Below are 144,179 nucleotides of genomic sequence, written 5' to 3' on the forward strand. Positions count from 1 at the left end.
TACACTGTGGTCAGACCAAATCTTGACATATTGATATGTAAGGATCAGTTAATATTGTTCATCCCTAACCTAAAATAAAATTACTTTGAGAATATGCATGGCTGAAGAAGGCTGGAATAGTTCCAGTAAAGCCAGCATGATTTTTAGCAATCTTTATGCTGTTTATTTGCAGGTTGCATCCAATACCATGGTAGTAGGCTTCTCATAATTACTCACGAAACCAGATACTTCATGTAGTCAGCTTGTGAAATACCTTAAAGCAAAAAGAAATTGATTCTTGAATCCTTTTCTTTGCCCCACACTCCTACACTTTAAACCTGTTTTGGCAGTCATTTACTACATGACTAGTCCCCAGGCAGCACCTAGATTGTTTGTGAAGCTGTTTGTAAAAGAAAATGTTTTCTGCATTCAAAATAAAAATGTTTGTCTTGATAAATTGTAGGAGGACAAGTCAGTCTAACAGAGGAGAGGGGATAAAATCACGGTCACATTTCTCCTTGTGATTCCGTGAACCTCTCCTGGGCAGTTTGATCTTACCTGGTTTCTAGTGTCCTGTCTTTTTAAGGAATAAATATATTCTTTGAGTGTGGAAGGTACTTGGTTGATTTTCTTGGTTTAGCATTTTATTATGGAAAAAATAATTGCCATTTGCTGAACAGAAGAAATATCTTCATTCTTTTTGTTCTAGAGTTTTTAATCTCCTCACTTCTCATTCTTTGCTGCTCCTGAGATCCCCAAAAGAGGAAGTTTACAGCAACATCTAAGGCTGGTCAGACCCTGAGAGTGGTCCAATGGTCTCTGAAAGTTTGTCATACAGCCAAATTCTTACCTGGAACAAGAATCAGATTATATAGATTACCGAATAAACCTTGCTCTCCAAAAAGCCTCAAAACTCTTAGAAAGTTAGATCACTTGTACCAAAACACACATGAAGTCTGGTAATTTGCACTGTCCCAGAAAAGCAGAAACACCTTAATGACTTTAGGTCTCAATTCAATATTTAGTATATCTGGGATTTGATCTATTAGTTACAGTGAATGTTAGGAATAAATCCTGCTCACTGGCGACTCTTGCCAGGGCAGATGTGCTCAGTGCAGTGAGTTCACACAGAAGGTGAAGAGGTACATTTTGAGTCAACCGGAATTGTTTCAGCATCAGTAACTTCCTTCTCAGATGCAGAGGGTCCAAACAGTGCTGCTGAAATTTGTGTCCCACAGAAGAAGGAAAAGGCAAAGCCTGTGCAATGCAAGGGTGTAAGGTGATACTATTATAAATGACCCAAGTGCCACCATGCTTGCCTAGCAAGCAACCTCATAGGGTCAGAAACTCTGCACAGCTGACAAACGAGGGCATGAACAGAAAGTGGGAACACTGTCAAGTCTGCTACTACTTAACACATTTTGAAGAATGAATAACTCAGATATATGGAGGGAAGTCAGTATGCCAGTATACAAATTTGAAGCAAGCACTGCAACTAATATAGGTGCTATGCCCGAGAGAAAAATAAGCAAAATGAAGAAAGGAATATGAAACCTGTATACCCTTCTCAACTTGCTACCTTTTGCTGGCAACTGCTTATAGAGATTTTGGCTGCTCTGTGCATATTATTCACTTGGAGCTATTACTGGCAGAAACTAATTCAGAGTACCTTAATGTATCCAGAGAATTACTGGCAGCAGGTGGATATCATAAACTGAGATGAAAGGCAAGGATGGCTTGGTATTCCGCTAAGTGGGCAGAGCTAAGGGATTACTCGTGAAGGCAGTTGAAAGCATAAGTGAATTCAACAGTGATATGGAAAAATAACAAATATATATAGAACAAAGCCCATAGCTGCCTATGGACTGACATCATATGGACAGGAGGTCAACAGGCAACTGATGTGACCTAAGAACTGTGTTTTCCAAAGGCTGTCTTTATAAATATCTTTTCACTACCAAACAACAGAGGGACTTGGAGATTTCACAAATTTTATCTGAGAAAAAGATGAAGAAGAAAAAAGGAAAGTAAGAAGATGGAGAACTGCTCAGACAATCAAACAGAATATTTTTTTTTTTTTCATTTCCATAAAATAATTATCTATTAGCTATTATTAGGGGTTTTTTATTATTTATGTTTAATGGGGAAGTTCTGAAAAGGATGTTATCCTTTTGATTTAACTATTCATATATGCTATTATATATAGGAAACAGCCACGATCAGAAAATCTGTCTTCTGCTACAGACACAAAGGCAATTCTATAAGGAAGGAGGAATGTTTGAACTTTGACATCATCTTCGTTTGCATTTGCAGCAGGCTGTTGTACAGCGTTATTCAGAATATGTAGCTGACACTCTTCACTCGAGCTAAGTCTGTTCTTCCCAGGGCTGTTGTTATGGGCAGGAATATACACATCGCTCCAATTCTGCTGCTCTGAGCAGCGGGTCTCAGAACAACGGGCTCTCTTTCCTGGAGTCTCAAACAAAGAAGTTCTCCCCCTTGTGGAGTCAAATGTAACTCCACTGGAGATTTTAAATTCTGCTTCCCTGACCACACACAAGCTGAGACAGGATCGAACTCCCAAGATAACAAGAGAAAGGTGAATTTAATTTGCAGGTTTCCTTATGTGATGGGATGGTATGGGCAAGTGCAATGGCTAATCACAAATAAGGTAATATCGTCATAATGAGAATATTTTGACCCGAGAACATACTGTGTCACTGCAAGTAGGTTCTAAAATTCTTCTTTTGTGCTGCAGAAGCACATCTGAATGGGTGAGGCCTCTTGTTCAGCAGCTTATCCTTGAACTTATGGTCATTACCATCAAATCTGCCTTTCTTCTTATTTCTAAATGACTCTTTGCACTTCCTCTCTAAAGAGGAAGAAAATATTAGTTTTAAACCAGTGTATGTTCCTTTTTTTTTTTTTTTTTTTCCCCTCTGGTTTCTGCATGTAGGTAAAATGTTCCTTAACAGTCTCAAGCAGTTTTTTTTCCAGTTCAAACTCTTTGTCCTTCCTCCAGAAGGTATGGCTCACACTTGGTTTTGGCTCTGTGAAATTAACACTTCTGAGCAGTATGTAAATATATTGCTGAATTAATCTTTGTTCTGTTTCTATGCTGAAGTGTATTCAGTTCCATCACTTGACAGATAGCACATTTTGGGTGACCAGCTCTTTACACAGCTACTAATTTCTATTGTGTTTTTGAATTGTAGCATGAACCAATTCCTTCTAATTTATTCTTCCTGTTAGAAGAGGATCGTCTCACAATCATTTGCATTAATGTTGACCTCTCCTGTTTCAAAACCATGGTCATGTAAAACAAATTCCATTCCCTTCTTTTGACTCTAATACTGATCTTTCTAGGAAGCTAATAACCAGACATTTCGGTAACCCATTCATCTTTCATGTTTTTTATTGACATCCATTACATTAAATGTGTGTTCCTAAGTACTTAACTAATTTTCAGGCTCCTGATATACAAGATAAAGAAGTTATTCTCACCTTACTGTGTGGCATCTTATTCAGGTTTGCATTTTATTTTCCTCATTTACCTTTTTCTTATTTAAATTTTAGAGCTTTTGAGCCACTTGCAAAATTATCGCACTTCACATAGTTGCTTGGCTGCCACTCCTTGTAAGGCAAAAATCAATCCTGCAGAAAAATAATGGAAATATTTACCAAACCTGATAGCTTATCAGCTAGAGAATGGGGACTTGACAGATCTAATACTACAGATTCAAAGATCGTCCCATAATACTTCTAAAGTTCCAGTTACACAAAGAAGATAAATTTCAAGAAGAGATATTTAGGAAGTGTCTTCAGTTCAAGTCACACATGTGACAAAGGCACTTCATGCTGTGACAGAGCTCTGGCCTGGCCCAGTGTCAGGTCCTGCATCTGTCAGGTTGTTTCACACTTCAATATCCTCGTCCTAACATATGAAGGCATTTCTTCACCTCTGTAGCCTGGAAGCACACAACAGCCCTTACAGCTCTTCAGGCTCATGCAAAGTCCAGGCATCTTCAAACTTTCTGTGGCTGATAGTCATTCTTCTGTCAACACCAACTTCTGGTTTCTTTGCTGACACAGAAATGCAATCTGCTATCAATTTTCTTCTCCTAGTTTTAGTCAAAGAACTGTGATTCTTCATAAAAAGCAAGAATGTTGTATTTTTTGATTCCTAAAGAGCTAGTACTACTCCCAAGTACTGTATTGCTCCAGTTCTTGTCCCTGAAAGACCCTTCCCCAGCTCTGCATGTGGGCTGTTCTGCAGGGTCTCTTGTCCCTGCAGCCTGCCAGAATCCCATTACACATTGCAGCGCAGCCTGCACCTCCACAGGCTATGTCTTCCAAAGGTTTCCAGTGTTACCCATACCTCAGTCCCTTCCACCACAGAGATGCCAGCTGACAAACTAGATGCCAAAATATTTTGTTATGTAATGATGAGATACTTAGCTTGGATGCCAAGACCATCTCTGAAAAAATAAAACTGTTTATTGTTTGACTGCATAATTGAGCATCTGTGAACAATGTAAGAAAACTGTGTTTACTCTTAGAACAAGAAAGTGTTTGGGTAAAGAACTGCTCATAACTGCAGTGAGAAGGAGTCCCACCTGGAGTAACTAGAAATTTTTGCTTCCATAAATGCTTATTTTGTTGTGTTATAGAGAACACAAATAAGTATTAAAGTCTCGTTGCTCTCCTGGTAAACCAACTTGTGAGATGTAAGGCAGGGCAAATTTAATTCACAGTACTATTTTTAGGCTTTGAACCCACACAACTACAGCATTTTCCAAGGATCAAAGTTTTATGTATTTAAACACTTCATCATCTATGACTTGCTTTAGGTATTTGACAAGAACTTACATGTATTATTTGTAAGGAGTGAAAAATCAACACAATATTTCTGAGATTCTAACGTTCATAGAGAATTTCAATAACATTCACATTTATAACCTTGCATCCGACTACTACTTTCCTTCTGTCCAGAAAGAAGGAAAACAAAGGCTTTTGTGTCATGCTGCAAAAGTTTACAGATTCATTCAAAGCCAGATTTTGACAAAAAACAGACAAAGAAAGAAGTTTCTCAGCTCAGAATTCTCTATAGAAAGGGTCTTAGTCTGTAGCCCTCATTACACTACCTGTAGTGCTGTCTTGGTGTGACACATAGCTCAGCGCCAAGCGTTGACCTCTGTGGGGGCAAAGACTGTCATGTTTAATTTGGTACCTGCCAAATGTCCTCTCTTTGTGCCCTGATGCAGTCCGGGACCATGTTCTGTTGTTAACCAGTGCTTTGTAAAAGATGGGGTGAAAACACAATCTTTGCATAGAATTGTAGAGCAGGATCAAAATGGTGCTATAGTGTAACAGAGGTATTCTTTGTGCGTGTGAAGAGTACATGGGGATGTTCTGAGCTGGGTAAACTAAACTACACCCCAGGTCATCTTTCCTCTTTGTGTTTTGTGATTGTGATACTTGTGATTTTAGTGCTTGAAAGCTGTGGCTTCCAAAAAGCAAAACATGCATCTCTAACGGCGTAATGTTTTCCTTAATTTAGTGCATTTTTATTATTCATACTTTGTAGGAAAAGAAAACCCTGCAGAAAAGAAACTGCAACAGCAGATGGCATTGAAATGCAAATAGAAGGTTTCACAAGGGCCCTGTCAGCAAACACTGTGTTGGAGATGCACAAAATTATAATCCTGCAAATGACTTTACAACATGGGTAGAGAATGAAGAGAGTAAGTAGCAATGATTGCCTGTTCCATTGCTCTTTCTCTGGGCAGACATCAATAAAAGACAATAATGCTAAAAGCTACAGGGACTTGTAAAAGATTAAATTACCTTAATTGGGGTTAATTGAATAGGAATGATGAAACTCAAATTAGAAACAATGATGTTATATTCAAATACAATTACAGAAAGGAAGTACGACTTGCCAACAAGGATAACAAACAGGACTACATATCAACAAACCATATTAGAGCTGGAGCAGCTGTTTTTATGGTCTAGGTCACAAGGCTGATGACTTTTTTCTAACGACAGTTATTGTCTCTTCCATTTCAGAAGGATAAGAATTAGGACTAGTTGCACATTCCTGTGTGCCACACTGAAAAAATTAATGTTTAAGAGAATGGTCCTAGTTGTTAACTCCCCTTTTCTTTCATGGCACCTAATGGTGGGTGTGCTTGCACAGCGCATGTGCCTGTGCTGGGTATTGTGCAACAGGCACCTACATGAGGTGAAGACCTGGCAGCTGGTGCTGGAGGCTCCCTGCATGCTCAGCAGGAGACCTGCCGGTTACCTTGACAGCAGGAACTGTTGAGGCCTGATGGGTTCAGTAAGGGCTCAAGAGGTTTTGTAAACATCAAAGGATTTTAATTTCTACTTGTGAATACCTTAAATAAGTTCCACCATGGAAAAAATTAATATGATTCTAGGGGTCACATCTTTGATGTTTCTAGGCAAGAAATGGACACTATGAAAACATGTTTTCCCTCAATATACACTACCTGGAAGATGAATCGGTCCCTTACAGTGCTCCACAGCAGGTTGTTCTGCTGGAAAGCAAAAGTACTTCAGTTACAATGGTATAATTTATTTACTGAAAACACCTCTTCTGCAAAAGAGTAATAGATGTGGGATATTGTTTGGTTTTCTCCTTTTGGTAAACTATGTTTGCCAGGAATTATGCATTAGAGTAGTTTAACACTAATACTACATTGACTCAAAGCATGTCTACCAGTTTGAATCATATATTTTTTACTTTGGCTAAGAATTTAGTTATATTTTTATAAGTACACTGTGGCTTCTACTTCCCAGCTCAGGTTTTGAATCTTGCAAACACCCGGTCTGTCTTTTGTTATATTTATCAATTTATTTTTTAGAATTGTGACTAGAGCTAATACTTTTTATTATGATTTTGCAATTAATCTAATATTTAGCACTTATCTACTAATAAATGTTTGTTCATACAGTGCTTTATAGTTTGAAATTGTTACATGATAACTCACTATTACAAACATTTTTTAAAAAAATCCTGTAAAACACGAGTGGTTTATAAAACAAGCACAAATTAACAGATATCAAACTGATGCATAGTACATGGTCAGTGCTTTAGTGTAACTGAACACATGGGGAGAACTTCAGATGTTAAAAGTTGCTCCAGATAGGAAATGTCAAGGCACAACTCTCAGTGTCAAAGCAACTCTATTTACTCTTAGCTGCTGTAGCTTCCATGTCTATGTCCAGGTCTGACAGAGCACAGTAGAAGATCATCTGAACATATTTTGTTGTTGTAGCTGTAATACATAGCAAAAATATATGAGACAAAGTTATAATATGTGTTAGACAAATATATGGATTCTGAGGATTTGAAAGCACTAGGAAAGATACTAGAACACCTTAATCAATTGGATTAAGCACGTGTTATAAGTAGCTAAAGGCAAAAGGAGCTCAATAATTAAATGAAGTCTTGTACAATCAGACTTTCATCAACATTTTCATTGAATTGTCAGCTTAATAGCTGAGTTCAAACTGAAAAAAAGTATTAAAATTTTGCTTTTCAAGCCTGCCTGAATCTGAAGAGTGGAAACTACCCTTCAGCCCAATAATTCATTATTTCATAATTTATGAAGATGCATGGACTTCTCCAACTCAGATATTCCATTCGTTTGACAGAATGTGAAGCAATGCTGTCCTGGTATTTCTGCCTTCTGGAATATCAAACTGCAAGCATTTAGTCTTCACAATCCTACATGGCTTTTATTGAGCCAACATACTGAAATGTCTCAACACCACAAATATTAGATGACCATATTATATCCACATACAGGACTGTTTTGTACAGGTATGCATGGTTTTGTTCTCAGGACTACGCGATGAAGCAAATGATCTCAGACATGCTGTATAGAAAAGCATGACAAAACTTCATAAATAAAAAGGATTCTAGGAAAAAATTATTCTTTCTTTCTTCTGAAAGAACATTCAGAATTTTGCCACACTGACTAGGACAAGATGATGTTGCTTACCAGAGAGCCACTGTAGACATTTAGGTCGTTTTTCAACTGGCAGATAGACTCCCAAATAATATGCAGGAATGCCTGAGAGGGCAATACCAATGCCAATAAGGGAATTGATTGTATCACTGTAGAGAGGAACTATGACCAGGAAAAGGGAACATAAACAATATACTATAGGAAAGAAGAGGTTAAGCTGTGGAGACAAAAAAAAAAAAATAATCCAGCATTTATTAAAAGATGTAGTAAATACTCTACTGTAAAGATGTCTAACTTTAATCTGCAAAGCCTGACATGTCAATAATAAAAATATAGCTATTGACTATATGACTACTATGTACTGATTCGTTTGACTGCCTACAGTCAGTACAATTTGCTACCTTCTGTGTATGCTAGTGAGAGCCTCTTATTTGACATACACCTGAGGATCTGACCATTTTGTTGTTTTCAGGCCTGCACAAACTCAATTAGTAAGAGATCAATCTTTGAAAGAAGTACTTTAAAACTGAGCAGTAATGGGTGATTTTTCCTCTAACTTCAGTTGCAGATATTTAATTGTCATATTGATTGGGAACTAACTCAACTAGGCTTTCAATTACCACGTTGATGGTACAGAACTAATGGACTGATTCACAGCCATTTTGCCTGGGCTCTTAACAAATATACCACAAGTAAGGAAAGTTTCAGTAACCTCTTTTTGGTTTTATTTTTCACTAAAATATTTTTGACTGCCTGTAGTAATGAGCCTTCTCAAGAATACTAGCTGAAACTCCTGAGAGTTTACTGGTATAAATACTTCTTTTTCCTTACAAAGGGTAAAAATGTAAGTTGATGAAAACCAACTGCTACATCACAGGAAAGGAAAAAGTGTATGCAGAGTTGTGACAGTGACTAAACTGACAAATGCTGATAGGAATTAAAGTCATTATCTATAATCCGGCTGTAATCCTTGCTTTAGTAGAGTTAGTAGCAAAACAGCCAGTAAGGCAAGATTTAATCTTTGTCTTCCACATATTGTGGGGAAGAGTTTGAAGTGTGAACATGCTTCAGGAAAATTTGGTCGGCTCTGGAAGACTGGAAACTTTTACTAGCAGTAGGCGCTTAGGATATTTTATGCCTTTGTTTGAACCATGTGTTCATGGATGTTACACTTAAACGAAAAAAACATGTGTTGGTAAAAATGGTGCACTAGATTAGGAAGAGAGTGACAAGCAAGAAATTAGATTGGGTATTAATTTGGATTTCTCATAATTTTTACTGCATCACTGCAGAGGTGAAATGCAGGTCATGGAGCCAACAGAGCACAGTGAAATGGGAGTCAGTGCATGTTTTCGTGTGACTGGGGGACTTCCATTCCTGCTTCCCGGACAGTCACTGGATTAAAACTAGAAACAAGTTTTAGGTGTGCTTTGCTTCTGTGAAGTCTCCCTCTCCCAACTGATAGCAGACACTCTTCTACAATCAGTCATTAAATTTGTATTTTACTGTCTATGACCACTATGCAGTGTGAGGGAACTATCAAAATGTATTTGATTATTCAAGCTTTTGCATGCACAGACTTTGGGGCATTTATGGGCTTTGAAGGGGGTTTAATAAATTTATTAGTTCATGTAAGTTTGACCAGAGTGTTAACCTCTTGGGAGCCCCCATTACTAGCTCTACTGAGGTCCATTGTGAACAATACAAAAGGGGGTTGTTCCAGGATAGGCTGAGGATCTCAGGCATTTCTTTATTCCTTATTTATTTAAAAATAAATACAGTTATAAGGTTGAATGAAAGGAAAAAGTAATGGTAAATATTGTTTCAACCTCACAGCAAAAATACCAGAACAGATGTTCTTGTGGAAACCCAAATGGGATCTGCTCCTTCATTTCTTATCTTATATGTTGCAAAGATTTCTATGGCTGATAAATAGTCTGTAACGTACAGGCAATGTTATGGTTGTGGTATTAAGGATCACATAAACATATGCATTAGTTGGCATTTAGGGCTTGTTTCCTCTCTTCTTTACTTACTTTAATAGGCCGTGGTCTACGGGGCTGAGTATATCTCAAATATATTAGTCCTGCAATAGAGAGACCCACGAAGAGCCAGTAGTTGAAGCAGTAGTAATTAATGAGGAGGAAAACATCTTCCACAAGGAGATAAAGCAAAGTCATTAAGCCCTAAAGATAATAAAGACAAAATCTTTTTTATGTGAAAATAAAGACATATCTTATAAAATAAAGAGGTAATAAAATTATAAAACAGCCTGTTTCCGGCATACTTGTCTGGGCTTAGCACATCAGATTCTTGAAAGAAGGATGTACTTAAAACTCCGAGAAATCTGCAAATATGCTATGAGAAACATTCTGGTATGTCTTCCTTAAACATAACAGTGAGACCAATGCATTTGGCTGAAGAGGTGTCGAGTTTGTGAAGTTATGTTTCAGCACCAGCAAGAAACCCTCCTAGGAAGGCCAGATGAGGAGCCCCAGACTCTGCTGTGCTATGGAGAAGGCTGCTAAGAAGGCAGTGGCTTACTCTGCAGTTCTGGCTGGCTTTAGGTTGAAAGCAAACTTTTAATCTAGTTTCACTGTTGGAGGCTCTCACAGTCCACTCACACTTTGAGACCATTAGAGTAATTATGCAGTATGCAAGTATGCTATACTGCCTGCATGGAAAGACCTAAACCACCAGGAATTCAATGTCTGTTTTAATAGATGAGCAGAAAACAAGTCCACTGAGTAAAAGGAGAATGGTGGTGTATTAAGAGTATAGCTCATCTTACTGGTGCAAAAAAAAAAATCCCTCTGAGAAGAGTATTCATAATGGGATTATTTAGTAAAGTATTTGATGTCAAACAGGACAGGTATGATAAGCTATTCATAAACCATATGTAACACAGGGCAATGGAAGACACCAAATGAAATACATGTTCAAATGAAGAGCAGTGAAATCCTTTTGAACGATTCTACCTTCTCTGTTTGTGCATATCCTCCCTCTTAATTTAATCTGTTAGATTTATGGATTATTTATTAAAATCATTTGCACTAATTCTATACCTTATGATTCCTCAATTTTTTGTCACAAGATTCATTTGTATAGTGACAGCAGGAAAAAGTCAATATTGCTATAGGCATCCAATGGTAGGAATTTAATTTTAAGTGCTTTGCCACTCTGGGTAACTAGAGTCCTAGAAAATCAGCCTATAGCCGAGTCTGAGAGATGTTCTTGCCATGTTCTTCTCCACTGACACTCTGAAAACTCACATAACGACTTAAACAACTCTGGTCTATACTATTACATATTCAGCCATTCTCTGTTTTCTAAGTAATACTACTGTACTTACTCCTCACTAATCTTGTTCAGAGAGCATATGAATGTGAATCAAGCCATTCTCTTTCCACTGTATAAAATACCACCAGACAAAATAACATCCTCATCCCCCTCAATGAGTTTTAGAAACTTTGGGCATTTAAGGAAGATGTCTTCAGTGCAGGAGAAGCCTGGAAGAAGCACTGGATGGAGGTGAGGTGTGATACTCCCTGGATCTGAGCCCCTGGCTGCCCTGGCCAGGCACAGGGCTGGGCTGTCACTTACATTGAAGAGGAGAGCAGGGACTGGTGTGAAACATTTTACATGAATCAAGCTCAGACTGTCAGGGAGGTGTCCTTCCCTGGCTCCAGCATAGAAAAGTCTAAAAAAAAAAGAATAAGAAAACTCAGCCAGACAGTAGCCAAGGAATAGTTTGTTGCATTCCGACAAAAGCAGCATTGATTCTTTTATTACTCTGTTGTAAATGCTGCTCTCGTCAAGCGGCTTTAGTTTCCAGTTGATGCTGACCATAAGAAAGACACGTCAGATCATAACAATCCTTCTATCACAAATTAACAACTCGACATGGCAAAAATTAACTGTGTCACTTTTACAATGCAGTAGTAAGAATGCAGATTAATAATAAATTATTCCTTTTCAATCATTTAAAATAAATCTTATACTTCATACCTAGATGCTGCTATTATTGATGAGTTTAAGCCACTATAGCAAGACATGGCCACTGCTATAGGAATTATCCACTTCGCATAACTTAGGGTTTCACCGCCAAATGTCTGTAACAGAAAAAGAAAATAATAGTGAGGCCCATTATGTTAAGCATATGGAAAATCCTGAGAAACTCTTGTGAAAACGCACCAGCCCAAATACAGTGTCATAGCCCATGTTTTCTTATGACACCTGATATAGACTTGGAAAATTAAAATTTGGAAAAACTGATCAGTATCAAAGTAAAAACAGCAGATACATTAAAAAATATTTTTAAAATAATTTTCTAAGCCTAGATAAAGTCAATGAGATAATTGAAGATGTATTTGCTTTAATGTACTCTGACAAATCCTGACTGTAGTAATCCATGAGTTATAATTGTTCATATGTCTAAAATATGGATAAGGTTTTAAAAAGCATTTCACTGCACATATTTGTGCTGAAAATATTCTGTGATCCTGCAGCATTAAACATCACACACTGTACATGAGAATGATAGCAAAACCCCCTGGTTCTTAAACCACCCAGACTTTCCATAGCTCTTTCTCTGTCTAGGCCTGGCAAAAGCATCTTCTACAGTGAAGTACTGCTAGGAGACAGATTTACAGAGTATATAAGAGGATTTTACAAGAGCAGATTTATTTGCTATATTCTTTGTATGCATCTTCTAACATACTGATACTCTTACATGAAAACAAAGTTTAAAACAAAGCAACCTTCAGCAAGGAAATATTTCAATTGTTTTGCCAAGAAGTATGCTACCTGAGATTTTTCTGCAGTGTCACCCATACAATAACTTTTGTTTTAATTATTTTACACAACTTACCACAGCCACTGCATCACTTGTGAGGAGAGCTGACATGTCCAACACTACGTAGTATGCTATATTAGTCAACAAGTAAATAATAGCCACAATAGGCATTGAAATTGCAATGGAAAGTGGCAGATTCCTGAAAAAGGAAAATGTCAAAATTATTTCATGTTCTTTAAACAAGGAATATTTAAACAGAAGATTGTTCCCAAATGCAAACATTTGTGAATGGATACCTCCATCACTTTTTATAATCCATCATTTTGTAATCATGCATTTACAAGATAATGTGCAGCCATGTGTGGAACAATTTCACGAGCAGCTTAGTTGGCTGCTTGTAGGTCTGTCACAAGTTTTAGAGAAAAAAAAAAAAAAAGTACATTTATACCTGTAAATTTTATATACTGTCTTTATATGAAGCAATTTAAGAGAGCACTTAAGCAAAGAGATTTAAATGCACACTTAGATGTCTTCTCGATTATAGCATTCTTTTCCTGATTCATGATCTATGCACGTCCCAAGACAAGGTGGACTATATCAGTCTGAGTAGGTGAGGCACACAACTCCCACAGGGTTGATATCCCTACAGAGGGAAGGAGATTATATTTCCAGTTCTACTGTGGAATTTTTTATTTTTTACTTAACCTTTTATCTTTAACAAAATTAAACATTTTGCCCATAAACAGTAATGTTGAAGATGACATGATCTTCATAACCTGACACAGTCTTACTCCACTGGTGGCAAAAACAGTCCTGGAAAAAGAAAATAATTGTTCTGTCTGACTGAAAAGAGGTAGGGAATTTTAGAGGGCTAGATGGATCCACACTTTTCCCTGCTTTCAGGAGGGATTCGTTGTCCTCCTTCAAAAATTCCGATCTGAAGCTTAAGATGTAAAATACGTATATGCAGACAAATGATTTATTAGTGTGATACAATTCGTGAGTGAGGACAATAATCAGGAAGAATTCTCATACTTAGTCCTTCTTTTGAAATGAAGAAGGTTTTTACAGAGAAAATAGTTTTGACTAATTTCCAATCATAAACAAATACAGAGTGGCTTGTCCTGCCATCACCTTTCTTACCAGGACACTTCAGTCATTCAAAGGAAAAACACATTTACCTCTCAGGATTCTGCATTTCCTCGGTGACGTAGTTGAGCGTGTCCCATCCTGAATAGGAGAAGAGGGCAGAGTAGAGAGCCAGCGCGATCATGCCTGGGTTTGTTGCTGAACCCTCGAACGGAGCTCTCAGGTTTTCCGTTTCTCCTGTACAGATGGAAGGTACCAATTGCCTGGCCTGTTATGTTTCAAGGATTATGATGTAGGACACTACACTAGAAGTCTCAGCTAACCAAAAGGAAATAAAACCCCAACGCATCCAGGATTCACTACTATTTCTAAAAGCACACAGGTTATATTTTCACGTGACAAATAGGAAAGTTTCAGTCAGATGTTCAAACATCTACACTTATACAGGGAGACAGCAGAAGATGTTTTCCCATATTTTTTATTTAGACGTGAATTGTGTAATTCTAACAGAATTCATGGTGTCCTCATATCCTGTCATTGCTGTCTAGCCTACCGAAGGAGGGAGCCATACTGAGGTCATGCTATACCCTGTCAGCTAGGCAGAGTCACTTGGGAAACCAAATTTCAGTTCCTGAATCTGTCTCATATTTCTTCCTCATATCTGTGCTTTTGTTTTCACCAGATGAATTAGTCGCCACTGGAGGGGAACTTCCGGAGGCATAGTTCTCAGTGGGATACTCTGCCCCACAAAGATGTTCCCCAAAATTAAGAGAGGAGACTTGAAAAATCTTTCCTTTCAAAATTCTCCTCTAGTTTATCTCAATAGGTTGAGACAACAACCTGCAGAATGCTGCAAAACAGATGAAATGTTAATGAAACTGTGTGAGCCTTCATTTCAATTCTGGAAAGGGGAAGAAAGGCCTTAGTGAGTTTGCAGAAGGAAAGTCGACTGTCTAATATAAATGGAAGTGGGTTAAGTATTAAGGAAGACAGAAACATGCTGAAACCTTTATTAGGGAAGAAAGTAAGGTCTGTTGTAAAATTAACAATTTCACTCTGTGGTTAAAGTAAGGAGTTTACAGATACCACAAAAGCAATTCAGTCTTTAAAAAGCAGTAACTACTGGGAAACTGAACCAAGGAAGGTGAAGCTATGAGATGTACACACACTTTGGAGAAGAAAATGGTTGGAAGGAAAAAAAGAAAAATCCAAAAGGACCAAGAAAAGCTTAAAAGCTTTTTTTGCTAAAGACAGCTCATTCTCAAAATCAGATACATTCACAGTGTTTTAAAACAATAAGTGTATCTGAGCACACCAGAAGGAACACAACAGGGCTAAAACGCCGTAACTGTTCTTTTCATTAAAACAGTTGTGGAGTTTAAAAGAACGCTTTGACACAATCACAACTTCCTCCAGAAGTCTACATCATTCCTCCTCGCAGTCTTTTCTTTATTTAAGTGCTCAGTTCTGTTTAAACAAAGCAAAGATGAGACCTACCACAAAAAGGCCTCAGCAATTTTCATTCCTTGCAATAATGCTTCCTCTCTGCCTTTATCCTCCGTGACCCCATGGAGCAATGCAAAGGATCTGGCAGATGCATGAGCAGAGGGAACAGCCCCTGGGCCAAACCACATCGTGACAGCCATACGCCAGCAAGTGGGCTGGGAATTTTGAGGGAGACTATTTGAACTCATGACTAAGTTTATCACTGTGAGGATAGGGCAAAACTGTTATAGGGGTGACATCATGGACTCACACCTTTCTAAAACTGCAACTTTATGAGGGCAACTCGGAAAATCTGCAGCTTTATGAGGGTAACTACTCCTTTATGTAATTGTGGCCCTTAAGCAATGTTTTTCCTCTGCATCTTCACATTCCTGCCCTTAGAACTGGGTTCATTTGTTCAGGTTTCTTTAGACTTGAACAAAACCAGTGATAACTGGCATGCACAGATAATAGGTAAACAAAAAAGCTCTCTTAAAGTCTGGTGTAGCTAACAGCTGATGCATTAGAACTGCAGCCAAGGAAAGAAGACCAGCAAACACAGAAAAGCAATCATGCTCATTAGGTTTTATAAGCTAGTTCCAGCATGAGAAAAAGACAATTCCTAAACCGAAGACAAAAAACCACCTTTGTTTTAACTGAATAACAATGGCTGTTGCGGAATTTCATGGGAAAGGAAAATGAAGAAAACCTTAGTAACTAAGCAACAGAGCTAGAGCTAGAGGAGTCTTCACTGTACCAGAGACACAAATTAATAAAATAATATCTGTTGTCATTTGCAAAGATTAGAGGTAGCACCAGAACACTCCTGCTATTCAGTATATTCAGTTCAGTCTAGTTACTGCTGGTACAGGCTGGCTCATCTGTCCTGTGATGTCTTACAGTACTGCAGTGATTCACAGGAGTGCAACATTACAGTCTTTTCTCTTGTTTCCAGGATGCCTTCTCACCGATGAAGCAAAGGACAAGTCCCTCTCTCCCGGATCCTCTCCCCTCGCAGTGTGCTGTGGTGGCTCTCTGCCCCAGGCAGGTGTCCTGGTTCAGCTAGGATAGGGTTAAGTTTCTCCCAAGCAGGGGGAAGTGATCTCCAGCTGGGTTATTCATACCATGCTGAGGTCAGGTCTGAAGGCGGGAAGCAGGCCGCGGGCTGGCTGTGTCCATTTCGGTATTTCTCTGTATATCTTCTGTCTTGTTTACTGTTTATTGTTGTTATCATTGCTACTGTTGTTGTTCAGACTGTTATTTATCACACTGTTGTATTAAATCTCTTTTTATTCCCACCCCGGGGTTTGTGCCTCACTGCCAGCCTGACCGGCTGAGGGTGGGGGAGGAGCAACGGCAACATGGTCTCTGTCCCGGCAGGGCCTAAACCAGCACAGCAGGTTAGGGAGAGCAGGGAGGGGGCGTGGTGAGGAGTACATGAAGGATGTGCCTGGCAATTTCTGCTGTGCTCTCCTGTCATAGGACAAGTAGCGATGAGAGCCCTTAACAAGCATGTCAGAAACACTGAAGCTGGCTTTTAAACTAGTTAGCACTAAACTGATGTTGTCAACAGCAAAAGAAAGACAAGGGAGAGCCTCCATCCCCTGAAAGCTGCAGGAGGAAACATGGTAATGAGTGATGAGAAGGCTGAGGTCCTTAATGCCTTCTTTGCCTCAGTCTTTAATAACAAGGCTAGTTGTACTGAGGGAATCCAGCCTCCTCAGCCAGAAGACAGACACTGGAAGAACAACTCCCCTGAAGTCCAGGAGGAGACAGTCAGTGATCTGCTGCATCACACAGACACACACAAGTCTATGGGACCAGATGGGATACACCTGAGGATGCTGAAGGAGCTGGCTGGGGTGCTCTCCAAGACGCTTTCCATCATTTACCAGCAGTCCTGGCTGACCAGGGAGGTCCCAACAGATTGGAAATTGGCCAATGTGACGCCCATATACATGAAGGGTCAGAAGGATGATCCGGGAAATTACAGGCCTGTCAGCTTGATGTCGGTGCCTGGGAAGGTGATGGAGCAGCTCATCCTGAGTACCATCATGCAACACATGTGGGACAACCAGATGATCAGGCCCAGACAGCATGGGTTTGTGAAAGGCAGGTCCTGCCTGACAAACCTGATCTCCTTCTACGACAGGGCGACCTACTTATCGGATGAGGGAAAGGCTGTGGATGTAATTTACCTTGACTTTAGCAAGGCCTTTGACATTGTCTCTGATGGGCACACGCTTTGCTGGGTAAAAAACTGGCTGGATGGCCAGGCCCAAAGAGTTGTCGTGAATGGAGTTAAATCCATTTGGTGGCCAGTCACAAGTGGTGTCCCCCAGGGCTGGGTTTTGGGGCCACTCCTGTTAAACATCTTTATTGATGATCTAGACGAGGGGATCGAGTGCACCCTCAGTCAGTTTGCAGATGACACCCAGTTGGGTGGGAGTGTTGATCTGCTCGAGGGTAGGGAGGCTCTGCAGAGAGACTTGGACAGGCTGGAGCCATGGGCTGAGGCCAACTGGAGGAGTTTCCATAAGGCCAAATGCCGGGGGCTGCCCTTGGGCCACAACAACCCCCAGCAGTGCTACAGGCTTGGGGAGGAGTGGCTGGAGAGCTGCCAGTCAGAGAGGGACCTGCGGGTGTTGATTGACAGCCGGCTGAACAGGAGCCAGCAGTGTGCCCAGGGGGCCAAGAAGGCCAATGGCATCCTGGCTTGTGTCAGCAATAGCGTGGAAAGCAGGGACAGGGAAGGGATCTGACCCCTGTACTCGGCACTGGTGAGGCCGCCCCTCGATTCCTGTGTTCAGTTTTGGGCCCCTCACTACAAAAAGGACATTGAATGACTCGAGCGTGTCCAGAGAAGGGCAACGAAGCTGGTGCAGGGTCTGGAGCACAGGTCGTACGGGGAGCGGCTGAGGGAACTGGGGGTGTTTAGTCTGGAGAAGAGGAGGCTGAGGGGAGACCTCATCGCCCTCTACAGCTCCCTGAAAGGAGGTTGCAGAGAGCTGGGGATGAGTCTCTTTAACTAAGTAATAAGCAACAGGACAAGAGGTAATGGCCTCAAATTGTGCCAGGGAAGGTTTAGACTAAATGTCAGGAAGCATTTCTTTACAGCATGTGTTGTTAGGGGTTGGAATGGGCTGCCCAGGGAGGTGGTGGAGTCCCCATCCCTGGAGGTGTTTAAGAGTCAGGTTGACATAGCACTGAGGGATATGGTGTAGTTGGGAACTGTCAATGTCTTTGAGGTCTTTTCCAACCTAGATGACTCTATGATTCTGTGATGTTAATTCAGCTGCTATTTGCTATTCAGCCTGTGCAATGCAGAACTTGGTGTGTGTTGGTTTGCCATGCTAAGGGAGAAGAATAATTAAACCCCCATTGCTTAACAAGCCATAAATTCCTTCTAATCTACCTATGTCAGACAGTTTTTTTCAGATTAAATAACAATTCATATGTAAGTCTTAATGTGTCTGATATTCCTGCACTGAAACTTATAAACAGTTCATTGATAAAAATTTAAGTAAATGAAAAATATTCTTACCTTTACCAATTTTGTAAAGGCCAACAGATATCACCAAGATAAGAGCCATAACTTTTGCATACGTGAAAACATCTTGTACACGGGTTCCCCACTTCACATTAACACAATTAATAAATGTTAAGGAACCTGTAGAAAAAAAGAACATGCATGAGGGGAGCAATGATATTTTACATCACATAAAGCACATTTCAAATACATCCTGAATGATCTATTTGATAAATTAAATACCTGATTTAAAAGTTACACAATAATTTTCTGGAGGATACTGTTTTCATGACAGTAGGTAAGACAAAATACATCACGATTTTGAATTTCAAGACTAACTCCTGCTCCTTTTAAATAATCTTTAAATTTTATTAGAGTTGCTCACAGGCAGAAGGTGAGATTTCTTTAAATCTTTTCTTAGGGGGAAGTTTGTCATGAAGTTCTCCCTGCGAATTTGAGCTCTAGTCTACATGCAGAGTAAGTACAGATTTTGCACCAAAAAGTTTGGAAGTGATTGACAAGATATCGAGTAGAGCCAGGCCAGTATGCCATTACCCTGTGTCCATAGCTTAGGAGCTGTGCTATTCACACTTTGACCCTGAGACTGAACATTACAGAAGTACTTCCTTCTTTGCATTCGGTTTTGCCGCAGATGTTAAATCCCGATGAGTGGATAAAGCACTGTGATGAGTGCTGCTGCTCAGCTGACGGCAGGTCTGGCCAGGGGCTGAGCCATGTACTCACCTCCTCTTGCTCTTACACACACACATGGTGTCATGGGAAACTTCTCTCTTGCAACTCCAAAACAGAGGTAGATGAGGAAAGGGCATGCATAGGTACCAGGTATGAAACCCAGGTGCTGGAGAAGACAGCAGGCCAAACGCAGCATGGGCTGTCCAGAGCACTCTCAAGCATGGATCACTATGGTCTATTTCTTCTCTAGCAGTCTTGCTGGTCTTTCATTCTGTTGACCTGCCTATAACTACACTTTCGTTTTGAAAGGTAGAAAAAGGGGTTTGTAACGCTTCAAATGAACCACTGAGAAGCATTTCTATATAGTAAGGAAATTAGCATCCATCTGCACATGCTCTCAGAAGTCCTTGCCTTCATTATCGTGAGCAACTCTGCATATTTGACACTGTCCTGTCAGCTGTCAGGGTAGTAACAGACCTTACAGAAATGGGACCTGATTTGCTCCCACTATTTCTTATTAATATACCAATGTTGTGCAAAGGGGACAGAATTTTGGTTTTATTCTGGTATTTAAAAAACCACAGAAGGGGTATGAGAAAGCTGCATAAGAAAGAGGCAGCTGCCAGCCACACCTTGGGCATCAGCTCAGAAATCAGAGCTGCTAGAACACACAGCTGAAGCACATGAAAACTACAGCAAGAATAATTAATAAAATGAAGGCTTAAAGAAACATCACCATTTGAGGACTTAAGTGTTAGGATTTCATGTGGTACACCTAGAACACCAGGAAAAGAAACTTTGATCTAATAAATAACTGCTTTCCTGTGCGAGTCACAAAGTCTTTTGGAATAGGGTTAGTTGCCTTTTAGGTTGCTGAGTGGTCCTGACGGTCTCAAGTTCTACCATGGAGTCTTTTTCAGAAGTGAACTTCCTCTGCACCACAGTGCCAAGAATCAGGGTGACAGAGAAAACACCTTCTCAGAATTGTCAGTTTATCTCAAGTTAAAATTACTTATCCTTTTGGAAGCTTTGTACAATTTAAGCCATTTTTAAAAGATCATGCTATAGCACAGCCTAAAATGAACACACACTCCATCTTGGCAAATCTACGTTTATAAGGAGAAGAATCTGAGTGCAGTTCATCTACTGGAGGATAGATTGGTAACACTTATTCCTGTGGTCACCTAAGATATACAGTCATGACAAAGTCAACTCTGTGGAGTGTCTGATTACACTACACCATTTTTCCAGAGACAAAACTCGTATTAGACAGAATATTTTTAATTCCACATCCATTTTAAGATTTTTGTTATTTTTTTGTCATTTGCAAGAAATAGGGAAGAGATGAATGGACCAAATGTGGGCTGCAAATTAGGTCAATGATCCATAGAGATATATGTATCTTTAATCAGCAGTCATAGTCTTCCCCAGCCAAATTGTTGTAATTCTTCTCTCCCCTCTAATACTCCTATCTACAAACAAAATCCATCTGAATAAAAGATTATTAGTTCCTAAGAACATGTTTTAGAGAGGCAGTAATTATTTTCATAAAGGTGAAGGAACAGAAAGTTTAAAAAAATCCTCCGGGCACCTACAATTGTAGTTCTTAACTTCCAGGAATCCACCTTTACTTACAAATACAAGCAGCTGCAATCAGCCTGACTGCATCATACGGCGGCTCACAATGAGGAAAAATTGGTTGAACAATGTAGTTAGCAAATGTGATTGCTATCACTGCCTGGGTTGTTGGTTCGATAATGAGCAAGGAAGACCACAGTCTGATGAAGGCCATAAAGGCACCAAATGCTTCCAGGATATAGGCATAGCTGCCTCCAGATTTAACAATGGATGTTCCCAATTCAGCGTAACACAAAGCTCCAAACAGTGAAAACATTCCACCAAGTGCCCAGATGACTAGAGAGAGTCCATAGGAAGCACTGTACATTAAAACACCTCTGGGGGATACAAATATCCCAGAGCCAATCATGTTCCCTACAATTAAAGAAACTCCATTTAGTAACGTGATTTCTTTTTTCATCTGCATTTTGTCACTTGTGTCTGCCATATTGTCCATTTCAGCTTTTCCACTCTTAGTTTTGGATTTTTTATTACAGCATATTCGCCAGGGGGCTGCCATCCTCAACTATCATTACCTGAAAACAAGAGGAGAGAACATTTTTTGTAACACATGGCATCAGAGACACATATAAGATAATTAGCATACAAGGCATAAATGGCACAAAGAGAGATTATTTTGCTTTTGCAGTCCAGGAACCACATACTAGTGGGTTTTCTTAACTGTCACTGTTCTGTACCTTATAAATGTGAGGCCACTGTCTTTGGCTATAGATTCTGAATCTTTCATGAACTCTGAGTTCACTTTTACAATTTATCTTGAATTGTAAGTCTATGTTAAGTTATTGGAAGATATCTTAGAAAAGAAAGAGACACTGTACCCATGGAAACATGTTCCAATACAGCTGGAATGTCGCACACAGGTACACCTCTTCCTAAATTTTGCTCTTATCTCAGGAAAAACTTTACTTCATTATTATTTATTTCATCAGATCACACCTATCTGAAAATTATCTGCTGAGGAACAAAAGAGAAAAAGATACTCAAGAACTCCACCCTCAGGAGGTTAATATGAGGATTAAAAAAAAAAAGAGAGCTTTAGCTATTCCTAGAGATGAGATTGCTGCTGCAGTGAATAATGCAGCTTGTTTAGTTATTAACCTCACTTGACTTCTGGGTAGAAGCCACTGGTATGCATTGGAATCAAGTTTTGAACACCCTGTTCCTGGAACACTTTTGTATAAGGGAGTTTAACAAAACATGACTGTAAAAGCTTCCTATTACTTCAGTACTCGCAGAGCAGGATCCCAGTAACGCTGGGAGCTGGGAAAAATGATGTAACTGTGTAGCTGTGTTGATAAATCAGCCTTGTGCACACACTGCACTCCTCTGGGGCTGAGGTCCTTGGGGATGGGAAAATGTAACAGTTGGGACTGTTCATTTCCTTGGTCCTGCTGACTCATAACGATGCTTACTTAGAACAACGGATATTTTTTGGTGACTGTCTCAAAAGAAATGTATTTCTCCTTCCATTCCCCTGTCCACACACACTCTAAAACACTTCCAAAGAAAACTTTCTCAAAATCCTATGACCTAAAGCCAACTTCTTTAAGCAGAACAAAGCTTTTCCTCATGACACTGGCCAAAACCACTTGATCACAAATTTATTTATGTTGTTAAAATGTGGGTCAATGGCCAGTTTAAAACAAACAACCTGCCCTCCCCAAAGTTCCTGAAAGATTTGCTTGAAAGATTTGTTTTCTTTTTTAAAAGTATGTCTGTTTTAGCAGCCTGAATGATTTATAACTCTGTGTTTTCTAGCTTTTTTGGGTGCAACTCAGTTTCCTAGTTGATCAAATAACTAATGAGACCTGGTAGGTATTAAAGATTAAAAGATGTCAGACTCTCTTTAAAGATTAAAAGCTTTTCTCATCCCAATGGCACTTTCTCTAACTACAGGAAAACTGCGGAAACACTGGAGTGAAGTTGAACATTAATCCTTGCCATAGGTGTTCAAGAGCGACTGCTGAGTCTCCTATCTTTTCCTGACCTCCTCTTCACACTCAGGTGACTGCTCTTACTTCTACCTTTGTCCCTCTAAAAATAAAAAACCTCACCTTGGTCTAGGGGGGAGGAATTTCAGGCATCCAATACATCAGTCATATTATCTTCTTTAAAATTCTTGATACACATTTCCAGTTTCCTACTATTAGCACAATTTTTCTTCTTGTGTGAAAGAAAGGAGGAAAAAGAAGTCACACCCTCCCCCCCCCCCCCCCCCCCCAAAATATGAGCTAATACTTCCAGAACCTCCTGGCTCTGTTTCTGCTTTCCATGGCTATGTGAAATGTGGGCAGAAACCCCCTCCCATGATAGCAGCTGTCTGGACAGCCCATCAGGACAGCAACATGCTAGAAATTTGAGCAGAACTCTCTATTAATATTACTTTGGCAGCAGAGCAGGTTTAAAATCACCATGTGCTTTTTATGCCTGATCTGGGAATTATTATTATTTGTTTTAAATGTGGGTCATTCAGAACTCTGTCTCTGAGCCAAAAGGCACAAATGTTTAAGTGGGTACAGCCCAAAGGGAGTGAAAATTTAAAATGCAGCTGTTACTGATGTGATGTGAATGTGGAGCTATGCAAGTAGTGATCAAACACAATGGCTATTAGTTTTCCTGAAATGAAGTCTCACTGATAAATGAGATAGTTATTTTCCTGGAAAGTAGGATACATATAGCAATTGGTAGGTTAGTAATAGTATGGGTAACTTGTGTAAATGGTATCAAACCTGAACTTTGATGTCTTGTATGGATGACCTGGTAGCTAAAGCGAATTCGAGAATTTAAACTGGCAATGCCACCTGAGTCTAGTAGAACTTTTACAATCTCTAGCTTTCATGAGAGCACAAAGGTAAAGATTAAATAATTTTCTTAAGTAACACAATGTTTTGCATATATTTTTCTTCTCTCGTGCTAACAAAAGATTGTTTCAGATCTCTAAAAATGTGTAACGAGAGCTGTGTAGGGAAATATTTCTTTCATAAATAAGTGACTGTGGATGAAACCATTTTGAAAGAAAAACAAGTAGAAGAAACAGTTCAAACTTCTGTACTTTGAGAGACATCACATTAGCAAAACTTTTAACCAGACCCTGAATTTAGTCCTCGAATAGGTAAAGCCTGAAAATCAAAGGGTAAGAGATTTTGTTTCCATAACCAAGATGTGTAACTTCACTGTAGTTAAGTTACCCCATTTCATATCAGCTGAAAATCTGCAAGAAAATAACAATTTGAGAACAAAAGTTTTTAAACAGCTTCTGCCTGTCCCTCCTCTGCTCCCCCAAGCCAATAGCAATATTCCCACTAGCTTTGACAGTGCACTGATTTCTTTCAGTGGGGTTGCAATGTTGAAGCTGTTATTGATTTCTTTATTCAGGATTATGTCTTCCTTAAATAAACAAGGTTTGACTGAGGCACAACTCAAGCTAGTTCTCAGCAAAGTCCTCATGATACTAAGAAAGTCAGCGGAAAATAGGAAATAGTCTCCTGTACAAATCTTCCTGTGTAACAGCAAAAGGAGAATAATTTTTTGTCAAATGGGTAAAGAATTTACTGCTGTTAGAATACAGGCAGTGATGAAAATAATTTGAGGATATGCCCAAGGTCTATTGCCATGGTCTAACCCTTTCCCTCATTTATAGCTTTTGCTATTTTGTTCCTACTGAACTTCACCCATATTCTGGCCCTACTGTCATCACTGTCACTTCATCCTCATGCTACCATTGTCCCTTTCTGGGACCATCACTGATGTTTCTTTGTCGAACTGGTGGGCCAAAAAGTTTAAGCTAAAAAGCCTAGTTGTTCAAGCATGACTCTGTTTTCTGTCTGTGCATCTCTGCAGATCAGTTTTTGAGGGTGCACATAATCCAAGTGAGAGCCAGTATGAGCTAAGATCTGAGAGGGCTGACGTGCTAGGGACAACTATCAGAGATGTAACAAGTTGACTTCTTACAGGGGAGTGGCCATTTTCAGTTGGAAAATCCTGTATTTTAAAAGGTAACAAATCCTTATGGTGAATCCTCTAGCAGAAAGGAAATCAGGGTGGCTTCCTGAGAATGGAAAGATTTAATTTATGCAGTAATTAAAAAAAGAAGGTTCTTTGCATTCTGGCATTCTGCTTTAACATGGTTGAGAATTTAAAGGCTAACTCTACTGCAATAATAATACTTTATGGTATCAAAGATATAAGTACAGATATTTTAGTAGCTCTTGTGTATTAAGTCTGAAGAGCAATACATAAAATATTCCTGACATGAAGAAATGTTCCTGCTCTCTTGGTCCCCACAGACTGTGACAAACAGAAAGAACTATTGCTCTCTGGAAATCAGAGATTCAGACAGGCATCAACATGCTGATGTGCCTCAGAGGCTGCAGCAGGCTAAATGAAACAGCTGCAAACACTTGCCTGTACCTTGTGTCAGCAAGTGATCTCTACTACAGAACTTCAGAATCCTGTTTTCATGCAGGTCCTGCTCTTTCTTAGGGATCCCCTCAAAAAATGGAGGAAAATTTTCCTCAGAGAAAAAGCAGAATGCCTTTAAAGCACAGACAGGCATAATGGTCCTAAATCCTTTGAAATCTTATGTTTACCTCCCAGCTGTATGCACAAGGAGCAACAGAAAGGAACTTGTAGACTGATACCTGAGAAGTTAAAGAAAATAATAGTGCCATATACAGGTAATTCTTAATAGCTCATTTTTTAGTCAAGCCACTGCCAGAAGGCATACAGAAAAATGAGGGAAGAAGGGACAGCTTGACAGTAGTTGAAAACCTGAGTTGAAACCAAAGACAGTTCTTCCATAAATTAGTGCAGGACTGGTTTGACAGGGCAGGATTTTCTCAGACAATTCTCATCCTCCAGGGATCTATGGCCTCATGAGTGATTGCCTCCTTGAGGAGGTAATTAACCTTTGCCAAATGATTATGCAAGGATTGGTCAGGGGTTCTCAAAGTGTGACATTGTCTGAACAGGTACATAGACTTCCAGAGTGACTGAACTTCCTCCGTTTGTTAGGATATTTTGAAATTCTCTGCTTTTAATTCAAGAAATACTTACAAATAAATCAGAGCATCTCTCTCAGACACCAAATATTGTTTGTTTCAGCAGATTCCCTTGGAAACTGAGGGCATTTAGAAAGTCATCTCCTATCAAAGATGATGGAACATGCTGGACATCAAATTTACTCCTTACTATTATTTCAGATAATTTCACGGCCTTTTCTTTAGGTGATTGCTGTCTATGCCACATAATTTCTCAATAATGAAAGTGCCATCAATGATCACAGCAAAGTCAAAACAGGTAATAAAACTGATAAACCCCCAATATTTTCTAGTTTCAGTTAAAAAACTAATGACATTAAAGATGACATTTTAAACCATAATCTAGCATATTTTAATTGTGTTTGTATTAGAAATCAATATATGTGTAGAAAGCCTATTTAAAAGTCATGAGCAGTCTCTTATTTTCTCCAAGGACACTCTGGGTAATTTTCTCCTGCCTGTAGTAGATTGACCAAAAATAAAAACAACTCACAACTATATACTTTTGTATTAATAGCTATTGGAACATGAAATCAGATGAGCTAGCAATTTTCAACATGACATAAAATGTGTAGATCAAACTTCAAAACACTGTTGCTGAGCATGAGCATCAATAGGTCCTGAAGGGAGTATTCATGTCAGATTACATTGTTGAACATTTTCCAGTGAGAGAGGAGATCAAGCAAAGAAAACAAGATTATGCATTATGAAGGAAGAGCATAAAATAAAACACTCCTAGCAATAATAATAAACAACCCAAACAACAAATCCACTTTGATCTCCTCTGAAGAAAACATATCCCACTCAGTAGGAAATGAGCATATTTCCTTTTGTTTTTTAAATTTTATCTTTATAAAAATATTCAATGAATTAATGCTTCACATGCTCCAATTGCATTACTATGATCAGAAGATGGTTTTTCCCATAGGAGAAACTCCACCCCCAGCACTCTATTCCAACTCCAAAGCAAATCACAGAGGATATTTGAGAAAGAAGCTAGTAGTCAAAATTTATGAAAGGTATTAAAAAGAGAAGGTAGCAGCTTACCAGGGGGTATGTGATAAGCTTGCTTCCTTTGGCAGAAGGGCTACTGTAATTGAATAGTGACTCTCTAGCTGCTGCAATAAATAAGCACACATCTGTTTCACCAGGATGGGTAAGTTAACACTAATATGAATAGCCTATTTTCTCACTCTCAGTTTAGCTTTGCCTTTAGCTGCTATTTTTATTACCGTAGCATGAATACTAAAATCAATGACAGCTTTCAAGAAAGAAGATCCCAGAATCACCTGGAATGTGGTTTCTCCAAACAACCCCAACTGAGGTCATTTGCAGGCAGAAGCAGGCAGCTTAAATATCAGCTGCTCTCTATTCCTTAGAAAGTTGTGATAGGAATAAGACAAAAGGTTGGAGAAAAAAAAAATCCTTCACCCATGTGTCACTGAAACTCAGAACAAAACTTTCCCAGATGTTTATGCAAAACAAATGCGATCTTATTCTTTCTTGTTAATTTAGAAAGCCCCACTGGCACTTTTTACTAACACTATACACAAAGACATTTATTCTCGTAGCATAACTTGCCAAAACAGAAAGACTGTGTGGGGAGACTAGCAAATAGTGGTATTTAACTGAAAATCATAGGTGTCATTTCATTTCAAACAACCTAAAGTTCATCTGTTAACTTTTTAAAATATATTTTCTTCTAAATTTAATCTACTCATTGCTAAATATTTATCAGCTCAGTTATTCTTCTTAACCAGATAATTATATATCTGTGGCTTTTCTAATAATTTATGACATGATGCATGATACACAAAGCAGGCTGATTGTCTTTTAATTAAGTCTTTTTTTAAAAAAAAAGATAAAAAATAAGAGAAGAAATTACTTACCCAATGTATTCAGCTTTGTCTTCTGAAACAATATGTTGCCCTGCCTACAAAGTAGTTTTGGAAAGCCAGTATGATATTCAGCACAATATCTACTGAAACAAGGAAATACCCAGAAAACAAAGTCTTCTGGCCAGAGCAAAAAGTTAATGAATGCAAGAGCACTAACCTGGAATTTTTGTTTTCCATGAACGACAAGGCCGATTGTAAGGCAAAATTTGTACTCACGTGTCAAAAGGCATCTGGAAGGAGCTGATCCAGCAGGTCTAGAGTCTTAAGTCACTGGACTGAGTTGAGGCACCAGATAACAAGACTTCATCAGAATGGGCTCCTAATCCACACATAAGTTTCATAAGAAGTGAAATAATCGAATTCAAACAGATATCCCTCTAAGCAGCCTCAGTAATCCAACTGGAAAACAAGGAGAGTTGCATCATGTTGTCGTTTCCATACTGTAACCCACAGTTACCAAAAGGAATAATAAAAACAATGCAAAACTTTCTATCGTAAGTCGGTGCTCCTCCTTTTTCTTCCTTTTAAAGTAACATCTTGTAAAAACATGCTTTCTGTGATAGATTGATTCAGGTCTACAGTTAATGTTTACACAGAAATGTCTGTGCTTTTTAAAGACACTATTCAAAGCAGGTATATGACAAGTATTTTGAATAAACAGCTCAAAATTGCTTTATTTGTATCTATGAAGATATTATTTATCCCTGAGAACTCTCTAAGTCCGCCTGAAAAGATTGCACAACTCCAGCTGCCTGCAAGTCTGTGATTACGTACATTATAATATATCAAGAAACATTTTGGCAACAGAATTGTTTTGCAGGGATGTTGCTCTCTGCTGGAAAAACAGAGAGGCTGAGTGCCACATTCCTTAATCAAGGCATCTATCATCTTAAAATCTTTTTCTTCTGTCACAGCAGTGTTAAACTATAGCCTAGAAAACAGAATGCATATTTTCAAGAGTGCATGACTACTTTCACTCTGAAATTTGACCTTGAATTTGTCCTGTTTCTGGTTTGGGGCATCAAACTTTTTTTTTTTTTTGATTGTGTGTTATGCTGAGGGATTCTGTCATCAGGCATTTGGCCCCCCTTAGACCTGGAGAGCGCCTTTACATTCTTCATATATCCCCCTTATGAGTCAGCCTCAGCCCTTTGTTTTAATTCTGCAGAGGCTGCACGTTGGAAGATGAAACAAAACGTTTTCTTCATTAATGCTTCCCGTATTACTATTGGTCTGACCCTGATGGTTATGTCTACTTGACATTTCCCACAAATTTACAGTATCAGCACATAAATCAGCATTAAGCAATCATAAAGCATGCAGTGTGATGAAAAACATTTATTTCTTGAAGATTTCTTCTGTGAACACAAAATCTACTTCCTTTGCAAAGGAAGATCACACATTTGTATTTTATGTAAGTAGGATTGGTAATGTGAAGAAGTAAATATGTATAACATGTTTTTCTCATTCATTTTTACAGTCTTGCAGAATTTGGCCAGCACTTGTGCAGTGAGGATTCTCCTGTGACAACTTACTGCTCATAGCAATTCTTCTGTGTGTTATAGCTACACATACACACATTTGCATATGGAACAGCTAAGTGACATTCATCTGTCTGAATAAACCTGTGATATTTGCTTGTTTCTTACCTACACTTCCATAACTGGTCAGGAAGGCTTTTCATACTCTGCACTGGAAACAAAAGTACTTCAATTATTTCCAGAGCCTCTTCATTCATACCATTGCCCAGATGCAGCAATCAGTTCAGCTGCACCTCTGCCAAGTTTTCTGCTTCCTCCCATTCCTTACCTCTGCCCCCTGCTTCAGTGCTAAGCCAGCACAGGCTCCTACAACCCTCGTCTACAACAGATGCACTTACAATTAGCCATGATTGAAAAAACACTGCCAAACACCCTCTGCCATTAGCTGCAAGAGTCTGAATGACAAACAAAGACCACCATTTGTGTCATCTTGGTAAAATCAGATCCTTACATACTTTTCCATGAAGCTGATGCAGGACAGAGCATAGCACACATACCACATCAAGGAATCTCTACTAACCATGTTAACTCAAGGTATGGGACCAGAACATGAGGATCAGACACTGCTAAGTGACTGAGAATCAGTCACTATGAATTGACTAGGTCCTCAAATGGCATATGAAATCTAATGGCAAGAAGTGCAAAGTAATATGTATAGTTCTATGCTCCTATTTTTCCCCATATACATGTAAAAAGATGTTTTTATGTATAAATTTTAAAAAGTTCTCAGTGAGCTGTTACAACTCAGAGAAACGCTTTTATTGTCAGTGCTCAGAAATATCAGTGACATTCCTCCCTGGAGTAAAAACACTGAAAAATCTATTAGGAATTGCTGTGAAGAAGTAAGGAATGCACAAAATACTGTTGAGTAGTGGAAGGTGTGGGAGGGGAAACCGACCATCTTTTCAGTCTTCCTGAGAGCTTGCAACCCTTTCTCTCGCAGAGCAGGGTCACACCTGCCACATCCACACATCTGGCATGACTTTAGCAGACACCCCAGACTTAGGCTTCCTGACAGAGAAGTTGTGCGTGAACGGCATGACTGTGCCTTGCTGACTCCGGACTTGCTGCCACAGTCAAAATCAGTGCTGAGTGTTCCAGCTGCACAGAAACTCTCTTCCTCTTTCATAGTACTGGAGTTAAACAACAGAAGCAGCAGAAAACTTTGACATACTACTTCGTATGGCTGTCACCACCACAAACCCTACACACCCTATGTGGATCAGGCACACAGCCTCCACCCTCCCTTCCCCATGCCCACCCCAAAGCTTCCTCCTTACCCCTTCTTCTGTATCTCTCAAGTCCTGAGTGTGACTGTCCCCTCCTCCGTTTCACTCTTGAGGAAATCTGTTCGTGCCTAACAAGTTGGAGAGGGCAGGTTTAAGGATTCTACTCCCTCATGAAGAGAGGCTCAGGATCTAAGGAAAGAAGAGGGAGATAAGACTAAGTTCTATTGAGTGGCTTCAGGGTTTCCTTGAAGGGCTGGGCTTTGGCTAGAACAACACTCATAGCCTTACAGATACACATGTATTCAGGACGGGAGGTAGAAAACTACTTTACCTGCAGCTGCGCCACCTCTGGATGATGACACATGAAAAGGGGTAGCCCATAGTGATTGCAGCAGCGGGACAGCACCATTCCTGAACGTGACTCTGTAGGCCAGCTTTATCATTATCATTATAATTAACTGACCCCAAGCTAGTTCCCTACTGACAGGAAAGAGCCAGCAGGGAGACTTCAGAAAGCAGCAGGATGTCCTTTTCCCTCAGCCACTGTTCTACCAACGGGTCCTCATCTTTCATGTCCAGCATTTCCTCTCCACTATGAAGAGGCTGGATGATGGGCAACCACCTCACTTGCCTTGGCAGCAGCTGGAATGGCTTTGGGATCTGTCACATTCATGTCCCAGGGTGCTTCCACCCATCCACATGGCTTCTGTGGGGAACAGTAGCTAACTAGGTGCTGGCAGAAAAACTGCAGCAAGCACGCTGGCAGGCTGCAGAACATGTCAGAGGTAAGTGAGCGCAAAGGTGCAGCAGCAGCACCCAGAAGGATCAACAGCACAAATCACCAATTCATATTAGTCTATCAGCCTGCACAAGTATCATCAGGTACTGTGCACAGCATACAGGACTGCGAAGCATGGCATCTGTCCTGTGGTTAAGTTCTGTTTGCTTTAAGGCAGTAGTTTCTTTCAATGAGTTGGGAAATAGGAAGAAAGTGCAGGGCCTCAGACATGAGACATCAGATACCACCTGGCAGGACAAGGCTTTACACATAGCAGGACTGCTTTTACCTTCTTACACATAATTTAAAACAGTAAATGACAAAGTTTGGAGCTCATGCAGACTCCACTATAAGAACAACATCAGCTTGTAAAAAAATATCCCTAAAGAAGCCTCTGTTCATCTAGTTACTAAAACCCCAATTTAGGAAAGCTCTTAATACACAATGAATTCTGGACACACAACTAAAAGTGCTATTTTGCTACTTTGCATGACATATTTTTTAGGCAGTAAAATTTAACAGGTGTCGCTTAAAATGTGACATGCAGTGAAACACACAGTTCTGTACCAAACTTCCACAATCAAGGCTGGCAGCTTTCCTCAAAGCCTGTTCCTGCCACGCATCTTCAGGTCTGCTCTAGAAAAAGCACCATGTCCTGGTTTCGGCTGTCTAGTTTGAATTTTACAGCCTTCAGAAAGGAGCAGGATAAAAACCCAAATTCCCAGTTTATGCTGAAAATTTACTTCAAAAGTATTTTAAAAAATTCATTTTCTAGCCAATAAACTATACTTTGCATTCTGTGATTCAGTTAATAAAATAAGACAGATATTGAAAAAATAAGCTGTTGCCAACTAACAATGCCTACAATAACTCTTGAATCATTGAAATGGGGCAGATCTCACAGCTCCATAGGTTTCCAAACAGCCATCACTTAGGATTTCTTATTTATCTGCTGCTTTTTATATGGTAGTTTATGTAGATTTCAGATTTCTTGTACATGAAGTTCAGATTTTCACATATTTTAGGTAGCGTTAGCAGAATTTGTAATTATTAGTGCTTGTAAAAATAATTTGCCTGTGCTGTGTTCTGACAAATTAAATCCAGCATTTTTTTTTTAATAGTTTTGAAGCCACCTAGGTAAAATCACTACAGCTTTCTGAAATGAGCTGAAAAAAGTACCACATACCTTTTCCTCTCAGGTGGCCCCATTTGTACCTCAATGTGTTAGCACCATCCTTCAGACAAAAAAAGGGCAGCAGAGATGTTGTCCAGTGAAGGTTAAGGCAGGTCATGGGAGAAGAGACCCATGCACATCACTTCCAGACTGACATTGGCAGTGCATGCTTGATCTCTGTACAGATCTAAACTACTGCTCATCATGTAAATACTAAAACTAAAATTGAATTTAAAGTTTGATCCAACAACATGAGATGAGAAGTATTTATGGCAGATAGCAAAGGTAAGGGAGGCATTAACTGAGGAAATATAAAAGAGGTATTAACTGAGGGTTCCCTTGTATAAACAATATGTGGATCTCATCATACTATGATTTCAAGAGGAATTTAAGTGAGTGTAACCAAATCATGTAAAAAGGCTATAGTTGCACCCTTTCTAATGTATCAGTTCCTAGCAGAACAAAGATGATCAACACAATGTCCTCCTTGCCCTTGGGCTCCTCTTTGGACTGATATTCTTCTTATGCAGTGGTCAGAAGTGCTTTCCCTGGCAACAAAGTGGGAAAACCAAAACAAAACATAATAAAAAAATCCTGTAAAAATGCAATGTAATCTTCCTCTTACCTACTACTCTTCCTGGTATCTTGGGAGGAGTAGTCAGTATGACTGAAAGAAGAAAAACTATTATACACACAGCATACAAGCCCTGAAATAGAGCACCCAGATTTTTTTTTCCTCCTGTATGAGAAAGACCAGATGGAGGGAGAAAAAACAATACTCCAAGTTGAGATGGGTTGTCTCAATCCTGTGAGGTGATGAGAAAGGATTTGTATAAACAGAAAATATGTAAAGCAGGGAACATTTAATGTTTTTTCTTTGTCATGTATAAACAAAATACTTCTATGAATTGAGTCAACAACAAGTGTCAAGTGTTTGGATTTATGACTGCACTCCAATTGATTAATTGTAACTCACCAAATGCAGTCGAGATGAAGTCAGTGTCATTTCTGAGGCACTACAATGGCATAATAAAGACAAAGCGGTACATATATAAAACTACTATATAAAAACAAGAATTTCACATAGAAAGAATAATTTTAAAGATGCAGTCTTAGAGAATTAGATAGAATGTCTGGATAAGGTTGAAGTCCTAGCTGTTTGTTATCTTTCAACTTCTGTATTATAATTCTGGCAAATTCCTCTCCTTGGCTATCTGAGGTATCAAGAAGTTGTCGGACTTTTGATGTCCTTGTAGGTTTGGTGCTTATAAGTTCATAGTCTTCTTTCATGAGTAAAAATCTTGATAGAAGAGCATCCAGTGATTGATTCAAACATGCTTCAGTCATCTGATCAATAATTTCTTCTCTTTTACTTTGGATCCATTGATGAGCTACATTCTGTTGCACAGTTTCCAAAACGAAATCTGAGATTAGAGAGGATTTAAAAAAAAAAAAAAAAAAAGTATTGTAACTATCTGTCAATAAACAGTGCCATAGAACAAGGAACAAACTGAGAAAGAGCTGTTTAAAACTTGGGTTTGGTCAGAAATACACTAGACTAGAGTACTAAACATGCCTTTAACATTTCACTAATGTATTCCACGTTTCAAATGTTCTGATTTGTCAAATTTGGTGGTTAGAGTGTTTATTTTATTTGAATCACAGAATAATTTAGGTTGAAAGGAAGCCTCAGGGAGGTCACATCTGGTCTAACGGACTGCTCAAAGCTGGGCCAAATTTGAGGATAACTCAGGTTGTTCAGGGCCTTGTCCAGATGAATTTTGAGCATCTCCAAGTGATGGGACTTCTACAGCTTCTGTGAACAACCTATTTCAGTGTTCAACCTGTCCTGGTACTAAAAAGAGAGAGGTGGTAACTTCACTTTGCAGTGGGATTTTTATTGAAATTTACTTAAAACACCCCTATAGTTTCCTGCCTATTTTACCCAAACTAAGGATTCACACAGTGAAAAGGTGCGGATTATCATATTTCCAGAAGAGAGTAATGCGGCAGATCTTTATAAAGTTGCACGCTATTGTGTGGCCCACAAAAAAATGTCTCTGAGTAATTCATCACGCATTAAAGTTATCTTCTGTTATTCTTTTTGGAAGTACAATTTTAACAGTTATTTGGTGCATAGTAATATCATGCAGTGGGTTCACAGCTAACACAGAAGTTCATTAAAGGTGAGATGCTGACACAGCTGCTGCCTCTCTTTGCCTCACCATTACTAAGAGGAAGATTGACAAGCCTAAGAAGTGAGGAGAAGCGACAGGCAACAAGATGAGTTAAGCTAAAGGTAACTTTTATTTCTGTTCTGCTGGACTGAAGCACTGCTACAGAAGTAGTAGGAGAAATAATATCAGCAAAGGGAATGGGGTAAGGAAGACCCAAGCCAAAAAAAAAAGCTAGGAGCTACATGTACATGTACTAGGTCACATTTTACGTTGGTTTTACTTTGCAATATAAGGCTACAAGATCAAAATTACTTGAATTCTTAATTTGTAGAATGCTTTTCATTTTACAGATGAACAATTTCCATTTCATACACACATATATTTGATATTAGGACACTTATTGTGGGTCTTGGAATTAAATCAGTGTTTGCTGTACCTGAAGAAATTGGTGATGACCGCAGCATACATGATGCAGAATTTGAGGCATCTGAAACACTCTTGTCTGATGAGGGAAAGTAACTGTATGGATGCACAAGAAGTTTGGCGCTCTGAGGTACAGAGAGATTTTCATCTGTGCTCTGACTGCTGAGCGGTTGTAGACGCCCAGAATTTCCATCTTAAAAAAAAAAAAAAAAAAAGCAGCAAGCTGTATTAATTCTATGTACAAATAATACACAGCCGTCACAGACTATTTAGAGTAATTCCATAAAACATAAATTCACCTCAAATACATTATTCCTTATACTCAGGTTCTGAGTAACTTTATGCTCCTTATCTTCTACCAGGGCTAGACCATGGGTTTGGGGGTCTTGTTTTGTTTTAAAAGAACACAGAGAGAACAAATCCAGTAGATGTGAACTTTAAAAAAATGCTCTGTTCAACAGAAAATATTTGTAGGGACTGGAAGAACAAAATAACTCCTTCAAGTATTTGAAGGGGTAGCTAGGAGTCAGTATAAGGGCTGACTAATTTATTCTGATGAAGTTCAGCAGCATATCAAAGGTGGAAAGATTGAAACAAAGATTCAGGTGGAGGGAAAGAACATGAAAACCAATGGTAGTATTTGGTGGGAAGCCAATAGAAGTTTTGGGTAGTCTGTCAAAATAGAACATAACTTCAAGAAAGCTTCATGTAAACGCTTGCAAAGAAATGAAGAACAGGGGTTTTATCAGGTGGAAAGCTTAATAGTTTCTATTTTTAGGATTTTTTTATGGCAGAAAAAGACGATGGACATGAAAGCAGCAGTAGGTATGACTCAAAGAAGAGATGAAAAAGAGCTAATGAGAAAGAAATTACAGGGCATATGCCTAATTCTGTGTACAGTTTTTATTACAGACTTCCACAGTGTCACTTGATAAAGAGATTCAGAGATGTTAACTAAGAACCAGAGATACAGATGTAAGAATTCAGGTGAACATCTAAAGACACCCTAAAAACAGGTAGCCCCCTACACAGCTCAGGACTTATAGGGGTATTTGAAGGTAGATTCCTAGATCAGAGTGTTGATCTGTTAAAGAATATGGCTCTAAGTACATGGAGCAGAAATAGGAAACTGTGAAGGAAATGGCACACATTATTTAAAAAATGGTGGACTAGAACTCATAGTAACTGGCACACATTATTTAAAAAATGGTGGACTAGAACTCATAGTAACTAGCATTTCATTTCATTACAGACAAAGTAAGCTGGGCAGAGTTATACAGTGTGAAGCAGCAGATGTTATCTACTGTATGAATGAGACAGGATTAGGAGGCAACTGGTGTGAGTGAAAGATCATTTTAGAAAAGGATTTTGAACAGCTCTGCTAGGATAGATTGTTATAGATCTCTAGGCATACATAGGTCTTTAACAGCATTAGAGACAAAACTACTGGGATTGTACTGGTATGGGAGAATAAACTTGACCAGGGACCATAGCATTAAAATTATGAAACATGCTGAGGAGATTTTCAGGTGTTATTCAGAAAGAACAGGTTGACTCATGTTACTCAGAAATAACCTAGCTGACCTAGAAGACTGGTGTAATAGAAGTGGAAATTCAGTAGCACAAAACATGAGACCTAGACTTTCTGCTTCAAGCTGCCAATGATGATTTGGAAATTGAGCTGAGAAAAAAAAAAGACACCTGGGTAGATTATTCTGTAATGAAGAATCTTGTAAGAAAAGAAAAATAAAATTCTAAGGTATATTAAATAATGTTCTTATTTCAGGAAGAAAATACCTGTCACACTTCTTTTTAAATACTAAGTACAGATGTCTGGTACCCTTAATTCCATGACTTAAGTTAGAACATGCACAGGGAGGACTAGTAGGATACCAGGAGAATGAAAAACTTATTTTACAAATGGATTTCAAACCCAAGTGTATTAAAAGATTATTCACTATATCAGAATATAAAATATTACTCTATATCAGAAATAAAATGAGAAGAGGGAAAAGAGCTATTTAAGCTTAAAGCAGTGCCCATGAACAAGTGTGTATATAAGCTGGATAGGGAAGAAAAAATTAGAGAGACTAAAAGCTAGAGGACCCATCTTAACTCTGAAGGAGCAAGTTTCTGAAAATGTTTTCTAGTTGTATTGGCGGGAAAAAAAAACTAAACTAAAATCTACAGTCATTAATTTCTGCCTTGCTGTCATGCTAAACTCAACTCTTGCCAACAGCTATGTGGGAACAGATTTTCACTTGAAACAACTGCATCTAATTTAAGCAAAGTAAGAAGAATGCCAGTCTTGCTTTCCATTATAAAACTACCTGATGTAGATATTGACAAGGTCACAACAAACACTTCTGATGTAGTACAGTTTTGTAGACACTATTTTCACAGGCTTTACAGTATCCACACATACATGCAACGAAGTCTAAGCAGTGACTCTGTAAAGGACCATCAACTGATGAACCAGATTAATAGCATCCCCGCAATCTCATCACTGGCCTCCACAGGCAGATAGGAAAATTTTTAACAGGAACCAGCACTAAAAAGGGCTGACATTGATCACTGTGTTATCTGATTACACTTACCAGTCCATACTCATACTCAATCTAAGATTCCATTTTCTAAAATTCATCGCAACATTCCTATCAAGCTTGGTTACCACAAGGTATTCTTCATCTTTAAGATTTTTATGGTATGTGTATAGATATATGCTTGGGTATAGCCAAACTATATTACGTTTGCTTTCTGCTATTTCCCCCTGTAACTCAAAATCCTTAAGCCTCCCGTAATTTGTTTTCCCTGGAATTCCTGCTGTATTTATATCTTTCTAGTACACTGAGTAAAAGCTCAGCATTGTGAATGTGTTGAAATGAGCTGGAAAAAAACCTGCCTGTGCCCTCCTATCTCTACCAAAGTATCTCCAGTTTTGCAGCACCTCAGCATACTTTTTGATATGCTACTTTACAGCAGTAAATTCAGTCATCGTTTCTGCTTTCACACCACTGGTCCCTGCAAAGCCAAAGGATGCTCCGTTCTTTTGAAACATATGTTTGCATTCTTTGAAGAGAAGAAACTCAAGTGATTTTAGTTTCATAATGTATTGCTGTTTCACCTGAGTCCCATTGCATTTTTCTGGCTTCTCAAGTCAACAAAACCTCAAAATTGAGTTTTGTCTGGGAATTTTGCCAACTTTTATTCAGAAAAAGTGACAGCAACAAAAGGTCTGTGCAGATACTATTGCGAGGCCATCTATTTATTAAAGCCATTTTATTTATTGAATCAAAAATGATAGAGAGGTTGGGCTGCATTAGAAACTTTCAGTTTACTCAGCTTTAGAAGTGACTCAAAATGTTTAGCCTTTTTATCTTTAGGAGTAGTTCACAAATAATTAACTAAACTACCAAGGGTCTGAAGGGACAAGTAAATGCTATCTCTGCACTCATGACCCTGAATAGGAAAACTGAAGCTGTGAGCTGTGGGGATTTCTCAAGTGACAGGAACAGAAAATCAGAACTGAAATACACTATTATTTTACCCAGAGCACTAAGTTTACAAAACACATCTGTTTTCTGACATAAACAGAGATCCATCTATCCACTATGTAAATGCAATGTTACAGTGGGAGTGTAAAGCTGTGAAGGCAACTTAAATCTATATGAAGTCATTAGTATCTCTACCTGATGAGAAGATATTACACTTGGGAACAGACTTGAGTCTTGACATATCTGGAGAGATGCTCCGAAGGGGAAGTGCATCACATTGTATGGAACCAGAGTATGTTTCCTGAAATGATTCCAGTTGTATAATGAAAATGCGCATTAAATAAATACAAAGTTGCAATGACTTACAGAGTACTTTCCCATCACTGTGTTTTCCCTACTATCTAAATGTTCAATAGACAGCATCATTAAAATACAGTAAAACAGAAGAAATCTGTGTAATCCTAAAACTTGTTATTTTCCAAAGCTGACAGCAATTTTGTATGGAAGTTTTATTATTAGTAATAATCAAAATAATCAGCATTAAGAATCAAAATGTAAAAGCAAATCTATACAACCCTACATAAGCAAGCTCCGTAGAGGTGTAAGGGAGCAGAAAACAGCCTCTTACAAGTTGCGGCCACTGTGTGCTGCATTCCTCCTTGAGGGACAGACTGTCCCACACTTAGAGGATATACCAATCATGCCCCTTCTTATTTTTACTTACTCACCCTTTACTATCTTCAACTATATGGCTATGCATTTGTTACACCTTGGCTCAAGTAACGCATTTTACGTCTTTCCTGACTGCATAAGAAAGTAAACTGCACAACAATACCCCTTACTAAGTCAACCCCCGTTTAGAGCTCTCAGGATCTTTAATGATGCCGACATACCGAATGCAGTATGTAAAATATTTACCTCTTGGGGATTCAGAGGTATATTTAGAGATATCTGCTCCGCATCTGATTTCTTTCCACTCTTGTAAATACACCGGGATTCATACAGTGACTGGAAGAGACATATTTACCTGTATTAAATTTCTGCTATAAGACAAGATGACAGCTGTATACAAACACATGCTTCAGCCATATACAAGATTAAATAAAAGACAAAGGAGACTACATTTCTTTTAGCAAGCAAAACCTACCAATTTATTTGACCAATTCATGACTGTAACAAAAGCCACTTACCTTTGATCTCTTTAACAGAATTACTGCTTCCAGTGTAGCTATTTCATCAAATGATCGCAGGACTGGCTCAAGGTCTATTAAGCATTCTAAACAAAGAGAGAGTACTTTGCTGAAGAATTTAAGGTGGAAATTAATTTTTAATTTTGCTAAAGCTACTTTCTTACATTTACAAAAGTAATTTGTCTACTGATACATATCAAACTACTTACGCTGCTAAACAGAAGTTTCTTGTTTTTACCTGTTACAAGTGCAAGTTTCACATCAGCAAAACAAACCCAGTCGTGATCTGGCCACCTGAGCACTCTGTACCAAAAGAGATCCATGACTGTGCCTGACCACAAGTCTTGCATTCCTGGAATGGATATATTGGTGGGTTTGCTATATTTCCAAGATAGACCCAACAAGCCTGGTTTGCTAAATGGGGCCAAACAGAACAAGACCTCAGAGTGGGTTGCTGTCTTCCCACTCCAGCAGAGGTCTTAAAGATTTATACAAGAAAAACAAACAAACGACTCCCCACCACAGAGAAATCCAGAACAGACGCTGTGCAGCAGGGCCAGAGAAGATGGTGATAATGAAAGCACTGACCTATCAAACCCAGTGAACCCAAATTATAGTGTCCTCATGCTCACCAAAGGCAGCAAGTCAGAGCAGCTAAAATCATCTGCTTCCATAGGGAGACAAATGACAGCCCAATGAGCAAGTGACAACCTGTGCTATGCTCCCTTGCTTTCCAGTGCTTAAAGTTTAAAAAAAATATTTCAAATTTTGAAAGAACCATATCATAAAAATGTATTTTTGAAACTGTGCTCAAGTTCAACAAAAACTCAGGAAAGGATTATGGCGTATCATAATTCTACTGCATTTCTATGGACTCAACCCATTCAGGTAAACCCATTTACCACACTAGCAATCTGTCACACTGCCTTACTATTTTTTTTTTTTTAATCCCATATTACTTTCTTCCACTAGCACCTTCAAAGACATGTATTCAATACTGGGATTCTTATTTTCTTGCATCAGCTCAAACGGAATTTTACAGCTCCATTTTCCACACAGAAATACTAGCACAGTTAATTTTTGCTGATTATAATTAAAATGTAGGTACACATTCCAAGTACATGCAGAAACATGATGATATGTACTCTTTACCCCTTCTTTATAAGGGGAACAGACAGGTTAACTGAGGTTTTCTATTTAAAGTTCATTTAACAAAAAAGTTTCGGCTGTTTTCAGTTTTTCTCCCCGTGGTATGGTAATTGCAAAATTTCCCAATCAGTGAGCTTTACTTCCCTTAATTTTACAACAGTTTTGCAACTTCCTCTTTCTTATCATGATAGTAAAGTAGGGTAAAAAGCAATGCATGTTTTCTTCAAAGACCATCTTACTACAGACACAGCACTATTTAACAGAACCCAAGTTAGCTTACACTTTAGTACATAGCCCAGGTAATTATTCCTTCAGTGTGACCATAGAGTTTGACTGCTATTTTGGTTAACTGCCATAGGAAAACAAGAATACATAAGGAAATATCATGATGTGTCTGTTCTTTTTGATTTTAAAAAAATATTATAAATAGATATATTTCCTTGCTTGGAAAAAAAAAAAAAAAAATAACAATTTACAATCATACAAACCAGACTCATGCCAAAATAACCTGACATTTAAAAATGTTCTTAATGCAAAAATAAGAATGCCTAAAAAAAGTTCATGTAATTAATTTTGGACTGTAAACTGAACATGAAGATGCTGTATCTGTTTGGACGTGTCCTCATTTTGTCCTCTGACAAACTGATGCAAATAAATGAACATTTCGTTCTAAGCTATCTGAACACTCTAAGCTTTCTAACACTTTCCAGCTCAAAGAAAGTATGCCTATAAAGGTTTTCAAAATAATAAACAATCCTCTGTTCAGCAAAGCTACAAAGGAAACATTAAGATTGCAAACCTCTCTACTGTTAACATTAAAAACAAAACAAACCCTAAAACCAAAACCCACTAGAACCAACTAAAAAACCCTAGCCTTTCAGGTTTGAGGCATTGCATCCTCAACCAGTAAGAAACTAAAAATATAGAGTTGTTTAAGCCAGGGCTCTTTGTACTGTTTTACATTTGAATACTTTCAGTAACTCTCTTAGTCTACATTTTTAAATCTCCACGGTGATTCAGCTTTTCCTACAGAATTAGAATCATGTTTTCTAAAGGTTTAGGGAGGAAGTTTTTAAAGCACATGTAAATTAAACAAGCACAGTGAGGCAGCTGCAGGAACCACCGTTAGCTTCACCACACTGACATACGTGACCACAGCAACACGTGGAAGAGCAAATTTCACAGTCGAAAACGGGTAATCACTTTTTGCCAATTTTGATAGAATTACCTTTAGGCAATGGCCAAACAAGAACCAAAAGTCACCACAAAATTAAGCATGTTAAGGAGAAATTGTTATGGGGGATAAGTGTGGACTCGACATACACCGAGTACGTCAGTGAAATGCAACCAACACAGGTCTGCAAAAACAAAAAAAAACATTTCCAGGTCACACTATGCCACTCTAATCTCTACAAGTTTGCACCTAAATCTTATTCTCTGAATTCAGCAATCCACTATAAAAAAGGCTGAAAATATCTATATTTGGTCTCCTGGACAAGAAGCTGAACAGAGGAAGGATGGAAAGAGAAAGTTAAGTGCATGGGTTCAACCAGTTCCCGTTCGATCTGGGAGGTGGAACAGTCAAAGAAACAGTCAGTGAAAAAGATTTATAGTGAGATACAAACTGTGTAATGGTTTGTGTGTTTGCCGGCTTGCTCATAAATCCCACAGTACTCATTCCATACTTCACTTCCCTCCCTTCTAAATTAAAAAAAAAAAGTTCCCTTCAACAATAAACAAAAAGCTTCAAGTGCAAGTAGTTAAACAAAACATGCTGCTTTTTTGCAGGTAAATTAGAGATGGCAAATGCAAAAGACTCCAACTAACAACAACATTTTAAGGCACACGTGTAGTTCCATTCATAAAAGTTTGTTTACAAATATGGTGGAAGCAGACAACCACCTTAACATATGCAACAAGATTGAGCACAGATATCTCTTGACATCTTTACCACTTCCCTTTTGCGACTATAACCTTGCTCTGCAAGTACGATGTTCAAGTGAAATCTGGCAATTTAAAAATCTTTTCTCATTATGCAAGGTAAACTTACTTAAGAATGATGGTCTTTCATCTGGGTTTTGTGCCCATCCACTTCCTATCAATCTTATGATGAGCATTCGATGAGGAATGTCCATTGATAAACTTTCTTCACTTAAGTCTAGTCGCTGTCCTTGTGACACACTATACATTATCTGCAAGGGGTTTATAACTTCTGTCAAAATAGACATCGTGCAGTCATTAGCAATATATGCAATAGAAATAGCTTACTTTAGGAGGAATAATGTAGTTTGCAGACATAGTATATTAATTCACCAAAATAAGGTTATGGTTTGGATTAAAAAAAAAAAAGTATTTATCAAACAACACTGTAATTTTTTAAAAAAGAAGTACAGAGAAAAAAAAAAAAGTCCAATCTGAAAAGTAACTCAAAATGTTCTTTAACAAGCTTATAAATTGAATCATTAAAAAGTAACCCCTGAAATGCAGTCCCCAGGCACCCAGATCATAGGTTTAGCCTTTACTGGCTGGAAAAATAAATTAAAGGAAGACATGGCCTTACCTTCAAATGGCTGTTTCCTCGACATCACTTCCCACATAATAATTGCATAACTGTTTAAAGTATAAAAAGTATAGATGACTTTATTTTAGATTACCAACAATAACTCAATGTGCTCAGCTTTATGTTTTATTAAAAACATTTAGCTAAAATGATCCCACATGCAGACACAGGACTGACTATAGCCAACTACAACAATGACCTGAATATACAAAAACTATCAGGAATTTTAACCAGCGACTTCGACAATAACGACTTCACAATATTAAGTACATAAAAGGTACATAGCATATAAACTCCTATTTCAAATCTGTATTAGCTCTGCTCTACTAATACGTTGTGAATTATGAACATGCAATTTAAATCTCAACACACAAATTAAACTAAGCCCCAGAGTCCCAACTGCTCTGTCCTAACTGCAATACTGTCGAATCTCCCCAACCCGGACCGGCACTCCCTGGTGTTCCCATGGGAAGCATGGGAACTAGCAGGGAGGATGGCTTTCACTTCTATCCGTTGTGGTAAGGCATTAACTGTCTTTTTCTATCTGCTAAGCCACAGAAATGTGGCATTCAGATCACAGCTAGCCCTTGCAGGAGGTCAAAACCTTCGCAGGAATAAAAGCACAGACACCAATATGATGGTTGCTACTTGTTCAACTTACTAGCCGTGCAATTGCTTTACATATGCTCCTTAAAGGGATCCACCTTAAGCATGGCTGTGTTTTGGTAACATTCTTCTTCGGCATGTATGATTGGTTCCCTATTCTTCCCGTACATCGCAAGGTCTTCCGAGCGCCTCTCCCTACAGGGTACTAGCAGGGAGGATGGCTTTCACTTCTATCCCAACACAAAGCTGAAGAGTCAGGTAGGATACAGACTAGCACCCAGGAAGCACACTCCAGCTTTCCCCACAGACATACATACTTTCTACATACGCAAACTTCTCTACAGGAAGAAATGTCACTTACATACAGCATTTACTTTACAAAAGAGACTCTCAGGAAGACCACCCTGATCTATAGCTAGGAGACTGAACATATCTGCTTACTCAAACTGGTGACATTTTTTTCCACACATTAACATGAATGGAAAGTGGTTCAGTGAATACAAACCTGCTCCACCTTTAGTAGGCTCATCACTCTCTTCAGTCATCAGGACATATTAAAAAAAGGTAACTTTAAACAACTTTGTAATTTAATTAAGATTAGATTTCATTTATATGAAGCATTGAATTAATTTATAAAAGTCAATGCAGCTAAAGCAAATAAAATAATATAAAACCTCAAATCTAGCTTTCCTGTTTAAAAATAGGAATTTGATGTGAGGAATAAAGCTAAAATGAGAGAGCAAAAATATTTCACTGCTTAAGAACCTAATTTCCAATGTCAAACATATCCTTGTAAACCTACCTCTACTCCCTTATTTTTTCAGTAAATCAATTTAAAAATGCATTGAAAAGTATTTAAAATCTTACTTCAAAAAAACTGAAATCCAATTTCCACTGAAGCAATAAAAATTAAACAATGCAAATGATTTTGCTAAACAAGAATGACACTTACCAGGATAAATGTTTGCTCAACTACTCAAATAACTGTACACAAAGACAGTATTTTCTTACATCACTAAGAAATACCAAATTTTGCATACAGGTTACATATAACTGTCTACAAGCATTGTATCATGTAACAACTACCAATTAGGAAGAATCAAAAAAAATTAACTGACACTTAAAAGTCAATCATTTAAATTGAGCTTTCCTAACTGCTTATTCTATTCACATTTTAACATTCATCAATGTTAAAAATTATTCAAGTAACTTTTAATAAAAACAGTCATCCCTGTTAGAAAGCCTCCTTTTGATACATTCCTGAGAAATTAATGCAGGCAGGGTTGGGTTTTTTTTTTGGCATGGCGAATCACTCATTTTGTAAAAGTTAATGCTGCTTGACTGTTGTTTAAATTATTTGCTTCTTTAAGAAAGATCCTTCCTCATAAATTATCTGCAATATCCCAACAACATTCAGCTGTATCAGCTGTGGTCAGTTAATCAGTCTTTCATTCAGTTTAGAATTGCTCTACAATTAAAGATTATTTTCTCAATTCTACAACACTGCAGCATACCACTTCCTGCGGATTCCCCTTTACACTATTCATGTTTTCCTTTCTTATTTCTGCTTCATAACATCTCCTTCTGATCCTGAGAACCAATCTTCCTGTGTGACCTTTCTGGTTCTCATTTCCTTCACTGCCATATCTCTTTATGATGTTGTCTCAGTTTCTTTTCTCTCTTCTCAAATAATCTCTTTCCTTCCTAATTTATAAGTATTCTAAGATCTTCTACTGATCTCTTCTCTCTTATTATCTCCCATTTGGTTATTACGCCTCTGTACATTTTTTTTTTATTTTGTAGCAAATATTTGTCTTTCTCTTCTCCACTCACTAAGTCACTAGCCACACTTGCAAATTCTCTAAAATCAGAAGCTAGAGGAGATAATATCACACCACTACTTCTTTCCCTATAGTATATCATTATTCCTTCTCGATGTTTTCCTAGTCCAGATTTTCTCATCACAGGGTGAGTGAGGAAAGCAAGTATGTTACCATCTCTATTCTTTGGACAGGAATGTTAAGGAACTTCATGTACACCTTAAGGATAAGGGATAATTAAGAGAAATACTGGTCTCCCTGGAAGTCAGTAAAACCCTCTGAGACTAATTAATCTCTCAACAAAATACTACCCTGTCAAAGATAGCTGAAAGTAAAGTGGTAGAGTGCAACAGAGAGATGGACTTTGTCACAGTGATAGGCCTCTTCATGCCTCCTCAATCCCCACAATTCCCTCCACAGCTGTTCAATTAATCTTTAAACTCCAAGCCTTTTCAGATTAGCTAATTTTAACTAACTCTAATGTCCTAAGAGCAATTGCTGTTTTGTTATATATATAGGTCACCACTACTGTACTACTTCGTATTCTATTACCTCTACAAGATACAAATGTTCCTAAACTTTCATACGGTAAATTATTTCTTAAGAAGATCTCTCTAAATGCTTCTTCCCACCCCATTACTCTGCTTTTTCCTAACCTCTTTCCAAAAATGTCTTCTTCTTTCCCCCCAAGTACATTCTGTAAATGATGTTAATTGATGTGCACAAATTACAAGGGTATGTGCATTGAGATAATGGTGTGAACAGTTTTTCCCCTCCCTACATTGTCTCTGTGTGTTCATTCTTTTATAGAAACCAGTCTCCTCTGTCTGCCTCCGTAGTTCTAGCTTAATTTCTGGAGAATTACACTTGTGACAGTGTTTTCTAAAGAAACAGGTGATGAAACCCAGCTACCTCAATTCTCTTTTCCCCAAGGTACTTTGCTTATACACTTATGATATTTCTGAAAATAATAAAATTGCAGAAAATATGTTCAAATTCAGTAAATCAAATTTGAATTCAGATCACAAAGCCCACTTGAGAACAACATGAGTTACCTGTAGATATCATGTTTTACACTTGCACGGGTTTTCTGACTGGGATTGTAATCTTCAGGTGGCATGTAGACAATCGTCCCTCCTTCTGGCAAAGAGGTTTCACTTCGTGATTGCGACATGGATATGACACGCCATTTTGACATGCCAAAATCTGCAATCTGGAAAGGACAAATCAGTTGTCCTGAGAAATAAAACTGGATTTATCTGCTGACCATTGTTAGAAACTCCTGAAATATGCCCGAAAGAAGGGGTCAATAACCTGGCAAGTCCTTAACCTGACACACAAAAAGTATGTGGTTGTCCTAGCAACAGGTAACACCAGCTCCAGTTGAGAAAACATTCCGAAGTCATGACTCATGATATCCCTATAGCACTGCCCTATCCTGTTGTTCTTTTAAGGAAGGACTCATATAATCTACAGCTGGAGATTCTGCTATGGGAGTCTGTCCTGTATGAAGAAAATAACTTTCTTTGGTTAAAAAAAGCAAACAAAAAAATCTAGATTCTTGGTTGTGAAGAAAGCACAAATTTAGTATAAATCATAATAGCTCTATATAACTTGCAGATATCCCAAGACAGTTTCTCTCACAGAAAAATTTTAGGGCATTCGACTCCCCAAACTATGAAACATTAATCTTGCATTAACAAATTTGATATTCTGAAATTCTGTGCTGCAAAAAGTTGCTGAATATCTTCTTTACTCCTACAGAGTTTACAGTACATCTGCATAAAAAAATTGACTTCACTTTACATTCCCAGGCATCCATGAGCCAGGGAGCAAGATGTCAGACTAGGTTACAGGTAGAGAGACAAACAAGCAGCAGAATAAACTTGCTGGCTGAGCTGCAGAGTGTCTGGCATACTGGGAGAGAGATAAGCAGCCAGCTACAAGCTCTTCACTTGTCCACTTGTCCAGCATTTGCATAAAAGCAAAAAAACCTTTTCAACAAAGATGCCCATGAGAGCACTGTGGCAATTCAGATAACAGAAATAAGCTTTCTGGAGAGTGTAGGGTCAAAATCCACAGTGAAGAATAACCTTTGTTTTCCTCTACAACTCACTCTCATCAAGCCTTCCTCACTGTAACTGGTCACATTATCTTGCTCATTCAGTAAATCTGGGACAGTCAGAAGCACTCTATGAATGGTGTTACTTTTATACATATGCAATACTTCTATTTGGCATGGATGATAATCTTCTTTGCATTTCCTGCCAGCTCTCCTAATTTAAAGAATCTTGCTCCACCCCCAAAAAACACTTAAAAACACTAAGGACAATTTTACAGAGACTTCATACAGGAGGCAGGGCAGGTATGCAAGAGTTAACCTTTTCCCTTCAATTACTCCAGCAAAGCAACTGTTTAGATGTGGTCAGGCAGGGCACCAGACCATACCAATGCTGTCAGAGATTAAAAAAAACAGTGGATAAAATAATTACTTGGACCAGTTTCCCAATCAGCTTTACCAGGAAGCTCGAGAGAAGGCCATACCAGCAGAACTGAGTGGGAGGATGAGGGTGTGAGTGGAGACAGAGCTCTGTAAAGCACCTTGCTGCAAGAAAGACATCTTTGCAATGGAGAAGAAATCAGCACTGGATCTTTGATCTTTATGCAGAGGACCCACAGAAAGATTCATCTCACGGTAACAGCTGAATTTATACCTGAATGGTGAATGCTCAAGTGCAAAATACCTCTTATTTCGCATTTACTTGAATAGTATATTCTATCAATTTTAAAAACAGATGATCTTTTATAAAAAAAACCCAACTCTTGCACTTATGGAAGCACCTCACCATTTTGTCAGAAGTACTTTTCATCTCTTTTCCACACCAAGGCACTGATATTTTAAAAGGCAGAATTAAAGTTTTCAACTAATGTTACTTCTCTATGTATGTTTACTTACTTGAAGAAGCTTCACAAAAGCAATCTTCCAACATGTTCAGATTTCGCAGTTACATTTTACATGTTCTTATTCTACACTAACAGAACATATATGTGCATATTGCACGATAAATATCAAATGGGGTATTAACGTTTGAATTTGACCTACTGTCCTCCAGAACTAACTTGTCTGAGCATCTCAGACAGGAACACTGCCTATTTTCTTCTCAGAAAGGGCCAGACGTAGCTACCCTTGGAGGAGGGTTGCCATATGACAGTGTAACTGCTATTATCAGCTACTGCTATGGCAAAACCATTCCAAATTCTGGCTTTCTGGTCTTTTCAGATGGATCAAATCCACACTTGAGCAAAGCAGAGTTTTCGAAAGAAAAACTCAAAAGTTCTGTCTTCAAGGATAGAAGAAAACGTCTGACATACAATTACATCCCCTCTGTATGACCACATCCTCACTCTTCCTCCTCTACAATAGTTAAAACATTTTCATTGCTTGTTCTGGATGCCGAAGAACGTAAGAATTATGTAAGTGTACCTTGACATGAAACTCATCATCAAGTAATATATTCTGGGTTTTCAAGTCATGGTGCAGCAATGGAGGATTCATGTTGTGCAAATAGTTTACTCCCAAAGCAATTTCATAAAGAATGCGGAATCTCAGGCACCAGGGAACGTCAGGGTATACATCTTTCTGCCAAGATAAAACCACAAAACCAGAATATAATCCTCTGTTCTGATCTAACAGCATAACACAAAGACTTTTATAATAGGAAGAAAGTTATCTGGACAAGCAGTACTCATTTAAAACATACGTTACATGAATTCCTTAAAAATTTGTGACTGAGCATTAAGACTGGTTAGCTCCTAAAACAAATATATAAATGTTAATCATGCAGCATTATGCTTCCGTTCCCTAGCATTCATGTAATAGTTCATGACTGCCATACATGATGTAGGACATTTACTACATTACTCATTCATGTGGAAATATGATTCTCCTGCATGAAACTTGCAATGAGCAGATTACGAGTACTACATAAAAGAAGGCAAGAATTGTATCTTCAACTGACACCGGGAAAAAAAAGCTGCGGTGAAACTAAGCACAAAATACTACATTTACAAATATTAATACACCCAGAAAAAGGCAGTAAAAAACTGAAACGTTAAAAGTTACATTAACACTAATGCCTTTATGAAGGACACATTGCTGAACTTTCTAAAGCACGAGATACGTGTTGATGACAGGTATGCAAGAGACTGCAGTGCTGCTGAGACAAACTGAAGTAGTTTTACAGCGGCAATGCTGGATGCTCAGACCAAGCTAATGGGAGCAGCTGAGAGTTCAGCATAGCAGGACTTACTCCTGGGAGTAAGATCTGGTAGAAATACCCATATCTATTTAATTAGCAATATTTGACTTCTATAAACTAAAGTAAAAATTTCCATTTTTTAAAAAAACAAGGATTCAAATTTAGGAAAAGAACTTCATCTTTGTGTGATATTTACATTGGCAATAATTCTGAAACCCAGACTTAAGTAAGCGTAAGTATTTTATCTTCTAATTAGAGAACAACAGAGATTTTTATAGCAATTGTATATAATAACTCAAAATGAAGCCAGTAATAGGTCACAGCATTAAATGAAAAAGTGTAATAAAACTAAAGTCTGCTGAATTTGTTTGTCTTTTGGGGATACAGAAAATCCATCTCAGCACCAAAAACTACTAGTGATAATGACTGTCCCTTAATTTGAAATATTATTAGTAACACACTTTACTACTTCTCTTAAGTATGGAAATCACCATCTATTTGAAACAACCAGTGATTTTATTTAAAGACTGCAAGTACACTTACCCCATGTAAAAGCTGGTTTAATGACCCATTTGTCATGTATTCTGTTACTATCCCCAGAAATTCAGGCTCGTTGCAAATTCCCAAAATTGGAAGAATGTAACTAAACCTGGCTTTGTGTAATATCTCTGCTTCTTTTAGAAGGTGGTTTCTATCACTTAAAGAAAACAAACAAACAAAAACCATTACCATACTAATACTGGGAATCTCAAAGCAAATGCTGAGTTCATATATTCTCTTTAAAAAATGATGTACCTATATGCAGTACCACCACCTTTCAGTATTTGTTTCCTACTACACGGTTTCAATAACAAGTCACTGTAAGACAAATTAGAATCTGCAAATTCAAATACAAGATAGCTTCCCCAGTTGTGTCGCACCACACAAATCTATTTCCATCACACTTTTCAGCCATGTTTCCTGTAAATAAGGATACAGTCAGAAATCCAACTTTCACCACCCTGTGTAACCATAATGGTAATAACCAGCTACATTTGTCCTATTCTACTGCCCATCTTTGAACACTGAGTTTTCACTGATGTCCAGTATTAATCTCCTACAGAGAGAAGACCTTAATAGTCACAATTCTCCAACCATTTAAATTTAGTGGACACTGACGTGCACTAAAATATTATGGTTTAAAGGAATACACCTTCAGTTTTTGAAGGAAAAGAAACAACCAACTATATTTTGTTTCCGCATAAATTGTTCCTTCAAATCAGGCCACTGCTTTGAATCACCGACTGGAAAAAACATTCCCTGTTTGCACAGGAAGCAGGAAGGGACCAGCCTCATGATGTTTGGATGCCTGAATTTGGCTGTGTGAATACTGTCTGTTATGTCAAAGCTCATCGTAAATGTGAACTTGATGCATCTTTACAAATTCAGACCTTGGAGCATGTGGATTCGAGAAGCTCAAGTCTGATTTAGAATTGAGTAGGCTTCTATCCCTTAAAATGATAAACTATTTGGTATGCCTTATATCTCAAATGCTCTTGAAAAAAAAAAACAAAACGGGTTTGTTGACAGTGAGGATATTTGGACCATGAAAAAAGATTTAGATTTTATACCAGTGGGGAATGGTACAGATACAAGGGCATGACTAGGAGGATGTCCAACTACAGGACTTCTACAGCACATCTAAGACAGATCCTTTGGATGTGAGCCAGTCTGATTCAGAAGCAATACAGCTGGGCTGGGGCATGGCCGCGTACAAGCCAGGGCTATGCCCTCCACAATCTGCTCATCACAGTGCCGTGTTAATGTGGCTATACAGCTCCTGGGTGAGAGCTGGCTTGTGTCCATCAAGTTCAGGGCACACACTGAAGAGCTCACATTAGTCTGGACCCATTGGTGCAGATATAGCCCTCACAAAGTAAAGGCTGTCAGAGCATAGGAGGAAAAGAGAAAGCCCAGAGAACTAAAGCCTGCTGCTTTTATGATAGGAAAACTTCAAATTCAGATAGATGTGAAATTAAAGGCAATTGTTGGTCCTTATCTATGTGATGGAAAAAGGCTTCTATTATAGCAAACTCTAGGAAATGAAAGTAAAAAGGCAGCCTTAAAAAAAAAAAAAGCATGGGACAAATGACACAACTCCCTCCCTTCCTCCCTCTCTCCAGAAAGGATTAGGTTTGAGAAAGCTAGGGGTTTTCCCAGACTGTGAGGCACATCTGCATGGGATTCAGCCGTAGCTGGGAAACGAGTTGCAGCATATTGAGGCCTATTCCTGTGCCTGTAAGTCACTTCAACTCTGCTCCATACCAGAAGGGTATTGAGTAATGCCAAAATTAGTACAAGCCCACAATAGCTTCCCAACGGGCTTTGCTCTTTGGCTGGTCACACACCAAGTTCTGGGATACACACCTCAGGCTTCCTGTTTGGGGAATTATCTGCACCGTGAACCTTTTCTTGACAGCATTTACAGGATGGCATTTTATGTTGCCTGCTATACAATCAACAAATCACTTTCTGCAGAGACTCAGGTATAACGGATTTCTTACAGTTTTCGGTGTTCTGATAGCATTTCCAAGCTTTGCATGATAATATGGTAGGTGGCTGAATTATTTTGATTATCTCAGTTGCCCTTTTCATCATAATTTCATGGGTTAGTTGTCACACTAATCTAAATTCTAAAAATAGAATTTGCTGTTTTCTCCTAAATGACTTTAGAGGATAAACATTGTATTTCTGATTAACAGGGATTTCAGCAGGCATTTAAATTAAAGAAAAAAAAAATAATAAACTTATCAGAGAATATGATATTCCTGCTTAAAAACATAACTGAGATTCCACTTCATTCTGGCAAGATTTCAGAGATAAAGCCTGTGTATACACACCTGGAGAATAAGAGGTGAGATAGCTTAAACCAACTTCTCTTATACTCTGGCATATTAAGTCACAAGACTACAAGCCTTGTCATTTTGAGTGAAGCTATTCTGCCTAAACGGCTAATACTAGATCAAAGAAACCCGAGGCAGCAAATATTAGAGGCAGGTTTACAGTAAGGCAGGCTTTGGACAGCCTAAGAGGCAAATTTGCATTAATATGAGAAAAAATTGGCACTCTAGGGAGTGAATGACACAGAGATGGATGAAAACTTATTACCTGCAATCCCCTTATATGGACTGACAGCTCCTGTAATAAACACGCTGTCACCTGGGGTCCGGGAAAATGGGGAACACAACTGCTACAAGTTGAGAAGCTAATGGAAAAATATCACTTGTACGTGGGTACCTACAAGCCTACTATTTTAAATTAGCTTCTCTCAGTACTGTGAGATCTGGGGGAAACGAGAAAAAAAAAAAGTCAATCGTGCACTGTCTTAGAGAAGCTTCTTCTAGGAGCTCAAAGCAATCTCTAGTCAATACAGTAATATATTCCTTATATTCTCTCTGTAAACAAAACATCTATAGTAATCACTGTATTTTAATACCCTGCTGATACCTCAGCAAAACGGTTAGCAACCAACAGACCCAGACAGAAACTGAGCTGTGCAAATCCCACCTTGAGGAGGAGCCAAGTTGCACGCTGCACAAGAAAAAACCTTCAAAAGAGGCAACATGCTTGGTGTCTCACACGCCGAGACTGAAACCACCCATTTTCAATAACCGAAAGTGAGGAAGCTCCGGGCCTGGTACGTGCTTTCTTATGGCTCAGGCTGAATCATTCTTCGTGGGATTTCCTTTCCCTTGGATTTAACAGCTCTGCCTACCAAGACACCCGGTTCCTGATCCACCAAGCTGAGAAACCCACGCCGGCGTCTCCGCCGCGGCGGATGGACCCACGCCCGGCAGAGCCCGGGCTCCACTACCCGCGGCCGCTCTACCCACCGACGGACGCACTCACGGAGAGTCCCGGGCAATGCGGGAGCGTGGGACCCCATTCTTGGTTTAGGGGAAAGGCGGGTTCAGCTCGGTCCTTCCCCACGGGGGGCGGCCCGAGGGGGGGGATGATGGAGGCGGCGCGGCCGCCACGTGAGCCGCGCCACCCCCCCGCAATGCCCCATCTCGGCGTCCCCCTCCGGCCCCCATTACCTGTCTAGCAGCGGTCCCTGCAAGCTTTTGAGAGCCACCGGGACCCTCCAGTCGGCGTGGCGGGCGGCAGACACGGTACCGTAAGCGCCACGGCTGATAAAGCGCAAATCCGGGAGTTTGTTGGAAGGGATGGAGGGAAGGGCGTAGCTGATGGCGTCCGCCCGGTCTCCATCATCCCCACCGCTCATCCTCGCACTCCGGGGGCGGCCGCGCCGTGTCTAGGCCGGGCGCGGCGGAGCCCAGAGCTCTGCTCCTCCCGCCCTCCCCGCCTCGCCCCGCCTCTCCTGGGCCCGCCTCCGCGGCAGCCCCCCGGAGGAGCCGCTTCCCTTCCCCGCGGACCACGGCCTCCCGGGCCGGGGAAGGCGGAGCCGCCGCGATGAATCTTGCGGGGAGGAGGGAGCCGGTAGAACCCGGTCCCGGTGGTCCCCCGGGGCAACACCGTCCTCTTTGGGGGGAGCCGGGAGGCATCCCCCGAGTTGGGGATGGGGGAGAGGGGAGAAGCATCCCTCTTCGTCCGGAGGTGGGAAGGGGATGTGTTATCGGTGTTCCCGAAAGGTGATGCGGGACGCCGGGGCCGAGCCGGGCCGGGCCCGGGGCGCCGCCGCCGCCCCCCGGAGCTGCCACCTGGGCGTTGCCGGGTGTCTGCTCGTTGCTCGGGTGCAGTGAGAGAGTTGGCTCTTCCCCCTGACGGCAAGCACTCACTTGTCCTCTCCGTGTCTGTCCTAGGAAGGTTTTTCAGGATAGCGGTGTTTCAAAAAGGTATTTTCGAAATTTCCAGAAAGTGCAAGTTCACCCTTGCCCCCGCGAGCTGCCGGATCGGTGGATGTGTTTGTGATGGCTTCACGTGAGAGTTACGCAGGAAGGTTTTGCAAGGCCTGTGCACCAAGTCAGGTTCTCACAGGCTAACAACATGCTTTAAATTAAAGTTAGAAGTCTGTTGCTTTCCACAAGGAGTGACAGTTCAGTGGGATGAAGCGGAGGCACATACAGCAAATCTCTCGCCTTTCCCTGTGGATGGATCTTGGGCTTTTCACATCTCCTCTTTTCTCCCAAATCATGGCTAGGGACCAGAGAATGAGGGAAAGGAGCTACGTTTTTAGACTATGGTATTGTGCAGTATTTCACAGCATGCATTTTAAAGCATGGCAATTATTTTTCATGTCTGTCTAGGTCCTGGTACTTTAGATATCTTTGCTATTTTTAGCCAATTTTCTTCTATCTTGCACAATTTATATGCTCCAAATGCTGCAGCATTACTAGCATGCTGAGCAGCCATATAAAGCAAGTGCTGGCTTACCCTGTTTTCAGTTTTTGTTTAGCCTGTGTCCCTCAGACACCCTAGCTGGTTTCCCAGAAGTGTAATTTTGATGCAGTTTTTGCAATATGCAGGTTTTGTGTATCTGTTTATGCATATCCCTCTCTGTATTTACCATGTTTGTAGCAGGATTTGTCATACTATTTCAACTTTGATATATAAGGAAGTTTTTGTTTTCTAAAGAAAATAACATATAATGGACATAACACGGTGAGCATGTACTCCAAAACCACTGGGTAAGTACATGCTTATGGTATTTCCCATTAAGAGATTATGGATGCTGCTATACTAAAAAGTTTAAGGTACTGTACAAAAAGTTATTTGTGCATCTTGTTACTGTGTATTCTGTTAATGTATATTTATAACTTTAAGTATACTATCAAAAACCAAGAAAATGATTGCGATTACAGAAAGTGATAGATTTGTAACGGTGCCAAGAGTATTATGATAGTCTTTTATTTAACTAATTGTTTTGTTATAAAATGTAGAATGGTTTTGTGGCTTAGAACCTTATATATTGTCTAAAGAGCCTGTCCATTTCTGCTGACATCAGTGGGTTTTTAGACCATGCTAAGACAGCGCTGAGCAGTTTCTGCTAGCCGAATGGAAGCAATACTGACATTTTCATCACAGTAAAGGAATACAGGATGAGCAGCAGGACTAAGTAGTCAGTTGCTGCTTTCTACAGATCTTGAGGAATTTTGTCAGAGTTTGAAGGCAAGCTTATTGGAAGGAAGGTGGAAAGGGAAGAGGAATGCTCCATTTGATCTGAGTTCTGTGGCTGTAGTGCTGTGGTGAGTGGCATGTTTTGTTGGCACACCAAAACAGAAGTTCCAAAAAGATAAATTGCTGAGTTGGAGTTCCCAAGACGAGGGGCTTCTGAGGAAAAATTAGAGTAAATCATTACTTCTTCTGGAAACCCCCTTTTTTTCATTACTATTTTAAAAGGCATTCTCTCCAATGACATAAGTGGCATCACAGCTGGCTTAAGGTTTCATTGTTAATGTTATATGGCATAAACTGCAGTTACAATACAAAGGAACTGGAGCACAAATTAAAGTTTAAAATATTCCTTCGATTCCTTGTTAACTGTTGTAAAGACTAAATATGATGTGATGTCAATTGAAGTGTTATATGTGGTGTTCTGAATTTTAGATTAACTGTATAATTAGCTTTAAATCAATGCTATAATGGTGTTCAGGAAAGCCATGTAACAATAACTGTTGACTTTCTGTTTCCAGCTGTAAACTGAGTCACAGCCTCATATCCGAGAGACATATATTACACTCACTCATAGTACGTGCATTTGATTTTCTTTTTAATACTTTTTTACAACTTTTGAGAAATACCTTCATAAGTGTATTTCACAATCAGTGTAAGACCTAACTTCTTTCAGCAGTTCATCACATGTAAAAAAATCTAAACTTTATTGTTCCCAGTGTTACTGATTTTTACTTTGGTATCCCTAAATGTAAGTAGGATCCTTTTGGTATTTTTAAATATAAGCAGAATCCCTTCTTGCATTAAGTGCAAAGTGACCTGCAGGAAAAATCAGCGACAGATTTAAGGATAATCAGTGATTAAATGGTGAACTCTGATTAGTTTTTATGCTTTCAGTATGCTGAAGATTGAGGAAATAAGCATTTTCTTCTAAAACTCCATCTATCCATCTATGCAACCATAGTGACACCTCAAACTTCACAGAGAGGACGTGCAGCTCCCTCATCAGTAAAGACTATGTGACAGACTTCCCACAGGTGTGGTCATTAAAAGAAGAGAAGGGTGATGGAGACAATGTCTAGTGAGGCTGCTTGTGACAGTGTTAATTTGTGTGTTCCTTTCTGGTGGTGTTAGCAGGATACGATGCTCCCCTAGAAGGAACCTGAGCATATCTGTATCTCAAAGCACTGGCGTTTTCCACCCCAGATTTCTGGAATCATGTTGAAGAGTTAAATTTGTAGGAAGTTCTAAAGGAGTGAGCAAATAGCCTTTCTGGATAAATTAACTTGATTATTTCTATCTGTATAATGCTGGGATAAAGAAAGAATACAGACCTGAAAATCAGAATCTACATCCCAGAGGCTGAGCACAGGACCAGGGAGGAAAAGTAGGTTTGTGTTTTCTTCCCGTTCCTGGGGCTGGATGTTAGATCATGTCAGAACAGCTTTGCTTGTTATTGCAGAGGCCTTTAGCAAGGTGCAGACCTGTTAAACTGTAATTTGAAAACGTGCAGTTGATAAGAGAGAAGATGCTAAGTATACTAATAAAAACAACTGGTAGAATGTCTGATAACCACCTTTAATGTGTTATTTATGCAATAAACTTTTTTCGGGGGCCTAATTAAGTCCATAATGTTTCTGACCGTGCTGTTGCTACATCTGAAGGAGCAGGTGATGTAATCTGTAATTTACCATCTGTCTCGCTGTGTCAGGTCGTATCTGACCTGGTATGGCAAACTGTGCCTTTCACATTGTTATCTATGAGGCATAAGAATAAAAATATATTCTTCATACTCGGTGAGAAGGTTCAAAGTCCATCACTATGTCTGTAGACAGGATCCCTATTCATGTGGGCTTCCTATGATTAGACAAAATCCATCATTTAGAAACAGTATTTAGACGATGTAGCAGATAACAGCTGCCTCTTTGTTTCTTCTTTGAATTTTTAACTTGTGAGAATTCCTATATTGTCCTTTTCATTCTTGTTAAGAAGTCTTCATTCTGACTCTTCCCTTCACATGAGAATTTTCTGAAGGTCCACATTGATAATGAGATAAGCAAAAGTCCACAGCAAAGAGGATATTTTTTTGTGTGTGTAATATTCCTTATGGTTTGATGAGTGTTGGCAATGAATGTAATTCTCTTTCTTGAATTTAAGAAGTATTTGGCGAAACTGGTTTTGAAAGTGTGACAGCTATGTTGATGAGTTTAGTCTTCAGCTTGTGCAATCCAGGAGAGCAGCTGCTGTGTGTTCAGTACATGATGGTAAGGACTTGTAAAATGTTTTTCATTACTTATATCTCTGTATAAAATGTCAACTAAAATTAAACACATTTTCCAGACTGAGATGGCATTTGCTTTCTGACATTCTTCCCTATGGGCAGCATAGGGTGGAAAGAGCTTTTAGAATTCTGCTGTAAACAGATATTCACAGAGATGTTGAGAAGCGGGTACAAAATACAGAAAGGTCTCTTTTTCTGTACACTCGTGGAACTCATACACATTGTTTCCATCTGAAAGACAGGCCTCCAATGCAGAGATGTGCATGCACCCCTTTATATTCATATATATGTATAAAAATGCACACCGTGTGCATGTCTTTACTGATAGAAAGACTTGTCTTCTGAACTGCTTTTTTTCAGTCTTGTCCCTCCATCTAGAAGAATTTTAGTGCCTTCATTTTTGTGGACATTAAACACCAAATCCAGTTGTGTTGTTTCTAAAATTCACCAGATTGACTGTGTTTCCAAAACAGTACAGAAGGTTGTACTGATCTTTTTGTTGTCAAGACAAGATATTCAGATTTAAGGAAGCTATGGTTTCATGATGCAATTTTAAAAACTGATTTAATCCCAGCCAAAGAGAGGTAATTTTATCCCTGAATAAGTCAGGTTCAATTTCAAATACTTTCCTTTCAGTGCAGTTTCTCTTTGTATGCCAGTTTTTAGAAAGAATAACATTCTGGTTTGGTTGTGGAAGTGTAATTTATACTGTCTATATGCCTTAGGTCTTGTGTGTTTGGTCATTTGCTTTATAAATATATCTGGGGTTAGTGGAACAGCTGGAATTACACTGAAGTTCAGAGATGACAACCAAGTGATCCTCTCTGACTTCAATAGCTGGAAGAGTATCAAAACCAGAGGACTGTATCAAACACTTAGACTATGACTGTGTGTTGAGATCAAGGATAGATCACAGTCTGGATGTATCACCTAGTTGTGACCTAGCTGGAAAAGATCTAGGAAGAGGTCTACCTGTACATCATATTTTCCCACCTCAGTTTCCTCATCTTGTGCTGTGGTTCCCATACAAAGTGATGCAATATTCAGAGAGGACAACAGCTCCCACTGAACAGCGGCACCAGGACTGTGATGGTCGCTGTCTGTCGTGCCTCAGAAATACAGCCTTACTTTGGCTCTACCAGGGCCCTTCCTCATTTTTTTAGACTACTTTTTTGTTGTTGCTGTTCTTTTTGGTGATGTTTACAGTATTTTGCAAGTAGGATTGTTTTTGTGGCAGGATTTAAAATGACAGGCCCAGCAAAATAGAATTATTACCTTGCCCACAAAATTTGGGGAGGATTGTATAGCAATCTGCCATATTTTTAGTGGCATAGTAAAAAAATAAATGATAAGTGATTAAAATCAAATACTGAAAGTGGTTTTATCTCGTAACGATAGTTGAACATTCATTCAGGTCACTAATATAATTTCCTATGGACATATAACATTTAATATCCATTTTCAAGGTTTACTGGATATGATTAACCTGAGGACAGGAAAATACTAATCTTAAATACACTAATCTGTATCACTTAGATAAAACTATTTACATCATCATATGAAGTAATATAAAAGCATGGCAGTAGTCAGAATATGGGCTTACATATTTAGCCATTATATCTCTCATACAGCTTCACTATATTTATACTGTTGGACTTAAACATGACACACCCTGTTACCTACTAAATAGTTTGAAACATTTTGGGTAAAGATAGTATTTTTCTCCTAACTCTTGATAGTCATTGAATTTTATTTGTATGTTTAGAGTTGTATAAAGGATCCTGTTTCAGAAAATAAGCTTTCATTCAGTAATCCCAATGCTTTTGTCCTTGCTTTTTTTTTGGTGGATTTTTCCAAGCTTCTAAATGAAAAGATAATGGAGATTTGTTTTAGAATAGCTTTTTAAAAAGGGTTATCTTGTCTGAATATTTTTTACTGTCTGCATAGCAGGAATGAAGGAGTTTGGTAGTAACGTCTTCAGCTGTGGTTGTTCTTACCAGTGAGAGATCATTCCCAGTCCTGATAGTTTCTGAAACAAAATGTCAGGTGTTTAAATTCTGGCAGAGATCCTGTTTTGACTGCTGCCACCCTGGCAATATAGTGATACGCTTGCTCAGATCTATTGGTAGTGAGGGCTACAACCCAGGAGCAGGGTGAAAACCAACACCCTTTGCAATCACCTGTGTAGTCTCCCACAAGCCTTAATTAACCCCTCCTTGTTAGCATGTGCCACACACTAGCTGGGTTGTTCCTGAACATCTGAATTCTTTTGGAAATTATTACCTATTGTTTTAGATGACTGTTTACACAATTTTGCATTAAGAGGTCTGCATGAAAATACTTGCATCCAGCTATTGCAACATGTCGATACTACCTAGCTGACTGAATCAAGGGGCAGAGCTGCTAGGAGCTTCTCTAGCAGTTTGGAGGGAGGGAGGGAGGGAGCGCTTGGGAGCACAATACTTCTGAGTCACCTGGGATTTTCTTTCCATCTTGTGCTACAGCTGTGGCAGTGCCCATGTGGTGATGACATGTTAAAAGTGTAATGTTAGGATAAACTCTGGTGCTCTCTGGAAGATAAATGGTATTTTCTTTCAGCACTAGCAGTTTAACAAAGCCATCTCATGCTTGAATCGTTTTGATGTTGCTCTTTTCACTGAGTTTGCTCTTTTCTCCTCTTGCTTGTGGGACATGGGCAATTTTATGATGCCAGTCCTCTTCCTAGCCACCTTCTCTGCCTGAACCCAGTGAAGCTTTCTGTGTGGAAGTAATGCAGAGACAAAAGCTTGGTGGAGGAGGAGGAAGGGAATGAGAGGGAGATTTTGATGGATTCTGCTGGGACACAGTAACACTGTGGTACTTTTCTGTGGCTTTCTCAATGTGTGCTGTCTTGGATTCTCTGGGGCCACGTGGAGCTCAGGTCTCTCAGTGCTGAATCCATGCTACTAAATTAAACATGCGCTGGGCCATTTCTTAGCAACAAAGCCAGCTAGCGTGAGATGACTGCCATCCATCCAAAACAGAGAATCTGAATCAGAAATGCCCGTTAAGAAGAGTTCCTGGCTCTAACTCCTGAAGCAGAGGGATTGTTTAGGAGAGTGGTATTTCTCATGAGCCAGAAAGGATTTTTCAATAGTCTTCTAACCGAACAATCTTCTGACAGAAGATTGAGTGCCAGGGCCTGGGAGCATTTTCTGACACCTCTGAATTTATTAGCACAGGTAGTATAAAGGTGTTCAGTGGCCTGCTATGTTCAGGATCAAGCTATGTTCATTTCTTATACTGGGGTATTTTCTCAAATGCTTCGGCTTCCCTCTTCCTCCCACTTCCAGGTTTTAACCTTAATTTTGATTTTCAATTATTTTGATTTTTCAAAATGTCGATGTTCTTGGTGTTTTCCACAAAATTATTTCATCTGAGACCAAGCTGAAAAATTTACTTTCAACCGTGCATCAGAGCAAAATTTATTTTTCTCCCTTTTTTTTTTCTCTTTTTAAATTTAAACTGTTATACGAGTGCGGCAGATTTGATGCAAAGCACGCCTAGAGTGTCAAAAATCTCCTAGGTCTGTAATTAAAGTTCCCAGAAGTACATAATCTGTTCGAGCTCTGTCCTGTATGTTGAATATCTAAATTCTCTCCAAATAGCTGTCAAGCTGTCAGTCATGATGGAGTCGTAAAGGATAACATTTGTTACTTTACTACAAGACTGCAAGGAGAGGTCTGCATAATCAAATGGATGCATTGAAATACGTGGTCAAGTGGGGGCTGGAAATGCTTGCTTTTTTTGTGTTTTGTGTTGGCACTTCACTTAGGATAAAAAATCAACGTGTTTATTTGACAACACCTATGTGTCTTGAAATCAAATTAAGATGCAGCCTATCTGTAAGTGAAATGAGGAACTAAGACTTGTAGGAACTGAGCAGATTTAGTACAGAACAAAACTGAATTCTCAATAGAAGCAACAGCCCCAGTTTCCAACTCCACGTTTGAAACCCTTCAGGCTTGAGCAATGTCAAGTCCTGCCCGAATTCTGATATTCTGAACCATCTTCAATAGATACTCTTTTGTTTAATGAAATGTCATTTTTCTTGATAAAACTAATGGTTATGGCAACTTTTTTTTTTTTTTTAAGAGAGTAATTAAGTCTTCCTGGTGTTTGCTGACTACAACATTCAACCTCATTCGCTGATAATCCAAGCCTTAGTCATTTTCTTAGTAAGTGCAATTAATTCTTCATTTAGGAGCAGGTAATTCCTGATGAGTATTCTGCTGAAAGTCTATGACTTTTAGCAACAGTACTTATGTCTTGAGGAATTTATAGTAAGCTGAAATGAATCAACCCTGTTAATCATTTCCTCGAGTTTCAGGCATAAACACATGGCCCTCTCTTCCTGTTTGTATACGTAATTAACATGCATCCTCTGGCAATAATGTAAGGCATATTTTCAGCACAAATGTAACAGCTTGGAAGAGGGTAAATTCCAGAAAAAGATCTTAAAAAAACCCAACACCAAACCAAAAATGAAGGTGGAATATTTTAACAAAAAATATGTATGTAAAAGATATTAAACGAGAACCCCACTTACCAGTCCACATGTACAGGGTACCAAACACTGCTCCTACAGATTCAAGTTGTCTGAATGCCTAAAGGTATTAGATTGGCCCTTTCCCATGTCTCTAGGCTGGAGCCCATGGTCCACTTCTGTGGGGGTCATTCATCAGCTCATTGACTTGGCCAATATATGAAATGCTTGTGAAGATTTAACAGGTCTGGAGTTCCCATAGCTTACCATCGTACAGGGGAAAATAGCACCGACAGGCTGAGATCGCAGTTGGGATAGGACAGAAAGACATTTTTTGTGAATGCATTTGAAGTGATCTGCAGGATGAAGATGTTTCCCCAGAGTGCAATTCAGAAAACTAGCCACATCAACCTAATACACTCTTTACTGGCAATGGCGAAAATGTGATGTTATCATCTTGGATAAAGAGTCTGAAAAGAAGACATCCCAACAACTAGCTCCTGACGGTTAATACCCTCATAGCTTTAGTGTCCTTTAGGCATCCCAAGGCATCCGCTGAATTTGCTGAATTCAGGTGTGTGAGGTAAGTGTAAATTGTTTCATTCTACTCAAACAGACATCAGTGCGAACAGGTTCAGACCTCCCATGGTGTAGCACAACACAACCAGATGCCATATTTCTGTTTTAAAATATAGTCATATATAGTCAAATAATAGTTTAGCAAAAACTCTTAATGAATTTTTTGTTAAAAGGAAGATTTATCACACCACAGCTGCATACACGATGGTCTGTCTGGTTCTTATGGCTGTTGAATGGAAATAACGGAAGAAATTCACTGAAGTTTATGCTTATTGTTCTGTATTTTACCTCTGTGGGTAACAAGACCCAATGTTTGTGTTAGAATGCCCTAATATACTTTTATATTAGAAAGAGTAGTCCCTTCTTGTTAATAAAAGGCTTGTGCACCTTATTCCCTTTCCAGTGTAAAGCAGTCGGACTGAAAAAGACAAAAGCCCACAAAAAGTTTAGACTGTGTCTTAAAACTGCTTGAATTTTCAGGTAATGGTGATCTGGTACTACTGTGTACTAGTTTTCTACTATATTCTTTCAAGTATATTTATTTATTGTATGGTTCACATGCCACCTTGTGGTCTTCAATTAAAAAGAGAAATTTTGTCTGATTTGGTAAACGAAATATGTCTCTGTGTAAATATTTTAAATAAATGAAAATCTCTAGTATAGATCCATACCTCAGCAGAATTATCAAAACCACGTTTTCGAAAGTTTTATAAAGGATAAGTTTTAAGAGCATTAAATACAAATTAGTTTAGAACACGACCTTCAAACTGACAGTATGTTATAGTAACTGTGCTGTACATATAGTCAAAGTAAAAGTGAAATACCAGGGGAAATATGCAGGATGGGAATCCTTTTCATCTCCAGCATAGAAGCATCAATAAAAATATTGTAGATGCTGGCCAAGAAAACAACTGCAATTTAGTCACTGGTACTGACATTCTAGGAACTGTAAGAAGTTAGTTCTGGCGAATCTATCAAGATGGTGTGATTTTAGAAGATTTTCAATACCTGAAAAATAGTTATCTTTTCAAATCAGAAAATATTGTGGCTTTAAAACAATTAAGAAGTTTGTTTTGCTATTGCACCTTTTGTGAGTAACAAAACAGGAGGTTAATCCTGTTTAAGTTTTCCTTCAGTAAGAATTTCTGATATAAGCTGAGATTGGAAATTTGAGTCTAACCTGCTTCTGTAAGTCTGGAAGGATTCAAAGTTCTTGTAGGAAAATACTAATTAATTTCTATTATTTATTATTTCTTTACAACTCAGAGGTTTAAACTTGGGTTAGAAATATTTATATTTAAAGCAATACAAATAAAATAAAAGATGGATTCCTTTTTCTTAAATACTGTCAAAACTGGTCAAAGATAATTAAAGAGTACAAGGAATAGGTGGGAAAGAGGGAGAAGACAACATAGAGAAGGACAGGTAAGATTACATGGGTTTTATACATCTGATCGTTAAAAATTCTTTCAGAGTTCTGATTATTCATATATTATGCAATTGTTAACTAGCTAATTTTTTTTAATAAGACCATTGACTAAGACTTGCAGGAAGAAGACAGTAGCCTCCTATAGGTTGGCTTGTGAAAGGAGTTAAACTCACTGAAGGCTTCTGTGCTTATGAATGTCATCATACATTGCTCTTCAGTAGGTTGCTCGTTTTTATGTGCTGTGTCTGCTTGACCATTAAAAAAGAATTATCAGCCTCTTTGGGTGTCCAAGTGTCCCATACTTCTTTGAAAAATGTGGTCATTCTGCATTTTTGGAGCCTTAGGTGAGATTTAATTTTTATTCTGTTATTGAGTATATGCTTGCTTCTAAGCTTTTGGATACTTTTGCAGCAGCTTCATTTTGGTGTCACGTAAAGCATGAATATCCAGATGATTTACTGATTTATTGATGGAAATGGCCAGGACACCTAGAGAGGTACTTAGAGAAAAATAAATAAATTGGGCTGTACTTGGGCTGGGTCCTTTCAGAAGTACCTTGCAGTAATGTTCTTACAGGCAAGAACTAACTTTGTGGTCTTCCTCTGTGAAAAGGTGTGGTGGATTGACCTTGGCTGGACAGCAGATGCCCATGCAGCTCTTCTACTCCTCCCCTCCTCAGCAGGACAGGGGAGAAGAAAATAAGATGAAAAGGAACTCATGGGTCAAGACAAAGGCAGTTTAATGAAGAAAAGCAAAGGCCACACATTGAAGCAAAGGAAAACAAAAAGATTTATTCTCTGCTTCCCATCAGCAGGCAATGTCCAGCCACTGCCTGGGAAGTAGGGCCCCAGTATGTGTAGCAGATGCTCCAGAAGACAAAGGCCTTAATGATGAGTGCCCCCTCCCATCCTCTTTCTCTTAGCTTTTATTGCTGAGCATGACATAATTTGCTATGGAATATCCCTTTGGTCACCTTGAGACAGCTGTTCTGGCTATGTCCCTTCCCAGGCTCTTGCCCACCCCCAGCCTACTGTCCTTCTGGTGTGAGGGGGATGCTGGGGTGACAGCCTTGGTGCTGTGGGAGCACTGCTCAGCAATAGTCAGAACACTGGTGTGTTATCAACACCTTTCTAGCTACAAATACAAATCATAGTACTATGAGGGCTGTTATGGGGAAAGTTAACTCCATCCCACCCAGACCCAATACAGTCTCTATACCTTATTCCACACTATTTGCATCATGCTCAGGTCCCATGTGATTTAATACATTTATACATCTTCTAACCATCCTTTTGAATCCAATTCTCATTACTGAAATTCCTTCTTATACTACATACTTAACTCATCTTTTACCCAACATACAGATTTTTACGTTCTCTTTAACTACTGTCCCCTGTCCCTTAACAGATCGATATTATTCTCCCATTCCATGGACAGTGTCCACACCTCCAAATGTTTATAAGAGCAGGCTATGACTTGGGCCCCATCTGTCAAGATGGGTGCTCAGGACAAGAGAAGCATGATGTCTGGGTGTTGGGCACCAACACAAGCTTTGTTTGGATCATTGTTGCACTTGCTGGGTTCCTTGCAAATCTCACTCTTCATCAGTTCAGATCATTCCTGTTATGTTACTTCCTGCAACACACACAAATTATTTTTCCCCCAGTGAGGCACAAGGATGAGGGTCTCCCCATTCTTCCACATTACCCACCAAGTACACCCAGGTCCTTGAGGAAAGACAATTCCATGAATGGGTTTGCCTTTTCACAAGGGTGGAACAATCCACGCTGCCTTCCTCAGCCACTTCCCTGTGTGCTCTATGGGGACCTTATCTCCTCCCACAGCACGTAGGGCTTCTCTTGGGCAGGACGAGGACAGTTAGCAGCTCCTCTGGTGTTAGCCAGCCAAGTAGTTTCTGCTAAGTTTATAACTCAGCACTTCCATGCCCCATTGCCCAATGCTCTCAGCATAGTCTTTAGCAGTCCATTATATCTCGTGGTCTTTCCAGAGGCTTGTGGGTGATAGGGGATGTGGTAAACCCACTCAATGCTATGTTTCTTGGCACAAGAGTTTATGAGGTTATTTCAGAAATGAGTCCCATTGTCTGATTCAATTCTTTCTGTGGTATGATGTCACCACAAAATTTGCCTTTCAAAACAACACTTAAGATGGTGTTTCAGGCACTGTCATGGTTTAGGCAGGGTATGTTTCTAGCCAACTGGTAGTTCCTTCCACCATGGTGAGTAAGTAGCATTTGCTGTTGTATTAGTGGCGGTGGTCCAATACAGTCCATTTGCCAGGCCTCACCATATTGAAAACCTAGTCGCCTCCCTTTATTCTAAGGAGACTCGTGTAGCTCGCTTGATTGCAGTACATGTTTCACATTGATTAGGGACCTGTATGATGGCCTCCATGTCAGGTTCACCCCTTGATCATGAGCCCATCTGTATGTTGCATCTCTGCCTAGATGTCCTGATGTTTTGTGGGCCCACTGATCTACAAACAGCTCACCCTCATGCTGCCGGTCCAGGTCCACATGAGCTATTTCAATTTTGGTGGCCTTGCTTGCCTGTTCATTGTTTCAGTGTTCTTCAGTGGTGCTGATTTTGGGCATGTGAGCATCTACATGATGTGCATCAAGAGATACACAGTGAAGCCAGAAAAACTCTGTGACCCACACAGAAGCTTGCAACTTAATAAGTATTATAACTATAGCACACAGTGCAAAACTGCTGTTGTTTTGGATTGGGTTTGTGTGGGAACGTTTTGGTAGCAGGGGGGCTGCAGTGGTGGCTTCTGTGAGAAAATGTCAGAAGCTTTCCCTATGTTCAATAGAGTCAGTGTCAGCTGTCTTCAAGACTGACCTGCCACTGGCCAAGGCAGAGCCAGTCATTGATGGTGGTAGTGCCTCTGTGATAACATGTTTAAGAAGGAGGAAAAAAACCCCTGTGCAATTACAGCCGGTAGGGAGGAGTGAAAACATATGAGAGAAACAGCTCTTCAGACACCAAGGTCAGAGAAGAAGGAGGGGCAGGAGGTGCTCCAGGCACCGGAGCAGAGGTTCCCCTGCAGCCCGTGGTGCAGGCCATGGTGAGGCAGCTGTGCCCCTGCAGCCCAGGGAGGTGAATGGTGGAGCAGATCTCCACCTGCACCCCGGGGAGGACCCCACAGCAGAGCAGGTGCATGTGTCTGAAGGAGGCTGTGAAACTGTGGAGAGCCTGTGCTGGAGCAGGCTCCTGGCAGGATCTGTGGACCCATGGAGAGAGAGAAACCCACGCTGGAGCAGGTTTCCTGGCAGGACTTGTGACCCCGTGGGTGACCCATGCTGGAGCAGTCTGTTCCTGAAGGACTGCACCCGGTGGAAGGGACCCACGCTGGAGCAGTTTGTGAAGAACTGCAGCCTGTGGGAAGGACCCATGCTGGAGAAGTTTGTGGAGGACTGTCTTCTGTGGGAGGGACTCCACACTGGAGCAGGGGAAGAGTGTGAGGTGATGTTTTGTTGATTAGGGATATCAATTAAACTCAGACACTGGAGTGAAAAGAGCAGGTGTATTTTACTCAAAATAACTAAATAATGTAACAGAATAATACAGAAAACATACAGTGAGAAAAGACAGAATAGGACACTTAAACAAATAGGAAAATACAGGGTAATGCATCAAATCATTACTACCCGAGAGGGAGAAAATAGTGATTAAGAAAAGATACATCACCATTTGCATACTTTACCATCATCCAGACCCGCAGATGCTGGGCAGCCCCGGTTACAGCGAGGGTTTGGAGACCCTGTCCCAGCAAGTGGGGGATCCTACGTGGTGCGTCCACCCATGGGTGAGGCTGCCAAAGTCGCTGTGAGCGGGCCCAGCCTTATATACCCCAAAATCAGTAAGCCAGAATAGCTGTCACTTTTGTTTTAAGCGGAAATATCTGGTTTCAGTGTCACATTAGGTTCCCCCCAGAGCCTGGCCAGGGTTTAAGGAAGAAGCTAAGGGAGTTTCTCTGCTTATCTGATCAGATTATGTGCAAGGTCTCACATCAGGTCTCGGGGACAGACACCTGTCTTCACGACTCTGTTATTCTATTCACATACCAAGGAAAGGAAAGATAGATTCAAGATAGCTACATCCTCCATGCATGTTTCGTTAATGATTACATACTGAGTTAATAGTAACTGTTGCTCAGGCTTCAGCACTTCCACCTTTTACATCAGAATAGGTGGTTTGTTATAACTTAGTGTAATACCTGTTAGCACAATGGTTATCAGATATACAGGTTTCATCTGTAGGTCAGCTCTGGCTTGGGCCTATTTTCCAAGCCTTAGTACTTCAATCGGTCCTTTGACCTATAGGTGAATTATGGCTCTCAAACCTTTTCTATGGTTAGTGACATTAGTTTTCATTCGTCAATTGATGTCTCATCAGGCATGTCCTGATCCAATATCAGGGAGGATTCTTAAACGATCTCAGTAGTGAACTTAAGACACAAACAAGGTTAGATGCCATACAACCTTGTAAACTCTATTTCCTGTAACAAGTGATAATGGTGATAGAAGAGAGGGAAGAAGAAAGTCAGAATACCTAAGCAAGCAAACAGAAGAGGTGCAGCAAGATCAGCCACCACCACCACGAATCCAGCAATGTCCTGTTGGCTCAGTGTCTATTGTTTGCTCATAATACTGACAACAGAATGACCTAAACCCACAAATTCATTTTCCTCTCATTCTTGGTTAACACTTAGATAGCCAGAGCTTCCCCCAGAACCAAGGGCGAGGTGAATGGTCACCCAAAGCAATTTTTGCAATGATAAACAGTACAACCTAGAAATATTAATAAGACAATGAACATCAACACTATACAAAAAAATTAAATTTACCTAAGGATCCCCCGTTGTGACTTAGGATGTCTGTCTCTAGGGGTTTTACCTGCAACAAAAAGGAAAGAAAAACTTCTTGGTTCATTTTGAGAACTGGAAGTGGGTTATAATTAGAAAGATGGGATAATCCACCTTGTATTAATTTTGTGCTCCTTTCCATGAGCATCTTTGGCTTTCCAAGTATACTTGTTTATTGGGGTATCCAATACCAATGGCACTGCTCCCACCGTAGGGAGCTTGACTAAGACAGGTTGTCCTGGAAAAAGAGATGGATTTCTGGGGTGGTCAGGGACACGTGGGGCTGGCTTGATGCCCACAGTGCTACTGAATTCCCAGAAACTTCACTGTCTGAGACAGTCCTTGGATTTTTGCAGAGTTAATTTTCCAACCCTTCTGTTTCATATGATCTACCACTAATTCAAGAACTTGTTGTATTTCCTCTTCATCATTTTCTTGAATCAAAATATCATCTATATAGTGGCTTAATTGTGTGTGAGGAGGCAGATGTATTTCATCTAAGTGTTCAGCCACGATTCAGTAACAGATAGTGGGGCTATGAAGCCACCCTTGTGAAAGCAAATTGATCCCAATGCTCTTCTGCAATGGGGATAGTAAAAAGGCATTAGCCAAATCTATTACAGCATACCAAGGTCCTGGATGTTTCTGAACTTCTTCTATTAAAGTGACAGTGTCTGGCACAGCTGTTGCAAGAAGTGCAGCATGTTTGTTTACTTCTCTAAAATCCACTGTCATTCTCTAGGATCCATCACTTCTCTTGACAGGCCACACTGGATTGACACCTCAAAACTTCTACATCTAATAAATCTCTAATTGTCTGTGGTATCTCTTCATGTCCTCCCAGAATTCTATATTGCCTCATTGTAACTAACTTAGTTGCAGCTGGGACCGTAACAGGTCCTGGCACTAATACAGTTTATACTGACAATCAGAAAAATTTAGTCTTTTTAGAATGTCTATACCAATTATATATTCAGGAATGGGGACAATCATGACTGAATATAATTGTTTTGAGAGGTTTCCTGTTTTCATTTCTATTTGTGTTTGTACAGCTTTGATTTATTTTCCTCCCAAACCTGTAATAATTACAGGTTGTCCTTTAAATTTCACTGGAGGCCTCTGCTCTGGTGTCAATTAGGGCATTTACAGTTTGTGGGGACCAGTTGTTTTTAAAAAAAACCCAAAACAAAACCAAACAAAAACCCCCAAACCAACAAGCAAACAACAACAACAACAAACAACCAACCAAGCAAACAAAACCCTTTAAGCTCTACATGGGGCTGTTGGTCGTTCTGCACCCACTGTCCTGGGGCTTGGCCATTAATTCATATGTGCTGATTATAATAGTGATTCACTTCCCTTGCCTCTGCAAAGGGTACAAGTCAGAGAACAGTGCCCAGTCCTCTTTGATTTGCTGTATACACTCTCACAAAGAATACCACTGATGGTCAGATGCCAGCCAATCATTCTCTGTAGGATGTTATTACATCTCAGAGCAGCCAATGCTAACAAATTAGTATTCTGAGTGTTGTTTTGAAATGCATCCTGCCAAAAAGAATCTGAACTTAAAATCAAAAATCTTAGCACTTCAGGTGAAGGGAACGGCAGAGACAATACGTGATGAACTGACCACAACCCGGATTTTCTGTCCCCCTGCACTGCTCAATGGGAAGAGATAGAGAAGCTGAGGGTGAAGTTGAGCCTAGGAAGAAGGGAGAAGTGCAGAGAAAGTTTTTTAAGATTTGTTTTTATTTCTCATTAACCTACTCTGATTTGATTGGTAATAAATTGAATTAATTTCCCCAAGTTGAATCTGTTTTCCCCCCATAATTGCTAAGTGATCTTCCTTGTCCTTATCTCAACCCACAAGCCTTTTGTCATGTTTGCTCTCGCCCGTCCAGTTGAGGAGGGGGAGTGATAGAGTGGCTTGATGGGCACCTGCCATCCAGCAAAGGTCAACCCACCACAAAAATCAAGCTTGTACATTCTTTGGGAGCTTGAGAGCCATTTTCCCTCTCTCCTAAGATGGCTATCCCTGTCAGTCCCCTGGAGTGCTACAGGGAGGGCACTGTTGCAGGCCCATGCAAGAATCGTCGCAGTTGCAGGACATTGGATACCTCAGCCTTCTGTGTATATACCAAAGCCCATCAGTGTTTTTGATCTGCTTAAGCCCCATTGTAAATATCAGTTAGTGTAGTGCTCTTGATTAGTGTTCTTACAGAAATGCTATGGAAATTCTTTCCTATGTAGCACATCAATAAATAATGACTTGGGGACATCAGAACAAGAAAACAGCAAACAAATTAAACTGGACGTTTTGTGCACACCTTGTCTTTGAGAAAGGAGCTGCTTATCCACGTGGGCTGTTATTACAACTGTGTAAAACCAAATTCCTTTTCTGCATTGTTTCTCAAATTCTACTAAAGTCTCATACCATGTGCAGAAGCTCTTGCACATCATACAGACAAAATACCACTCCCTCCTTGAAATCATGAGGAGATCCATCTGTTAAAGGCATGGCCTGGAGACGCAGGGCATGATATGGAAGTATGTTGGAGCACAGAATGTATTATTATTACCTGAGATATGCTCTGGATGGGAGCTATACGTGTGCACCCAAACCTGTGGAAAGATACTGTGATATGAGAGGTTGTCGCTGCCAGAAGACGTCTGCCCTCACAGCTAAGGCTACAGCTTTAACATGTGATCAGTGAGGGCAATAAAGAAGAAGCAGTGGTTTTAAATGCAGAAATGAAACAAACTATTAAAAAAAAAAAGTAATAGAGAACTAAAAAAGATGGGGAATTTTAGTAGAAGTTCTGTCACACTGTGGCCATGGGCATTGGGGAGGGGTGAAGAAAGAAACAACAGGCTAGGAACATAATGTGGATTCAATAAGCACAAGAAATAACCACATGAGCATTCACTGTATCCTTGACTACTGAATGATCTTGGCCCTCCCGCTGTCCAGTGAAGGCCTCTCAGCCACACCAAAAGCCAAGCACATGGCTCCAGCCAGCTGAGCGCTTAGGTACATGATTAACTTTAATTATGCAGCTCATCTTGGTGACTTAATCTGCTGCACCGAGGCTGGCTTCTGAGGCATGAGAGAACTCAGTGATGTGCTGGTTCTCTGATAATCCAAGCAAAGGGACCAGTTAGAGGTTTTGCTCTGGCACCCATTCAGCCTGCGCACACACACTGTTTTGCACAGGTATAAAGTATTCAAAGAACAAGGGCATGTGGGCATGAGTGGGTCCCCCTCCAGTGTCGAGGCTGAGGACCAGAGCAAGCACCAGGACTGAGTGTTGGGGAAGCACTTCTGGAGACAGAAATTAGCCACAGAATTTGGTGCTGGTCACACACCTAGCATTATGCACATGCGTGAATGCTTGTATGGTTCAGGCCATGTTCTTCTGGCCTTTGATGCCAAACTTTTAAGGGTGCAGCCCATCCTGTGGCAGATGCTCTGCCCTCATATTCTGCTTGTGCTTTATCAGTACATTATGGGCTCTGCTACATTGTACACAGGGTTATGTTTAAAATGCTTGACTGCACATTGACAATTTGCAATGAATTCTCCTTTGCAGTTGCTCTACAAGCAGTGCTAGCTGATTTAGCACTGTATACTATCTGAAGTCTACACTTTGGTATTATTATTATAGCAGGGGTTTCATGGCAATATACAGCGGCAACTAACAACGATGGCCGCTTGATGTCACTATTGTCATTCAAATTCATACTTGAAAAAGCCTTGTTAGCTGTGTTTGATATTTGTGAGAATGTGAATGTGACATTTCAGATGAGCAGCATGACACATCTTTTCAAACAGCTGTATAAATAATCAGCTTTATTAAAATACTCGGGGGTAAATTTTTCTTCTGCATGTTCCTCAAGTACTTGCAGAACATAAATATAATAAAATGTGATCTCCATTTCTTATTTTTCATAGAATCCCTTTAAAATATAGACTAACTAATTTAAGGTACCATCTGTATTACAAATATATGGATAGATGTTTTTACATATCAGTATATTTTTAGTGATTATCCCTCATACACAAGCACATTTAAAGACGTCTTTCAGTATTTTACTTTTCATGCAGATGTTTATTTGATGCAGTTTTAAGTTTTCATGCACATCTTACAATGATAGAGGACATGACCTTTTGGTAGAGTAGCTGGATAAAGTTATTATTAGTTTTGGAAATTATTTTCCAAAAATTGCTATTAATAATTGTATTTGTGCTTAGAAGATGTGAAAGGTATTTTAAAATAATTACTCAGATGTTATTTCTTTTCTGATGTATTATCTGATTTGCATTTGTTTATGAAAGGAAAATCAAAGTAAATGCTGATGGATGCAGCTTTTACATTACTTGTGTCATATTCTATATTTCTTAACTTCAGGCCAGCACAGAGGGTTTAAGGGTGTAAGAAAGAGATTAAGAGAAATCTCCTTCAGTGAACTCATGCAGGTAAAACCCTGCAAACCTGGAGAACAAGTGCCTGAAAGACAGAGCCTTTTAGGTGTGATTGTCTAAGGCCCTGAAGAAGCAGGTACTACAAAGGGTGAAGAATTTTCAGACATATATATATTTCTCTGAACCAGGTATTTCTTTTATGGTCTCTTCAAAAAATGCACGAAGTCCTGAAGACTAGTTGCTTGTCAGCACAGTTTGTTCTCTCTCAGCACAGCTTAAGCTCCTGAGAACCTTATTTAGCTGTGGAAAAAATGGCTCTGTCTCTCTCTTCCCCTTAGTGCCAAAGCTTGTATGAGAAAGCTTATGCTGCCTTTGCCAAAGAAGACATATCCTGAAGAGTGGGATTTTTTTTTTTTTTTCTGCCTTTTCCATCTTACTTGATCACTGGCGGAACAGCTTGGAAACCACAGAGGCTTGCAAAACAAGAACAGGCACTGAGGGAAAGGTGCTAACTACTGTGGTGGTTTGATGAAACACATCTCTTGAAGGACAAGTCTTCCTGAGGAGGCACATGGTAAAAATCTGTGCTCTGCCTCTCCAGATGCCTGGAGAATATGAATGCTTTAAGTTCAGAAGTCAAATGAGGACCCTTGAAATTCAGGCAGAGCTGAGTCTTACAGTAGGTGTGTTAGTGGCTGTGGTCTGCAGCTCTGCTTCTGTTGTTCTTGTACTACCTCCTCCTACAGACCTTGCATAGCCACCGTAGTTGTCTTATAGTAATCTTCACATAAGCAGGTATGCAGCTGGTATGATCCTTTCTGCTCCAACCCATTTACCCAGGATGAAGAAAACAGGCTGAGGATCCAAGTGATATCATACGGGTGGACTGTGATTAGTCAGTCCTGAAAAGCTGAATTATTGTCTCAGAATTCTGTTATAAAACTAATTTAAAATAGGGTTTGTAGATATCTTCAGGAGACATCTGGCTCTGCCTCTGAAGGCTCATACATCACGTAGGTGACAGATCCAGTCCTGGAGCAGTGATTTCCTGCAATTTGATTCCAACAGATGAGCCACTCCTTTTTCATCTCTCACTCCTTGTGCTCTGGCTGGTGAGTCACAGCTCAGACCTGATGTCTCGTATGGACAGATCTTGCTTGTATTTGGAAAGCTGGGTTTCTTTTCCCTAGTTGTATCCCACATACAGAGGTTTCATTAATCACTGCCCTTCCATGAAGCGAAAATGAAAGTCACCATGAACCCAGAAGACCTAGTAATTCTTATTAATACGTATGTCTCATTACTTCGTGACAACTTTACCGTTAATGCACTTCTCTACCAGAAAAGTGCCGAGTAAGCTTATGCCACAACCGTGTCTTAGTGTTACACACCATTCCACATCTGACAGGCAGAAGAACATACCTAACCTGACACAATGCACAGGCAAGCAACTTTTTACAAGTGAAACACTTGTGATAATTTTATATGGAATTACATTCCTTGCTTTGAAACTCTTTGTGTATAAAAAAACGCATTGAAATTATGTCATGCTGCTCCAGGTGAACATCAGAATACCCCTTTGGAGGCCAATTTTTAAATAATATCTCAAATTTTTTCTTTGTCCCTCATGTCAATACAACAACAGAATTCCCTGAATATTACAAGTAAGTGCTGTTGTGAGTTAAATCCGGAAGCTACCATTTTGAAAACCATAAGTCTGACCCGATTTTAAAGACATTGTTGATAGAAATAGGTGAAAGTTTATTGCTGCTGATAAAAAACTACACTGCCCACACTACATCATTTTATGAGTTACCAGATTTTCCAAGGGGCCAAAACTGGTTTGATAATGTAAGTCAGTTAGATTCTCCTTCACTGCAAAGGAAATATCTTTATTCTGTCATGAAATAATGATTTAGATTAAAGAATCACTGTCAAAGCTATTAGCAAAAGTTATTTTAATATGAATTTGTAAAAGTGCGACTTAACAAAGTTTGATAGTAAATTTAACAGTGGTTTACAAGATTAAATGACAGGATTCACTTGATATTTAGTGTGTAGAGGACAGGATGAGACAAAATTGTCTCGGAGACTCTCCCGTTGAGTCATGAGGTTCAGAATGGACCCCCTTGCTTTCTAAACTCCTTCTCAGAGAGGACTGTAGGTGTGGCTCCTAGACTCCTAGTCCCAGAATTGGTGAATGGTTTTTGTCTAATGGAAAGGTACAGAGGGTAAGGAAAACCTTCCATTGAGTCAATACACCAATTTATGTTGTGAAGGCTCACAAAATTCAACTTAGGTAGGTTATAAGACCCAGGAATTTTTTTTTCCTAATAAAAAAATCATTTAGTACTCTGATAACATTCTTAAACCACATGTTCAGGATGTAAGAAGGGTTAATTACTGCACAACCAGATTAAGAATTCTTAAGCTTTAAATATGATGACCCAAAATGCACAACTCACATAAAAGATGAGGGCTCTCAGCCTGGAGGAGTTACCTTGAGCAGTGTCCCGATTTGAGGGGAGAGTCCCCAACTGCAGACTTGCTGCTTCAAGGAGGACTGACTCCATCTGACTTCTGGTGGGACCCCATTTATATCCTAGTCAAATCTGATCTGTGGTCAACATATGGTCACGTTTGTCCTTGTTGGCTGAAGGTCTTATCCCTTGACAAAAATGTGGGTCTAACAATAGCCAGGTGTGCAACCCTATTGTGACTGAAATCTGCAGATGTTGTGGTTACCCGAGTCGGACCAAAGTCAGCAGATATTTGCCAGAACTAGTAAATATTTTTATGTTTCACTGGAGACCAAAGTCAGCAGATGTCTTTTATGTTTCACCAGAGTTAGCAAATATTGTGGCTCAATGGTCTTTCCATCAGGGTGAGTGCACCTGCCACAATTCATAGCAAAGAGTTTCTTCCAGTGTTTTTATAGCATCAAAGACTAACGCACTGGCAGTAGGCCCTCAAAAGTGCAACTCTATGAAATGGTTCTTTTGAGAATCACATATATACTAATCATATAATGAATTCAGGAGTACTTTTAGGAGCTGATATCACATGAGCAGTTATTGCCATGACAGCATATTCTTAAATATTTAAAAATTTTGAAGATTATAAAAGTATTAATGATTTCTTATTATCTCTTCATCAGCCAAACTGTCTCAGGAGGGTCAATCAAATTTGTACAAAGGCTAAGCTGATAAATAGCATATACCTATGATCCGGAGACTAGAGTTTTCTGTTCAGACTCTGTGGCCTGCAAGCAATCAGCTTTTTTTTTTTTTTTTTTCCCATGCAAAAGGATTTAAAAATAAGATAGATATGCATATAGAAAATAATATTTTAGAAATTGTACATATCATGTAACATAAAATACCTGTTAGGTAGAAAATATTCATGCCATAAAATTAAAGAACTGAAAGACTGGGAGAGACCGTTTCTTTTTTTGCAGTAATATGAAGGAAGGTATTACTGAAAGGGAGGTAATGGAACTTCTCTTATTTCCAGTTTCAGTCTCGCTGCTACCCGCAGCAGTGGAGGAAAAGGCTGACGTGTTGGGGCACAGCCCTGTGCTGATGCAGTTACATGATGGGACCCATTTAAGTGCATCTGGGAGGCCAGTGAACCACGCTCCCCTCTGTGGCACAGCCACACAGCATATGCATGAGCAAAGCAGCTGAGCAAGCAGTCAATATCCCTGTGATAAACCCAACGAAAGAGGAAGAACAGGGAATGTTTCTAGCCTAACAGGATTTGAGTGCTGTGGCAAGTGGCAGGGCTGGGAACTGCTTACCTTGCACTGGTCAAGACTCAGCCCATCAGCTGTCCTCACTGCAGCAACGCTCCCAGTTAGGTGGGATTTCATTGTGGCTGCCTCACGCTGGAATAATCCTGCCTGTCAGCAAAGCTGGATAACCCAAAGTGACACTTTTGATGGTGCACCATCCAGAATTGGAGTGCAGGTACACCCAGAAGGGAGAAGGGTGGTAAGGAGTTTTTATGACAGCCATGAGTTCCATTATAAAGCAATAGGATTTATAAATACAGATTCATAGATAGATTCAGTGCTTTGCTAGGAATTTATACTTCAGATATTGCTACATTTTAACAACACTGAGGTTAAATATATCCTACTAGTACATGTGATTGATAGGTATATCTAGCTTTATAGATAACCTCTTTTATTAAAATAAAACTTAGTAATCATAGATTGAAGTTATTAGTCATAAAGTTTTCATAAGGAAAAAATAATGCAAGCAGACAAACATATAGACACAGACCTGCATTCATATGCTTTCTCAGAAGAGGCCACAATAATACATGTAAACTAAAAATTCTTAAGGATAACTTTTCAATATATATACTTCCATAGAAAGATTAAAAAGAGAGCTTTTTCTGGGTTCCCCTTGTCACCGAATGACACCAAGGAGGGCCACTGATACAGGCATCTCCCGGCCTACAGGTAAACCTGATAGTACTGAACATGCCCCACCAGGAGGGCCCATGGTGGGATCCTGTGCTAAATGGGATTATAGTACTATTTATACTATCCTGCTGAGAAAAACCTGATCTATTAAAACAGAAACTACTTCATGCTACTGGTCTGATTTTGTTTTGACTTTTTTTGGTTCTCAGAAAACTCTGCCTTCCACATACTAACGTTTTCTGTACCTAAAATAAGTTGGGACAATATATACTCTCTCAATCTTTTTGTGAAATACTTTGACAGAAATACTTAGACGGAAATAGTGTGACCAGCAGAAGTAGAGAGGTGATGGTCCCCCTGTACTCTGCACTGGTGAGGCCACACCTGGAGTATTGTGTCCAGTTTTGGGCACCTCAACACAAGAGAGATATCGAGGTGCTGGAGTGAGTGAAGAGGAGGGCAATGAAGCTGGTGAAGGGCCTGGAGAATAAATCTTGTGAGGAGCGATTGAAGGAGCTGGGACTGTTCATTTTGAGGAAGAGAAGGCTGAGGGGAGACCTCATCATTCTCTACAGCTGCCTGAAAGGACATTGTAGAGAGGTTGGTGCTGGTCTCTTCTCACAGGTGATTAGTGACAGAACAAGACGGAATGGCTTTAAACTGCAACAGGAGAGGTTCAGCCTGGACATTAGGAAAAAATTTTTCACAGAAAGAGTGGTCAGACAGTGGAATAGGCTGCCCAGGGAGGTGGTGGAGTCACCATCCCTGGATGTGTTTAAGGGTCGTTTAGATGAGATGTTGGGGGATATGGTGTAGGGGAGAACTTTGTAGAGTAGGGTTGATGGTTGGACTCGATGATCCCAAGGGTCTTTTCCAACCTGAATGATTCTGTGATTCTGTGACCCCTTTATCACAAATGTCTTTGCCTTGGGCTTTATTGTTTAAGTTTTGCACAATAACTCCCATATCCATGTTTTAATAACAGTCCTGTAGATCTTCTTAACTGTTCAAGTATTAGAATTTACTACAAAGTTTTAGCACTGCATAGTAACATCTTCTGATTTATGTTTGGTTGACTGAGCTGCATATGTTACATTTCAGCCATGTTTTTAAATTGTGCTCTGAACCATAGATACCTAGGAGAGTTGATCACACATGCATTCATAATTTAGTGTCCCTTTCAAAGTATTTGCCCTTTGGTTTAAATGCAGCACTTTGTTCTTAATTATTTTGTAAATGTGCTTTTCTTATTTATAGATATAATATCAAACTCCAGTTCAAATGGCTTGTATCCAAACCCCTTTTTCCAGCTGGAGGTGGTTTTTGGTTAGATGTATCACAGGAACACTAAAATTGCAATTGCAATTAACAAAAAGCTAATTAATATACCCCTCTCACTTCCTCAGTGTGTCCTGGAGAAATGGTGGCTTTCTTTATAGCACTGTATTTAAATGAAGCATAAATCCTAAAGCACACTCTGACGGAGGGAAAGGATCACTATTATTATTATTATTATTATTATTATTATTGTTATTATTTTTTAGCAAGGTGTTCAGATGTCCCAAAAGAAAATGTATTCATATTGTTCTACATGCATGCAAGTGTAGGAAAAGAGGATTTGTGCTCCGAAAAGTACAACTCCTGTAGAAGTTAATTTACAAATCTATATAGTCTCTGTGCACTTTTCTCATGTATATTTTTCATAGCTGATTCTAGAAGAAAATGTAACCTAAACTATAACTCACTCTAATTAGAAAAAAAAAGGAAAAATAAATGTATCTTAGTCATAACCCTGGTTTAGGTATACATATATCAATTCAGTGGTAAAGCTAAAAAATGAAACATAATGTAAAATATTATAAAAAATAATACAAAAAAATAAATAAAAGCAAATAAATTTAAACTTATAGGGGTTGGGCATGATAGGACTTTTGCTTTGCTATTATATATTTTTCCACACTACATCACAGAGGAGAAAATGCAGTATGCAGTCAGGGCAGAAGTGTAAGGAATGAAGGCCATGCTATGCTTTCTCTGAAAATAATATAATTTCTGCCTGACTGGTAGCCATGCTGTGAAGCTTAATTAAAGTTTATGGAGCACATCAAGATCTTTGGATAAAAGACATAGTTCTATGCATTTGGAAATTTGTGATTTCCAGCACCAAAGAGTGGAAGACTAAAATACAAATGCTTTTTTCTTGACATGTCACCCTTATTTTGATTAACATTAGTTCTGTATGTGGGTTTATCCACCAGGAAATAGAAAGGGGTTTGTACTTTTTTGGTTTTATTACCATTTATGTGAGTGAATATTTGTTATGGTATGGAAGGTATTTTTGGTCTGAAATCACCTTCTCTTCGAGTTTAAGATATGTATTTTCTCCATAATTTATTTCATATTCTGTTTTCTTATCCCCTTCGAAGTGTGTTATTGAAATAGATAATCAATATCATTATTCAGCAAAAGTTCATACTAGGCTTTAACAAGTTCTCACTTGTAATTTTTCAGCTTACTTTAAATATTCTCATTTTCTTTTCTGGATATATTTTGAAATGCTTGTGCAGCAGGGAAGTTGCCAAAATTATAGATGACTGTGACTGAAGCCATGTTTACTTACATTTCTATAAACAAGTCATACAACACAGAGTGTAAGCAGGTAGCCCGATGTACATCAGTCTGGCTGTACAAACTGTGCACATACCAAATAAGTTGGTGTGTTCAAGAATCAAGTAGCTGAGCATCAATTTTATATGATTCAAACCCTATGCAAACTTATAAATGCTTAGCCTTGGAAATAATTCTATTCAACTAAGCCCATGTTTCATTATTGTTTCCAGGGAGAAAATCCTTTGTGTTTTTTAATTTTTAAGTATTGACAAATAGTATTTCACAGTACCTGGCTGCTTAAGGCAACCTGGACAGGGTTGAAACAACAGCAATTTGTTGTTACATACGTCTTCTAAATAATTACAGGTAATTCTTTTCTACATAGAAGGTAAAACAGTGGTAAAGATAGCCTCTCTGAATACACTAGTTTGACAGAGACAGAATTTATAAAATTAAATAAAATAAGGGTTGAAGTTTCAGTAACCTTCTGACCTGTTATATCTGATGGCATCATGACATAGTCCTTAAACTGTGATGATATGACCTACAAAAAAACTTCTCTTAGTCGCTTGTTGACTCAGGAAGCAATTATATTATTGAAATTAATGATATTCCAAAAAATGTTGTAAATATTGGGAAAGTCAACTATCATTGTAGTTGTCTTCCTTATAGTGCCTTTCTTATTAATTATCATAATTTTAATGTTTCTTTTGTCTTCAGAGTTTTACTGTTTTATTCACTATTATCTTTATGGTGTAGTAAGTCAGCCTTCATGAATCACAAGACTGGTTCTTGATTATTATATTTTTTAATTGTGTAATTTTCTATAGAATCCAAACTAATCTTTACTCTTAGAAGCATTTTAAACATGATTTAATAAACCCTTTATATAGTGTGCATGTTCCTGTATCTATTTCTTGTGAGCATTAAATACTTATTTTAGCCATTTATTTTTTCTTTTTTTTTTCTTCCTGATAACTTATTTTCAGTTTTGCAGTTTCCTAACCCCTCCCCTTATGAACTTACCTTATGAAATTTTTAAATTATTAAATTAAATCAAATGAAATCAGATAATCAAATCAACATAAATCACCAATGTTTCCAGTTCTAATATATCTTAATATACATTCAGTCATTTTAGTGTATAAAAACTAAATGAGAAAGTGGTCCACCCACATAATGTTGTTAGATGGAATTATAGATTCTTCTTGCCCTGTTGTGAGTGTAATCCAAAAGCACCTCTGGGTTGCTGAATGAAGGAACTGGATCCAGAGACATGTGGCTGGAAATTGTCACCACAGGACTGTATGGGACATATGGACTCTACAGAGCTCCAGGATGGTTATTGTCATGGGTAACTGTGCCTCTGAAGGTTTTGTTAGTCATGCATGGTACTTGCATTTCTTGGGAATGACTAGGAAGAATAGCCTAGAGTCAGCCCAGAATATGCTCCAACAGGAAAGTAATATAACTAAGCAACCAATTTGATGTTAAGTTTACCTCCGTAGCTCCAACCCACAAAGCTTTGTAGGTTATTTCCTACATTGTTTCACACCGTGTGTTACGGGAAAATACATGACGAGTAAGGATATCTACACATGTGGATAGTGTTTGACTGTATGACTATCAACAAAAACTTATGTCAAATGAAGTGAATACTTCAATTTAGATACCGCTACTCAACAAAGGTGTGTCTGTTTTGCTCCTTGTAGCCTATAGATATGATGTTAATTGGTACCAAGGGCTGTCAAGTGTTTGAACTTGTGTTTTAAGAGGGTTGCATGATAATAGCTGGTGATGTAGGGAAGAGCTAATCTTTCCATTTCTTTGTTACTTTGAAGAAGTTTGGTTTAATGCTTTCTGTCCTTGCTAATATAAAAAGAACCACATTTTCAACAGATGTCACTTTTAAAAAGAGCATCTTTTATGTCAGAAATAGCTACTATTTTTTGTACTATTTTTCTCCCTTTTGTTTACATTCTAAAAGAAAAATTTTATCTATTAAATTACAGTTGGTGTAAGTCAATATCTTCAGGTTTTTCCGTCTTTACTCTTCAAGTTGCAGTGTCTTGTTAAATAAAATTAAAGTATATTACAACTTTGTTCTCTTTTATTTTAAATAGGCTCATAAATTTCATTGAAGCAAAAATTCAGAATCCCATTGTATCTGCTTTATTGGGTAAGACCTCTTTGACAGTAATATGCAATCAGTCATGATATTTCTCCACTAAAAGTGTGATTCCAGGTTCAAAGCGCCTTTTTTTTTTTTTTAATTTGAAAGTTGGTGTTAATATGAAACATTTAATATTTTATATTAAGCCTTCTCCCCTCCAATCTGAAATTTTTTTAAAAGTCCCAGAAAAGCTAGTAAAATAAACATCCTGGTAAATATCACATTTCAACTGACAAATCATATTGACAAGACACTAAAACTCCTTGTAAAATAGAGTAAAAGGATGGTAAGACACATTTCTTTGTAGGCTAAGCTTAGGGGCTGATTCTTATCTATATTCAAATATTTTGGCTGGTTACTTCACTTAGATGATGGGCTTCATTTGAAGGTTCTTTGAAAATATGAAGCAACAATGTAAAATATTTTTAGTGCAAGTCTGAATTTCCAATTCCTAGTCTTGTTCCATCAGAAATATATACAAATTTTTAGTTTTATGCCTATATATAAAGCTCTTCAGATACATGACTGCAGCATTAAGATGGAAAGTCCTTGTTCTCAGAATGCTTCATAAGTGTCCTTTAAAATCAACTATACTCTACATTGCTACCAACTTTTACTTAAAGAATGGAAGCTTCCCTCTCAATTTAATCCCATTATTAGTTGTACTGAAGTCAAGTATGACCATGAGAGTTGGGAAAATTCATTTCTACGTTTTCCAATATTATCATGTTCTTGTATTAGTTTCACACTAGTAACCTTTTTCATAAATGTGTTGGTGTAGCTACTTCTAAGCCTTTTCAGTTTTGCTTTATCTTCCTTTGGTTCCATGTAAAGTCAGGGCTCACAGAGTGTCCAGTCAAGTGTGACTCAGAGCAGATGTCTGGCAAAAGTGCTTAGGTTAGGCTGAGTAAATAATGCTCATAATTACAAATCTGTTTCCTCCCTAGACCTTGCCCTGTTTGCAGATGTCACCCTCAGAAGTTCTCTCACACTGACAGAAACTCAAGGTGAGATTCCTAAGTAATAAAAATCAGAAGCCCTCTAACTAGATTTGTGTATCTCACCCAAGACTGTGGACTTTCTTCTTTATTTTCATACCCTCCTCCTTCTTTTTTCTTTAGAATCAGTAAATGAGCTTGGAGAAATTTCTGCCTTGCTTAGCAAGTGTAGTTTCTGCAAGTCATTAAGGCTATTCAAGGTGTAAATCAAAGTCTGACTGACCACATTTAAAACAATGGCCAAAGATCTTAAAAACCTTCCACAGTCCTGAAAACAGTATCTGCATGTACTTATATGCCCGGAAACAAACAGATCAGAGTCGAATAGAGTATACTGAATTTACACAAAAACTATGGACAGAATCAAAGAGTCCATCGGTGACAACGCTGATGCATCTGATGAAGCCCCAAAGTGATTATTTTGATCTCTTATTTTGTACTGTAGCCTTAATTTAACATCTTCCCTAAAGTTTTGCTTGTTTCAGTATGTTTGTCTTAAGCTTTCAAAATTCCTTAGGATCAATGACACTATTAGTTCTGTATACATTTTATTGTATTTGCTTTCCAGTATTTATCATCATGTATTATTTGCCATTTCCAGGATTTGCCTTGTTTTACTCTCTGTCGGTTGTTAGGCAGCTCATATTTTCAGTATTTGTCATTTCCCTTTGCCTTTAATTTCAATATTTGTGACATGCCTTTTCTTCTTCCCATGACTCATAACTCATTTTCTCCAAGTGCTTCTCCAAATGGCTACAGGATAGATTCATGGATAATGTGGAAGGTTGTAAAGTCCGGAGAGATGGCCCACTGCTCATATTAGCATACATCTTCGTGATTTTAACTGAAAGGCAGAGTAGAACAGAATAATTTAATGTATTAGACAATGCAGCTTTCTGACTTTGATTAGCATTAAATTATTGCCATTGGGCAATATTTCTTGATACATTTCTCAGTCATTTCAGAAAGACCTAGTAGGTATTTAATACCTGAATATATTCAGTACTGATTTTCAAAATACTCATATGCCACTATTCTATGTTATTAAGAAAAGGACAGATTTTTAAATAGTTTCTCCATTGTGCATATTGTCAAATAGAGGGCAATTAAAGTATACAAGATTTTTGGTTTTCTTGAGAAAGAAGATGTGGAGGATCCTTATGTAACTTTTGAGTGTATTACTACACACTGTGTTGCTTCAAAGGTATGTTTTGTGATGCTTCATAAGTATATCTTAGACTCTTATTCTTATGAATTTACAGCTAAATAAAATATGTACAAAAATGGAAGGAGGGAATTTGCAATAAAAAATACCTATTTGAGTATCTTATAAAAATCATTAGATCCTATATAGTATTTTCTCAAGCACCCACTATCTATATAAAAGACAGAGACAGAACAAGGACTATGTCAGCGAAGAGCAGGAAGATTTAGAAATCCTAATGCTGTCGATCCAGTCTTCTAGAGAAGACGGGCAGTAACTGTGCACCATGCAAAGAAAATGTGAGATGGGGTTTGGATGCTCAAGGGTGATCTGTGCAGGATTTCGATTTCTTAGCTCACCACTGTGCTAGTTTCATTACATTCATGTTTCATTTGAATCCTCAGGGAAGGAGATGCCTGGCAGGTCTAGGCACTAGCCTACTGCTGCCTCTGCCAGCACTGCTGCTTTCACAGACCCCTCTGCATTCTTGAATTCTTCCCTCCAGTGCAGTCTTTTCCTTTCTTTTCATTCACTCCAGAATAGAAAGTGAGTAAAAATCTGCTTCCTGTATATCAGGTGATCTAGTTTCTTGCCTTTTAAAATGCTGTTGAACTTGTGCTCTCTCCACTTGAAGCATTTATTCTTACATCAAAAACATGAGAAAGCCTGCAGTCCTTGTGAGGATATATGATTGAACTCTGGAATATATGTTTTTGTTCTACTCTCCTACTTAGAAATAAAACGTCAGGCTGCTAGGGCCATACCTAGTGTCATTTTGACATGTTTATTTTTACTTCAGAAAATTTTCTGAGTACCAGTAGATGTCACTACAGTCAAAAGAAAGTTCCTAGGGGATCTTCACTATGAATAAAATTGCTTTCCTAACAAAATACAAATGATAAACCATTGTTATTTCTAGTACTACTCCCAGATTTTTTTTATTTGGCAGATCAAATCTCTGAGAGGATGAAATATACCTCAGGAACGAATTCAGGATTTAAGTCCAGGTTATTAACTTATTATGAAAGTCAAGTTCTTGGAAATTTCTCAGCAAAATGTGTTTTCATTGGAAAAAAGAAACTGACTCATTGAAATACTTTGTTGAAGTGTGATGCTCTAATGAAAAAGTTGTCATAAAAAACACCACCCCAATTTCTCCAATGTGCAGGAGAATCTGATCAATGTTAGGAAAGGAGATCCAAGACCAAAATACTTAAAAGTCCTTTGATTAAGGGATGCACTTTAAACACTGAGGGCTGGACAATCTGGGTAATTCTCCCTTGCTTTATAAACAGGACATAAACCCATCTCATGGAATAGGAGAAAAGGAGAAACCTCAGTTGTAGAGATGAGTTGAAAGATCATCTTTCCCTTCAGCTCTAGCCATGATACTTTTGGAAGGAAGAACACTATGGAAAAAGATATTGTCATAGTTAAGGCTGGGGGATATATATATTTAGGTTCTCTTTGCAGTTGTGCCAATTACTTTTTATTTGATATGGGAACTTATTACCTCCATACTGCATTTTTCTCATCTTCAAAATAAAGATAATACCTACCTCAAGGAATCCATGAAGATAAATGTATTAACTTTTTTAAAAGAATATGAGATCTCAAAGGATCATGTGAGTGCAAAACATTGCTGTTTCTGCCACTCCTGTGTTTCAGAAAGTTGCATTAAGCAAGAACTCAGTGAAAAAATCTTTCCCATTTTCCTTTGTGAATTTTTCTGCAGATTTGATGTCTTGGGGTATGTGTGTAGCTATTAGATTCTGAAATGACATTAAGACATTTCAAACTTGTTAGCAAAAAAATGCAGACCTATCTATCCTATAATATGTAATATCTCAAGAGCTGGCACATTAGAAATACAGATCTCTATTAATGGTTCTGTTCTGTCTGAACATGTCAAAGGATTTGAACTTCTGTCTTTTTTTCTGTCTACATTTCACTCAATGTTTATTTTATGTAGGTATTTGAATCCTGGAATCATAGATTTTAATCAAATGTCTGAAGCATGTTGAGTAAATCTCTCTCAGTCATTCCTGTTGGTGATACTCCACTTCACATAAACAACTACATTATCTGTTTGGAGAAAGCATAAGGGAAGATGACTTAATAATCCAGAGTAATGACTTATGACTTAATAATGTTTATGACTTAAATATGATTTATGACATTATGACTTAATAATCTCACTTAATGTGAGAGTGTGAGGTTCAGATCCATAGGCTGAAATAAGCAGAGCAAGAACATCATGGTTGGATTCTTACTCCCACATGCCTCTGTGAAACTCTTTTAAAGTCAATGAACATATTTTGACCAGAAAACCCTTGTCCTTTAAAACTAGCATGAGTCTTTCTCAGTAATATTTTTCTATTTTGACACATCGTTTCTGACAAACAATTATTTAATCACAAAATTGTTTGCCAGTTTTACTTCAAACAAACCTACTCTGCAATGAAAAAGCCCAGTGGTGGAACATATAGGGAGTGCCTGATTGAACAAAAAGATCATTTGTTTAACTAATTCTCTTGTATTGCCCAACATCATCAAGGTTAGAAGTTCCTGATATGTGGACTGGGGGTCACCATGGAATCATTTTAAATATTAAAACCAATGAATGCATAATTTTTGTCTGGCAGTGTGTTTTCATGAGCTGCTGCTCATGAGCACTTTCCTCCAGGGACCTGCTTTTCAGTTAGAGGATATGAGCCATACCCATTGCAACAGAAAAATTGCTGAGTGAAAAGGGATGTGTTCCATGGACAGAGATGTGGCTTTTGCTGGCAGTACTTTATTGTGTTATGTGCCTCATGATGTAGTGGTGTAAAAATATGGGCACAGAGGGAAGAAAAAGATTAGACAGATCAACATGAAGCATGGAGCAACTGTAGGTTTCACACAGGTGAATATTTGACTCTTTGTTAAATGTAAGTAGTATTTGCACTGACTATGAAATTAGATGTTGCCAGATTTGGGCTAATAGATGAAAAAGAGCAATACAAAATACACCTACCCATGGCAAAAGTGAAAAAAGATGCTACTGCAGAGAGCAGTAGATGTAATAACGGATACTGTGCTTAAGGTCAGACTTTGCTGCAGCAGCTGCCAAGGTGTTGGTGTTGGAAGGTGTTGGAAAAGCACTGCAACTGCAGAAAGTGTAGTTGGCTCTGTATCATCTCCTGTCTTCTCAGCAGAAGGAATCTTTGTTCCTGCCAATACTAAATAGGTCCTGCATTGGTTTTTAGACAAAACAGCACTAACGATTAAATTCACTTAAAAATCCAACTCAGAGCAAATGAGTGCTCAGTTTACCTGGAAGCTGTTCTACCATTGCTTGAAGTCACCAGAAAGCATTTCTCAGAGTTCAGCAGGTGCTGAATCAGGCCCTTAGCAGAAAGGAAGGTATGACCCTGTTTTACGGGCTTCAATAAAACCACAACCAAAGAAATGTAAGAGTTACTGGTTTATAATACCTTAATAATGGTATCTTACTTTGCAATTGAAGGAGACTGGGAATGTAGTTTCATAAATGTGAATGCCCTAAAGATACAGCTGGATAGACACTATAGAGATAAGGTAGACATATCTATGGTCCTTATTGTTTTAGTTTGGGTCAGAAGCAAGTTTGTAAATTCCCCTACTATCCTCAGAGTTCACACTGTGGAATCCTCTTGAAGCATGTAGACTGGATTTTTTTTTTTATGAAACTGATAGAAATGCTGCAGGAAAATACCTGCACTACAACTGCTAATGGGTGTTGAACAAGAAGGATCAGACTATACCTAGTTTTCAGCAAAACCTTTAAACTGGATGTAGTCATCACATCCTTGTCACCAAGTCTTCTGCCTCCCAGATTCTCTCTTTTTGAAACACACTATCTGCTGGGGTATACGTGGATTAAATGACTTAAATTCAGTAATTTCTCTCTCATCCAAGAGACGCTTGCAAAAGAGACCTGAACACCTATGCATGCATCAAGGTCTGTGAAAAGTCAGTCTTCATTACACCCTACTTTTCCCTTTTATATTTGTGTATGTATCTGGTCTTTACTTGTGGCATGTGGAAAAAACATACCTTATCACCTCTTACTTATCTCTAAGCTTATTTATGTTGTGATAAATGTAAACCATTTGTAATTCTGTAGAATGAGCAGAAGCAGATGCTGCTGCAACCTAGGTGATGGTATTTTCTGTCATGTCATTTCCATGCATTAGATGAGTACATCTTGCCACTTCCCTCATCGTCTGGTGAGTATCGCTTTTGCCATTGTGAGATTCATTCATTAAGAACAATTTTAATGAGTAACACCTACTAACTTCAGTGATTCATCATCAGTTGTCTTCCATAAATCTGCCTTTCAGAAATCAGCCTTTTATTCCCTAGGCGTATTCATGCAACTATTAACTGGCAAAGCAGTAAGGCCAGGGACACAGATCTGGGGAAAGTAGTACCCTGAAAGTCAAAAGTAAAGTAGAGGACAGCTGTGGCACTTGAGAAAGTAAGACTTGTGAGATGATGATACCTGCGTAAATAACCTGCTAACCAGTGCTCTGCCAAATGGAATAAGAGAATAAGTTCCCATTCTTTTTTTTTTTTTTTTTTCCCTAAAACATGATTGATTTTGACTTTTTATTAATGGAAAAAAAGGAATTTGTCACATGATAGCTAATATGGCTATAAAGATGTTTAATTCCAAGCAGTTAATTCAAGGGTACAACTTCTTTATATTTCAAATATTTTTTCAGCTTTGCATTTGATCCGCCTTTTGTTTTACACTGTGTTGTCAGATCTTGAGTTACAGTTCATTTTCTTTGCCCCAGTTTCTGAGTTCAAGCTATGGAACTCCAACTTCACCAAAATGTAGTCAAGTCAGTGCAAGTCTTTCTACTGACTTTAGCTGGTATAAGAACAATATGAGCCATACTGTGGCTCTTCTTTCACCTATATTTTTAGTAGTTATCCTTCTGAGTGGTCCCACTATCGCAGAATAGTAATAATCAAGTAAACATTACTTTGGGGTTCAGCAGCTGAACCTCCTGGGGAATGAAAGAGGAGAAAGAAAATTCAGGTTGTTGAAAAACCAGAATGAACTAACTGACAGAGCAGGTCAGGAGCAAAGATCCTACCTGTGGTCTGACTCCCACTTTCCCAGATGTGAGAAAGGAGGAGTACCACCAGAAATTCAAGTTTATTTTTATCTCCAGCCTGTGTTCACTGGGCTCCCTTGTTTGTTTCTGTATTTCTGAAGAAATGGGAACTCTTCTACTGGACCTCTTTTCACCAGAGTATGGCACAGAGTAGCACCTGGTACCAGTGGTTTGGTGGACTGAATGCACAAAAAGGCCAATTACATTGATTCTGGAATTAGATAGAATTTTCTGGATCTTTTACATTCACAGAAGTTACAGAGTTTTTTTTCTGGAGGGGATATATAATAAGGAAAGTTCTAGTTAGAGTTGGAACCAATGCTAAAGACAAGCTCCTTAATCAGGTCTTTTAAAACTGATGTAACTATAATGAAGAAAATAACAGGAGGAGGTGTTACCGGTTTCCTTGAAGAGGCACCAAAGTTTATAAATATGCAATGAATCCGTAAAAAAATGAGATGTTAGCTTTGTTAACAGAAATGTTACTAGTCTTTTGCCAAAGACAAAGCTAAAAGGACTTTTGAAGTAAAGTATATTGTCCTTCCACTCATATCACTGACTGATCTGAATATGACTTTAGAGGAGGTCACTTGCCAGGGATTGAATCCAGTGGCTCTTATAATTTTAAAAGACTGCCTGGATATCAGATGCCTGCGTGCTAAGATGGGATTGCTTCAGCAAGCCTGAGTTACGTTCTGTACCTGCTGTTCTGCTCTTGGGAGCTGCGAGCAGGAACAGACGGTGACTCAACAGCCTTTTCAAGATACTGTTCACAGTAACTCTGCATGACATAAGAAAACAGCAAGAAAATAATCCATACTCTATACACTGTAATCCTCCTACACACAATTCAGCTCTCTCCAGTTGTTAGCCAAACACAGCTGTCTTCTTCAGACTTCCTCTACCCTGCCTCTCTGTATCAGGGGAAGTTACAATAGTTTTATGACTGAACTTCAGCCCTGAGCTCAGTCATCAACATACCTGCTGACATGTTAGATTTGTATCTAGATTTGGCATGTCAGTGACCAAAAATCCCAGACATATGGATTCAGTCAGGATCTCCATCTCAGCTCGTCACAAGAAAGTAAGCAACTGAGGTTTGTTGGATCTCTGTGAGCACTTCTAGCCCATTTCATGGCAAGGTCAAAGAGAGCTTTCAACTACCTCTGAAGGTGGTTTAAAACACGGCAGAGCAGAGAGGAATATTTCTATCTGTGTACAGTTGTTTCAGCTCCAGCAGCTTCTATTCCCAGTGACAAGGCAATAAACTAAAATATGAGAAGTGATAGCTGGTATAACTCCTGCTTCCTTTAACATATTCGTACATTCTGTGATTGTAGCTAGCCTGTTGATTTTGGCCTGGTTCACATGAAGTCAGCTGTTAGGTCTCAGGTGGGAGCTGTGACTAAAGACTGAGACACATGAAAGAATAGCTACAGCTATCTACACAGGGATCCTGATCTGCTTCCTCACGTCCAGCTGAGAAGGATGGTGGATCAGCGTCATGGCTTACATGCTGGCTCACTTTCCCTGGTAAACCTACTCTCATCCTAAACTGGGCATTTCCCATAAGGATACTCTGACTCAGCATCGCATTCCTGTGACAACTCAGATTTGTAATTAAGTCTCCTCCTGAAGTGGCTGCTGTCTCAGGAAGTAGCTTTGTCTTTATTCCCCCAAATTCTCCACTCCTGAGAGAACTTTTGAAGCTGAGGACCAAGATCTTGAGACACAGTTTTCATTTTTCTGGGAAAAGGTAGTCAGGCATACATTTTTCCAATTAATCTCCCAGGTATTATGTATGTTGAAGGGTTTTTTTTTACAGAAACATTATATCTCTAAAGGTTTGTTTTTGTTTTTGTTTTTAAAATTATTATTTTATTTTTATTTCTACCTGTCCATTTACACTTATCTCCTCATATTCACATAGGAGCCTCCGGTAAAACAACTGAATACTCAGATGGCATGCACAATGTTCACAACTTAATATAGTATAGGTTACATTCTCTGTGCACACTGCTATTTTATACTTACGGTTGTGTGGATACTTTCAAATATCCACATATGCAGCAACACATGTTCCTGAGAGTTTTTCAAGAATGTCCAATATGTATGTGACTTTTAGTAAAAAATAAATACTTTAAAATAACCCTTCACACTGAGATATTTTCTGAAAAAAAAGCCAGTCCACAGCAAAGACAATGAGCATCTAAAATAAAGTAACAATTATCCATTCTGACACATGGAGAAAGATGTCCAGGAGCTAGCTAATCAGTGTACAAATACATTCTGCTAGAATTCACATAAAAATCAGGGCAGCATAATGCAAGTTCTCCTAGCATTCAGTATTTATTATTATGCTGATATGGACATAAAACCAGGAGCATATGGCTGGAAGAGACAGTGTAGGTCATGATCTGTAGACAGTCTGGTTCACCTAGTTCAGAACACCCAGAACTGAGCAACTGAGGAAAAATCTCTGGTTCAAAAGGCTGCAGAGACTCCACATGTACCCAATATATTAGACTGTAAAGCATCTCTGTTACTCTGTACTGAATTTGTAGGCTTATACAGGCTTAAGTGTCACAGCTGTGCTATGGGAAGCATGAGTGAGAAACTGAGAACACCTCCAGTCTCTGTACTATCATAGTCAATGTTAAACAAAACTTTCTCAAAGACCGAATACTTTCTTCTCTATACAGAAGGGCCAGATGAAAAAAGACCTTTTGAGTCAAACTTGGTAGAAAAACCCTCTCTTGATCAGTATCTTGTTTAACCCTTAGGACCGATCTAAAGCAATACAACACACTATGACCCTCAAATGTATCCTGCAAATTTCCAGCTATAGCGAACTTTTTCAGCTTCAAAGCTGAAAGCAAAACCTGCCTCCCCTGGAAACTAGAGCATTCACCTGGGGAAATCCTCCTTGGCCTCCAAATGTGGCAAGTAAAAAAGCCCTGAGAACATGTTATAAATGCAACACAAACTCATAAATATCCAAACACTTAGGTTATGTCTCTGCCTACGTAACACATGACATATCTGAAGTTTGACTGCCTGTGCTTACAGCCTGATTCAGAAGCCTGAACGTGGTCACATAATGCATTTGAGATGCTGTTACTTAGCTGAAAAATCTGCACAGGTCTGGCAAATACTACCCAGATCTTGCAGAAGAACTTCTTTGGACTGGCAGCTGGAGGCCAGGAGCAGTGTCTAAAGACATGGCACTAGTTGTCTCTGTCTATGCGACTGAAGTGAGCCACAAACTTCCTAGCCCCAGACATACTCTTACTCTGTTATACAGCTCTTTCTATACATATACTGAAGTTCATCTTAAAACAAATTTAGCTTCACTTTCTCCCACAGCCTATGTGGATACTCTTTAAGATTTTGTTCCTCATATATTAGGAGTTTCCAGAATAGATTTATTCATGACCAATTTACAGTAATTTGATTTTATGTTAGTGCTTCTATTTAGCTTGAGCCATTGTTTCTCTCCTTGATATTCATCCAGAGACATATTTCTAGGGTCCTTATATCTTCTTTCATCTCTTGTTTTGCTTGGCTGAACAACCCAAGCTCTGCAAGGTCTCATTGCAAGGATTTCTCTTTACTTAATTTGTGCTATAGATTGTTTCTGTTTCTCTTCCAGTTCAATTTTATCTTTCCTGAGCTTAGATGACCGGCTCAGTACATGTTATTCCAAATGAGACCTTTACCAATGCCTTGTTGCAATGGCACTTCTGCAATTCCCCATCTCATATTAGCATCATGCTGTGGGCCTTTTAGCATAAATCACCACTCAATTCTAGAAATATTTTATAAACTTTAGTCATTTAAAAATGGAAAATCTGGGGGATAAAACATTTAGGTTGCAATTTCCATAGAGATAGGAAAGTTGATAAGAGATTTTTATGCAGGCAGGAAGTTTTACATGGACTTTCCTTTGCCTTTTGTTCGCTTCCCCATTTCCTCACATGCTGCCGAAGTGATTTTCCATCAGCACTTTGCCACTTCTCTCTAAACAGTCTTTTAGTTCTTCAGGTTCTCTGTGTATCAGTAATTGAGGACACTTTTTACCACTTTTTTCTGTTAGTAAGAAAGGAAGATTTATCTTCATCATGTATATTTTTTCCCTTATTTACAGTCAACATAATTTGCTGATACATGTCCTGTGCAGGTCAATTGCCTAAAGGCACTAATGTCAAGGTCTAAGATCATTATCAAAGACCAGCTGACTCGAGAGAGAAAGAGCTATCATACTATACCCTAAACCTATGTGACTTTAAATGGTGCATTCATACATGGTATGTGATTTACCTTCCAATGTGACAGAGACAAAAATCCCTCTTTGCTAAATGTAATCAAGACACCTCACTTATGAAAACACAATTTTTCACCAGGGACTTTCTGGAAATAAAGTTTGTCTTTATAAAACAGAGATGGCCATACTAAAGGATATTTATAACTGAAATTTTAAATTCAGTTAAGATGGCTGGTTAAAACAGGAATATATACAAACTCTTTTCTATCACTAAATGCTTATGAAATCACAACCTATCATCTGAATGCAAATGGCTCAATTCTTACAGTATCTGCATAGACATTTAGGTCTTGGAATGTGAAATGGTTTTGCATTTAGAGTTAAATAAGCTACTTGCAAAATGGATATTGCAGGAATAAGTTCAAGCTAGTATAAATTGGTGTCACCTATCTTTCACAGAACAGAAACATGAAGCAGGGGGAAATAAGGAGGAACGCTAAATAGGAAATGTAGGCAAACTCCCTATTGTCAGAGCTGCCATTCTCCACCCCAGCACAAGGGTGTCACTGTCATGCACAGAATATTGGTGAAAGATTTTTAACTCTTTTCCCCTGCTTCACTTCAATAGATATCCAGATTTATTATTGCTCCATTTAGTGCCTACAAACTCTATTAATTTTGCCTATTTTTTATTGGCAATGGTCTTGTTCTGGACTCAGTTATCTTCTTTCTTGACCATCTCTGCAGAGCCTTTTGTTATCATATGTCCCACATTAACCTGTGGTGAGACATTACTGGGGTAAGAGAAGCTGAAAGGGCTTTGGCTTCTGTGTTATCTTACCCCTCACTGCCACAACATAGGAATATACATGAAGAATCCTTTTTTTTCCTGCACAGGTAAAGATGAAACTCCAAAAGAAGTAATATTTATTCTACTTGTGTTACAGTGATGAACCTCAGCTTCTCTTTTAAACAGAAAGTGTGAATGTTTCTGTAGGAGTGAAGAATCTGCTATTCAGCTCAAGAAATGAAATAGTAAAGCCAGTACTAACAAAACCATTTCGTGATGGTGACACAGCACATGAGCAACTGATGAATAATTTTTTTTGGTGGACCTAGTAATTGAGATGTTGACAAAATGTCTCCAGTATTTCTGTCACTTAACAGTATCTTTAGGCTGCTTTCAGTTATAGACTTCATCACCTACCATGGAAGGACAAGGGGCTGAAACATTTCTTCCCCATTCCCTAATCCCTGCTTCTGACATCCTTGTGGAGGTTGCTTCTTGAAAACCTTCTCTTCTCTATTTGGCTATTATAAGACTTGTCTGTGGATGCATAACATTCACCTCCACCCCTGACCCCTGTGAATTTGGATCCTGGCTGGAATCCTGGCAGCTAGCTACCTGTCAGTGATTTAATGGAAGGATCCTGCCGTCATCTGTTTCAAGCTCTCTGAATAGGAAAACGAGATGGGGGTTTCATATTTCAAAGAACAATAGAGCTCAGGGATGGTTTTTTAAATTGAAATTCTGGCTGCGGGAGTCATTAAATATAGTTCTGCTTTCTCTTCTAGACTGTGAGATCAAACAGCACAGGCAATAGGAGGAATATTTGCTCACGGTACATGTGCAATTTTTGCAGACTGGTTGGCTTCACTCTGCAACTTACTATAAAAAGGACATAAAAATATCATTGACGTGTCTGGTTTTGTACTGAAGAATCCCATACTAAACCATTTTTTTTCCCCAGACTGTTTCTGAACTTTTTCTTCATTGATATTCAAGCTCTAAAACTTGCTTTTCTGGAGTGTGTTGATAGCTGATTGGAGGAACTACATAGTTTGAAAATTATCTCAGTTTTGGCTAAGTGAAGAGTATTTGATTTGTAGGATCTGGTATGAAAATAATTCATTCTCACTGTAATCTAGCCTTGTAATGCTGAAAAATGCATAAAAAGTTATGGGCAATTTAGTAGCCTCCAAGACCATAATCCAGAAATCTTAACTCCATGCTCACTACAGAAGCAACATTTTCACTAAATTTACCAGACTAAACTTGAGAGCATTGTCTTTCACCTTAGCATCAAAATCACACTACAAAAAACCCTTCCCTACTCATGATCTACAAAAGGGCAACAGTTTATATCCAGTTTATCACATCTCAGTTTCACAAAACCCAAACCCCAAAATACGGAGTTAGCCAGCTTAATGCAGTAGGGTACACCTAAATTGAAATTCAAGTTGTGTTTTTTAGGATGCCTAGCCAGAAGTACACGTGCATATGTAATCTTCAGTTGTGTAATCTTCAGTTAGAGTGTCTGGACAATGTTGATTTGCTACAGTAAAAAATGTGCGAGTTTTGGTTACAATTTCATTACTTAAGCAAAAGGCTGATTGTTAATGGAGGTTAATATATTTCATTTAAAGAGTTCATTCCACGAATATACTATTTACATGTATTTGGTAGCCAAATTAAGAGAGTGAGAATTGTTTACTAATATAAAATACCAAAATAATTTCTGTTACTTTCTGGGAGGTTTAAAGTGATGAATTAGGAATGTCTCTGAATGATCATGATTTATAAATGTTTACACTATTATTTCTTTAGTTTAAGAGATTATTTATTATGTTTTCAATAAAAATAAACATTCAAACTAGTGGAATACTGAATGTTCTCCATAGATGGCAGAAATAATCAGGGCATTAATGAGGAAATATTAGAAAATGCAAAATATGCATCACTTGCATAAAATACATCAAAAGAACAGGCAAATTTTTGAGATATAGGACTGCCAAATCTGAAGAACAACTTTGGGATATACCAAAATGGAGAACTCACAATAAATAGGTATGGGATCCAGTAAGAAACACAGAGAATCATGTCATCACAGCAGAGACCCTGAGAAGCCGCTTACTGTGCAGCACAGAGCAAGCCTCTGGATCATAAGAATTCATCGGCATATTGGTTTGGGGAGTCTCCCCAGTCCGTTGGAATGGGCCATTGCAAGGACCCTTGCAACAGAAACACATGGCACCATTTAGCCTGTGACTGACCATCCTTTTTCAGAGTTTTGATTCCCTGTGTGAGTGCTACCCTATGCAAAGACAGCATGAATTTGTTTTCTAAATAACACTGTTTGTGCAACAACTGACATGGTGGAAAAGAGAGGATTTAAAATCTTAATGTAAGTATGTCTAGAAAAGTTATTGTGCTCTTTAGGTGAAGCTGGTATTTTGGTATTGCTAGTCCTTTGTGCCTTTCCACAAAGAAATAGAAACATAGAATCACAGAATCATAGAATGGGTTGGGTTGAAAGGGACCTGCCATGATCAGGGAAATCTTCAACTAGACCAGGTTGCTCAAAGCTCTGTTCAATCTGGCCTTGAACACTTCCAGGGAGAGGGCACCAACTTCTCTGGACAACTTGTTCTAGTGTCTCACCAACCTCATCGCAAAGAATTTATTCCTTATATCCAATCTGAATCTACCCTCTTTCAGTTCAAAACTCTTGCCTCTTGTTCTGTTACTACAGGACCTGGTAAAAAGTCTTTCTCCACTTTTCTTATAAACCCCCTTTAAATATTGAAAAGCCACATTAAGGTGTCTCCCTGGAGCTGTCTTTTCTCCAGGCTAAACCTGGAAGTTAAAATACACTGTAGAAACTTCAGAAAAGTCCTCCTACTATATTTCAGCAAAGAAATAATAGAAAAACTTGGCTTGCTGCAAGGCAGAGAGCCATGGAATTAACTTCCTAGAAATCATAGAGACATACATGACCAAGGACAGCAGATCCGACTCACTTGAAGCTCAGATGCCTCCTGACAGCATCACTCATTCAAGGTTAGGCTAGCTTTAGAGGAGCAATTCAAGCAAGGGGTTAAGTCTCAGCAATGGAAATGAACATGTAGAAAAACCCCTTCTAAAAAAATTGCAATATCACAGACAGAGAAGTCCAATGATGTCAAGAACTATCAGTAAGAAAGTTAGTATTTCTACAGTGTCACAGTTTTCTATTAAAAATTTAGAGCTTAATAAATCCTAAACCTGATTTCTGACGTTGACCTCTCACATCCTTTTGAGCTCAAGGTTCACTTTGCCCTGAACTATTTCTGTGGCTAGGTGGGCAGAATTGAGTTTTGCCACCTCTAGCACTTTTAAAAATGAGCTTTTAAAAATGCCAGATGACCTGTTAAGGAGTAGATAGTAGGTCCTATTGTTCTTTGTAGGCCTTTGTAATTAATGCATAATAAAAGCTCTCTTTCTGAGATTATGTTTGTGAGTAGCAGCTGGATAGAAGATGAGAGCTGCTCCTGGAGCAATGCCATCTATACAGTGTGAGAAGTAGACTTGGCAAAGGTCTTTGACTGTACCAAGTGGGTCCCACTGGCAGATGAAACTTTAGCAAGCTGTCTGAGTTATCTTATGCATCTGTTCTCCTTGTAGTTTATCAAGGCACTCAGGGCATTGGTTGGTCTGACAGAGCTGTGGGATTCAAGCTAAATTACACCCCATGCCAGCACTGTATATGCTGAAATAATAGGGGTTCTTCTCCTATTATGAGATTATTATGAGATTTAAATTTATGCATTATTAGAGTTTTCTTTTCAGATAATGTTGCTGTTTTAATGGGTTCACTAAGTAGTTTTCATTTACTTTTCTAGTCTCAAACATAATTATACAACATAAACAATAAGAATGGCATTGATAATGAAAGCTTTGCAGTACTTACTGTCCAAAAATTTTTACATTTTGAGAAGGTACTGCTTCTAATGAAATTTTTACAGTGTTTTTTTTCTTTTATCCTTTTTAATGTCCTTGCTGAATTTTAAAGCTTAATAGGTTTATTTTCTGAGTCAATAATCCACTTTTGCACTTCTTGTGAGGTCGTGTACTAAGTAAACCGATTTACATTAAAGACGGTGACATTTTAACAAAGATTGGCTGCAAGATTTGTTCAGTACTTTTGCCAAGCAGCAGTATGCACAGCTAGAAGACTTCTTAAAAATACCTTGTAAAATTTTTCTTTTGGTGCCATGGGCACCTCTCCAGCTGTTCTTTCCACCATTCCCCTGCAGAGTGAAGCAACTCTATTGGTTTGTAGCCTAGTCACTTATTTGGAGAAATCAAAATGTCCTTACAGATATGGAATGACTGTAGAGGTGAAATTTTCGTACCTGTCCACTGCTACTACTCCTACCAGCCTAATTCTTCATCATAGCAGTTATATTCCTCCACACCAGTTATAGAGCGCTGGAACCTCCTTATCTAAATGCTTACCTTCTCTGTGGCCCCTCAGACCTTGAAGTTCCTGGTGCCGATCCCATCTAAGTGAGGGGTTTCAGTCATTCTCATGCCCCTCACCATATGTCCCAATGTGCAATCTATTTCCAAAGCATCAACTTGTGCATGTTGCACGGTGTTTGAAACAGTCAAGGGTTGATTCACTCCTGGCTCCTCTCTATATTGTTTCAACTGTGGCCAAGACCATTTCTGGCCTCACTGTTTCCTGGGAGTGAGAGGGATTCACCAATACGCCTGTCAGGGTGAACTGCCAAAAGTGTATTAGCTGGTGCTGAAGTAGTGCCAGGGAGCATGGAAATGAGACAGGGGGTCATTTGGCAAGCACTGGACCCTTCATGTACAAAGTGTAAAGACTTCCATGTGTAAGCCTGAAAAGAGAGTAGGAAGACGTAAAGGAGACCTTCACCAAACCAAGATCAGGTGACAATGTTCAGGGAAAATGGCATCAACAAAAGGGAACAGCACTCACTAGACATATTTTTTTTTTTTGTCAGAGAAGTCAGGAAGCAGCTGCTGGCTGAAAAGGAATGTGTCACCTCCAGCACAACCCTGATGCATGGCAGGGTGTGCATGCAGAGTAGTCGTAGTGTGATGAGTATCCAAGGGTGGATAATAAGACCCTTTTTCCTAACATGACCTAAGTTTATATGACCTATTACTTATTTCTGAGGATTGTCAGGAAAATGGGCCAAGGGTTTGTGAGCATGATGAATTGTCCTCTTCGGCTGCAGACAGGATGTAAATGGGTAGAAAGAGCTATCATGTCATCTATCTGATGACATGAATTAATTGTGAAAGTTTATGGTTTTTGTCAGGACATAAATACCATGAATTTGATACTTTAAAGATCAAATGAATAGAAAAGGAGAGTTCCAATTTTTGTTAAACACAAGGGGAGATATTACATGTGAATTTCTTAGAGAAGATTCATAAGTGAGTATACAATAGACTTCAGTTATGGGCCTGTGGATCCTTCTTTGAACAGTGACAGGCTGACATTCATGACATCTGTCCAAAACTATCAAATTGGGGAAAATTTTAGGATAGGGGTCCAGATCTCACTAGATAAATAAAAACCACAAGCAAATCACAGGAGTAAGTAGACACCCTACAAGGAACAGGAAAAAGTCCTGCTCAGCAATGCAATTATGTTTAGGAGATCAAGAAGAATGTGGATAATGTGAGACATACCAAAAGTCAGTCCAAGACTTTGTAAAGGAAATTAAACAAATAACAAGAGGTTATTCAGCTGTATAAATAAAAAGAACACAGAAAAGCATAAGTGAATCTACTACACAATAATGACTGAGCAGAGATTAAAGGTAACCTAGCCATGTCCCCAAAAGTAAATGAACACAAAGTACAAACTGATGTCCTTGGAGACTAATAAGAGGAATTTCTTCTGTACATTAGAGTTCATTAGCTAGCATCAACAGAAGAGTCAAAAACCTGTTGGTTTTGGCCACAATAGTCAATACAGGTCTTTCATGGACTCCAGTGAGGTGCATAACAATCGTTACTAACTCTAATTTGCTACCAGCACACAGGTAAATCTGAGTAATATTGATATGAAAAGCCATCATCAGCTCTACAGATAAATGGCTCAACTGCACTTGTGTCAAAAGAAACAGTGGGATTGAGGGGTATTGACCATGTGTGTATTGTAGCTTTGATCAAATCGTGCAATCTACACCTATTTAGACAGTGGATGAATAAATAGACACTAACAATGTACATAATATGTATATCTGGAGTTTGATCTCTATTTTCACCTCTGGTTGCCATTATCTGACAACGTTGTGGCCTGGCAGGTAGAGATGCAAGGCTAGACAAAGTGTTCTTATTTACCGAGTTTATGATATTTTACAACAGGGGGGACAGCAGCGACTTTTCCAATATCCAGAGTCAAATAGGTCTACAGTATTATCTATTTCACTTAGGCAATGCTTGCTAATTCCCTCCTGCAGTTTTTCAGTTGCATAGATACCGAACTGACACAAGCAAGTTTGTTCTCTTGTAGCACATTTCGTATAGCAGCAGTTTTCAGAGATGAATCAAGTCCCTTTCATGTAGATAGTTTGAACTGAGCATTTCTAAACTGACACTATGGTTTGTCTTTTCTGGATGTAGGGAACCGTCCAAATTTTCATGGGGAAGAAAGGTAAAGGAGACTGAAAATATTTTTCATACCTCCTCATGAAGATGATTTACTATCTTCAATACATAAGCTCCTACACATTGAATCAATATACATGTCCCAGTGTACTGGACTGTTTTCTCACACACAAGAGCCTGTGTCTCAAAACCTGATCTAAAAACTCTTGAAGTGAATTAGAAAATTTCTTCCATTTACACCAGCTGATTTTTTTTATCTTACAAGAGCTTGGAACAGATCAGGTATATAAAGTGTGGGAGAAAGAAATTATAATTTATAGTTCTCAGGTGGAGTTGTTGGAATATAAAGAGATTAAATAATAGCCTGAGGCTGCACTAGAAGGTTTGTTCCACTGAGAAGAGTTTGTGTCCAGTCCAAGATCCTATGCCCACGAGCACATCCCCTCACTTAAATAAAATGGTGGTTTTAATTCAAAATAGTCGACTCTGGTAGCATAGGCTAATCACAAATGAAGCACTAACACAAACACTGAAATGCCACTTTAGTGCCTGTTAGCATCCAACTGTTCCAACAGGGGGTTATAGGAAGGACAAAGAAAGACTCTTGTAATTCTTTGGAAAACAGTTCCTAGAGTATTTCAGCGTAAGTACTGTGCAAACGTACTCCCTCAGTTCCTTCGGTGCAGCGGACATGAAGATGGTATAAATGAGGTCACAGCAGCTTGAATACTTTTTCAAAGCCTGGGTAGCTCTTGTTTGAGGAAGTCTAACGTGAAACAGGTAAATTGAGTAACTCTGATAAGTCTTTAATACAGATACATGCACCTGAGAATCTGAGAATTGAGCTCAGATATTCAGAGACTCAGCTGCAATATATTATCCAAAAGAAATATCTCTTTCCAGCAATGGAAAATTCTAGTCTTGGATAAGAAAGGATTTACATGATAAGACGTCTAGTTGAGTGTTCACAGTAAAGTTTACATATGAACTAATTAATGAAATTATCAAGATTTAGCATCTCAATTACATTATACATAAACGGTTGAGTCCTAAGAGATATTGCTATCCTAAGAAGAACAGAACAGAAAATAATATTAGAATGTAAGTTCATTCCAAAGATCTAATTTTTTTGGCTATTTTTAAGGCAGTTTATGCTCATGTGAATTTATTTGGATTTTTTTTCTTTTGTAGTCAGACACTTTGTTGCTCCAAATCTTGAAAGTTTCTGTCAATAAAGACAAAAATCTAAAGCTTTGGTTAAATTATGATTGTTTAGTAATGGCCATTATGGTGTAGGCTGTTTGTCCTAAAAGCGATCTAATATTGCTTACAGCTATGAATAATTTTATTTGGAAAAATAGCTGTTGCTAATCTGAATGAAATACTGGTTGATTTAATTGGACATACATTTACTCGATTAGTCCTATGAAAGTGCTTTTGAAGACATATTTCTTTCCAGTGGCGTATAAATTAATTTATAAACTTTTTTCCTAGAACTAGATTTTTGGCTAGATTAGATGAACCTAAGGCTTAGGGGGTTTTTACATTTATGAGGGCCACTTTATACTGCTTATTCATGCATCTTGTTCCTACTTGACTTAATGATTGCTTTCTTTTTCTCTCATGAGCTCTTGAATCTACTGCTGTTTGTAAAACCTTTTCTGTAATCATTATTTGTCAATCATTATTTAGTAGCAATTGTTATTGCTTTTATATTACTCTGCATATCACTGGAAGAAATATTTAATGGAATAAAATTAATTCCTGTCTTAGAGCAGTGTAAACAGAGAGAACTTTCACAAGAATGTGTTTCACTTTGGAAAAAATAAAGGCTTAATAGCCTATCTAAAACTACACCACCACCACCACCACCCCCAGCAAAATACTGTAGTCCTCCTTGGTTCTTTGATCTGTTAACTCACTTGTGTTGTTTTTATTTAAGTGTCAAGACTAGTGCAGAAACAAATGCTTGTAAGTCAAAAATAAGTCTAGAGTTGGTTAAAGTGTTGCTGCTATTTTACTTGTAGAGGAATGAAATCTGCAGCAGTGTATGGTAATGTTTGGATTTCATCTTGTGTTTTTAGTGCATAGCTAGTCATAAAGGTAGGTTCATCTCTGCTCTCTTTCACAGAAAACTGTATTAGAATCTGTGTTTGCAGACAGTGAGTCACTCCTGGCCACATGAAACCACAGCCTTCATTCTTTCTGTTGAATGTTGACCTGTCTACATTATGGCGGATGAACCACAGCTGTCCCATAGCTTGAATAACTTTCTGTCCATTTTTGTCATACTTCATCAAATACTGCACCTGTACTTCTGTATTGTACTTTCTAGTCCAACATATGCTGAGTGTAACAAAACCACAACAGGGACTTAAACTCTGGAAAGTTTGCAGGGACTAGTAACATCAAATTTTCCATTCCTCAGCAATGGATGGGAAGAGGCTGAACACAAACAATGGTTTATAGTATAAAGCACCTGTTAGCAGCTGCTGCTCTGCCTCGAGTCTGGCAATGCTGACGAATTACCATTTTGTGTTGCTTGGTGCCCATCAACTTGCTGCAACTAGCTGTACTTCATGCACTGTGCGTGTTTACATTGAGAAAGAAATATTTCAACACCTGCACATTAGAAATATAGAGACACATTCATCTTCGTTTTGCAATGTGATTGCTTTTTGTGTTAAGAAATCAAATACCTATAGCTATGTTTCAAGGAGAGGAATTAGAAGTACCTTTCAAAAGTACAACCAACTCACATACTTATCTCACTTTCATTATTTGCTGTCACTGTAGAAAAGCATTGCGTCAATCAAGTGATCCACCTGTCAGAGTATAATACTCTCTATAATTAAAATTTCTCCTCTAAGTGATTGTCTGTAGGTACCTTCCCAGGGTGAGGGCACACATGGTCAGTGGTGGGGAGGTCCATATTCTACCCCAGCCACGGTACAGTGGCATCGCTCACCCACATCTGTCCACCCGCTTCTGTCCACCCCGTCACATTCTTTTGTTATCTTAGCTCCTTTAGCCACTAGCCTGAATTTTACTTGTAAGTTAAGGCACTGCTCAAACCTTTATGTAGTATAGATTAGTTCTTTTTGCAGTTGTTTTTTTCTATTTTTATTCTTCAGCATTTAAATTTATTTCCTTTTCTAGGACTCTTTCTTTTTACTCATACGGCTTCTACAGCTATGCCATCTGGCTAAATGTAATTTTTCACCTGAGGCATCAAGCTTGGTTCAAGCAAAATGCTTGGAGAAACTTCAAAACTTCATCTTTGGCAAGGCTCTGTGCTAGAAATTCAAATTTAAGTGCTTAGATTTTTACTTTGGCTCCATAGACTTCAAAGAACTCATTCAACTTGTGATCAGAAGTCCTGTATTGGGTTTTCATGTCAAGGTTTTGATAGCAAGGAGAGATATAGGGGTGGCTTCTGTGAGACACTACTAGAAGCTTCCCCCATGTATGATAGAGCCAATGTCAGATGGCTCCAAGATGGACCTGCGGCTGGCCAAGGCTGAGCCCATCAGTGACAGTGGTAGTGACTCTGTGATGTTTAAGAAGGGGGAAAAAGCCTGTGCAACTGCGGCTGGAGTAGAAGAGTGAGAATATTTGAGAGAAACAGCCCTGCAGACACCAGTTGAAGGAGGGGCAGGAGGTGCTCCAGGCACCAGAGCAGAGATTCCCCTGCAGCCCGTGGTGCAGCCCATGGTGAGGCAGCTGTGCCCCTGCTGCCTGTGGACATTAAGGGTGAAGCAGATCTCCACCTGCAGCCCAGGGAGGACCCCATGTCAGAGCAGGTGGATGCCCAAAGTAGCTGTTGTAGTTTAAACACAGCTGGCAGCCAAACACCACACAGCTGCTTGCTCACCCTTCCTCACCCCCAGGGAATGGGAGAGAGAGTTGGAGAGGTAAGGGAAAGAAGACTCATAGGTTGAGATAAAAGCAGTTTAATAATTGAAATAAAATACAATTAAAATAATAATGATAATAATAATAGTAATAATAGAAAATTCAAACAAGTAATACACAATGTGATTTCTCACCACCTGCTGATTGATGCACAGCCTGTTCCCAGCTAGTGATCCCCAAGAAGAGAGAATCCCACAACCACAATCCTTGAAGCCAGAGTGAGCTTCCCAATTAACCCTTATCTATATACTGAGCATGACATTAGATGATACGGAATATTCCATTGGCCAATTTGGGTCTGTTGCTTTGGTTATGCTCCCTCCCAGCTTCTTGTGTAGCTGCACACTAGCAGTTCAAGGAGAACTGCAGCCTGTGGGAAGGCCTCATGTTGGAGAAGTTCATGGATGATTGTCTTCTGTGGGAGGGAACCCACACTGGAGCAGAAGAAGAGTGTGAGGAGTCTTCCCCCTGAGGAGCAAGGAGCAGCAGAGACGTGTGATGAACTGACCACAGCCCCCATTCCCTGACCCCCTGTGCTGCTGTGGGGGAGGAAGTAGAGAAATTGGGAATGAAGTTGATCCTGGAAAGAATGGAGGGGTGGGGGAAGGTGTTTTAATATTTATTTTTCATTTCTTATTATCCTACTCTGATTTGATTGGTAATAAATTAATTTTTTTCCTCAAGTCAAGTCTGTTTTGCCCGTGATGGTAATTGGTGAATGACCTCTCACGGTCCTTATTTTGACCCAAGATCCTTTCAGCATATTTTGTCTCTCCTGTCCAGTTGAGGAGGGACTTTGGAGGGTATCTGGCACCCAGACAGGGTCAGTCCACCACAAGTCCAATCTCAAATTTCTGCTGTGCTTTTTAGTGCACAGGTCCTCAAAACACGAGAGGTCATGGGAAGCCCTAGGACACCCCTGCCCATCTATTGATATTCCAGCCTGCGCTGGCAGCATATGTGGACCAGTTTTGTAGTTCAGTGGAAATGGAGCAGAGGCAGCAATTTCACAACCAGAACTGGTGTGGGTTGCAAATCTACATGCAGGACTGGCCTTTAGTCATTCTTGCAGTTCAACAAGTTTCAGCCTTCCTTTGTACTGTCTGTTGTTCTATCTCCTGGGTGATCCACCACTGATAAGTACAGCTCCAGATGTTTCTGTAAGGAATTTTTCCATTCCAAAGCTCTGTTGAAGGATGTCCTGGACCACACCTTTGCTTGCTGTTCCCAATCGCAACCAAGTATTACAGGGCAACCCTTCAGTAATTCTGCTTTTCAAAATTCCTCCTTTCAGGAATCTCACAGTTTTTGAACCTATAATGCCAGGAACCAAGGAGAGTGAATGAAGAAACAAGTGCTTGCTTGAAGGGAAGGTTGTTTGTCTGAAAAGTTTTTGAGAAGCGGTCTTCACAGCCTTTTGTAAGCCACAACATCAAAGGATGCAGAGCTATAGAGGATGGTAAGAGGCTCTCTAATTCCTGAAGCAGCATCAGAACACATAACTGATTGGTCAGCACAGTCTAGCACATATTTGTCTACAGAGGTCTCTCTTACAGACTCTGAAGTTTTTCCCCAGGTGACTCATCTTACCTAAGAGGTGATTGACAACATGCCCCTAAAAACTTCCCATGATATAGGTTCCACAAATCCCTTGTTAAACCAGTCCGATTTCATAGTAGCATAACAGCATTTACAATGTCATCATTTTTCCAATATCATGCCCTGAATATACTTGGCAATTTAAAATCTGAAAGCCATAATCAGGAAGCTGTATTTAAGGTAAAAACATTTTAATTCCTTTAAGTAAATAAGTGCTTGTTTGCCTAGGTTTATTAATTCTTTTCCAAAGAGTATTTCATAGAGAGACACAGTCTCCTTTTATCTGACTTCCTAGAGCCCACTCTGCTGGATCCTAAACTTTCTTTGCATTCCTGACCTCCCTGAAATTTCTGATGAGCCCACACATCAAGCCCTGGAAAGAATCATAGTTCTACAGCTAAAGTCTTGGTGAAACTTGTGGAAATAAGCACTCACTGAATTGTGATACACAATTCAGCTTGTCTATAGCTATAAACCTTTTGGTTGATTCCCCTCCAGGCAATCAGATTATCATTTTTTATTTACAAAGATTAACGGTTCTTATTTGTTTCCTAATTTTCTTTGGCAATTTTCTTTGTCCACAGTGCAATTGAAAATACAGAAGCAAGTACCTTTGTAACCTTACTTGTCAAAAGAGTTCTTAAATGCAGTTCTTGGTGACATCCTGCAGAAAAGGCTAAGCCAATAACGATGTATTGAAGCACTGTGAGAAAGAAAAATGTGTAAACACATAAATAAGAATATAATATTACACCACTAATATTCAAGTACCAGAAAAACATTTAATGTTTAGCAGCCTATTTAAAATATTTTATGAGACATCTACCAAAAGATTGCTTGGCAGTGGACAAGCAAAAAGAAAGACAATTAAGCTTGCATGCTCATTCAAAAAGTTATAAAATTAGATCTTCCGAATGTTTAATTGTGGAAGCATATTTTATTAGTATAATCCTCTGCAGAGAATATGAAATTAATCTTAAGAGAGACACAAAAGCTATATGGATGCACATGATCTGTTTGGACAAAATAGTGACTTGAAAGTGAAGATTATGGTTATGGGTTATGTTCCTGATGCTGAAATAACTAAGCATGTTATTCTACCATTTGTTTTCCCACTGAATTCCCTGGGTTTCAATGCAATGGCTTACAGAAAAAAAAAGTTTCCATTGAACCCGAGGAACTGTCAGATTTTGGTTGGAATGTTTCTTGGCTTATCATGTTAGATATTGAAATAGGAATAACTTTCTTCCTTATTTTTGTCAAGGCAGAACACAATTATTTTGGGAATAAATTTTGCAGAAATATTTGTTTTATGCACCACTGTACCAAAAAACTACAAATTGTTTGAATAGTGCTTGTTAAAATAGAATATATGTTATGTAAAGATTCATATATGGATTTTAAGTAGGTTTGGTTTTTGTTTGTTTTTTTTTTTTTTTTTTCTTTGACAGACTATCCTAGCTCTGAAGAATATCTAGATCTTCTGGTATTGTAGCATGCAGACAGTAGTGAACAAGACTTGTTTGTCTCACTTTACCAAAAAACATTTTAGTCAATTTCTGTACAAACATTGTCCTTCATATAACTTGAGGATGGCACGAACAACACATGATTAGAACAAAAAAAGGAGGACTTATGAACTACCTGATGTGAATTATATATAGGGAAAAAAATTAAAGAGATTGTGAGAAGAGATAAGAGGTGGAGGATGATGACAACAATCCTGGAAGTCTTTGCACAAAAACAGGCCCCTGTATCCAACCTACCTGGCAAAAAAATGAGAAGCACTAGAGGTGAGTCATCCAGCCTTTTCTACAGACTTGGCTTCTGCACATATGTAGGCATGAGTACGTGTTTGTGACACATGCAAAATGATCTACCTCACACTGTGGGTCCAGCTATGACAGCAGTCACTGAATATGCTCCAAGACAGCATCAGTGAAGAAAAGTTATTATATCTGTTCTATATGTCAGGCTCGTAGTGACATCCTGAAATGTGTTAAACTTAATGTGAAAGCCCTAAATGGTAAGTCCATCAAAACCAAAAAGAGTTATAAATTTTTCAGTCAAATAGAAGTGTTCCATTTTTTATTTCTGTGAAGTCTGGGAAGAGTCTGCTGGTTTGGGGGAAGGCTTCTGTGACACAAATGTAGTTATTGAAAATGTTATGCTTTTCTTTTGGATCAAATCTTCACAAACAGACATATTTTACTTTTTTAATAATCTTGTATTAGAAAAATAGATCAAGCTCTTAATAAGGGTCTTAAGACAGATTCCTTTTTTACTGTGCATCAGCTAAAACATTGTCTTGTGTCTTTTTATAGGTTTTATAGCTCCTAGTTAAAAATACATATACCACTCCCTCTAACCATAAGTGAGAAAAAGGAACAGTCTAAAAAGTGTTCTATGGCTACAAATCCTCAAATAACTGACATTAAACGCTACCAAAAACTAAGAAGAGGGCCAATTTCAGCTCACAGGACTGCAAACTCAACCGAGAAACTCTGTCAGAGACTAGTGTGCACAGAAGAGCCAAGGGGAGGACTTACAGACAATACACACCTGTGCAGTGCAGCACTTCAATCACCTTGCAGATAAGATCAAATACAGTCTGAGTTAAGTTACTGGTTCAGCCTCCTCCCCTGGGAGAGAGAGATCCAGTTCTTACACATGCACTTTCAGGTGTTTGAAGAATTAATAGGTTGTTACAGTCTCTAGGTAGTAGTAGTCTAACGCCAGTGGAACGCTTGTACTTTGCCTTGGTAAGGTTGAGTAAAGAGCCAGTCTGAAACTTTTACGCATGTAGGCATGTGCTCCCAACCATTTCAGGAAGAGTTTTTCTTAGAGGCATGAAAGCTTTATTTTTATTCCATGCTGTTCGTAAATTTTCATCCACCTCACTGGAAGACTGCACACAAATTATGCAGACATAAACCCAAATATATTTGGCTGAAATGATTATTCACAGCAAATTAATGGCCATTAGAGTCATTTGGTCCAAGAAACACTTTTAGGGTTCAATAACTTTTTACATCTGCTGTGCTTACTGTCCTGAAATATTAAATAACTAATCTTCATTATAATGCTACCCATAAAATGAGAACTTAACATTTGGTTTGTCTTGCAAAATTATTAAACTGTAATAATATGATACATATGCTAAGGTTGGCCTTTTATTTCTGATGATGTGTACAAGTCATTCTAGCTTCATCTTATGATGCTTGATTAAATAAAGTGGTCTACTACTACACTAATGGGTACCATTTATTTCATCTGTTGGAAGCAAAGAGTTCAGCCATCCTTCAAGTTTTCTTATCTGGAATAAACTCTGGTTTCATTGCTACAGTAAATACATCATGTTAGGAAACTGAAGAAATACACTCGGAAGGAACAACAACCGCCTCCACCCTGCAAATAATAATAAAAAGAAGAGTATAATTTGGTAGGCAGTGAGGGATTTAGTCTTAAGACATTCATTGTTTTATTCCTACCTGTTCCCAGGGAGTTTTCTTATCTAAAGAAAGTGTCTGGCCACCCCTGGAAGCAGCTGATTTCCATTCTTTATTCCACATATTCTTAAAGTAACTAATTAAAGTCTGGAAGATGTCCTCCTTTTACAGGTGAAAAACTAGGGTTCAGGGAGAGCAAGTGATTAACTGAAGTAACACATTCTGCGGCAAAACCAGGGCTTGAACTCTGCTCCACAGAGTCTAACATCTACATACTGAATTAACCATAAAATAACTCATTTGTCTCTAACTAGGATAAATAAATTATCATGATATTGCCAGCTGGTACCATAATCTAAAAAACCCCTAACAGTTCTGGGATAAGATGCATTGCTAAATGATTATGATTGATTTTATATTTGTACTGCTTTACCACTAGCATTTAGGCATATATTTATTATGTAGCAGTTTTTAACACATGACTAAATCCTTGGTCTGAAAGGGTTTTAGGGAGTTACACAGTTTATCTCCCCGATCCAAAGCAGAATTAGCTACACCTGTGTTATCTTTAGATAAACATTCACATCAGACTTCCAGTGCTGCAAATTTCATAGCATTTCCAGTAACCTATTCTGGTGCTTTACTTCATTTACATTTACAAGGTTTTAACGGTATCTAACCCAAACCTTCTTCACTGTCTTTAAAGATTCTCCTGTTTACTATGAATATAATGAATATTTATTGTTTCTTACTGCAAATTTCTGTAGTGATTTGTATATGAGTAACTGCCATGGTCTCTTTCCAGACTCCTTTTCTTTAGGCTAAGGAATCCAAAATTCATTCAATCTTTAACACCTAAACACCTAACCATTCCTGCTGATCTGCTGCGGACTGCCTGCTTTTGTCTCACATTCTTCCTGAATATACTCCAGGTGATATCTCAGTGGAGACAGGTGAAGAGGAACGACCTCAGATGCCGATCAAAAGAAACTACTCATTACAGAAAGCTATCTGTCTATCTATCTATCTATCTATCTATCTATCTATCTATCTATCTATCTATCTATCTATCTTTTTTCCTGCCTAATATTTTTGCTGTTCTGAAAGCCAGCCTGGAAATGGTGGTGCATTATAGAAAAATTTAGGGAAGATGGGGTTTTGTGAGGAGAAAAACTCTCTTGTGTATCATTCACTTACAAGGCTGGGTGGGTCCTGCTCACATTTTTTACTGGCACTTAAGCCAGTGTTTGCACAAATACATCTTTCTTTCCAAGGCCTCAAGCAATTTGAAATTAGCCTCTGTGACTGCTAGCTCTGGAAACTAACCAAGAAAATGATTCTTTTTAAAAAACTAATAATGAAATGGAGCCCAGAGTGCCAGGAATATTTTATACATGATACTATGGCCTGCTGTGTTATTTATCTTCATGGCTACTACATATTGCTCTTGTTATCTCTCTCAGTGTTGCAAAGATAAATGCCTCAGCACAATAGTTCATTATGTATTCTACCTCTAGGTATACCTTATATAAAATAGAGGTGCATTACCCAAACATTGCTGATGCAAGATGATTAGGGAATAGTTGCCCATTTTGTTAGAAAATGGCAGGCAGCAGTGGCAGAGGATGTTTGGGATCAAAATTCCACAGGACCAAAGCTGGACAGAAACACCTCTAACCTAGAGAAGCTCACTTGGCTCCTGCAACTTAATAATGATCAAATGAGCCCAGGTGGGACCCCAAACTTCACTGGTTCTTCGAGAGTTTCTTTGTTTCTGGTATATTGTGTTACTCTTAGGGCTGGATGTTTTCCATAGACTGATTAGAATTGTCTTTTTTAATGGACAACAATGTCAAAGAAAACACCAAGTATGTAACAGCAGCTCTCTGAGGCTCCATCACAACCTTAGCATCTTGGGAATGGAGAAAATGAATAATAGGTTAGACAGCTGCAGAGATCAGCTGTCCACTGGAAGACACAGTGTAGCTAACTCATTTGGTGATACGTGGACCAAGTCAAGAAGAAATTTGTCAAGGTATAAATATAGATGAGCATATCATGTTACTAATAAAGGTGAAAAATGTTTTTAAATTCACATAATAGTTCCCACAGATCTCCATTTTTGTTTTAGAATGTGGATGTTGTCATGATGGGTTTGGGATTTCATTTATTTTGCAGACACTTTGATGAACCTTTATGCATATGGGACCTTAAGTGCTTGTAATCAAGACATTACCATCTAGTGGGTTCATTTGCAGTCAGCTAATCCTACAGTTTCTAAATTAAGGCAAAAAGGAAGTGCTTCAGCCTCAAAAATTTCAGCATATTCTAATTGGGCCACCAACATCAGAAGGACATGGACCTACTTGAGCAGGTCCAGAGGAGGTCACAAAGATCATCAGGGGGTTGGAGCACCCCCCTTATGAGGACAGGCTGAGTTGGGGTTATTCAGCCTGGAGAAGGTTCCAGGGAGAGCTTACAGCGGCCTTCCAGTACTTAAAGGGGGCTACAGGAAAGATGGGGAGGGACTCTTTATCAGGGAGTGTAGTGATAGGATGAGGTGTAACTGTTTTAAACTGAGAGAGGATAGACTTGGTTTAGATATCAGGCAGAAATTCTTTACTGTCAGAGTGGTGAGACACTGGCACAGGTTGCCCAGAGAAGCTGTGGATGTTCCCTCCCTGGAAGTGTTCAAGACCATGCTGGACGGAGCTTTGAGCAACCTGGGCTAGTGGAAGGTGTCCCTGCACATGGCAGGGGGGTGGGAACTAGATGATCTTTAAAGTCCCTTCCAAACCAAACCATTCTGTGATTCTATGATTATTTAAAAAAAAAAACAAAACAAAACAAAACACAACAAACAAAAAAACCCCAACCCTAAGATAGAAAACTAACCTTAGTTTGAGGGTGAAACTATGTGCATTTAGACCATCTCTCTAATTATATATAAAATAGTTGTTCACTTTTTTTTTTTAAAGGAAAAAGTACACTAGTGTTTCCTTGATATACTCAGTATAGCTCTGAGAACTTTAATTTTCTGTCAGCTAAAATAGTGAGAATGTCTATTAACAGTTTTGTTGTAAGAAAATTTCTCTACAAAAAAAGGTGTTACAGATCTAATACTTTTAGTGATCAGACATCTCTGGTGTATGTAACCAGTGGACTGCTTTTATATGCCCAAAGTCTATTTGCATCCAAGATACTACAACCAGAAGTGAAGTATCATGCAAAAAATACTTACCAGCAGTACTTTTTCTAACAGCAACAGTTATCTTTATCATTGTTCCTATTTGAAATCTGCGTCAAGTTTGCCTTCTGCATTAGTACATTCATCTCAACATAATTTTCTGCAAATAAAGAATACATGTATATTTAACATATGATGCTTAGCCTTTCCCCAAGCTTTTATTTTTTTCAGATTACAGCACTGTAACAACTGCTAACAACTAAGCAGAAAAAGAGGAAAACAATGTTTCCATCAATTATAAGAAGAAAAAGGTTTAAAATTGAGAAGAATGAAAATTGCAAAATTTTGTTGTAAAAAGTTTCATACCTTATTTGAATACTCTGTATGGTAGCAGCACAGATGAGTGAACATTTCTGTGACAAAATGCCATCACTTCAAGAGATTATTATTTTTAAAAAATATATTACCTTTTTTTTTGTTTGTTTGTTTGTGATAGTGTTTTTTTCCTGGGATTCTCAAAACACTTTACAAAAACTAGCTGAGTGCTTACTTAATACAATTGATACTTTTTTCAGATATAATTAAATGAGTTTATTTGTATCCAAGATAACTAATAGGTGAATCTTACACCAAAGGGAAATTGAAGTGGAATCCTGGACCATGTTGTACCTAGAGTCTAATTCTAGTCTGTTAGATGAAAATTTTCAGGATATTAACGTTTGATGCTCTATCTCCCTTTCTAGTTAGTAGACAAAAATCACAATGATTTTTAAGGAAGAATCATTTCAAATAAAGTAAGCTTTTCAGTAAATTACACGGTGACAGGTTAATACATTCTCTTCCACGGCAGAAATGTTTGCCTTTCCTGATATCTTATTTGGAACTTTTGCCAGCATGTTCAAGATTAAGCAGAGAGGATTTTTTGCTGTGTCAAAGCCTTAGAGATTATTGTGCCAGGAAAGGTCTCACTATTTTGCTATCTCTTTCGTTTCCTATTTCTTGCTATTTTTGATAACACCTTCTAAATTAGTAAATATCTCACTTTAGGGAGCAAGCTCTATGACCTGAAATGTATTAGACTTTTCCAAACTGAAAATGCTGAAGTGGAGAAGGAGAAACATTTTATTTAAATGCACTATCTCAGCTCTTATCAAAGTGTAAAACCAGCATGAAAGGTTGATATTTACAATTTAGTGCACATTTTACCACTGATCACTTTGATGCCATATTCTAGGTCTCCAGCAAGAGGACTAGACTTCCTAGGGAGTTAGACAACTCTAACAGTGTGATTGCAGAACACATCAGTCCATAGGATCAAAATCTTAGCTCATATGAAGTGGGAGAGAAAAAGCAATATATCTTCACTGCCTCCAACTTCTTCACAGTACTACTTTTAACTTTCTGGTTTGAGCAATTTCTTGAGCTCTTGAGCTTAGCAGATACTGAGTCCAAGTAAATTAGCTAGACATGCTTAGGGTATGAGGATACCCCAGGCATCTATGTCTATAGCAGGCAATGCTTGTTTAAATCTTTGGATAATTGGAAGTTTTTTTAGGAATCTGTACAACGTATGTCTTTTCTGAGAATGCTTCTGCAAGCAGATTTTGTTCCATTTCCATTCTCTGCATGCAGCCAACAGGAACATGGTACTCTTTCAAAGCAAAGAAATGCTTTACGATGGGAACAGAATTAGTAAAGATGTTACTTCCTTTTTAATGTAATTCATGGCATTTCTGAGTTTTCTTAATGAATTCTTCCATGGGAAATGGCCAGAAGAATGGAGCAGCAAAGAGAAGGGGACAAATCTTACTTATCACAGATCCTTAGCAAGCTGGAACAAGTCCTGAGAAGGATTTTATAATTTCTGATACATTTCAGATACCGTGGATCTGACATGCTTGACATCGTAACATCATGGTGATTTGCTGCTACAGCTCCATAAAACATGGGGAAGACATATTTGTTTTGTCCAAATTAGATCTGCTTCATAATGTTCTCTATTTTACTGCTATGTTTACCCTGATATTCCAACTTCTGAGTAGCTGCAATGAACTGTCATATTAAAGTCAACTAAATACACCAATAAACCCCCCCCACAATGAAAGCAACAAAATTTAAAATATTTCTCAAAAATAAACACCTTCTGTCCTTTTAGAAGAAGTTTTTTCTCTTTCCTCAAGTACAGATTTTTTAACTAAAATCTTACTGACTTGAAGATCAATATAAGTAATAATCTGCCTCAGAACAGTAAATACTTTAAGGTTCTGGATCTTGGTAACCACTGGGATTTAAAGTATTTTATTCCAGTAAACCAGGTTCATAGCTGGATTATGTATGGAAAAAGTTATTTCTGGTCTCTTGTTTAGCAGAGATGGTAATGTAGAGATATTGGCAGGATAGCTAACTTTCCACAGTGGAGAAATAGTTGAGGACAACGTCTGAGTCGGCAAATATGAAAAGATATTGTCTCAGATACTTTGGTTTTATGGTTAATATAACATAAGTTATTATTATTTTTGTTCCCAGATAACAGTAACCTGGATCAATAAAATTGAAATAAGTTTAAAAATTAGATTTACTTTAAAATTTTTAATTTTTTTTATGTTTTATTCAGCTTGACCACAGAAAATAAATGGGTCAGGTTTTTTGGGTTGTTTTTTTTTTTTTTTTGGTTAATGAACACTGTGGAGATATAATACACAGAATTTATTGGTAATCTTGTGGGATCATCTAAAACTTGTACAGTTACCACCTGTAGGTATTATTAAATACCAGATTCAAAGCTGTAAATTATATTTATCGCACATTAGCATCTTCTCTGTGCCTTCACGTGCATCATACATATAACAAGTAAGCATTAGTGTTTTGTGCAGAGAGAAAGCTCCACAGTGTCCTGGGAGCACAGGGTGCTATAGCAGTCCCTCCTGTGGTTACCCATGTGGATGGATAGGGTTATAATTACTGGCTAAAAGCAGGTCAGAGAGTGGAAAGGTAATGAGCTGGGTGTGGGACAGTATCCCAAGAACTGATGAGCCGCAGAGGCCAGTAGGCCTGCTGGATCTGCAAGAATGGAGAAACTAGAGACAAGGGACAGACAAAAGTATACAAGGCCACCAGCATGTATGGGCACCAGCAAGAGGTTGCACAATTTGGACCTTGTGTGGGGAGGTTGTGGCTGCTATTTGCAAGGAAAGACTACAGGGTTATATGTGTGCCTGGTGGGATGAGAGAATCTAGGGCCCTTTCTGAAGACCAGCCCAGAAGCTACTGGCACATCAGGATGAGCTGCTGCTTCTGCAGCTGGGGTTCGTGTTCTGACTGCAACCAGAGTTTGAGGGACCTCAAATATGCATGACAGTGAACTGCATGAGGAGTAAGTGGATGCACTGTGTAGACAGATATTTGCTATTAATAATAACCCCATTGATTTATTAATGGTTACAACTTAGTTAATAAAGGATGTTTTAGTAGACAGTGGTTGTTACCTGTGCTTCCCCCTGACTCGTTTCCCTCTCAAGGAAAAGGAAATTTAGAGCTGGTGTATACAGTGGAAGGCAATAGAGAAGAAAGGTGGGATTTAATTAGGATGAGAATACTAAAAATCATAGATTTTCCTCAAGAATTACACAGAATTCCTTCTCACGTAAGCTAAAACTGATTTTGTTGTCCTTTCTGTGCAACCAAGGTTTCACTTTATGCATTCTTCTGCTATATACAATTCTTTATTTAAAAAAAAAAAAAGGTATTCAAAATTCATGGTGCTCATAAATCTTCTTAGTTTTGATCTGTTCAAAAGAAAAAAGTTAACACTGTGCTTTTTAAAAATAAGGGATTTATTTGTGAGACTGATGAACTTGTCAGACTGAGGACTGAAACAACGGAAAGGGGAGTAGAGATTGTTTACTGGTTACTTGAAGAAATCAAGTATGAGAGTAAATTAACTGTTTTGTATAATTTGGAGATGACCCAGAAATCTTATATTCTAGATGGACAGGAACTAAATAAATCATTATATCAAAATAAAGAAGGATTATCTGAGATTATCGATGTTTTAAAAACTCATCACATGACAAAGAACACAATTTTACCATGGCAGTCTGTGTCTGAGGTTAGGGGTTAAAAATTAACCTGTTTAAACCAACAGAATGTTATACTAGTACCTCCGATTAAATATAACTGTGGACAATTTGAAAAACTGTCTATATTGATGAAGTATAATAAAGGAATAAAATATAAGCAAAATTCTGAACTTTAGTCAAATTTTTTATCTGAGATTTTGAAGAGTCATTAGAATTTTTGTCTGTTTGTCCTCTTGTCCTGGCAGAATAAGAATGTCTATTCATCCTGCAGATCAACCTGATTTATGAAACATTTTAATAATAACAATCTGATCCAAAGTGGACAGATAACCCTAGTTTACTATTTGCTGTTGAGTGTACCTCAGTTATGCATACAAGAAGATGGCAAAAGCTGTGTGAAATCATAGTGATATTGCATTATAACTCACATTTTCAAAGGACTGGTGTTTGGTAGATTGATGACACACTTACTTTTCTGGGTCTGGAGCATAACCTGTATTCCTGCAACTTGTAGAGTGTCTTAGAGGCCAAGTAAAACATTCAGTGTCTTAAGAATGTACTTGAAATCCTGTGTGGGTGCAGGTAAGAACATGCATACAACAGCAGTTTTGAAAAGTTTCTGAGGTGCCAACATGGTTAGGAGCCTGTTCTGTCTGACTGTTTAGGTTTATTGTCTAGATTATTAATAACTACCTAAACAATATAATGCTAAAGTTTCTTATCCTAGAATCACCAAAAATTGGGTGAAATGTATGCCTATCACTATTGCTTGAATTGAGGAAATAAAATTTATTAAGACACCTGCAGATGGTGGTCAATTTGTGTGGTCAATTAAGTTAATTGCACACCTACAGGAACATGCTCTAATATCTCCCTTAAAAATATTTACTGTTTTTCACATTTTCATTCCGTTTCATATGATCACACTCTACGATCCCTTTATTTATGACTGCATGATTTGGAGGAAATTTAGCCCTCTGCATATAAAAATTATATATATATATAGAGAGAGAGAGAGAGAGAGAGAGTAAACTTGGTAATATCAACATGGGAAATAATGCATCCATTTCTGATGCAGTGCTTAATTATATTTCAACAAACATGCACACATACACACCAATTTAGAAATAATATTATGAAGCATAATAATTGGGAGGAAATATCAAGAGGATGTGACCTTAATATGGATGATCTTCTGATTGCTTTTTTCCCAGATCTGATATGCTGCCCTGTTAAAAATATTTACGAAGCATGCATCACCTAATGAAAAAACTTCATATGTTGCAAAAGGATCATAAAACATGAATAAATACCAGAATGTTCATTGCCTTTGTCCTACAGATAGAAAACTAATAGTAAATGAGTTAAGAGCAAAACTATGCCATCACACAGCAGCATACACAGAGAATAGTTATTCTGAAGTGTGAATTCATCTGTGTAGATCTTCAATATCCATTTCACAAGAAATCTGCACATGTTGAAATATCCTTTTGTCTGGCTTAGAAGAAAACCAAATATTTCTGGATTTTCTGTGAAATCTCTCAAAATTTTGCAGCTCAAGCAGAATTTGATTTCATCGTGATTTCAAACATTTTCTTTAGAACAGTAAAACAAGGCAAATATTTTAACAACTATCATTTCAAACAAAGGAAAAATATATGTTCTCTATATACAAATCTGTACAGAATTATTGAAACTCTTCATACGTCTTCCTCAGTGTGTTTTGTTTAAGATGTCTATATTTTGGGGGAAAGCTTTATTTTCATGCCATAAGGCTTTTGAAATGTTTCCAGCTCCCATGAGCACACCTCCAGGGTGCCTCTGGCTGCAGATTCCGGTCTTTAATTGCAAGGTCTCTATAGCTAATTTTCCCCACTGGAACTATATGTTTCCACCCGTCATTACTCATAATTTCTACCTTCTGATTTTGTGATCTTAATTTGTTTTCTGATAGCATGGTTACACAGATATCAGGAAAAGACAGGAAGTGTATTTGGATTTGTTTGGAGCAAGACAGGGTGAACCAACAGGAAGAATTCTGATTTAGGGTTGATAGGTTCCAGGAGAGAAAAGTCTGAAGCTACAGATCACTTCATATTAGTGGATCTCAAATTTCTGTGGTCAGTTCCTGACGGAACTGGCAGATAAAGTGCTAAGCCACTATCCATCATATTTGAGAAGTCACGGCACTCCGGTGAACTACCTGCTGAGTAGAGAGGGGGAAACATAAGCCCCATTTTTAAAAAAGGAAATAAAGAAAACCCAAGGAACTACAGGCCAGTTAATCTCACCTCTGTGCCCAGCAAGATCATAGAGAGATCCTACTGGAAACTGTGCTAGGCCACATGGAAAATAAAGAGGTGATTGGTGAGAGCCAACATGGATTCATTACTGGCAAAGCGTGCCTGACAAATCTGATGGCCTTCTACAACACTGTTACAGCGTTAGTGGATAAGGCAAGAACAATAGTCATCTATCTGGACCTGTGCGAAGCATTTGATGCTTTCCACACAACATCCTTGCCCCTAAATTGGAGAGACATGGATTTAATAGATGGATCACTCAGTGGATAAGGAATTGGCTGGATGGTCACACTCAATGAGCTGTTGTTGTCAACGGCTTGATGTCCAAGTGGGGAGCAGTGATGACTGGCCTTCCTCAGGGGTTGGAGTTAGGACCAGCGCTGTTTAACATCTTTGTTGGCAGCATAGACAGTGGGATTGAGAGCACCCTCAGCAAGTTTGCCGATGACACCAAGCTGTGTGGTGTGGTTGACACACTGAAGGGAAGGGATGGGCCATCCAGCAGGACCTTGACAGGCTGGAGAGGTGGGCCTGTGCAAAACTCACAAAGTTCAACGAGGCCAAGTGCAAGGTCCGGCACATGGGTCAAGGCAATCTCATGCAGAAATATAGTCTGGGCTGAGTGGACTGGGAGCAGCCCTTCAGAGAAGGACTTGGTGGGTATTGGTGTATGGAAAACTGCCTGTGAATCAGCAATGCGTGCTCGCAGCCCAGAAAGGAAACTGTATCCTAGGCTGCATCAAGAGCAGTGTGGCCAGCAGGTCGAGGGAGGTGATTCTCCCCCTCTGCTCCGCTCTCGTCAGACCCCAGTGGAGTACTGTGTCCAGCTCTGGGGACACCAATATACGAATGACATGGACCTGCTTGAGCAGGTCCAGAGGAGGGCCAAAATGATGATCAGGGTGCTGGAGCACCTCCCTTATGAGGACAGGCTGAGAGAACTGGGGTCATTCATCCTAGAAAAGAGAAGCCTCTGAGGAGACCTTCTAGCAGCCTTCCTGTACTTAAAGGGGACCAAATGGGGCCTACAGGAAAAATGGGAAGCGACTCTTTATCAGGGACTGTAGTGATGAGGGGTAACTGTTTTAAACTGAAAGAGGATAGATTTGGTTTAGATATCAGGCAGAAATTCTTTACTGTCAGAGTGGTGAGACACTGGCACAGGTTTCCCAGAGAAGCTGCGGCTGCCCCCTCCCTGGCAGTGTTCCAGGCCAGGTTGGACGGGGCTTTGAGCAACCTGGGCTAGTGGAAGGTGTTCCTGCCCATGGCAAGGGGTTTGGAACCAGATGGTCTTTAAGGTCCCTTCCAACCCAAACCCTTCCATGATTCTATGATTCGTAGTATTCTGCTAGGGATGGTGTGTTTCAAATCTATGTTTTGGGTTTTTCTTCTCATCCTGAAGCCGTCCACCAGCTGTACTTCATCAATCCTCACACTAGAAGGTGAAGTCCTGCTCCAGCTTTCCCCATCTGCAGTGGAACAGGCTGACAGGTTGGCTGCAGAAAGGGACATTGTAGGTGGTGTGAGTGGAAAAGCAACTGGCAGGAATGGAGTTTGTGGGATTGCTCTTCTTTCCTTCTATCCCTTGTGTCTATTTGTGGCCATAGCTGTTATTTTTTACCCTTGCCCAGCTCTTTCTGGACATTAGCACTGCATTAGCAATTAGCCAAGGACACAGTGGGAAGGTGTCCTAATTCACTTGCAAGGGGCCCAGTGAAGAGATTCACAGTCTGAATCTAATGAGGAAGACAGGATGGGAGAGAGAAAACTGCTTTTCTGTGTAGTACCTTTGGGAACTTGGTAGGACTACAGACAAGGTAGATGGCACAGTAATGATTATTTTGCATTACTTTGTTTCCCTTTTGCTTTCTACTGATTTAAAGCATAAAAATGATCATATTTTGTCTTATCAACCTATCCAATTTCTGGTAGCAGGGAAAGCTCAGAGGAGAGTGTAGGAGCATGGTAAATGCTATCATTTGAGTAATCTTTTTCCTTGCATATCCTCCTGTAATTCAGTAATCAGTAGTTCAGGCCTGCTTAACGGGAATTTCAAACAGACTCTCACGTTTAATTTGTAAGTAAGATCATGCTATATTTAGAGAAGAAGAAATGAAGTATTTATTACATGCAGTGAAAACTACTTTTGATGAATAATACAATCCCACCACTTGAGGCTGTTTTGTGACATCTGTCTCCTGGATTTTGTAAAGATTTTTTATGAGTGGAGCAGGACAGACGCTCCCTCCCTGCCTACTGAAAGAAGGACATGTTTTCTCTTTCTTTCTCTTATGGTCTTCTACATAACTAAAGAACTTCTACATAACTAAAGAACATTTTCTCTTTTTCTTCTCTTTTAAAGGTGACAACCAAATATGGTAAATCTGAATAACGGTTCCTGCTATCTTTCACCTCCAATCATTTTTTTCTTGCTCGTTCCTGCGATTTTATACAGTTGGACCCACAGGGTGTCTGGCACATTTACTTTGTGCTTTTGTTGTATTTTCTGATGAAGGCAATGGAAAGGCCAAGACCAGAAACCTCTTCTACTTACAAACCGAGGATGAAAGCAACCTGCCCTCATGATTTTCATGCTAAATGGAAGACAAAAGGTTAAAATGCTGCTTACTTAGCATAGGAATTATTATGTTGCCAACAAGCTTGTCTAAATTAACTTGAGAAAAAGAGTAAAAAATGAAGCTTAAAATGTTTGGTTTGTCTTTGGAGAGGAGTGAAAGCTGCATAATTTTTCATTATTACCATTTGCTCCTCCAGAGGTAAGGTTAGGTCAGCATTTGCAGTTTAAACTCCTGTTTCCAGAGGTTAACAACTCAGCTGTAAGGCTTCAGTCTCAGTTTAACATTTGGCAGAGTTGCTGCCTTGAAGTAATACCTCTGGTACATATATATAATACCTTCTCCCAAAGGGTCTCGGAGCACTTTAACACACTGAACTGTATAATAGCTTATTTCATCCATCGTCAAAATGCAGCCACTTCTGAGATGGAATATAGTCTCAGAATGTAGAGAGAGATATAATAGTTTAGGTAAGGAAGGAATGATCATGCTGAACTGAAACTACAAGAGGAATTGATATATTCACATACCTTAAAAGATTAGAACATTTTGGTTTTCCTGGTATTTTAAGTGAGTAACATTTTCCCTTTCTCTAGACATGCTTTTGTAATCACAGCCATAGTACAGCAATGACAAGATTTGAGATCATGTTAAAAGGACCTTTGCCCTTTTTTATCACTTTGAATTCTTCCAATCGTTCCTGCTTGCAAAACCTTTTCTAGTACCTTTTCAATAAGATTATGCTCTTAGTTATCTACCTGTTTCTTAAGCACAACAGAACATTTTTTAAAGTACAATAAAATTTAAATCTCAGATTAAGCTAATAAACATTAAAGATGCTATAATTAGCTGAGTACTTCCTACTAAAGAATCAACATTTTGGCACTGACGTGAAAAAAAAGGATTATTAGTCAGTTTGCTACTTCAGCAGGATGAAGTAATAATGTTATTGTTGAGAACTTGTCAAGACAGACAATGGTCAGAATATTCATGTGCCTGAAGGCAGGTTCTGATTTGCTGTTTAGTCTCTGAAATAGAAACCAGATGATTTTCAAATATGGTGACCATAATGGGAATGAGTAAAGGAGATTGAGCTAACCAGTAATGGACTGGAATGAACATTGGTAGCTATATGAAAAAATCTGTCAGAGAGCGCTGTGGAGTTAACACATCAGAAAATCAAGGCACGAGATGATTACATGTGAATTTAGGTGACTCATACAGTCAGTCAGATTTGAAAGTGAGCTTTTCTGCTTTATTCTTCAGAAACAAAGCATTAAATGGTTATCTTTAATAGTAAAGTGTGCATTGACATACTAAGAGCTTTAAACACCTATTTTCCCCCTTGCAGTAGTGTCTAAGGCTGTATCTATACCACTTAGTAACAGAGGCACATGTCTGCAGTCAAGTGGGCTGTTTAATTATGAGCATGCTCCTTCGCACAGTTTTCACCCTTGCCAGAGGAATAGCATTCATCAGGAACAATGCCCGAGAGACAGATTAGACATCAACATCCCATTCTGGGAAGGGAGGGGTGAATTTGGGTTTGTGGATGTACCTTCTCCAAAGACTGGAGTTTGGTCCTGGCTTGCTCTGTAGCTGTGGTATGGATATAGCCCTGGGGATCTTGGCTGCTGAGCTTCCAGACCTCAGTGAAGCCTAAGCAAGATCAAAGGACCAAGTCACTGCATCTAGGGCAGTTCTGAAGAAAAAGTAGGAAATGTTTAGTCTAAGAAGACAAGTCCTAGAGACTCTCAGAGCTCTTCAGTGCCTTACTGTGTAGACAAGATTGCTGTATTAGGTATTAAACCGCTGTATTAAACTCAACCTAAATCTTGCTTTAAGCCTGTAAGTCAAAAGAGATTTAATATGGCGACATAGCATGTCTAAACATATGTTAAGTGTTGTGGCAAATGAGGTCTGAATTGAAGCAGTAGCTCAGCACTAACCATGTGTTATTCTGCTAATCAATTTACAAGGTTGTACCAGCAGACTCCGAGTGTGAGCAGAATTATTTTGAATCTGGCCATAACATACTATTTACTGGTACCCAGAGGCTGTGTTTCTGATCTTGTTTTTAGTGGAATAAATCCAAAAAAATACCAAGTCTTCAAATCTAAATTAAACAATAACAACATTAAAATACCTGGCAAGTTTCTCTGCCAGTTAGGCTAGTTTATAGATACCTTAGATCCAAAATAAAGCTTATGCCTTGATGGTACTCTTCAAGAAAACATTAAGGTAACAAACATAGGTCTATCCACCTAAAAATGCCTTTGTGACAGTCAATTCAAAGAAGCTTTGTACACTTTGTAGCTCTGAAGCTGCTGATTCTGAGTGACAGGTAAATCAGATCTGTTTCTTCTCTTACAGCTTAATCTCTTTTAGCTGGGGAAAAAAAGGACCATAGATCAAAGAGAGCTCTAGCTGGCAAAGAGAAATCACAGGGAAGAAGATGACCTAAATTTTCAAAGTGACTGATGATTTTGGATATTTCAGTGTTGGGGCTCCTGATTTGAGACAGCTTAATGGATCTTGATAATCAGTGCAGTTGCTCAGCATATTATGTTTCAATCCCCATAGAGAGTTTTATGAACACTGCTAAATCCAGACTCAAGCATGCAGGATCCAAACAGAAAGAATTTCAGTGGAAGGTGAAATATTGCAATACTCTCAGGTTTTAGAAAGTGGTCAGTAATAGATGAGGTTTTCAGAACTCCCGCAACAAAAATATATTCCCTTCTATTTTTCTTTTTTTCTTCAACAGATATCCAGTTCAAAGCCCCCTAATTCTCTTTGCTTGAAGTTTCTTGGTCTCAGAGAATTCAGTGTGGTTTGGTTACCCACACTCTCCAACCACAGTATGAGTGTTATCTCCTCCAGTGACAACACTGAGCTGTTTCTTCCTGATTGTTTTTTGTTTTGTATAGAAATGTTCCCAAGCGTTCCAGTGTGTACATATAAATTACGCTTTGCCTGTTCCATTCACTGCCATATGGATGGGACAGAACATTCCTCCTCCTATGGAGCTCCTGTCCATGTCCTCCTGAAGCCATACAGTTAGGTTTTTGTGCCGATATTGTACTGTGTTTGCCCATGCTGCTGCCTTCTCTCCTGGGATTTCTGCCAGGCCAGTGCAAGCCTCCAACACTTTCTCTTCCCTAGGGCAATTAAGATGGTGTCCTAGCAGCCTTGCCCTCAAGGGATGAACTGCCAGAAGAGGCTCTGGCTCCAGCTCAGCATATGGAGGCTCATTCCTACCCTGCCTGCTCAGGTTCAGGCCAGTAAGTCCCTGCATTTCCATAAAGAAGAACATCTCTTGACTTCCATGTTGTGGCTGTCACTCTGGCCTGTGACTACACAGCCCCTCCCAGCCTGGCATCAGACGACACTCAATACTCTGTCCATCAGCTGTTTGCTTGCTGCTGAGCTCATTGCAGACTACTGCATGCTTTCCAAGCTTTAGACTCCCTGGATACTGCACACGGTAAGGTAAGTAAGGTTTTGAAAAGAAAACAATTTTATTTGCCCCTTTTGCCTAATAAAAAAATCTCACCTCTCCCCTGATAATCTGGCTGCGACTACACTCCCAGGGATAGCACAGTGTTCTGCCTCTTAAGGATACCAATTAAACTCAGACACCGGAGTGAAAAGAGCAGGTGTATTTTACTAGTGATAACAGTGTAATACAGAAAGCATGCAGTAAGAAAAAGCAGAATAATGCACTTAAAGCAGCAAACAGCAAAAAACAGGGTAATGCATTAAATCATTGCTACACGAGAGAGAGAATGGAGATTAAGAAAAATACATCACCACTTGTACACTTTACCATCATCCAGACCCGCAGATGCTGGGCAGCCCCGGTCACAGCGAGGGTTTGGAGAGCCTGTCCCAGCAAGTGGGAAATCCTACATGGTGCGTCCACCCATGGGTGAGGCTGCCAAAGTCGCTGTGAGCGGGTCCAGCCTTATATACCAGAGATCGACAAGACAGAATAGCTGGCACCTTTGTTTTGAGCAGAAAATTTCTGTTTTCATTCTCCTTTGGATTCCACCCAAAGCCTGGCCAGGGCTCGGGGTAGGAAACCAAGGGAGTTTCTAACAGGGCCAGATACCTGGGTTCTCAGCCTTGAACAAGGCTAAACAAGGGAAGCTGGATACATTCTCTCCTCACTCTTGATTATATTTTGTCTAAGCTGCATCTTTCACTAGTGAGTTTACATACTTTGTTAATGATTATAGACTAAGTTAGCAGCGTCAGCTTGGGGCCTGTTGTTCAGGCTTCAGTACTTCAATGCTTTAGCACTTTTTACATCAGCGTAAGTGGTTTGTTATAACTTAGTACAATACCTACTAGCACAATGGTTATCAGTTATAAAATATACAGGATTCATCTATAGGTCAACTCTGGCTTGGGCCAGTTGTCCAAGCCTTAGCACTTCACACAGGAGCTACACAGCAGTTGCATGTGTTTCATAACCAAACTGATTTTTTTTCACAATTTAACTTCTGCAAGGAAAAAAATAAGTATACCCCCAAATTATATATATTTGGGATATGGTGTATGATAGGAAATTAGAGAACATTCATGTTTCAAATCTTCCTATTTTCTCCCCCCCCCAAAAAAAAAAAAAAAAAAAAAAAAAAAAATCTGAGTTTCCAGAAAAATTCAAACAGGTCTAAGACTTGCCCTGGGGATTTTGGAAATTCTCTCTTCAGAGAGCTCTCAAAAGTCTAGTGCAATGGCTTGGGAGTGCATGTAGTAGGTTTGCTTTAAATCTACAAACTCTGGAAGCATTGGAATTCTTTTCAGCCCCACGGTGGTCCCGCAGGAAAACTTGGAAGGCTCCAGCCATTACATGGTTATGCACCAGTGAAATGCTTGATGACTGACATCTTGCTATAAGAGATAATTTTTGATAAACTAATTTTTCACTAAGAAACTCCTTCAGCAAAAAGTTTGCAACAGGTTCTGATGCTAAATTAACATTTTCCAAAGCTGTGACAATTATCAAGGCACAGCGGATGGAAACTATGGAGCTCTCTCCCCTACACCCCTTGCATTGAAACCTAACTCAAAGCTTGCTTTGTTTCTTTGGGGCTTTTTTGCCAGATTACCCCAAGAAGAGTGCTTCATTGCTTAAATCCAGATGGAACCAACTTTCATGGATTACAGAGCATATGCACACTAGGATTATTTTTTTCTGGACCAGGGATGTTGACGGATTCTGTCCTTAATATGCCCTTTTAATATGAACAATTACATGTGTCTCTGGAAAGTGTATGATTCCATATGGGATACAATGGCTAGGCTTAATGAGGTGCTTTATGGACACAATTCAACATTAACTTTGAATTTCCTGGCTTTTGTTGATTTTTGTCACAACCTTAACATATTTTAAACATAGGATCATTACACTAAAAAAATAAATCTGTATTTTAACCAAGATTTATTATGCCCGAGTGAGATAAACATTGTTTTCACTTTTCAGTAATAACATGATTTATTTCTATGTGGCTGCAAAGGGAAAAAAAAAAAAAAAAAGAAGAGATAGGTCTGAATGAAAAAAAAATCCTGATTAAAAAAAAAATATAGACATTTACAGGAATTTAAAAGAAATCTCAATCAGCCCCAAGAATTAATATATCAAGTCTCTCATTTTGACAGGTTCATGGTCTACTTTGCTTATTCTTAAGTACAATTTAATATAAAAGCATTGATCTGAGTTGCTATTTTTAAAGTTTTCTGGAAGATGAAGGATCTGACATCTCCTCAAGTATTCAGCTGCTGGGCAAACTCAGAATCACTGACAATAAGTGGTCAGCTATTGTGGACTCCTTAGAGGGGATATCACTTACTATTTTGCCCTAGGAAGAGTTTGGCGAGACGTGTATACCCTGAGCACCACTGGTGGCACATGGCTTGTAAGGCTCTCTAACAGATATATATTTATTATTTTTTTTAGTGTTTCAGCATTCTCCTTCCACTGGGTACCAGGTGCTCTATTTGAATTATAACTGGAGGAAGATCAGAGCTGGGACACCTCATTTACTTTAAAGGGAGGGGGAAGATCTCCAGCTACTGACAAGAAGAGAGAGTAGAAAGGCAACATCACAGACAAGGGTATTACTTGGTACGTGTTTGTTCTTCTATACTTCTAGATGACACAGGTATAAATACATAAACCCACTCACATCCATTCAGACCTAGGCATGGCAGAGTCACAGTTTGCAGCTAGTAGCCTCTCTGAGCCTTTTGGATAGCAAATGTTTTCCTCTTGCTTATTCTTTTGTTTTCCACATTTCATCCTCAGGAGTAAACCTTGCAGAGCAGTCACCTTTATCCACTTGGAAAGAGAGTGTGATTTATCCCTTTATTGATTAGTTGATGTAAAACCTGTTTCACTCCTCAATCCATTGGTGAGGGTCTGTATCTCCCATGAAAACTACCTATTCGGGTTTGCCATTTGGAAATAGTTGCTCTGTGTTCATTGATTTCCATACTGTACTGCTGCATGTTTTCTTGCCCTGCTCAATGACTCCCTTGTTCTTCTCTGAGTACACATGCAGAAACACAGAGGATTGAGACCAAAATCTTGTTTTCCCCTTGCTTTCTTCAGTCCAAAGTCCACTGTACCCTGTTGTATATAAATAGCATGGAAACTTTTTCCCTCTTCAGACTCTTTCTCCTTTTTGCAGGAGTCTTTTGTCTTAGTGGATTGTTTGGATTGTTCTAGTCCAGCAATTCCCCTTTTGAGGCAATGAGATCACCTTTTCAGACTGTCATACCTGCTGCCTTTGTATTGGTACCCATTCCTAACACGATACAATTATATGGGCTTAGATCACCTTCCACTGTAAGGCTCTGAACTTTCTGAATTCCCTCACCAATTTTTTCATCATTTAAATGGTACCATACGTGGTCTCAGTGTCTCAGTACCCTGTCAGACACCACAGATAAGATGACAATGAAATGGACTGAGGCACAATGAGGACAACAAATATTGGCCCAAACATTTTCCTATATATTTGTAACTTGCTCTGTGATTTTTCATGTGCAAGATACAAGATAATGTATCCGCATATGATATCATCGTATGCAAGATACTTACTCACCTAGACCCAGTAAATCGCAAGAGATTCTATTTAAACATCTTTGCAGGATAAAAATCAGAGCCAGACCCCTTAAGTGTTTGAGCTTATTATCAAAGGAAATGCAGACCTATCAGACTTCTAATGTAGTGGGTGGCTAGATCACCTAAGAAAGCCTCTTACTCCGACTTGTCCTTGGAAACCCACCTCTCCATTGGCTTTGAAGACAGCCTGAACAGATGAGCCTTAATAAACTAAAGTTAGTTTCTGTGAGAATTTCTGGGGTCTATTCAGCCATTTCAAGCAGAAAGATAAAGTTCTAGCAAAGTATAAAGATTTACATTGTTTAAATATAGATTGCAATTATCTATTGGAAGAATTATCTATGAAGAAATCACAGTAATTTTAATGAACTGAAAAATCCATTCATATGTTTTCAAAGAAATTTTCCTGGGATAATTAGATACTTTCTTAAATCAGTCTGAGAGTCAGACAACTCGAATTACTGGCAAATCAACGAATAGGAGATGGCTAATTTCCATATGACAGTGTCACCTAGGCACTACTATGATTAATGCATTGCAAAGCATATAATAGAAAGCACCTGAATTAAAGCATGTGTCTGGGAATATCTGAAAGCAAAGAGTGGTGAATAAAGAAGGGAAATGAATATGAATAGCCACCAAGACTTCTCAATCAACAGACTTTGAGACTGTTTGGCGATTTCATGGAACTTTTCAGACTGCATGCTCGGAATGAATGAATTAAATCAGGCAGAATAAAGGACAAAGAAAAACAACACAAGCAGGAAGAGTCAGTCTTTATTTTTTATTCTCTTTTGAGGGTTAACTTGAACTGCCAACTTTCTCTGTGGAGCATGGTGGCAGATGAATATAGTTCTTTTATTTGCACTATACAAAGGTCTTCACTTGAAAAACAGAAACAGAATGTGTGCTAGTAGCAGCTTGCACAGTCACCAGCAAAACACAATTAATTTTCTCAGACAGTGTCACAAAGTCAGATGCCAGCAACAGAAACCCTGCTTAAAGGGGTATCTTCTGGTTGTCCTCTCTTTTTCCCTGCCTCACTCTTACACATGCAGTCCTGCTACTTACTTTGTACCAGCCCCAACACTTACAAGATCCCTCCGGGAACCACTTCAACATGATAAATGTGCAGAAAGCAAAACTAGAAAGCTGGTTGATTTTGTGCCTTGCTAATGAATTAGAGTGATTTACAAAGGACCTGACCGAAGCCAGAGCTGGTCAAAGAGAGGGGGCAGGATTGCAAAGCTGGGGAGAAGAGAGAAGGGAATGGGTTAGATTTCTATTGGGGAAGGAGGGATAGGCAAGGGAGAATGGAGGTGTGAAACAGACCTAGAAAATCTCCCACATCAGCACAGGACTGAGATGTCATGGGACCACATCACCATCTGGGAAAGTAAAATCTTTGTATCCAAAAGAACCACACATTCTCATCAAAAAGATTGGGGCAGAAAGCTTCTCGTTATGCTTGTCAGGAAGAACCAGGAACAGAAAAGAGTACTCTCCTTTTGCTTAAACTAAGATGTACAGGCAACTACCTGGCAACAGTGTGTCTGTATTCTAGATGATTTTTCCCCTTGATTATTTTCTGAACACCCTCTGATGTCTGATGAATAGACTGAGTGAAACTGAATTAACACCACCTACAGTGTCCTTGAATGGTGCATCTCTGGTTCCCTGATTATCCTTTTGCATGGTTTCTCCATAAGCAAAACTTGCCATTGCCAGGCAAATGAACTGTAAACCTTATCTGTATTCTTGAACTCCCTTACCCTCCGTAGCAGGCTGGCTGCATGTGGATGCCTGTTGGGAATGGTCCCCTGCTTATGCTGTTTTCTCCATTATGCCCAGGAATAATTTGTGAGTGTGTAAGTTGGCATAGGTCAAAAGTATGTCAAGGTCAGTTCTAAAAACAGTCTGATGCCTGGCACTGTATAATTTACAGATTTAGCTCTAGTATGTTTTACATGTTACAATTCTATAATTCTCTGCTTGAAGTTTCACCTCGGTTACTTATACAATAACTGCTTTCCAGTGGTAACTGCTATCATTACTCAGTAAAACAGTAGAAAACTAATGGAGAGATTTCAGTCTATTCTTTGAAGGTTTCATGCAGGAAAATTTACCTTAGGACAGCTCTATGGAGGCCATCTGGGCCAATCTTCTGCTTAAAGCAGGGATAGCATCAAAGTTACGAGGACCTCCAGTTCCTTTTCTGCAAAGCAGCTTTCCGTTTTTTTGGCATCCAGGATGACAGAATCACAGAATCACAGGATGACTGAGGTTGGAAGGGACTTCTGGAGGTCATCTGGTCCAAACTCCCTGCTCAAGGCGGGCCACCTAAAGCCAGTTGCCCAGGACTGTATCTAGTGGCTTTTGAATAATTCCAAGGATGAAGACTCCACAACCTCCCTGGGCAACCTGTGCCAGTGCTCTGTCACTCTCACAGTGAAAATTTGTTTCCTGATGTTCAGAGGGAACATCCTGTGTTTCAATTTGTGACTATTCAGAAAAATTCCAGGAAGGTCTACAGAGTTTCCTTGAAAGAAATAATAGGGACTATTGGAACAGCTAGGGGGTTAAATATCTACAAAGCTTCTGCAAAGGAAGGACTTCTGCAAAGCATTTGACACTGTCCCACACAATATATTTGTCCCTAAATTGGAGAGACTGGATTTGATGGATAGACCACTAGGTGGATAAGGAATTGGCTGGATGGTCACACTCAATGAGCTGTTGTGGTCAACGGCTTGATGTCCAAGTGGGGAGCAGTGATGACTGGCCTTCCTCAGGGGTTGGAGTTAGGACCAGCGCTGTTTAACATCTTTGTTGGCAGCATAGACAGTGGGATTGAGAGCACCCTCAGCAAGTTTGCCAGTGACGCCAAGCTGTGTGGTGTGGTTGACACACTGAAGGGAAGGGATGGGCCATCCAGCAGGACCTTGACAGGCTGGAGAGGTGGGCCTGTGCAAAACTCACAAAGTTCAACGAGGCCAAGTGCAAGGTCCGGCACATGGGTCAAGGCAATCTCATGCAGAAATATAGTCTGGGCTGAGTGGACTGGGAGCAGCCCTTCAGAGAAGGACTTGGTGGGTATTGGTGTATGGAAAACTGCCTGTGAATCAGCAATGCGTGCTCGCAGCCCAGAAAGGAAACTGTATCCTAGGCTGCATCAAGAGCATTGTGGCCAGCAGGTCAAGGGAGGTGATTCTCCCCCTCTGCTCCGCTCTCGTCAGACCCCAGTGGAGTACTGTGTCCAGCTCTCGGGACACCAATATACGAATGACATGGACCTGCTTGAGCAGGTCCAGAGGAGGGCCAAAATGATGATCAGGGTGCTGGAGCACCTCCCTTATGAGGACAGGCTGAGAGAACTGGGGTCATTCATCCTAGAGAAGAGAAGCCTCTGGGGAGACCTTCTAGCAGCCTTCCTGTACTTAAAGGGGGCTACAGGAAAGATAGCAAGGGGTTCTTTAACAGGGATTGTAGTGATAGAATGAGGGGTAACTGTTTTAAACTGAAAGAGGGTAGATTTAGTTTAGATATCAGGCAGAAATTCTTTACTATCAGACTGGTGAGACACTGGCACAGGTTTCCCAGAGAAGCTGTGGCTGCCCCCTCCCTGGCAGTGTTCCAGGCCAGGTTGGACGGGGCTTTGAGCAGCCTGGTCTAGTGGAAGGTGTCCCTGCCCATGGCAAGGGGTTTGGAACCAGATGATCTTTATGGTCCCTTCCAACACAAACCCTTCCGTGGTTCCATGAATTCATGGGTCCATATGATGTCTGGAAGTTCTTTCCAACTTCAATTGTTCTTTGATTCTATGATTTTAGCTAATATATCTGATTTTGTTAATGTGATAAAGAAGTTCTGGGGTCATATCATTCTTAAGCAGTCATATAGCAGAAACAGTGACTCATAGATGCATGAATATGAAAGACATCATAAGCATGAAATTATTGCTTTTGCTGACTTCTTAGAAGGTGTTAACTGTATTAATTTAAATACTTACCTTGTCCAAAATACTAAATCTGAATTAAAGATAGCTTGCAGAATAAAATTCAGACAATTATTATTAAAATAGCTTTACATCAGTGTGTGTTTAGCAGAGCAGTTACACAGATATAAGTGTCAAAGTGTCTAGAATCACTATTCAAAAAATTGAGAATGTTTCCTAGACAGAAAACAGAAACATGATTATAGATCCTTCCCTTTACAGGCAGCTCTGTTCTTTCCTATTTCTCTTTCTAATCACACCAGTTCATTCAGGAAAATACATTTCTCTTTGACCTTTTATTTCCAGCTATGTTGAACAATTCATCCCAATTAAACCACTAGTGTATCTGGTCTCAAAAAATGGCATCATATAATATTGAAAACATTTCACCAATTATTTAACATCCTTCCCAATATATCAGCTTTTCAGTGATACTTTTTTTGTGCGTCTGTGATTGAACAAAAAGGTTGCGTTTACATTCAAGTCCTTCTGGAGTACTCATCTAGATGAGTAACTTTCTCCTTGGATACTCTGTTTGAATATTTAACAGAGGTTCACAATATCTGGGCTAACAGAAATGGAGATTTAACTTAGCAAGCTTTTTTTTACATAGGTCAAAAGCATTATTTACCTTCAGATCAGTATTGAAATAATGGAAAAAGAGAGATAAATAAAACAAATCAATCTAATAGACAAAGACTGGGTTTAGATTCCTTGGTTTCCTTGTGAAGGCACACAGTCGTTGATCCATGCACATCTAAGTACAGCTACCAGTTAAAAGCAGAACACATCTAATATTGGATATTCTGGAAGACTGATAGCTGTTATTTTCTGGCTTACAAATTTATAGCTGGGAAAATCAGTCCAGTTGAGATTACTTTTGAAAATTCCTACTCCCCAGATCTCACTCCATGAGCATAGGTAATTCATACCCGTGTCAATGTATGCATGCATATATGAAATGGAGGGGGGAAGAGGTCAGCTCCTCCCTGTGTTCATAGGAAAATTCTGAGCTCACCAGATTTTAATTTCCATTATTTTGGGGTCATTTTGTTTTTGCCTCTGAGCATCTACAGATATTTTTTACACTGTGAAAATCATGAGAGGAATCTGACCAACAAAACTCATACAAATTAATTATGTTGTTGATCAGTACATGTCTGAGGGCAGTTTGGGCCTCCTCTATATATTCTACCTTATTAGTTCTCTTCAGAGGGAGAGAGACCAGAAGTCTGTATCCTACATATGCTTTCCTCTGTCCATAAAGGATTTTATATTTTCGTACGGGGCAGTTGTTGTGCATAAATGGCCTGATTCAAATGAGCAGACAGAGCGTTTGCAGCAAGTGAAACTTGTTTCTCTAAGGATTATGTGTTTTCTAATAAAGCTTCTAACTGTCAGTCAATAAAAGGAGAATGAAAATGGAAAACTGTAGCTCCTGACAAAAATATAAATGACCTTCTGAAACTTTGAACTACCTTTTGATAATTTTTCTGTGATGTTATTATGTTAAGAGGTAATTCAAGACTGCCTCAGAAATCTTGGATTGTAAATACTCCAAGGTACTGGCAGTTATAATATGGCAGAATTCATCCTTAAAGTTAGTGCCCATCTCACTCCCACCAATGTTGAGTGGGGGTAAGATTTTGCCCCCAGTTTATCACTTTTCCAGAAGAAGATACGGAAGATTTTAAGAGATTCTCATTCTTTTCTCAGCTTGTGAACAAGAAGGAAAAAGAAAGAACAAAAATATTTCCTTTATTAAATAGATGATTCAGGATATAATACTCATTTTAGCATTTGTAACAACTGAACCAGGGTAAGGAGAAAAGTGCATGCAAATTCTGACCTTATTAAGTGTAGGCATTTAGCAACAACCAATTTCTTGTTAATGTGAAAGTAACAGTAATAATGGTGGTGAAAAATGATGTTTCATCCCTATGCAAAACACAGGATAAAGGATGAGAGTGTTATTTGAATGAAAGGGAGAAGTGCTGGTTAAAACAATGCAAAGCAAATGTAACATGACATAGAAGCTTTAAAAAATTAGTATCACAGAAAATTACCTAAAATGATAATCAGACCTGACTGATTTTGAGTTAGGCTTGGAACCAAACCTGTTTCTAGAGCTCAGCAAGCCCAGTATAATATAGGGACACAAAATACTGGGATACTACCACATACTGCAATTTGGTTGAATGTTTTGAGTGAAGTCTCTCTCCTCACTGGAAGAACCAGGTGATATGGAGAATAGGAGCAATGCATACCATAGATAACAAACATATTGCTGTGAAGAGCTGAGGAAAATGAAGCTCTTAGCATAGACACACAAAATGAGATATCTCAGGTCAGTCATGAAAATGCATTAGTTCCTCATTAAATCTATCGTGAAGAATCAAGTTGCTTGGAACTCACTCATGTCCTTCCTTCCAGCTAAGGAGGAGGAAAGTCTTTCTTAGACCAGGCTTATTGCACAGCATTTTTGGTTTAGTTGTAAACTGCATTTTTCAGCAAAAACCTGTAAGCTGAGTTTAAATTTTTAAGTTTAAAGAAAATATTTCAATGGCAATCAACATTCTGAAAACATGCAATCATGAGGACAATTTTTGTTGATGGAGACTTTGTAATCATTATAATCTCACAGTCCATCCTTTACAACATCTCGAGTTCTTATTTAGCCAAGGTTTATGTTTATATTTAAGGGGCAACTGTATGTGTCGTGCTCAAAAGCTAAGGGAGTAATGCTAGTGGAAAGTGCGAAAATGAATAATGAGAAGGAAAAATTGACTGGAACTCTTAATGGCCACAAAGAAGGCTATCTTGACTGGAAGCTCCTGTGAGATCATGTAAAAGTAAGATTTTCCTATAATATTAGATACTTTTGTCTCTATGGGTGGGCCTATGAGATAGGAAAATGTAAAGGTGAAGGTGAGGGCAAGGATGAGGAGAGAGGAGAGGCGAAGGGAGGCAAGGGGAGGGGAGGGGAGAGGAGGGGAGGGGAGGCGAGGCGAGGCAAGGCGAGGCGAGGCGAGGCGAGGCGAGGCGAGGCGAGGCGAGGAGAGGAGAGGAGAGGAGAGGAGAGGAGAGGAGAGGAGAGGAGAGGAGAGGAGAGGAGAGGAGAGAGGAGATGCTCTTCTACCTCTAGAGAAGAGAAAAGTTGCAGGGTCCTAACTTCAAAGAAATCTTAAAAATCAACCAACACTTGATTGTGTCTTTTTTTTTTTTTTTTTTTTCCCCCACAGCCTGTGGTAAAAAATGAGTTTATTAATTTAATTCATGATTTTCTCCTCAGGATATTTTTATTTCCAGAGTACACTCAAAAAAACCTTCATTTTGAAAGATTTTAGGTTTGCAATTCATTTTATCTCTGAGCATGATTCCCATAGTGAAAAACCACTTTCATGAAGACTACTTTTACAGTTTTGCTGTAACATATCTCTTCTAAGTATTGTGGTCAGAAAAAGAGTGTCCTGGTTTTGGCCAGGATAGAATTAACTTTCCTTGGGCTCAGAGGGAGCACAGCTAGAGGGGCCGGTCAGGATCGATCACTGGATCATTCCATATCATGTGATGTCATGCTCAATATATAGGCGAACGTATGCTCTCTCTTGCACAGTTTCATTTTCCAGGTCAGTGTGGTGGGATTTTCTGTTGCGGTCAGGATTGGTGCTGGGGACGGGCTCCATACTGGTCGCCACTTGGTGAGCCACTGCTGCATTTTACCCATTTTGGACTTACTATTGTTACTGTTGGTTTTGTTATTATTACTATTTTTTTTTATTCAGCCTATAAATTTATTCTTTTGTCCCTTCCCTATTTCACCAGGGGGCAGGGGGAGACAAGAAGTAAACAACTTCCCATGTGGTGACTGGCTACTGTCTGAGTTCAAACCACAACAAGGAGAGAAAATAATTTTCTTTCTTGGAGCTTCTGAGGTTCCCTGTACTCATGATTTCAAAATCTAATTTGAATTCATATTGGAACAAAGTTATAAAATCCTGGATTTCCTTTAATTTTCTGTGAGGTTTTTTTTTTTAGGATTGGTTGATTTAGTAAGCATAAAACTCTAAGGTATTTTGTTCTGATTTTCTGTCAATATAAAGTGATACAGGCTATGTCAATGTGTGTTTTTACTTAAAAAAATGTATTTTTTCTGAAAATTTTGAAATAGAATGTTTGAGCAAACTTCTCATGTTAATTTCTTCTTAATGTTCGTTAATTTCTTCTTAATGTTAAACTTGAGAAACATTGTTTCTGAAATTTTGATAGAAATTTTCTACTAGACCTTATTCAACTAGCTCTATTGACTGTCATGAAAGACATGGTGCGGCTCACCTTTGGAAATTCATAAATGAAATATAAGTGGTTTAAATATATGACTCAGGCAAGCAAAAGCTCATCTACTGCCAATTTTGAAAAGGTATTTTTTCCCTTGCAGTAATGTAAGTGCTTCTGATCAAGACTGCCAGATGTCTCCAGACAGTGCAGTGATTTCTTCATATTATCAGTTATTACAGTATGGATGAGCATAATGATAAAGCAAACTCATTCAGTAGCAAGGACTAATAATGAAATTGTTTAATTAAGACTAGGATCTGAATCAAAACCCTGATTCTAAATGCCCCCTAACTTATAAAAGGAGTGTCACAGTCCAAATCATAAAACTCATGCTCATCACAAATTTTACTGCACTGAACCAAAATTATCAATGATACTTCACTTAACTTCAAGCAGGTCATTATTTTGATTTACTCCAGTGATTGCATAAGAGATACTGTAAGCAGGCAGAATGTTACGAGGAATTACATGTTATTCTGCAGCTTTGTCAAGAAAGGCTATTTATGTTAGGGATTAGCTGGAAAGTGGGCCCTATTTAATTCAGCCACAGCTAGAACTGTCGTGATCTGTGAGGATTTTGTTTAACCTGGTATAAATAGGTAAAAAACCCCAGCAAAACAACAATTTTTGTTTTCATTTTCTTTTATGTAAATGGGGTCATTTATGGAGATGGGGGCTATTCCAGGTATAATAATGATCTACAGGATACTTAGCAAAAAACACTGAAGGAAAAAACATCAGGTTTAGTTTTAGAAATGCATCATACCATATCAGTTATTCAGATCAACTTCTAGTTCTTTCACTCAAAGAAGTTGGTGGAAAAAGTGTGGTAATAATTTGTCAAATGTTTGAATCAATTACATGAAAACAATGTCACTAATGTGATGAGTGGGTCTGGTGAGGCACATTCCTAAACACGGACTAGAGCCATGGAATGTATTTTTGTGAACATAATGTAGATACTTGTAATTCCATGGATCTTTAAAATCCTTGTCTCTTTTCTCTTTCCCTGAATCAATATGTTTAAGATTAGAAATTAGTACAAATGTAATGTAATAGATGACAATTACAGCATCCTCTATTTGACATTTTAAAAGCTTTTCAGTATGATGGTCATATTCAACCATGGGGGGTTTTTTTGTTTTGTTTTGTGGGTTTGGGTTTGTTTTTTTTTTTTTGAGAGGGAAACGGAGTCCTGAATAGTGTGAGGCCTGTGATGCTGTGCTGTATGCAGGTAGCTTGCATTTTGACAGGAAAGTGAGAAAGTGACTCCTGCCTGATCCCTGGGGCCACGCAGCAGCTGCAGTCCTTAACCATACCCCATCCTTTTGTTACATCTACAGAGCAAGAAGAGGGGAGGGGCAGCAGGAAAAAACACAGTTCTGGAGAAAAAAAGGCAGAGGAGGTGAGAGAGATTAGCATAAATTATAAGTGTTTGGAAACAAAAACATAGAGGATTCATCCATTTATGATTCAAAATGTGTGATACCATCTTGCCTCACACAGTGTAGTTGACAAGTATTTTCAGACTCTACAGTGGGGTTAGGCAAAATTCCCTGGAATTGTCTTTGTCACCAAGGAGTTACCATGTTTCTTTAGCGTAAAGCTCTTCAAGACTTGAACAAGAATATACAGCCTCTAGTGTGGGATTCAGTCTGCCTAAATTATGAGGGGGATTTTACCTACCTAAATCTACCTGAATTTAGTTATAAACACCTAAATCCCGCTAACTCCCAGGGAGCCACTTAGCAGGTCTGTTTTCAGGATAATCCCAGTTAAATATTAAGATGGAGAGGAGCTTCCCCTTGCAGCTCTCCATGGAGCCTCCATGTCCCTGACATTACTGTCACGGTGGCTCAGCTTCAGTTGGAGGACTGAAAGATGCTTTCTTCCCTTATGCAAATTACAGTGTTTGTATGTGATGCTTGAGATGTAGATCATGCAGAGTACAGCCCAGGGCTCCTGTCTTCTGGTAGGATGGTCACATGAAAGTGGAAACTACCTTTATTTCTCCTACAGGTGGATTTAGTTAGAGGCCTTGCCATGGGAAAAGGGCTGAATACTGGTGGCTCTTTGCTTTTACTGAGATAGCTGTAGATAAGACAACTTTGGGTCTTTGGGTACAAGACCCTAGGAAACTTTTAGACTAAATAGGAAGGTACTTTAGATAATGTAAGGAGGCCTAAAAGTGACCTGTTGACCGAACTGTGTGCCGCTTATGAGGGTTTTAGTTGTCTATACCCGGCTTTAATCAAGATCATGAGGTTTCATCTATTTTATAATTTTCTGTGTATACAAGAACCTCATCAGAACTGGGAACCAAAATACATCCTCCTTGCTTTTCTAACCATGAACCCAGTCTTGCTTACTGAGGATGTCTTTTTTCATTCCCTTTTCCCCCCTGTTCTGTGTATAAATGAAAAAACCTATCTGTTAACAAATCATTTATCAAGGCAAAATATATTTTTATCCTTCAGTTCTGATCTGCTCAAGCTGACAGGTGCTATTATTATGATGATTGACTGTGCATTGACACAAGTTGCTCTGTTGTGGGTTTTTTTGAAAGAAAATGCTGAAGGCTGGAGCATTTTTTCCTTTTTTTGTTCTACTGCTCAAAGAACAGCTTCTTTAAAGAAGTATAACAACTCCCTGTGGTAGGTTGATCCTGGTGAGATGCCAGGTGCCCACCAAAGATGCTCTATCACTCCTCTCCTTAACTAGACATGGGAGAGAAAATATACTGAAAGGCTCATGGGTTGAAATAAGTATGGGGAGAGATCATTCCCCAATTAACATCACAGGCAAAACAGGCTTCACTTGGGGAAAAAAGTTAATTTAATTTATTACCAATCAGATCAAAGTAGTTAATGAGAAATAAAATCAAATCTTAGAAAAAACACCTTCCCCCCACCCCTCTCTTCTTCCCAGGCTCCGCTTCCAATTTCTACCTCCTTCCCCATAGCAACACAGGGGGATGGGAAATGGGGGTTGACATCAGCCTCTGCTGCTCCTTCCTCCTCAAGGAGAGGATTCCTCACACTCTTCCCCTGCTCCAGCATGGAAGCCCTCCCATGGGAGACAGTCCTCCATGAACTTCTCCAATGTGAGTCCTTCCCATGGGCTGCTGCTCTTCACAGACTTCTCCAGCGTCGGCTCCTCTCTTCATGGGGCCATGGGTCCTGCCAGGAGCCTGCTCCAGCATGGACTTCCCATGGGCTCACAGCTTCCTTTGGGCATCCACCTGCTTTAGTGTGGGGTCCTCCACGGGCTGTAGGTGGACATCTGCACTGGCATCTGAACCACCTCCTTCCCCTCCTTCTTCACTGACCTTGGTGTCCACAGAGCTGTTCCTGTCACATATTCTTATTTCTCTCTCCCAGCTGCAGCTGCGGTTGTGCAGCAGTTATTACCCTTAAATATGTTATCATAGAGGCACTACCAGCGTTGCTGATGTGCCCAGTCTCAGCCAGTGGTCGGTCTCTCTTGGAGACGGCTGCTATTAGCTTTATTGGACATGGGGGAAGCTTCTAGTAGCTTCTTACAGAAGCCACCCCTATATCCCTCCCTGCTACCAAAAACCTTGTCATGTAAACCCAATAAACTCTTTCTCTGAGCATTTAATGAGAGGCAGCCAGTTGGATCACTTCCATTAGCCTGAAGCTTTGATTCGTGAACTTTGCATGTGTTTCAATGAATTTTTGCTTCAATTTGATGGCAGTGTTACTGCAGATGAAGACACTGAAGAGGAGCAGGAATGCCAAGGTACAAGAGGTAGATAGAATTAAATGATTTATGTAATCTGAATGCAAAGACTCATATAAATATTCTGAAGTACAAAACATTTTTGGCAGAGAAATTAAACATGAAAACACCCTCCCCCTGTCTTCATTAAGAGCCCTGTTACTTTTGTTGTTGTTTGAGACTTTTCTATTCTGCTGTCAATTATTAACAGATGAAACCTCATTAGGATCATCATTAAACACTGGAAGTTTTTGCCTTCCTCTGCTGCAGTAGGTACTGGTCTTGCTGGAGAGAGAATATGAGACTGGATGAATTAACAGCTTTAATATGGTTTTAGAGGTGTGCCTACACAGCAGTCACCTTCTTGTTAATCTCCTGAGGGCACAGGAGATGCTCGCTCCCATATTTATAAAACATCGTAAACTAAGAAGCTTATGTATTCTATTTGTTTCAGTGATTTGGTGACATTTCACTTATAAAAGAATCTCCCTTCTGAGCTCTGCTTTAGCAGGCTTAATTCTGTAATGAATTATTATTATATATTGACAGGTTCAGCTTTGAGGACTTCTACACACTACTCTTGATCGAGTCCTTGAGGAAAGTAGAATTCACTTCTATGAAGAAAACCAGGAAGAGGATATCACAATTTTTCACTTCAGTATAGGCCTTACATGGTACATAGCCTTGTGCTAGCTCTTTGCCTCTGGCTGAATTGCACTTTAAGCCCTCAAGTCAAAAATGCATATTGAAAGCTATCTTGAGAGACAAGTTTGGGGAATGTTCTACTTGACTAGGGATAAATTAAAAGTTAAATCGTATCTTTTGATTT

At 38.9% G+C, this 144,179-nt stretch overlaps 2 protein-coding genes across 6 annotated transcripts; both read right to left on the reverse strand.

The window, feature by feature from the left end:
• Positions 1-4,463: 4,463 nt before the first annotated feature.
• On the reverse strand, positions 4,464-28,811 carry LOC141957372 (Y+L amino acid transporter 2-like). 4 transcript variants are annotated; one of them, XM_074898756.1, is made up of 11 exons: positions 28,362-28,811; positions 27,295-27,365; positions 21,206-21,723; positions 18,893-19,018; positions 13,956-14,100; positions 12,850-12,973; positions 11,988-12,091; positions 11,583-11,679; positions 10,016-10,165; positions 8,013-8,196; positions 4,464-7,283 (listed from the first exon to the last, which is right to left on the reverse strand). In XM_074898756.1, exons 3-11 carry the CDS (start codon positions 21,705-21,707, stop codon positions 7,192-7,194), a joined length of 1,524 nt encoding a protein of 507 aa, XP_074754857.1. In that variant the 5' UTR covers positions 21,708-21,723; positions 27,295-27,365; positions 28,362-28,811; the 3' UTR covers positions 4,464-7,191. The 4 variants fall into 4 exon arrangements, with proteins under 4 accessions (XP_074754857.1, XP_074754858.1, XP_074754856.1 ...); XM_074898757.1 differs by lacking the exon at positions 28,362-28,811 and adding an exon at positions 28,137-28,215; XM_074898755.1 differs by lacking the exon at positions 27,295-27,365.
• A 4,915-nt stretch (positions 28,812-33,726) lies between these two features.
• Positions 33,727-54,867, reverse strand: RIPK2 (receptor interacting serine/threonine kinase 2). 2 transcript variants are annotated; one of them, XM_074897642.1, is made up of 11 exons: positions 54,622-54,867; positions 51,089-51,242; positions 49,771-49,926; positions 47,342-47,499; positions 43,861-43,910; positions 43,351-43,512; positions 40,152-40,237; positions 39,880-39,969; positions 39,157-39,262; positions 35,481-35,660; positions 33,727-34,291 (listed from the first exon to the last, which is right to left on the reverse strand). In XM_074897642.1, exons 1-11 carry the CDS (start codon positions 54,807-54,809, stop codon positions 33,966-33,968), a joined length of 1,656 nt encoding a protein of 551 aa, XP_074753743.1. In that variant the 5' UTR covers positions 54,810-54,867; the 3' UTR covers positions 33,727-33,965. The 2 variants fall into 2 exon arrangements, with proteins under 2 accessions (XP_074753743.1, XP_074753744.1); XM_074897643.1 differs by lacking the exon at positions 51,089-51,242 and having other exon boundaries at positions 54,622-54,725.
• Between the last annotated feature and the right edge of the window lie 89,312 nt (positions 54,868-144,179).

This window comes from Athene noctua, chromosome 2 (genome assembly GCF_965140245.1).
Source record: "Athene noctua chromosome 2, bAthNoc1.hap1.1, whole genome shotgun sequence".
In the NCBI taxonomy this organism is placed as follows: Eukaryota; Metazoa; Chordata; class Aves; order Strigiformes; family Strigidae; genus Athene; species Athene noctua.

Excerpts from the sequence above, each read along its gene's own strand:
- LOC141957372 (XM_074898755.1), bottom strand. The coding sequence starts at position 21,707 with ATGGCAGCCCCCTGGCGAATATGCTGTAATAAAAAATCCAAAACTAAG. Across the intron at positions 19,019-21,205 it reads GATTGCAGCTGCTTGTATTT|GTTCCTTAACATTTATTAAT; the intron begins GTAAGTAAAGGT and ends TTTTTTCTACAG. Across the intron at positions 14,101-18,892 it reads CCTTTACAAAATTGGTAAAG|GAGAAACGGAAAACCTGAGA; the intron begins GTAAGAATATTT and ends CCATCTGTACAG.
- RIPK2 (XM_074897642.1), bottom strand. The coding sequence starts at position 54,809 with ATGAGCGGTGGGGATGATGGAGACCGGGCGGACGCCATCAGCTACGCC. Across the intron at positions 49,927-51,088 it reads TAAACCAGCTTTTACATGGG|AAAGATGTATACCCTGACGT; the intron begins GTAAGTGTACTT and ends TTATCTTGGCAG. Across the intron at positions 39,263-39,879 it reads TACCTCTGAATCCCCAAGAG|GAAACATACTCTGGTTCCAT; the intron begins GTAAATATTTTA and ends GAATCATTTCAG.